At 42.0% G+C, this 121,896-nt stretch overlaps 2 protein-coding genes and 1 long non-coding RNA gene across 7 annotated transcripts; 2 read left to right on the top strand and 1 right to left on the bottom strand.

Moving 5' to 3' along the window:
* Positions 1 to 1,206: 1,206 nt before the first annotated feature.
* On the bottom strand, positions 1,207 to 7,310 carry LOC128791849 (uncharacterized). The gene is made up of 2 exons (XR_008432184.1): positions 6,740 to 7,310; positions 1,207 to 1,669 (listed from the first exon to the last, which is right to left on the bottom strand). It is a non-coding gene; the product is annotated as an uncharacterized LOC128791849 (long non-coding RNA).
* Positions 7,311 to 7,441: 131 nt separating this feature from the next.
* SHOC2 (SHOC2 leucine rich repeat scaffold protein) lies at positions 7,442 to 72,049 on the top strand. 5 transcript variants are annotated; one of them, XR_008432181.1, is made up of 10 exons: positions 7,442 to 7,527; positions 31,500 to 32,434; positions 45,284 to 45,421; positions 57,351 to 57,481; positions 60,204 to 60,392; positions 61,691 to 61,813; positions 63,912 to 64,049; positions 64,538 to 64,655; positions 65,932 to 68,811; positions 70,642 to 72,049. XR_008432181.1 is itself a non-coding variant. In XM_053949767.1 (10 exons), the coding sequence occupies exons 3-10, from the start codon at positions 31,732 to 31,734 to the stop codon at positions 66,138 to 66,140; spliced, it is 1,749 nt and encodes a 582-aa protein (XP_053805742.1). In that variant the 5' UTR covers positions 7,442 to 7,527; positions 8,277 to 8,427; positions 31,500 to 31,731; the 3' UTR covers positions 66,141 to 72,049. The 5 variants fall into 5 exon arrangements, 2 of the variants coding, with proteins under 2 accessions (XP_053805742.1, XP_053805741.1); XR_008432180.1 differs by having other exon boundaries at positions 65,932 to 70,760; positions 71,007 to 72,049; XR_008432183.1 differs by having other exon boundaries at positions 65,932 to 71,304; positions 71,404 to 72,049.
* A 12,540-nt stretch (positions 72,050 to 84,589) lies between these two features.
* Positions 84,590 to 87,900, top strand: ADRA2A (adrenoceptor alpha 2A). The gene has a single exon (XM_053949776.1). The coding sequence runs from the start codon at positions 84,687 to 84,689 to the stop codon at positions 86,019 to 86,021; it is 1,335 nt and encodes a 444-aa protein (XP_053805751.1). The 5' UTR covers positions 84,590 to 84,686; the 3' UTR covers positions 86,022 to 87,900.
* Positions 87,901 to 121,896: the final 33,996 nt, after the last annotated feature.

Raw genomic sequence — 121,896 nt, 5'->3', positions numbered from 1 at the left:
TTATTTAATTGAGTGGAAGAAATTCAAGACTTGTGCTTCTCTTACATAATTTTGTTTTTACCCATCCTCGCTGCATCCTACCATGGAGTCCCACCTTTTGTTTGCAGAAGTCAGTCTTCTATATAGAAAAAAACTATTGTCAATATCTCAAGCATATGTCAGAAAGAGAATCAATATTTTAACACATGGTAAAGTCAAACCATAAATCTCTCAACACAGTGAAATGATTGTATTATTCTCCCTTGAAACACCGCTCCTCCCCCTGAGAAACAAGAGAGGGAAAGAAAACTCTTGGATAACCAAGCCCTTGTCCTCACAATGCAGGACTGTTCTTAGCCCTTTGCTCTGTGTTGCTCCTTCCTCTTCAAGATCCATCTTTCCCCAGCCCATCCCTGTTTAACTGTTCCAGAGTATTACTGGGATATCAGCTCTTTCCCCAAGATCGGCTTGTGATGACCAGTTCCACTGCCTACCTGCTGCCATTTCAAACACCTCTGTGCTTCCCCCCTCCCTTGCAACCAGGCTCTTACTAACGTGTGTTGAAAAATAATCTTTCTGAGCTCTCTCTGACACTCTCCTTGTCTGTATGGACTATAAAAAAACCTGGCAGCACTCTGACTGCTTTTCTTCTCTCATGCTCCCTGTGCCTGTGACAAATATGTGTCGTTTTTCTGGTCTTACGCTTGGCTTTCAGCCTCTGAATCCGAACACTCTTCTTGTACAGCCCCCCACACAAAGATCAAGGCTCTGGTGCACTACCACAATAATAATAAATGTTAAGGTTGCTGGCACTCACTCTGCTCTAGTTTTCACGGCTCTGGGCAGAAGGAGTGTCACTATTTCCTTTTGGAAGATCTATCTGCACCTGAATGATTTAGTTTTCATGGTTTCATTTAGAAATCCTCAGCTGAAACCTCCCTTTACAGGTGTACTCCCTGTAATGCCTGGCTCCCTGACCAATTTTTGGGGTTGTTCTTTTCACTTCCTGTAACTGAACTATAGGATTACTTTTTTCATACTGCTTTCTGATTTTACTTTTCATCCATCTCTTTTCTTCAGGAAGGAGCAATTTATGTAAGAATTTCAGTGTGGAATTGACTTTAGGCTTTATTGCTATTTGTCACCCTTCAGGAAATACATCCCTGGCTCCAGCACTCAATCCCTGCTGGCACTCTGAAGAGGAAGAGAAAATAGCAGAGCTGCAGCTATTAAGAACAGGCAAATATTTTATTCAAACTCAACTTCTTCTTCCTGGGTCACTCTTAAGGAATATTTTTCTGATTGTGAGGATGTGAACGAGGGTTGTGTTTGTTTGTTTGTCTTCCTGGAGACTCCCCTGTTCAGCTGATCTTCATCTTCTTCCACATTTCAGGCAGCAGAGCTTGCAGCAGTGAGAAGCTGTAATTCCAAGGAAAACTGCTTGTGCCTGTGGCCTGGGTTAACCTGCTGGCAGTGATACGTGCCTGGGCAGGGGCCGTTTCACACAGCTCAGCATGGACGTGCTGCCACTCCCAGCCACTTTTAGGACACAGGTGAATTGTTTACAGCAATCTCAAAAAAAGCCTGTAATAAAGTTGTTCTGCCTTCCTGGAGCCACCACTGCCAGAGATCTTTCCCCTTTCTTGGCTACTGCAGGAGCCTCCTTCCTTCGGCTTCACACCTTTATCAGCTGAAATGATACAGTTAAGAAGGGGCTGTGGTCAGGCTCTGTCTCAGAAGGAGGGGCTACACTGCCACTCTGTTGTGGCTGCTGAGAACTGGAAGATCAGAAAGGACAGCAGGGAGGTGGAAGCCTGATCCCTCTTTCATGTGGAATGGAGTCAGGATATGCCCTTGTATGAAGTTCAGCAGAGAAAAACTTGGGCTGCCCTCGCGTTCCTACCCACCGTGCCATTCCAGTCAGCCTGGTACTAATCTCCACGGATCTCTGAAGGCATGAAACAACACGCAGTGTAAATGAAATCTGAGCCACACCACACCACAGGACTGGTGCCAGCCACTTTTAGAAGACTGCCATGAGAGCCAAGGGAAACAGGTACAGTAGTAGAAGATGCCTTGTACCACCTGCAGGCACAGACCTACACACTCGAGCAGCTTGTGAGGCATGTGAAAAGCTGGTGAACCCAGGGCCACTTAGACTTGAATGCACTTTCCTGGGGAGGAAGTGGCTTTTCCCTTGGAAAGCTCAACTCCCCAGGGTCTGCATGAGGTCAATGGAAAAAGTGATTTCTTCAGAATGTGATTCAGAGTGTCTAAGCACTGGGCTTATCTTACTGACTACAGAGGAAGTTCAGTCTCTGTAGATTTAAACTTACTTTTGAGAATACTCATCCCCTCTTGCCCCTTAGTTGTGAGAGATGTACTAGACCTGGATGTGGTTAGTCCTTGGAAGGCACACTACCTACTGAAATTCAGGTGCTGCAGACCAAAGCTAAGAGAAACTTGTCTACCAGAGCACCGGGCATCCTGTTGGATCCTGTTTTGTCCTTTTAAGTTACCTTGGGATGTCAGAAATGGATTTGCAAGTACCAGAAAGGAAAATTAAATCAAGAAAGGTTCGTTTCTTCATGGTTGTCCTGACTGGAGCTGGAATAATCAGCATATGTTTCAGTTTAACTGAGTTTTCATTCTGGCCTTTCTCCTCTTTCAAAGTACAGGCAGCTGAAGCCTTTAATTTGCCCTATCTTTCACTGCAGAGGAAAATAGGAGTTTCTAACAGCTGTTACTATCCTGTCCAGAATAGCTACACTAAAAAAATACAGTTTATTGTCTGTTGTGAATGAGAAAGCTCTTGCTTGTTTCTGTTGTTTGTTGTGTTGACTTTGAAAGATAAATTGTTTGAACTGGTTGACTCTCAGTTTGTATAATTGAAGATTAGCTTGCTTGATAGCCTGCTGGATTTGCACTTTTCCCTTGCACTAAACAAACTGAAGAACTGCTGGCCTTGGGGCAGTTAGGACACAGCACATTCTGGAAAAAGTTTGTATTCATACAGGTAAATAAGAAAATAACTTCATGCATGACATTCTGGATGTGCTGCTTCCGTGCTGATATGTCCTGTCTTTCCACCTGGAAAAGCTCTTGTAAGACCTAGGAAGCCTTTTTTAAAAAATTGTTAACAGACTTGGATAAGTGGCTAATGAGTTGAAAGTAGAAGCTGGCAGGACCAGAATTAGTTTCTACGTGGTAGTTCTAAAATCCTAAATTGTGCTGCTTGTTTTTGAGAACATAGGTATTCTGTCCTTTTATCATACATTTGCTTTGTAAAAATAATTGGAGAAAAAAAGCAAAAATAACTTCTTGTCACTCAAGTAAGCAGACCTGGCTCTGAATATATAAAAGGAAGTGACAGTAAAAATAGCAACATCTTACTGTACTGTAGTCCTTCAAGAGAGAACCACATTTTGAGGTTCCCCTTCTTTGCATCCTTCTTTGTATTGCAAAGGCATCTTGCCCCACGCAGAAGCTTTTGCTCTGGGGGGTCAGAGTCTGATTTCAATGGGACAGAGCTTGGTGTCAGTGCATTGAGCATCAGCTTCTAGACATTGACAAGGGCTCTGACTCTCCATGTGCATCCTCCAGCCTTGGTTTCTGTGCCCTCCTCTCTCCCCTTCCGCCAAGTGGTCCAATTCTTGTCTACTCATACAAAAGGCAGTGGAGCTAAGGTGCCATTCGAAGGCAAGACAGAAAAGAATAACAAAGGCATACACTATTTCCATTATGGGTATGATGCTCACAAAATTAAGATATGTTGTGCCATCAGCCTTCAAAACATGCTTCTATCCCCCAGAATAACTAAACCTCTTGCAGCCTTGGCCAAAAGACTGAAGCCAAACTTCTGGTAAACTGACAATTCAAGGGAAAGGAAAAGGATGTGACAGGAAGGTGTAGATAAACTGAGGTGTAGATGAGAGGAAGGTAAAACCTAGTGTGAAATTTAGAGATTTGAGACATGATAGTGGGAAGCTGAGATACAGAAAGAAAGAGAGAACAACCGGGAATTAGAGTTTTATGTTGAGACTGGTTGGCAAGGAACTGAACTTCAGTACAAGGAAAGAAGATGGAAGCGAGTAGAAAGTCAGGGGGATAGGCAGTGACATGAAGAACCAGACGAGAGACTGGACTAGAACCTGGCATGGGGAACCAAAGTTGGAGTCCACTGGAGATAAGAAAGAAGGGACAGTCTGGGGAAGGAACAGGTGATCCAAGTCCGAGAGTGGAGGTGGGGCACAGGCAGCAGGGAGGGAACGGAGTAGCAGGGGAGAGCTGTGGGAAGCAGCCCCATATGGGCCAGAGCACGGGCTGTGTGGGTGGAAAGGGGCACCACGGGCTCTGCTTGCTGGAACATCCTGATCTGCAGAGCTGGAAGTAGAACAGAGCTTCCCCGAGGCTGGTCTTCATGTTGGCTCAGCCAGCAAAGAATTTGCCTCTTGTGCTGTCTGCCCCAGCAGCAGCACAGAAACCACTGGAGCTGAGTGTCCTTGGCCGAGGCAGCAGCAGCTGCCTGCCTGGGGGAGGAGAGCAGGCTTTCGGGTAGTTGGATGACAAAAATTTTACAGTTGGGAGGAGGTAGTGAAAAGGCCACATGACCGAGGGAGAAAGGGTCAATTCATTAGTCTGGCAGACACTAAATTAAAAAAAGGCAAGTGGGACTATATATCAGAGGTATCTGAATTCGGTCAAAGATGATTCTGAAGTTGCTAGATTGATCTTGTGGTTGGCTTAAGCAAGCTTAACTAATTAATTGCTTTATTTTAGTTCATTGTGTAAGAGCTAGCTCCTAATAAATCACACTGTTTTGTAGAAACATGCTTCAAACAACTGTGTAAATACTAAATAGCCTTAGGAATGGTCTTATGAATCCACTGAATAATCTGAATTCCAACACTCATTCCCCTCTGCTGCTGGTCTGGATGGAGGATAACAGCCACTGCTGCTGTTTCTCTTTCAGTAAAAGGGGTAGAAGTCTGTGCTGGACACGCAAGGGTGGACACACACAGCTGATGGCCATGGAGGTGCTGTGATGATGTGTGATCCTGCACCAACAGCTGTCCTTTTCAGCAGCACAAGGAAATGCTACAGGTGTTACGGGAACATTATGAATGTTGCAAAGCCAAGCCTTTAAAAGTTAGGCAATGTCCAAACGAAATTGCCAGTGAAACCTTAATTCAGAACCATGTAGGTTATGACATGCTCTTTAATTATATTTCTCCTCCTGCTCGTTTCAGTGTGGATGGCAATAATCCAAGGTCCTTGTACAGTCCTGTGGAGCTTCTGGGGCAAGAGCCTCCTGATCCTGAGAGACCCTTCAGTAATACTTGTAAGGATTGTGAACTCTTATATTCACCCTCTGCTGGGGGATAGGTCTGTGCCAATGAGATCTGGGGACAAACATTGCTGATGGAGACTGGGAGTAGGTTGGAGCTGAGCTTTCCAGCATCCAGTAGGAGGGTATAAAATTACCTACTCCATTTGGGCAGATTAAAAACAAATCTTTCATGCATGAATTCTGCCTTTGCAAAAATGTCTGTTAGTTCTGATTGTTGGCACAAGTATTGCCATAGTATCAGTCTAATCTCCCATGACACATTTAAGGATTTGCAGCAGAAGGGTGGAGATAGCAGTGTAAATTTCTTGGCTGATTTATCTCTTGTGACAATTGTCCTGTTCTGCTTTATATCAGCTTTTCTGAAAAAAATCAGGGTTTTTGAGTATAAGTAACATTTCTTTAGATTTCAAATAATATTTTTTTTAAGCAAAGTGAGTGGAAACAGAAGTAGAAGTAGTAGAACAGAACCAGAGTAGATGTAGCACATATACATATTTCAATGCTAAGACAACTGGGCAGTGACACTTTGCACACAAAAGGGCCTGAGAAATGTAAAGGTACACGACAAACATTCAGATCCTCCCTACAACACTACAGTCTTTTAATGCAAATGACTGTGTTCCATTAAGTCGCACAAGAAACATTTTTTCAGACTCCAAGCTCTCAAGGCAAAGTGTGTATTTCCATGTCTTGTAGAGGATCCTGCACTGTCCACAACGAAGTGTTACTGATTAATAACAGCAAATAAACTCCAGTCAGTGTAAGAAATTGTAGGAAATTTCAACTGTTTTCTGTCTTGTGATCCAATATGCCAAAAATCCAATTCTGCTTTTAATGCTGTCTAACGTTTATCAGTAAAACCCCACATAACCACATTGAACTGTCTGGTTTGCCAAAGACCCATATAAAGGCAGAATTTTGGTATTTGATAACTGAATGTGAATAGCCTTGTTTCACTGAAACCAGCCCAGATGATTGCCAAAAGTTGTAAAAAATCTGATGGAAATAGCAGATACTCAGATCTGACTATCTGATGTGGCTCCCAAATTTACTCATGGTTTTGATTCTGCTGAAGTAACTGCTGAACTTGAACCTGTGGGACCAGTTCAGACTAGCATGTACTGAGATCAGTTAGTAGACTCCTATTAATTTGAACGTATTTTAGAAATTATAAAGTTGAGATGCTACTGCAGTGCAGAATCCATGTAGGCTTGAAAGGGGAACTGATTGCAACCACCTGAGAACTTAGCATTAAAAAGCTAAACCTCTCTCAGCAAAATACTGAAAGATCTGTTATAACAAGTCGTCAAAGAACTTGCTTTTAAAGCCCATCCTAAATGAAAGGGCGACTGATGGCAGGTGCTCTGTCACACTGGAGTGTATTTGTCTACACAGAGGTGTGGTTGTCACCTTCTGGAATCCCTTGCAAAGGCAGCTTGGTCGGGCTTAGCCTGAGATGTCTGCTACAGGAAGAAGAGTCAGCGCATTGGTCCGAGGTTACAGTAGCTGCCAGCTGGGGATGGTCCCTATTTTGTCGAAAAAGGAGACACGGGAATGTCGCGGTGCCCGTGTCCATGTCTTTGGCGGTGTCCCAGCAGCTGAAGGCGCCTTGCAGCAAGAGCGGGTGGCTGTGCCCTGAGCGTCCAGCACGGAGGAGAGATGCTCCACACCAACCCCTGCCACCAGAATTCCCGATGCTGGCTGCGCTGGGGGCCAACTCGCCATTCAGCTGCTGGAACGGCAGGAAAACACCTCCTGTTTGCTGTAACACTTTAGTGAACTGCAGTGGGTCACCGACCGATTACGGGCTGCCCTCCGCACCCGGGCACATCGCGGCAGCGCTGGCACGACGGCAGCTTTCAGCGGGGTGTGCGGGGCCGGGCACCCACCCACCGTGACGGGACCCGCGATGGGCGCGGGGACAGCGCAGGGGAGCCCTGCCCGAGCCCCGCGGGGAGCCGGCCGGGCTCCGGCCCCGCTCGGCCCCGCTCCCGCCGTCGCCACGGGCAACGCGGCGCTTCCGCCGTAACCTGGAAGCGCTCGGTGTCCGCGCTCGGCGGGCCCGCCCCGAGAGCCGCGGGAGGGCCGTGGGCGGGCGGTCCCGTGACGGCTCGGTGCGCACAGACGGTGGCCGGCAGGGCAGGGCCGGGCGCGGAGCGGGTGCCGAGCGCGCCGCGGGAGGATGGCGGAGCCGCACGGTACGGGGCGGGCGGGCCGGGGGGCTCGGCCGGGCGGCGGCTGACAGCGGGCGGCGGCCGGGGGCGGCGGGAGGCCGCGGGCACAAAGGCGGGGAGGGCCAGGGCGCCGGTGGGGGCGGCGGGGCGGCCGGCGGGGAGCCCATGCCCGCCCCGGCGGGGCTGCCCCACCCGGTCCGCGGGGCCCGGCGCAGGTGGGGCGGGCCGAGCCGAGCCGGGCCGGGCCGGGCCGGGGGCGGCCATCGACCCCGCGGGGCTCGGCCGAGGGGCTGCCGGGCGATGGCAGCGACCGCCACAACAACAACAACAATAATAACAACAAAAAGAAAGGAGGAAGCTCCGTCTTACAGCCTCACCTCTCCTCCTCCCCGCCAGCTCTCGGTGCCGGGAGCTGGCACCGAGCAATTGAAGCGAACTGGCGTGTGTGTAGTGGCAGCGGCGCTCAGGGTAATGATTACCGGCGTGCGGGTAATGATTACCGCTGCCTCTGCCCGTGTCAGTGCGGTCCCCCACCCTCTCGCATAGGCGTGAGGCTCTTTTCCTGTTTCACCCGATGTATTTATTGTGGCAGCTCTGATGGAGCCACAGAGACAGAACCTCGTTTCAAAAGTCGTCGCCTTCCTGTCTAGCCAGGTGATTTTCCCGATATTTAAAACAGAGAGGTGTGACAGAGAAAAGCGGTGTGACAGCTTCCCGCGTATGTTTGTGGCTGTAGAAGGCGTCTTCACCGAGTTGTTCGTGTCTTTCCCTAGGAAATGCTTCAAAAGCTGTAGTAACCTTAGTAAGGTGAACGGCCGCGTTGACTAAAATTGCGACTGGGCGTGAGCTACACCGCAGTTCAGCAGAACTGAAGTTTGGTGAAACTGTGTTGCTGCTTCTCTTGTCCATCCTATTTAGGAGCAGGTATGGACGTGGAATAAAAAGTCGCAGTGTGTGAGAAAACAATTGTGAAGTGCTGAAATAGTACTGGTAATTTTTAAGTTCTGTTTTTGAGATGGGACTGTGGAAGCATTGTGTTCTGCACATGTGCAGACTTTTGAGACAGAATATTAATGATCAAGGAGTTGTAATTGTGTGTATTGTCATTGCTGCAGTACTTGTTGGGGATTTTTTTGACTATCAGAATAGAAGTTAAGATAGTTTTGATAATTACCTTCAGGGTCTTAATTTTCTGCTGTTTCTTGTTTGCATGTTTTATTTTATATATTGTTCTTTTTACCTCCTAAACTGTGTGGATTTTTTTTTTTTAATCACTAGTCATTATGATATACTTCTGTTTATAAAATCAAGGGCTTAAAGTAGGTGGTGGTCAAATTAAATCACACTTATTTACAGCCATATTTCAGACATATGTTGTATGGTGATCTTGATATAAACCTAGTCTGGTTTTGGGAAAGATTTACAGTATCTTATGAATTTGTTATTACACTACTGCACATACATTTTAATTTTAGTAACACCCTTATCATCTTAATTCCCCTTGAATGTTTTTGATTTCGCTATTTTGTTTTCTATATAATTATTCTTTGCTCTGGATGAGTAAAATGGGAGATAATTTTACTAATTTGAAGCCGTATTCCTTTAATTTTAGGCTGTTTGTTGGCCATCAGCATTTCTGTACATGTGGCAAGGCAAAGCATGTATATTAGGCAAAACGAATTTTATATGTAACCTTATAATACACAAAGATGATTCCAGACAAAACTCTCCTTGTGTCCACTGCCTTCCTTTGAGGAATACTGAGGGATCCTCAAAGAGGATGCTGTCTTCTTCCAGGTCTCTCTATCTGCTCTTTCTAGAAACAATCCTCAGCATTTTTTGTTTGCAGTGATGGCAAGGGAGGGTCCATGAACAGTAGCTGCTGTTCCCAGTGTAGTTTTTCCTTTCCAGCGTGGCATATCTGTAAGGCAGGAGGTGCTGGGAGGGGCGTTCCTTTGTTAAGTTGACACTTAAATCGCACTGACGGGTGTATTCTCCTCCAGGAATTTTGTGTGATTGAAGGGATTCCTTCAGACGAGGAATATTTTCTCCAGCTGTCTTCCTGCGCTGTTAGCCTCTGCACAGAAATTAATTGCTCGGAAGATCACTGCTGTGCGTGTGCCTTTTAGGAAACCCTTGGATTGATTGTGGCTTTCTAGAAAAGCATGTTCCTGCTGGAGGTGTGTGTGGCAGTCCTGGCTTGTCACCGTCCGAGCCGGCAGCTGTGTCCAACACCCGTGAAATAGGTGGATGTAGGCGCTTGCATGTGGGCACGGTGCTCATGCATGGTAATTGAATCAGGGCTGTCAAAGCATCTTCTGCGTGTTTGAAAGAAGGATCACATTCTGCGGTCCCTTCTTGACAAGGCTGAGGAAGCGCAGTAAATAACAAGGCCCTGTTTTGGGAAGGTTTAGTATGGTAGCAAGGAAATTGCCTTAAGAGACCTCAGTGGTTCCAAAATACCACTGTGGAGAATTTGGGTGGGTGCTAGGAAGGAGCCGTGTCTCTCTAGGAGCAGGTTCTCCTTCGTGTCTGAGGAAAGATGAAAATTTCTGTGCACAGGAGGGGAAGGCACAGAGCGTTGTCCCTTCCCGTGTCCCACCACAGCCCCTGGGAAGTCTGTCCCTGGTGCTCACCTTGCTCCTGCCCTCCCCAGTTGCCTGGGTTTGGGGTATCTGTGCTGTTCCTGGGTGCAGGAAAGCTGATGCCATGTCCTCATGTCCAGCCTGCCATACCCTCCCGTTCAGTGTGGCCGGTGGCATTTCCCGCCCAGAACGCTTTGAGGCTCATTGCTTTTGATTTTGTTTTTCAGTGGATGCTCTTTTAATTGAAGTGAGGCTTGCTTTTCGCTCTGTTGTTGTAATAGCTTGTATTTATTTTCACTGCATGCATCTGCATCTCAGAGGAGATATTTCTGCCTCTCGCTTTTTGGTGGGTTTGTGTGTGTGTGAGAGGGCTGGGGAGGATGCAGTAGTGAAGATTAAAAAGCCAGTTACAACTGATGGTACGGATAAAAAGAACTCTCGTTTTCGTGGAAACTACTGGCTGACATAGTCCAGTCTGTTTGATACAGTGGTCTTGCTGTGTTACAAAATGGACGGGGATAAAATGTAACAGGTTGTTATAATAAGCAAGGTAATGTTTACTGTATTAGCCATTGACCTTAATTCACTTGTTTTTTTGCTGCATTGCTTTGCCTTGACTCTGTTGCGAAATACACATCACATACTATTATAAATCTGGGAATTCTCCAACATCAAATTTGATTCAACAAAGGCATTTTCAGTATAGGCAGGTCTCTGGATGAAAACGGAATTTTAATTACTAAGATTTTTTTTCTATCATTAACCTCCAGGTAATGTATCTTTTGTATAGAAATTATGAACAGTTTATAATTTCTTTAAAAAAAGTCAGTTTGTGCCGTGTGGTGATTTTCGACTGTTTTAAGATTGTCGCAGTTTAAGAGGTACTTTATCTGTATTGCTCTACAAGAGAAATGAGAGAGCAGAGCCCATCATATAATTGCAGACATGCTGACTGCTGCGAGGATATATTAAGAGGCTGTGAATTGGTGTAGATAAATACTAGGATACACGGTCAAAGAACTTTTTAAAACAATCTGGCTTGCCTGTATACTTGGTTGTTTTAGTATTGTTTTACCATTAAGGTGTACATGTTGGAAAAAAAAAGGTAAATACTTGAGTCTATTAGTTTGCTTTTTGCTTTCTCTGCAAAAGCGTAGTCTATTCTCAGTGTGGATGTGCATTAGATCCTGGTTTTCACTCCTGCCTCCCTGTCTCAACCAGTGCCGGAGAGCTTTTTATTTATTTATTTATTTATTTATTTTTATTTTTGCTACAGGAAAGTATGTACGCGTTTTCAATTTATTGTTTTTGAGCCAAGTTGAAAGTTTGCTGCTGTGTGTTAGTGGTGGTGCGGGGGGTTTGCCAAGAGGAGCAGCCCTGGGGACTGAGCTGTGCTCCAGCCCAGTTGCTGTCTCGTGAGACACGAGGCTGGAGCTCGCATTAAATTGGTTGTAGCTTGCTCTCACCTTTGCTGTGCTAATCATCTCCGTGCTTTTGTGCCCAAGGACGCTTCATATTCTAAGTGTGAACAAGAGGTACGGTGCGATCCAGCAGGCAGTATTTCCATGGAGCCCTGTTGATCCCGTAGATATCGTATCCGGTTCAGTGGACCTGCCTACCCTGTGGTCGGAGGCTTTTTGTTATGCATGCATCCTAATTGTCCTTTCTGTCGGCATTGTGCGCTGACTGAAGGGGCTGTGCACCAATGCAAATAGCCTTTCTAATACCTTCCACATTTGCATTATAATGGCTGCATAAATATTGCAGCACATCTCAATTCACTCACTGCTGTGACTGCTAGGCTTTAAAATAGGTTCTTTCTCTAGCACGGATCTTGTTCGTGGTTGGTATTGCTTTGGAGAGGGGTTCTGAAGTGCATCCTTATTAAATAGTGAGGCTTGTTTGTGATGAGGTGCAATTTTAACTTAGCTATGTTCTAGTCTCCCACTCCTTTCAGCCCACAGGTTGATACATGCACTTGGAGGCAAAAAAATTTCAAGCTTTAGCAGTTTTTCACCAACTATTTCTAAACTCACTATATTTGGGGTTGCAAAACATGTTTGCTTGGGATTTTGTTTTGCATTAATTCCAGAAATCCTATGGAGGTCTGTGAGAATATTTTCTACATAAGTAATGTGAAACATTGTGCCACTGTTGTTTTGGTGCTGAAACATTTGTTGACTTACTGAAAGTGTCGATACAGGGATGTGACTGAAAGCAGACACACTTTTTGGGAGCTGCTGGCAGATTGCCATCACCTGTCTGTCAAAAGTTTGCTTCACGTAGTTGTTGAACGGAACAGTGATTAGTATCACATACTTGACTCTTAGTGATTAGTAGATGCATAGAGACTTTTTAATATCATCAGAGAATGCCAGCTTTTCTTGTGGCTGTAGACTTGTTATTAATGCAATGTGTCAAATTTTGGGAATGGTAGTACATGAAACCAATGTTTCTATTTTTTGGCTAATCTGTTTTAATCCTAGGGTTCACTCTGTCTTATGTGGTTTAGTGTATGAAAACTGCAGCAAGAAAGGTATGCTTAGATCAAATGTTAGATTTATTTTTTAATATATCTTATGTTAATAGCTTGTCACTTTTCCACTTGTTTGCACATATTAAAGCAGTATGAGTTATTCAGGTTAAGGATATGCAGAATGAGCTTGTTGTAAGAATTAAAATTACAGAAACTGTTTTCTGAAACAGTAAGTGATAGTATTGCAGGGATCCTAAATTTACTTAAGACTTCTATATGATGATGGATGATTCACTTACATATAAAGTACTCTGCATAGTGCTGCAAACAACATATGTATTACTATAGTACAGTACTTTTAACACTTACCCTGTCAAAAATTTTTGTCTATTAGAAATTTAGAATAACTATTTATAGTGATGGGCATGAAAATGCAAGGTTAAATAATGTTATGTATGAATGCATAAAAATAATCTTGAAACCCCAATACCTGTGAACACTAAGCTGTAGTGTGTCTATACTTAATGTATAAATACATATAGATTTTAATTATCTATTAGATATTACAGATAACATTGGTTTATTACATAAAAAAATATGACAAAGCCACTTCAGGATTTGCTGTTGTATTTAGATCTGTGTTTTCAGTGTTTCCATCCCAATAGGAATTAGTATTAAAACAGAAATTGAAGAGTTGTTAGATGACAGTTTGAATGGTCAGAACAATCCATTGGTCTGGCATGTTGTCTTGACTGGGAAGAAAAGTAAGTATATTTATTACTTTTATGAAGAAATATCTGACTGGCAGCCAAAACAACCAGGGCCCGATATTTGTTTGTAGCTGAGGTGCAGCAATGATCTTGGGGAGTTAGATTTCTCTCTTTTGCTTTTCCTTTCTCTTGCCTGTGCCCCAGCCATTTAAATCTTGGCAAATAGGGGATTTTGTTTCTCTTTGTTGTGAGGCTTCTGTCCTGTGACTGCCAGTAATGGTAGTCTGTGTAACTGTAGCACGTGAACTGTCCAGTGTCCTGTACAATAAGATTCCTGACTGTTGTAAATTTTTTTAAATGCTCAAAGTTATAATCTGTTTTGTAATACACAGCACTAATCGTGGTTATTGAGAATTGTCCTGGGAGGAAAAATACAAAAAAAAAAAAAAAGCAAGCTCTTTTTTACTATTTCTTAACTGTTGCTTAGATTTTTCTTTTTTTTTTAACGAAAGAAAGCTATTCACTGTGTCACAACTTAAAGCTTACATTGCACAGTAATGAAGGTTGTAGCAAATCTATAGATAATTAGCTAAAGCTCTGTGTACAGTGCAACTGCAGGTGCTGAGTAAAGTGCATTGTGCTATGGAAAGGTTCAGACTCTTAGCTTCAGTCTTTTTCTGTTTGTGTTAGACCTAATCTAGCATCATTCCATCCTCATTAAAAAAAACCAAACACCTTGTAATCTCTCTCAATGCTTCTCTCCCAACTCAACATCCCCCCAATCAACCTGCAGCTGTCCAAGGCAAAGAAGTATTTGAGTGATCATTATTCTCTTCATTAGATGAGAAGTTGTGTTCTTGAAATTGTGGTGCTAAAGTTTTGTGCTCTAACAAATTATATTCCTCTTTTGTGCTCTAACAAGTTATATTCCCCTTCCCCCTCTGCTGCAGAAAAGCAGAACTATGCATTTCTTTTAATTCCAAGGGATAACTGCACAGGCAGGAGCCTTTTGCAGATTGCTGCAAATACCAACTCCTGTTTAGAAATGTGTAGTTACACGGAGTCACTGTGTGTAGCAGAGAGAAAATTACTTCACTAGCAAACTATATGTCTCCTGGAGGCATCAGGTGGCTTAATATGTAAACAAAGGTCCACTGCAGTCAAAAATAGATCTTTATAAAAAGAAATAGTGCAAAAAAGTGGCCTCCTAAACAAGGAAGTGAAGGTCTAACAGAGAATTCATCTGTATAGTCCTGCAAAATGCTGATCATAGCAGAATATGAAGGATTTACCATGAAAACCCATTTTGCTGTTGCTTCTGATGTAGCACTTAGAGTACATGACTTTTAAAAATTGTTCATGTACAGGAATGACTGTATAATCAAAGGGTCTAAAGCCAAGAATATATAATATGCATAATTTGGAGTGTTTTGCACAAATTTCTTAGGAAGGGTTGTATGGCTTAAATGAAGCCTCAGCTCCAGTGTTTTTGTTAATATGTTAAATCTGTGACAATTACTTTTCTAATAGTTCTTCAAATCTGATGGCTATTGTTCAGTACTTACAAAACCAAAAATATTACATATTAAAGAGAATTTTATAATACTGGCAGTTGCATGAGCTTTATTGAATTTAAAATTCTAGATTTTGTGGAAAGGGAAATTCGTATTAGTAAATAGCACAAATGAAAATACCTGGGAGCTTGTTTTAGTGCAGCAGATTTTGTTTTGGTAAGTCTGTCCAGGTCTTTTGAACTCTCTGAGAGTGTGCAGATGATCACAGATTTCAGGTAATCATATTTGTTTTTCATGGTGGGCTGCATATTTGCTTTTTGGAATACTCAAAAAATTGTTTGGCACCTTTCTTTATAGCATATTTTATGTGGCAGGCCTAGCTAGGAGGGAACAAAAGTTTAAATATTATACCTATGAGTTGTAATTCAGAATTTAAATACAAGTTGGATTTTTTTTCCCCCATGATTTCATCCATAAATTTATTTTCTATGTTTTAGGTCATCGTTAGGGACATTTTTACAGTAGTAATTTCTCTTTCCTCTTCCCCATAAGAAGTGTTCAGATAAATGTTTGTAGTTTTTTCTTGCATTTAGGCTGTATCCTGTCTTGTCTTTTAAAACTTATCTCTTTGCAGTGCAGCTCTTTGGAGAAGCCCTAAGTCATACCCAGATATCGAGGTTTCAGTTACATGTTCTCACTGTAGTATCATGTTTTCTTCTTCTAAACTGAGATGCTGTTTATTGAACCAATTAGCTGCTGGGTGCAAGCCAGAACTTTCTCCTGAAATCAGAATTAATGAATAAACAAATTCCTCTGGAAGGATTCCTGTTCTCACCGGGCAGTGACAGTTAACGCGTGACAAGGACACGGTTCGTGTCCTGTCACCTCAGTGCTGTGTGTGTCTGGGTCTGTACTCGGCCTGCTAAAATCCGTGGGGTAAACTTCTGAGTATGGATCACAATGTTCACATCACATATTTGATGGTATGTCTGTCTTGGGCTGTTTTTGAAACCATTCCAGCTCTTCTGTAGTCAGCAGATGGGATGCATACGCCTTCATTAACAAGCAGTTAACTCCGCTGGTAGGGCTGAATCTTCATCACGCTCCGGGTCTCTGACTTGGCTCTTTCTGCATTCCAGCTCCCACTGTTTGTTCTGCTGTCTCTAAGAAGAAGTCGACAGGAGAGTTACATGCTCCTGCCCTCCTGTGGTAACGAAAACCCAAACGTTTTCCTCAGAATCAGGTTGTGTAAAAATAAAAAGAGAGAGAGGAGAACAAGGAACTAGTTTTTCTCCTCTGGAGCAGCTGCTCACATCTCAAGATGTGAATATGCCTTTGGTGAGGTGTTCTGCTTCAGAAGCCCTGGAAAAATCATAGTTATTTCTGAATTTGCTGTTGCAGTATCAGAAAGACCTTGTAGCCTTTTATAGTCTTGAATAAACTTTCTTGCCTTTATATGTGATGTGCACTATCCCTTTTGCATTGGAGAAATTAAGGCACAAGTTACAGGGGAGATTTTTACCAGCAGCAGTGGCGGTGGGAAGCTCTGTCTTCCCTCCTGTGAGCCAGTGGGACCTGGAGCCCAGTCCTAGGACATGGCTTGGAGACACCAAGCTCACCATGGTTGAGAACAGAGGTGGATCCCAGCCCGACTCCTCACTCCTCCCAGCCACGTGGAAGGTGGAGAAAGGCAAATGGGCACAAAAGTGTGGCTGCAGCCTGGTTGGCTGGGGGGGACCATGGAGGGTAGCGTGTTGCATCTTGACTGTACAGTGTGGTAACAAGTAGTGGCCTGAAAGGATCCTGAAATAGTTGTAATCTGTATTGACCTCTTATTTCTTAATGATCCTCTGTATTAAGAATACTAAAAGAAACGTGCTCTCAACTTCAAAGCTTGTGGTTCATATAAACTATGGACATACACCTTCAGTCTCTGTAGGCAAATCTTTGTGTTGTTCTCAACCTGTAAAGTCTTGGAATGAGAAATCTGTGTTTGTCACAGCTTTCAGTCCTGTGATTTTCAGTCTGCTGAAATTGGTTTTGTTTTTTCCACTTAAACCTGCTCTATGTTAGCAGGGAGACTTTCACAGTTTGCATGCTGTTGGTTCTTTGGGCCAGCTTGCTGTCTGTCTTTCAGAAGTATTTAATACAAGCTGATCAGTTATATACCATGGTAATCTAAAAGTATCCTTGAGAGCTGCTTCTACTGATTTTTGCATTGCTTTGTACTTTTACAACATGATTTTTGCTCCCTCTTCATCTTTGAACTACATAATTAATAGCTGAAATACCTTCTGACGAAAAGAAATGGTCCAGAATAATTTTTTTTTTAATCTTGGCTTAAATGTCTTATTTTGTGACACAGAAACAAGTTATTGCAAGGCAAAAGAGAGAGCATGAAAGCTACTCACTGCTACTGCTTGTCTGTATTCCCTTATCCTGAGGTAATGTGAGGTATCCTGCCTCCATTCATCTTAATGCACACATTCAGGTATGTGTGCATGCCTGAACTTTTTCCAAGTCACTGGTATGCTTCCATCATTGCATTACTCTGTTTGCAAGTCTAGAGGTATAAAGTTTTCTAATAAAAGTAAGGGGAGAGAGCATGGAAAGTTTGTACATGAGTGTCACTTTCAAATTGCTGTTTCTAAATAGAAATTAGTAATGATTTGAACTTTCTCATGCACTTTTCCAGTGGTAGAGTAGTGACTTGTATGTCATGTGAGCAAAAAGTTCTGCTTCCGTTGTATGTGGCTGTAAAAGTTCATGGACTGAATTGCAAGTTTTCTAGGTGCAGAATGTAAAATTACTGTTGAGACTCCTTAAATCCCTTCCAAGAGTAAGTTTTCTTTCCTGTCTAAGCAACTTTTTCAAGTAGTGGAGGGTGAGATCAGTAACCGCTAAGATAATGATATCTTAGTTATAATTTTTATGTAAATTAAGTGTTGTACAGCCTGGTTTAAAACTAAATGAGGCTAGGAATTCAGGAACTAATTAACAAGTTTTCTTTTGTGGGGTTGTTCTTTGATGGATCTTCCAGAAGTATTTCAGATGTGTGTATATATTCATCCACTACAAATGTGCTGTTCTTCAGTTACCAAAAGTAAATGGGCAGAACCTGATTAATATAATATAATTAATTATGCTGAAAATAATATTTTCACCAGTTTTGGACCACTTTTCAGGTAGGTACTCCAAAATAAAGTTATTGATGCATTACAGAGATGATTAGTCCAGAATCACAGTATTTAGGATTAATTTGGATTCTCATTTTCCTTGCTGCCAAAACTCTTAATAACCAGCTAGTGAGCCCTGTAAGTTCTCCTGTCAGTCTGATGTGGGAGGCTGGTTGTATGGCCCTTTTTCTGACCTCCTGTGATCATGGGCACTTTTTATCCAAGAATACTGCTTGGTTTTGATTATTAGTATCATTATTAATGTGCACCTTTTACCTCTGCCTAGTGCTTGCAGCCAAATGTAAATAAAATATCCCAGTTTGAATAGCAGTGACAAATGAAAGCTTAAACAGGTGATCACAGAGTAGAGTAATTACCCAGTGCGAGGAAGTGGTTCTTTTAGGTCAAGCTTTTCACTTGCCTTAAGGGTCACTTTTCAGTATGAGGTGCTCTGATAGGCTGACAATAGTTGTTATTATGCCATTATAATTATATATGCATACATACATACATATACACATATATAGATATACACATACATATATACATACATGTACATATAAAGGTAGGGGGGAGAATTACTTTGCACTTTGTGAAGTTTACCAAAGTCACTTGTGGATCACTCCCAACTTTTGGTACTTCTGGTGACAACTAGTGGTACTTGAATTAAGTAACGTGTCTTTTATGCAAGCCTTCTAATATTTGAAACGGTATCTAGAAATAATAAATAACAAACGGAGAGCTCCTGATGATAATACAGATGAGGAAGAAATTTTAACTGGAACAGATGGTATTTTTTTAGCCTAATTTGGATTTGCTGTGTTATCTCCCTTTTTTATTTAACGTTCAGCCGTTTGTATCTCTGTTAGTAACTTCATTTATTGTATATGCAGGCATGACTAATATGTTGGAGCATGCAGGGCAGCATGGCTTGGAAGCAGTCCACAGGCCAGACCTGCCTTGCAGGGCAGTGATTTGCTTCCTATTTCTAAAGGACAGGTGGAAGGGCTATTTGGGCAATAAATACTTTGACACTGAATTTTTTCTTAGATAGCACTTTGTAGTCTCATCTAGACATAATGGTAGCATGGGTAAAGGATGAAGGGCATAGACAATTTTCTAGCAGATTCCTGCAGTTATGGTTTGTTTATAAATATGAGAAGAAGTGGACCCATACAAGCATCCATTGAAGATACCGCATTCTTCTGGTGAGAGATGAAGAGCTCCTGAATCAAAATAATAATTTATTGATAAATGCTAAAGTAGGAACAAGATGATGCTGTGTAAGATCATGCTGTAATGCAGCCCACAGCGATGAGTCTGAGTATTGGCAGGGATCATCTGGTCTGGATTTAGTGGTAGTGTTATTTGCTCTGCAAAATAAGCTAGAAGTTGGTTGTGAGGAAAATGAGCAGTGAAACAGTATCATCTGCACAGATCTGACATGAGGAATTTAGGAGTTAGAGGACAGCACACAGTATGTCAAAAATTTAGGCTGTGGTTAAACCTTTTTCTCTCGGTCCTATTTCCAACTGGTAGTTCTCACAAGCACGGATCAAATTTAGCCTTAGAAAGCAAGAATCATTTAAAATCAAAATTTCTTTCTTTGGGTCATGTCTGAATTTGATCCCCATAGGATGCTGATCTAATATAAAGTCATTTAATATGTATATTTATTTTTAAAAAGTTGTTAATTTATGTTTATAGCATTTAAGTGCGCTTCAATACTATGCTAGTACTGACAGTTGTCAGACTAGTTATGCTACTCTGTAAGAATTACGGAAGCTTTTGGTTTGGTAGGAATTTGTGCAGTACATACTGATATTTAGCTCTTCAAATTGCAAATTCTCCACCTCCTGTTTGAAGAATTATTGTCAGAGAATATAAGAAGGAGGGGAGGGATGAGGAATTGTGGGGGAGAGAACCTGCCCCTGTTTGCACAGCCTTATGCCCAAGAATCACAGGAGCTGGGCGCTAGTGGGGAGGAGGTTTCCTCAGACATGTGCTGGTCCTTTAGCCCCAGATAGGAATAAAATACTGACTGTAACTGGACTGTTTCTTGCCTTGCAGCAAAGGGAGGGCTGGAGCAAGGCTTTGTGGTGGGATGGAGGAATAGCTCTGGCATGTTGTGCCTGGTTGGGAGGGTGGCACTGGCCGTGCCCGGTTGCAGGGCTCACAGCAATTCAGGTCCTGCTCCACACATCCTACTTGGCCAGTTCTGATGTCCTGCCTGTCTGTCTGCCTCTGCTCTTTGGTTATTCCTGTACATTGCCAGAGTTTCTTGCAGCCTGTTCCCAGTACTCCTGTCTCACTTCAGGTGCATGCTGGTGGTTCTCATCTCTTTTACCCATACTGGTGTTTGATCTCTTTTTCTCATCCTTTATGTTTTCCTTGGAAGTATCATTCCTGTGATTTTTTTCTTCCTTCCTCACTATTTTGAGAATGGTTGAGAGTGAGAAAGGAACAAGCAGGTAGCAAGTATTAGTTAAAAATAGTTTATCAACTTCTTTGTTAAACTGATTTTTATTTATTTGTTTTTAGAGTTTCAGGTACAATGTTTCTACAGTGTTTCAGTTTCTTATTCTTTCTGTTCAGGAGCTCTGTTCTCACACCCTCAGATATTTTCCTAGTATTCTCATGCTGTTCATATATATAGATAGTATCATCATTTTGAACATATTGTTCTGGAGCATATTGTCATACTAAAATTTGTTCAGTCCTTCAAGTCAATTTGTGAGGCTGTATATTTTTCCTGAGTGCTTTGAGCATATGTCTAATACTTTTTGGATTACACTTGGTTTGAAAAGGACTCATTGTCTTTTAATTCGAGTTGGTTCAACCTGTGCAACTCATGTGAATGTCACTTAGATGGTTGAAATACCCCTCTCCTGCTCTGTGCATTAGTGCAAAAATTAAGGCTCCATCACTTTCATGAAGCTGTTAATTGGAGGTTGGGTCAGGGTCACTCTGCAAGGAGCTGAGAGCTTTCTCACCTCTGTGCAGGTCAGAGAGGAGCAGATGTGGGCAATCCCAATGCAGGGAATGACTTGTTCTCAGCTTGCAAAGCTCAGTGCAATCCTCTGGTCCATTTACTCAATGGGAATAGATTCTGCAAGGCACAAATATCTGGAGACCAGCAGGCCTGGTGAGACACTGTTGTACCTGAGCTGCTGTAAAGGTAGCATTTCAAATGTTCACAAACAGACAATTTCTTGCTGAATTATGTGGACATTTATGACATCTGTTTTCTGTCTGAAAGAAAGGCCAATAAGGTGCAAAAATGTCACTCAGTATAAATAGGCATATAGTACAATTTTGTTTTTAATTTTTTAGGATAGTGATGTGAACTTTAGTAGTGTAGCTCTAAGCTAGCCTGCTTATTCATCAGTTTTTTCAGATTTCCATTATCTTTTTAATTTTTTGGAAAGTGGTGAGGTAAAAGGTATTGTTGCAATATTTATACAATGTTGCTTTATTCAGATTGCATCTAAATTTTCTCCAGGTTAGCATTGCTGCTACTTTCTACTTCTGCAATACACAAGCCTTTCAGGTGTGCTAAGAGTCTATCACTGAGCTAATTTTTGGCAAGCAGAAATCATGTTGTTCACTGTTTCTAGGAAAATTGTAATTGAAGACTTTTTTTTTTTTTTTTTAAGAAAAGAAAAAGATGTCTCATCTGAACAGATTTTGAAGAATCTGCTTGGAAGGGATCACAGTGGTTTTCTTTTTACTTTTTTTTTGCTTTTGGAGGAAAACATCTTGTTCCTGTGAAAGGACCCAATTTATCATGTGTTTTCCAGAATTGTTAGTATGTGTGAAATAATCTTTTAATTGGGCTCAAAGGTACGAGCAGAATAATGTTCAGTGCTGGAGCTGAGGGTGTTTTGTGCATCAGGCTCTGTGACAGTGGGGGTGAAGATGAGGAGTGTTCATGGTAGGTCTGGACATTTCATGGTTCTTCACAGGAAGAACATTTTTTTCTTGTCCTTGTTCGTTTCACTTTTATCTGCTATCCTGGGAAAGAAATCTCTGGGATCATCTTGGGAATCTGTAAGAATGTGGATGAACTTGCAATACATTCAAATGCTGTCATTTTTGGGTTTTTTGTAATGTTAATGCATTCAATGTTGAGTGGGGAAGAAAAGATGTAAAAAGCTAAATAAAAATACTCCTAAGAAGTTATGAAAATTGAGTTTTCAATATAAAGCAATCAGAATTAGGTAGGTGTGAATGAGATGGCTTCCAGTGCTGTAGGTGACCATACTTGTCAGTGTTTAATACCTCTCCAATCACTACATACTTTTGCCATCTCCAAGACCCCTTCTCCACGCAGTGTGTAGGAGCAGGAATGGTGCCTGTTGGTTGATTATTTTCTCAGTATTTTTATGTCTGTGATACTCTCCTATGTAGAATTTCTTATCAGCTGCTTCTTGCCCATCACCTGTGCCTGCCAGCCTCCCGTCCTTGTTCTTGCTCCAGCTCCTGCCTGTTTCTCAGCTTGCCCGTGCTCCAGTCAGGAGCTTTTTCCTCTGTGTGGCTTCTGTAACCCAGAGGAAGGTGGGGAGGACGGCAGGAGGGTGTCTCAGCTGAAAGGAAAGGCCTCTTTGGCCCCCCTGGGTTTGACTTGCTCTATGGGAATGCCTTGTAGCAGAAGCTGTTGGAGTTGAGGATGTGAAGCAGGCTCGGGCTGTGTGAAATACTCAGAGCTTTGTTGCCACAGGAACTCCTTGTAGTTTTCTTATTAGACTTTGAGTGGCCAGGAGTGACTATGTGGTGAAATTCACTGTGGCACAAACATTAGAATAGATTTGAAATCCCTAGTCTAAACTAGAAATGCCATAGTTATTAAATTGGTGTTCAGATTACCTTCAACTTGAACAAAGCCATGTGCTTTTTTACCAGCTGTTAGTCTTGCAAGCAGCTCAACCAAGTAAATTATCTTACCTTTTCCCTCTATTCTTATGTTCCCTCAAGGCCCCTCTCTCCAACCCCAAAACAATCCAAAAAACCCTGAGGGCTGGCATGCAGATGCTGCCAAAAGTCAGCTTGGAGTGAAGTCTTATATGGATCAACGTGTTTGAAGAAGCCTTTGCCACAGAGCCCTGGCTGTATGCAGGGCCACCTGAGTCACCTATGGAATGCATCTATTTGTTTCAATAATGCTTCACTGCTTTATGTTATTGTGTTTAATTCTGTTTTGCTCAATGGGGGAAAGCAGCTGAAAGCTTTGAAAGAGGCTTGGGAGTAATTTTGGTCTTCATCACCTCCTCAGGGTGTATAATGAGCCTGCATTTCCATGGTGCCATTAATTTGTGAAGTTCCCCAAGGTATTTCTGAGTTGCTTTGGCTTCTCCAGCTGTGGTTGAGCAGTAGTGCAGGAACATGGAATCCATTGGAATATGGTAGTCTGTTTAACCACGTGCAGTAATGCAGCATAAGAGGGTGAGGATAGGGAGGGAATAATGCAAAACCCAGTTGAAACTGAGTGGGCAGAATGCAATTAACCTCAGAAATGTAGCAGTTAAAATGAGACTCCAGCTGGAGTGGGCACACATAATACGGGAAAAATACCATTTCTCTTTGACAGTTTCTAGTTCTTGTATCTGAGTATTTGGATGGCAGAAGTAGTCGGTCACATCATGTTTAGGCAAATGATTGCTGGAGAAAAGAGATGCTAACGCTTTAACTTGTATCTAGTTAGCTGAAACACAGCAATTTCTTTGTCCTCATGTTATACACACACACACACACACACACACACACACACACACACATATATATATATATATATATATATTAACCTGGCCTGAATCAGTTGCTTTCACCAGTTAAGATGCATTTATGAGAGAGTCAGATTACAAAACCAAACAAAAAAGCCTCACTGGAAAGAACACTGCTTGAGCAGTAATGGGGGAAGATGTGTAGATTTTTTTTTGACTTTTCATTCAGAATCGTCTACATTTGTTTTAGTTTCTGGTAATATTTAAATATATAATGGAAACTTTTGGGAAAATATACTGTCATAAACAATTCTAGCTGATAATTGTGCAGTTTTCAAATAAATTTTATTTAATTTAATTGTAATGAAGCAGAAATGTACACTTAGAGCAAATTTGATGCTGATTGTGGTTGTTATCTTTTCTCTGGAAAGAATGCTGATCTGTTCAAGAGCTAGTTATTTTCTAAGAACTGGTCAGATCCAAAATATGTTAATGATTTTAAAGGTGAGGAGATGTGTAATTGGAAACTGGTGGGTAAAGTATTTTTTTGGACTTTGACAGACACTTCTGTATCTTCCAAACTCACAACGTTAGTTGAAAAGTAAATGTTACTGCAGATTTCCTTTTCAATGCATTAGTTATATTTAAACTAGATGTTCAATAAAACAAATATGTCCAAGCTTTTGTCATCTTAACTGAAGATCAAGAACTGCAAATAATTTTAGCTAAAAACAATAAAAAAATTGAAGAGAGGCCAGATATTGTTCAGTGCTGAGCTGCAATAATGTAGTTATTGTGGTTTTGTCTGCTAGAACATAGAAGGTAAAGAGTCATCACTCCTTTTCATATACAAAATTGTGTTATAAACACTTCTTAAGTTGTTTTTTCAATAGTTTTTTTTTTTTTTTTTAACATGGTGTTCCTCTGCAAAAGGATCCAGTGGCATACAGTCACTAATTATGGTCAGAAAATTTGAGGGACTGATAATCATCCAGCACTGAACTTTGTGAAATAGTCATAATTATTACAGAAAACCATGTTGAAGAAGGTGAGCAAACTTATTGCATCAAATTCAGAGATAAATAAACAGAGAACTGCTACAATGAACAAGATTTTTGGTAGATAATCCTGTGTTGCTGTTAGGGGCTAGGTTGGGATGCTACCTTAGATAGTGATTGTTTTTGTTTAGCTGTGATGGGGTTTTGTGTGTGCTTTGTCCCAATCTCTGTAGGATCAACATAACTTAATTTGTTGATAATATAGATTGTTAGTAGATAATGTGTTACTCTGCTGTTGCTTTGTGTGTTTACTTTCTCTCTTGGTTGTAATTAATGTTTAGTCTCCTTTTTAGTAGGTTTTATTTTGATAAGTTGTTTTTATTGCTCAGAGGAAATGATGAATGAATAAAAAATATTTAATGCTGGTTTGTAGTTTGTATCATCACCTTTGGTGGGACCAGTGCCATTTTCTGTCAAATTGGTAACAAAACAGTGTGTGGCAGGTTGCTTCCTTTGTTTATAGGAGCTGTTGAAGGATCTGAATAGTTGTGTCTGTAGTGGTAATAGTGAAAGGTTGCTTTATATTGGAAATGAAGTTTTTGCTACAAGTGGGTGATCTTTATTCAAAAGAGGGTATTGGGTGGATTGGGAGTACTTGCTCTTGCAGAAGGTTGTATGCCACTATAGATAGAGAAGTTGTGTGGTCACAGAAATAAGAACTGGGTTTTCCTAGACTCATACATCCATTTAGAATTACCCTTTTAAGAGATATTAGAACCTGCACTAAATCCTGGAAATTTGTTTCATCTAGAAAGTTAGGATTTTCAAATTTCTTGTATTATGCAGGATTACACAGCCTGCTGATACAGCGAGTTGCCATGGAAATGGAGACATGCAGCTCAAAAGGTACATGCTGGGGGGCCACACATGCAGAAAGTACCTTTTTACATATTAAAATAAGCTGCTCCATGGAGTTAGCAGAATTCTTTGCTCTTGGAGTCTATTTCTACCAAAACATGCAATGGTATTTTATTACTTGGCCAAAAAAACAGTGGGTTTTTCTTCCCACAAAGGAGAAGAAGAGAAAGTGCTTCATAAAAATAATGTTGGAGTGCACAGAATGAATCACAGTATGTATATTTTTGTACTTGATAGGTGAGTTCAAAGGCAGGGCACAAAAGGTTATTTCTCCCTCCTAGGCACTTAAGGCGTAGGTGACTTTCTGTCTGCAGGTGTGGAACCTTTTTGTCCCCACTGCTCTGGACTTTGGTATGTGACCTGGCACTTAGTGAAGGGAAGTACTTCCAGAGAGCAAAGCTGGTGACCAGTGAGTGAAAAGATGGATTCCAAAGCTTCAAAGCCAGCAGTGATGTCCATGTGCCTGCCCATCTGCTCTGGAAGGGCACAGTTTTGTCAGAAGCTGGGATGGGATGTCCTGGGAGATCTGCCTGGTTCTGCAGGCACAGAATGATCAACCTTCAAAATCTTTAGAAACTCACTTGCTTATTTATAGTTGCTCCAGGTGTAACTGCACATAGGTTTATAATTAGGTGCCTACAGTTACAGATGTGCTTGCAGATTTAATACACCACAAGTGAGGTGTAAGGAAGCCCTTAGAGATGGTCTAAATGCAGTTGTTGCCCCCTTGCTCTGCGGTTTGCTCAGTCATTGCGTCGACCCCCAGGTTTTGCTGGAATGCGAGGCTGGGTTCTGCTCGGCTCTTTGGCAGCCGGGGAAGCAGCGAACAGTCGGGCTGCTCTTGGCTGCAGTCCTGTGGCAGATGAAGATGTTCTGAAGGGCTTGGAGGGCTGTCAGGACCCAGGCCTCCTCCTTACCCAGCTCCACAGGCTCAGGCTGTGCCTGCAGTGAACAAGCCGCTCCCTCAGCGTGAGAGGGGATTAGGGTGAAAGCTGTGTCACATCCTGGGGTGTTGAAATCAGGCTGAATTGTTAGTCTGTGAACTACCATCTGCTGGCTGTCCACTTAGAGGACTGAGATGAATTTAATGGTCAGCCTTCTCTATTGAACAAGCCAGCCAGGATAGCTGGCACCATGGCAGTATTGCCCTGCTGCCTTTGAGCACCCTGTACTCTGGAATAACAGGTTTGTTGCCAAAGAAGAAAAGCTGTCTAGCTGGTGTATTTCAGGAGCACTGCTTTTGTTGAGATAGATGAGGCGGTTTTTGATCTCTGGTGGAGTGATGGCTGGTTGTTCCCTTGCTGTCTCCATACCTCTGAGTGAGGTTTTGTGTTTAGAGGAGCTGTGCAACCACTGGTGCCTGATTCAGCAGTTTGCTCCCAGCTGGTCCGTGGTGGCTGCAGTGGCAGAAGCTGAAATGCACTTACGCAGATGAAAACTCTGTAGGTCAGATGTTTGAAGCTAGCAAATTGTAGGAGAGAATGTGCTTTGTTTGCAAGTGACTCGTTTGCTTGAGCTATTTGGGTTTCCAAATGAAAGTAGTGACTATGGTGGTTGAGGTTTTTTCGTTTTTTTTTAATATGTGGTATTGAAAATGGAAATTCATTGTAGCTGTTTGGGCTAAGTTTTAAATTTCATCCATTGCTTATTGATGTGTTCATCTTTGTGGTGTGCTGGAATATGAAATGCTTTTGATGTATCCCATGCTGCTCTAATTAAAAAGTAAATACTTTTAACAAGGTAGATTTTTTTTTTTTAGTGTGTGTTTGTTTATGAAGAGATGTTGCTGCATTTACCAGATAGCATTTGAACTCTGTCTTGTTGTTAAGAATCACTTAGAATTGACTAATCAGAAATACCTAGGTCAGAATTGCTATCTCAGGACATTTTATTTATTATGTAGTACAATAATTGTCTGCTTACTCCAGAGTGTCAAGTATGAGTTGATTCCTTATTTCTTCGACTTGTTTTGTGTTTGGAATGATCCTCTGCTGTTATTTAGGTTGAAAAGCCCTAGCCATAGTGTGGTTTAAGTTTAGTACAAACACAGAATGAAGAGAAAAATCATTGCTATTGTGATAAAAAGTTCTATATGTAGTAAAAAAAAATTCTTTTCAAATGCAGGCCTGTATGTCTCTTGCTACATTACAGAAGTGAAATTCTGTTACAGCTGAGTGTAATGTATTACACTTCAGTGAAAATGATGCCTTAGATATTACATGCTTAGACTATCAGAAATGTTTATGGTTTGAAGTGCCTGGTTTGGCTACTGAAGCACAGAAGGGGAACCAGTAAGGGTTTAGGTGGAGCTGTAAAGTGACCATTTTGTAAGATGATGTGCCACTATGATTTTCCTTCGGCAGAGGAGACCGCTGTTGGTTAGCCTCGTCACTTGAGAGGGAAATGTTTCAGCTGTGGGAGACTCTTTATTTCATTTAACGATTTCTTCTTCAAGCCATCTCTGTGAACTCACAGGAAACTTTCATAGAATTACAAGTCACAAGACACTTGAACGCATCCTCTGGGAAGTGAGTGACTGCTGGGAGTCATTCATGCGGGGAGCAGCCTGTTCTGGACGGTCCCACCACTTTGCAGTAGTGGGTAGGAGACAGTTAAGGCTTTTACAGCCTTACTTGAATAGCAGTTGGCTGAAATCCTTTATCTCAAGCCTCATATTGTGTTAGATAGTGACCAGGAAACATCGGTATTTATATTGCCAAGTTGCAGTGATTAGTGTAGTGTTATTCCTAGAACTGCAAAATGTTCCTACACTACCGCACTTTTAGTAAAGCATTTATTGCGTGAATGTTTTAAGTTGTATTGCTCAGAAAAACTGAAATCTCTTTTCAATTACTTGTACATATTAAAAAAAAATCGTTAAAATTTACAAGGTAAATGTGTTCCTCTTTTCCAGACAGTAAGGAAGGTGATACAGTTTAGGCTGAAGTTGCTTCTGTTTCTGAAGTTTCATCAGTTAACAAAAAAAACCTGAAATACATCTGGTTTATGTTCACCAGACATCAGGAGGAGTGGATCAAAACTCTCGAGTTGGTTATTTATAGCTATTTACAAATACTTTACTTTTAAAAAGTAATATTTGGAACAGGAAAGAGATTATTTTCCTTCACTTCTTTAAAAGTTTTTTTCCCCCCCTTCACATACTGTGCCAAGCAAGAGTCTTATTAAATTTTCCAAGTTCTCCAGGACATAATAGTTAAATGTTTTTATGTCAATTAATATTGACAGGAAGTCAGTTTGAACAGCATTGGAAAATAGAAGTAGTTGGCAGAACTAGCTAATTTCACTTAATTTCCTTTTGCTAAAAATATTTCTAAAAGAAGCTCTCCTTTTGAGATACAATGAATGCTTGTTTGACTGTGGTTTAGAATTGATTGTGACTCTTGTCCTTTAACTGAAAGGGCTTGAAAAATATGCATAACCTTTTGAAACATATCTAACTTCCTCTCTAGTATATGTTGTTATACTCATGCCCACCAAAAGTTTACATACATGTTTGACTTGTTGTACGTGAGTAACCCCATCAGCTTGAGTGATCTGCAGTAGGGATCATGTAGAGCAACTTAAGTGAAGTTGAACATTTAATTTCTTTCTAGGTAAAATGAAAATTATTGCTAACCAAGACGGTGAAATGCTTGCAGATTATTTGGAGCACTTGCACTGCTGAGCTGCTTTCAGCAGCACTAATCTCCAGCAGTCTTTCCTTTTTGAGGCTATTTCTAAACCTCCTCCAGCTGCTGTGCACATAAGAAATGAAACAAATCTCTTGGTGGGTCCTAAATTTGATTAAATTGAAAGCTCAAGAGAGCAGCAGCCCTTTTGAGTATTTTTCACTTCGGTGACTCGATGAGGAGCAGTAGCTGTTCTGGCATTGCTACACCTCTTTTCTGTGTATTATGGGCATTCAGAAACTCTGTTAGTTCTGGATTCTTTGTGTTACTGTTTCATAATGAAAACCTTGTCAAGCCTTTCAGGCTCCCACCCTTTAGTCAGCTGTACTTTTGCACCGGGAGTCATTGCATGTCCTATTACTGGCATTTTACAAGCGTGTAGATTATACATTGCTGAGAAGAAGTTTTAAATATAATCTGGTGAGGTTAGTAGTCTTGGGGAGAGGTCAAATTAATGGATGGTGTAAAAGCCATGTGGAAATCTTAAGGATAGAACCAGTAAAGAACTTCTAGTAAAGAACTGGCTTGTGCTGCTTTAGAAAACTCAGCAGTGCAGAAAATTTCCAAGGAAAGAACTGGTTTTGCTTGCTGCTGCTAGCATTCAGCCATGGTCCATTATAACAGAGTTGTCCAGAACACAGGAACTGGAGGCAGTTTTGGGCTTCTTTTTGGTGGGAGGGGTTCTCTTTTTTGATATTACAGTGTCTGTAGCACACTTGGTGATGCTGCAGCAGTAATGAATTGGGGTGAAGGACTGGAAGGCACCTCCTGAGGCAGGTTCTCTTTTGAGCACTGTTACTGTACAGCTGGATTTACAGCTGGGATAAAGTGCCTTGTCCTTCTGATCATCTTTAAATAGATTTTATTTACCTTTTCAAAAAAATATTAATGAATATATATATATATATATATAGCAAAGTGTACAGTTTTGTGTTCTCCATGTACATTTTTGCATTTGAAGGTAATCATACACAGCATGACCGTAGTTAAAAATGGTTACTTGAGCTTTGCTAAATTGCTTGTATGTATAGTACTTGCTGATGGCTTAAGTATGCAAAATATTATTTAATTGATTTTGATTACAAGCTTTATAACTTGGCAGAAGTTGGAATGCAGGACAGTAACACAGTTCCTGTGAAGGTTTTAAGAGTATTTAAACAGGGTGGCTGGGAAACAAGGGACCTTTCTTCAGCAGTGGATACTTCATATCAAAGCTAAAAGGTGGACTCATATGGAGACATGAAATTATTGTTGCCATTGATTGTTTATTTTTCTTCCACAAAGATACATTCAAAAACCTTTCTGCGTTACTCAGAATCATGAAGTTCTTGGGCGTGTTGTGTGTTTTTAATTGAAACATGAAGAAAAGCTATTTTCCATGATGCAAGATGATTTTGTAAAAATGTAAATGGGTCTTTATAGATTTGAGACATCTGTTCACTTATTAGGTTCATTGTAGTCATTGAGGGGGAAAATTCAAGATACGGTAAAGATATATTGTGTCCTACTCCCAAGAGAAATTCCTTCCTAATTTTGCTTTTCTTGAAGCATAGTATATTATTTCTTCTGGGCTTTGGGCTGACTTTTTGATAGGTGTATTTTAAAAATCCTTGTGCTTGGTTCTTCAAAGCACATGAATCTGGTGAGAATGTTCTGCTCCACATGAAAAGCAGAGACCTGCTGTTCAGAGCTGGTCAGAAGAGAGATCTCAAGGCAAAGTGTTTGTGTTACTGAGCATATTAGATTTTACTGTATATTGAACTAAGATTCTTTTGTTCTGAAAGAATAAGCCTGTACAGGTTTCTTTGAAGAGGTAGACACTTAAAATTATAGCAGACATTTATTGGCTGATTGGGCATTGAGGGAAGAGAGAATATTCATGTTGAGGACCAGGAGGTTATTGTAAGAATTAGGTTAGACGTAAGATGGTGACTCAGATGTAGTACTGAAGGCAGTATTATGTTTAAGAATTGTGATTTTTTCTTCCCTAACATATACTAATTAATACAGTTCTTGTACCACAGTGGATCTTGTAAGTCATATGTGTAGTATTTTTGGTTTAGCCTTGGGTTTTTCATTGACATTTGAACAGAAGGACAAATCATTAACCTGAGTTAGTGAGCACAGGTAGAATTGATGTAGAAACACTCAGTATTTAACTGGAAGTTTTATATTGACACTAACTTTGGCTTCTTTTCTCTGTGTTCCAGAAATACTAATACGGAGTGTTTGACCTGATCTCCACAGCTGAATCTCCTGATAGTAGGATTAGGAAAGAGTGCCTTCAGAACCAATATGTAGCAAATGGGTGTCACACCTCTGAAGCTCCTCCCTGGGTTCAACACTTGTGTGTTTTAAGGATCCTTGTTGCCTCAGCATTGAATTGTTCTTGTGGACTTCAGAAACAGATTTCATGCGGTGCTTGCTGAACGTTGAGTCACCATGAGTAGTAATCTAGGAAAAGAAAAGGACTGTAAAGAGAAGGATCCAAAAGTCCAATCATCAAAAGAAAGGGAGAAGGAGGCAAAGGCCTCCGGAGGATTTGGGAAAGAGAGCAAAGAAAAGGAGCCTAAGACCAAAGGGAAAGATGCCAAAGATGGAAAGAAGGACTCCAGCAGCACGCAGCCTGGGGTAGCTTTTTCAGTGGACAATACGATAAAAAGACCTAATCCTGCCACAGGTACTCGCAAAAAATCCAGCAATGCTGAAGTGATCAAAGAGCTAAATAAATGCCGGGAAGAGAATTCTATGCGCTTGGACTTGTCCAAGAGGTCTATACACTTGCTTCCATCAGCTATCAAAGAGCTAACGCAGTTAACAGAACTTTATTTATACAGTAACAAACTGCAGTGCCTACCGGCAGAGGTGGGCTGTCTCGTGAACCTGGTGACGCTGGCTCTGAGTGAAAACTCACTCACCAGTTTGCCTGACTCTCTTGATAACTTGAAGAAACTGCGCATGCTTGACCTGCGGCACAACAAACTGCGAGAAATCCCCTCGGTGGTGTACAGGCTAAGCTCCCTCGCTACTCTGTACCTACGCTTTAATCGTATAACTACTGTGGAAAAGGATATCAAAAACTTGTCAAAACTCACCATGCTTAGCATACGAGAGAACAAAATCAAGCAACTACCTGCTGAAATTGGTAAGTGATTATACTGACTGAAAGTGTGATGCTGTCTTTACGTTCACTGCAGTTCAGTTAATTATACATAGACTGTCACTTTTCCAACTGCACTTTATTTAAAACTACATAAAATTATGCTCTTGATCATACTGTTCCACTGTTAGCTTGTGAATAGTCAATACCTTGTATATATATATTTTTTTAAACAACAAAAGCACTTTTTCTTCATCTGTCATCTTAAAATCAGATGTATATTGTTTTCATCTTTGCTTTGTACTTTCACATATTGTGTCTTGAGGGCCCAGATGGTTTAAAAAAAAAAAGAGATACAGGGGCATTTTTTATTTTAAGATTTTTTATAAATCATTTATGAATGTTCCAAGTTATAAACACATTATGGGCATGTTAGAGAGGGGTGTGACCACAGTAATACAAGGTAGAATAGATAGCTATTACCATGAACAAGTCGTTGGGTGCTGTAACAATTAATCTAGGTTAACGATTTGTGTGTCTGCCTTTTATAAGTCATGAATGTATTAATACATGGACTCTGAAGTGACTAAATGTTGTACACATGGCTGATGATTCTTATGATTTTGTAATGAATAGTATTTTTTTTTCCAAACATTGTTACCAAAGTTCAAAAGATGGTGAACTAGTGTCAAAGTGCATTATTATTTTAAATGGTTTATTACACAAAATGTGCAGGACTAGCTGTATATCAGAACTTCTGTGTTGTTCCTAATATATCCCACTTCATGGAAAATGTCTTTATAACACTGTTCTCAAGCAATGTTTGAACAATGTGTGTGTCCTATAAAAGTGTGATTCTGTTAATCAGTAGGTTTTTTTCTGTATGTCACCAGTTTTTAAAATGCAAGTATAGTTTAGCCCTTTTAGGGGGTGGGGGAGTATAAACTTCACACAATTAAGAAACTGCTTTGACTTTCTTCAAGTGTGAAAAAAAAAAAAAACTTGTGAAAGCCTTTGAAACACTGTGAGTAATAACTCCCATGCCCTGTTTCCAAAACAGGGACTGCTGTGGGACTTTCCTATTGTCCAAGCCAGTGTGTGAGTGTGTTGCTACTCAAGTGGCCCCTATGGTCACCAGTTTTGCAAAGCTTGGGAAATGCTCTTGTTTGTATACCTGATCTTTCTCAAGCCAGCACTGTTTGCTCTTTATCTGGCACGTTGATATGAAAAATACATAAGATAATGTGTTCTTGATGGTGGGAACTCCTGGACATGCCTGAAACTGCTAATCCAGTTACCAGCAATGCCCAGTACAGCGAGCTTTGTCCCTGGTAACAGGAGTGGAGAAATGCAGTGGTAATGCCAGCTGTTGGTCTGAGCCTTTGGCTCCCTGTGGTAGCTGCTGGGGATGGATTCTGCTGGAGCCACAGGAACACTTTTTCCTAGGCAGAAATGAAAGGGTTGATGTGGTATGTTTTCTGATCCGCGTGATTTTTGAATTGTCGTGAGCATCTCAGCTCAATTCAAATCCTTTGAATTTCCCTTGGGAGATTGAAGGAATTACAATTTTCAACTATTTTGACACTTGAGTTTAAGTTCAACAGCCTCGTTGGAATTTTTTACTGATCAACAAATGGTACTGGAAACCATGGGGCTGATGCTTACAGAAAACCCAGCATACTGTGTGTTTCTACATTCATTGAAGAAATTGTGGCCAGTTTAGCTGGTTAGCTGTTATACAATTGTCAGTATTTTACCTGGTTCTGTTTGTGGCTCAGTTATTAGTTAATCTAGCAAAGAGCCATCTTCTGAGGTTCAACTGGGGATAGTGCTGCATAAATTTAAAGTAATACTAGTAGTTTGTGAAGAAGAAACTTCTGTGAGGTGTTGGATCCTAGTGTTCGGTGTTGTGCTTCAGAAACTTCTCATGTGTGTTTGATACTGCAGACATTGCTGCTGCTGAAACCTCTTTATTTCTTTTGTTTATTGAATATGGTTTACATGGAAGTATGTAATGTCTGTATGTGTTTGTTCACAGTAGTCTTGAAAGAGATCATGTGTAACTGCTTTATGGGAAAATTATTAGGTACTCACTCGTGTCATGAACATGTGACTTGTTTCTTCTTTTGTATTTTTTAATTGTCTTAATATGTGTACAGGCAGTGTTCTCAGTTCTCTATAAAACCCTAGCTTTGAGAACATTAACTACTTTACTTCTGTCTTTGTATCCAGCAGTTAGTCCTGCCTTTATTTGAATTGTGATAATGCTCATGTGCCTTTTTACGGGTCAGCACCTCATTGTGGAAGGCCTTTCAGAAGTACAAATGCAAGACAACTGTCACCCTTATGAAGAATTTCAAAGGGAAATCATCAAGTCCAAGTATCCTTTCTTATTCAAAGTAAATTTCTCAGACTAGGTTTCCTGAAATTGAATCAGGTGAAAAATAAAATTAATTGGTGTTTAAATAACACAAATAATTTAAACAGCCCAGACACATAGTACAAGCATTTGAAAATCTTTTTCATCAGAGTAAAACCAGAAGATAGTTTAACTTCTGTAATGGATTTCTACTCACTTACTTTCATGTTGCTTTTTTTAATGAAATATTTGAATTGAAAACAGCTGACAAATGAAACTACTGAGAACTGTATTTCTGACTTTCCAATGGAATTTGTTTCTTTAAACACTTACTATTTCTCTACATTTCACTTATGCACTTCAAAAAAACCTTTCCCTTTTAAGTCTCAGTGCTTGTATGTTTAATCCCTTGTATGTTTTATAATACAGTGTCTAAATATTATAAACTAGCAAGCACTCGTATTATCAGCTTGTAAATAACACAGAAATTTTTGTTGCTGCAGAATGGAAAGTAAAATGAAGCCATTATCTTTTACAAAGCAATATCATGTGGAGCATTTCAAATTCTTTTTAAAAATGCCCCATTGTTTTAAGGCCTAAGGCTCACAATGGTATGCTAGTGTGCTTGTTCATGTTTTTAAAAATTCAATGCTTATGTAACCTGCTGACTTGTCCAGAGAGGAAGAGTCTTGCAGCAGTTAACTACAATGTGTTCATGTTGCTGATCTGGTGCACACCGTGCAAAGAATCCTTGGTTTTCTTTACTTTGCCTTTTGAAAGTAGATGTGCTACAAAAAGGTTGGTCTGGACAAAAAGAAAATTAAAGACCAAGAGTTCAGTTTGAAAAATGCTGCTATAGTTTCCTCAGAGAGGGATGGCATTAAGTCCTACCCTGGTGCTACAGACTTGTGATGGCTTTCACCGTTACTAAACAAAAATTTTCAGGTTTGTGTGAGAATAAGTTGCTTTCCAACTTTTGGACCTTGTTACTTTAAAATAAAGGGTCACCTGATTCATAAGCAATCATCCCATTGCTTTTCTAGGAATCTTTATTCTCCAGCCTTATTAAATAAAGTTTATTTTCCTTCTCCTCTTACTGAAATAAATTGAATGCGGGACTTTTAAGCGCTCTGATAATTGTGATGTTTCTGCCAACACCCAGCATGTCTTTGACTAGTTGATTTTTGTGCCAGTGATGTTCCATTGTTCTGAGATGCAGCACTTTCCCTCTGTTGCCTACATTTGTTCTCAGGTGGTCCTGGAGACTGCTTTGCAACTGACCTGTTTAAGGTGTTTGTTGTTCTGAGGAAAACCTGGAAGAGGTGAACCTGCCAGCTCTGAGCTGCTGTGAAATAAGCTAAAGTTTGGTTCTATGTTGGACTTTAAACTGTCTTTAGTAGCTAAACAACACAAACTTTAATTAAGTGACTACCCCTGAGGAAAAGTTGCTTTGCATTTAAAACAAGCGTTTTAGTGAGAAAGAGGAAGTGTTATTATCTATAGTTACTAAACAGATGTGTGTGTTTCTGGTCTTTCCCCCCTGCCCCAGAATTAAGCACCTCTCATTCCATGGCATCCAGTTGATTTATTATAGGTAGATACATACTAAATAATTTCTGCTTGTATTTATCAGACTTCTCTTAACACTTTTCTAGCAACGTCTATATTGCTTCTATATTTTAATGCACTTTGAAATTATTTCAGTCGACTGAGTACTAAGCTGAGGTCTTGGCGTGCATTATTGTATTTTCAAATATAAACATATTTGTTTGAATATCTTTTTTTTTTTTTTTTCCTCCATGTTTAGCCAAAAGCTCTGCAGGTGAATTAGTGGGAATTTTCATGAAATGGATGCACTGAGGTATAACAGCTTCGTGATATTGAAAGTGGCAGGATCCGCTCCACTCCTGGCAGCTTCCCAGATGTGACGTTTGTCGTCTCTTACTTTAGGTAGTTGAAATCAGTGTAGTTTCAGATTAGCCTGGAACTGGTGTGGGAGGGGGAGTGGGAGAGCATGAACTGGAGCAGGGAGAGCAGGACGGCGCTTGGCCCTCCCTGAGCCTGGGATCAGCAGGGCTGGCTGCAGCTCTCTCCAGTAGGATTGCTCTTGTGTATGAGCATGTCAAGTGCACTGCAGGTGCTCTGAGGAAGGGTGGATTGCTGTCTGCAGAGAGCTGTTGAAAATGCAGCAAATTTCATTTTCAGAATATTTTTCTCCCTTTCCTGGTACTTTCCATGTCTTGTACCACAGAACCGGGTGTAGCTTATTGGAATCCTGGTAGCGTGAGCTCAGCTGCACCTTACTGAAACAATGTTTTTATATATAGTGGTGAGAATTCATTGATGAGAATTTCTTGATGGCAAAGCTACTCTGTTGTTCTTTCTTACAAATTGCATCCTACCTAATAGTGGTGATAAATTGTTTCAGAGTGCATCTTGCCCTGGTTCTGACTCTAGTCCTAAGCAAACACGTGCATAGAAACAGAGTAAGTTTATATATGAGGCTTAACCTGACTCCTTGCCCACATACAACTGTTTTTGTGTCAGGGATTTCCTGAGTGTGATGCAGCTTGTTTCATTAGTAATTCTCAGTACACTCTTCTTCCAGAGGCTTGGCCATTTTTTCCCTTTAAATTCTTATAAATGCCTTTCTTTAGTAAGGTGTGAATGTTGTTCCTGACCATAAAGGTCACTGTTACATAGATGTTGAATATATATATCCATATATACACTCACACACAAGCACACCAAGTGCAAGGCAGAACTTACCTGTTCACCTGGCTGTTCAATCTCTGGTGACATCCATGAGATAAAACCTCAACAGAAAGGTTTCCATGTGAAAACTTTCCCAAAAGACAATCTGGAGGGATAATTGTGGGGATGAGTTCACAAGGTGGACACCAGCTTTATCTCCTTATCTGGTAAATTGTCCATTCCACTGAGATCAAAAAGTGGAAGATTAGAATGGAAGAATGTGAATACTTTGGTGAGTCAAGCAGTCAGCATGAGAAGGATGAAAACCAGAGGAATTGTCTTGGGATGAGGCCAAGCAAATGTTTCAGTTTGCAGGCTGTTACTTAAGCAAGCCTTTTGCATTTCTTATATTTGGAGTTTTATTGCATTCCTCCATGTTGTGTTGAAGGAATTGTTTTGCACAATCAAGTTGATAATATTTTCTTTGCAAAGACAAAGTTGCATCTTATACCAGTTTTGAATATTTTTGTCAAGTTATCACGCACAACTCAAATAGAAACAATATTGTCAACGTGGTTGAAATTACATTTACATAGTTTCTGCAAGTTTCTTGAGACTCAAAATATTGTGTTTTCTGTCTGTGAATGCAACTCCTTTTCTGGGGAGAATCTGGTCAGGGCTGTTCTGCAAGGGAAATATTTTTAGAATGTAATTCAGGGAATCTGCCTAGGAATGTCTTTGAGACTCTCTTTTCTTCTTTTCCCCCATCTACCCAATATTTAGATAATTGGTGGTTTCTTTACTGCTTTGAAACTCTTTCGCATAACACTTGCACCTGTTTTGTCTTCAGTAGTATAGACAGTGGACCAGATGTGTGCAGCCACATTAGTTCAAGTCTACTCACTCCATGCTGAATGTGGTGCTTCCTTATTAAATGACTTGTTAGTTGCAAAGCTTTTCAGTGATGCTCTGAATTTAATTTCCTTTTTTTTTTGTTTCTTTTGTTTTTTAAGCAGAGCTGATAATATAGAGAAATATTTGTTTACATTATTTGTATCTAAGAACACCTTCTTGTGCTTCATCAATTTGAAGGAAAAAGAAAATTTTGTTTCTGGGCTTAATTGGTGTGGTAATGTTGGCAAATAGTAGTTGAGAATTCTTCAATATATTTTTATTTTAATGTGATCAAAGCATGAAGTTGTGAACAGGAGTGGAATAAATATAGGCATTGATGCCTGCATGTTGGTCTCTAGAAGTCAGAGATAATGACTGCTTATTTCATCCAGTTCTGGTGGTTTTCTTGAGCTGCAGGAAAAGTTTAGAACTCCTTTTGACCAGCTTCAGCTTTAGTATCTGGGTTCTGATTATTGTGAAAGCTCTTGTGGGGATGCAGTTTTGTTTTGTCAGCTAGTCAAATTCCTCCTGATTACATTTTCTTCAGACTGGCTTTAGGATAATGATAAAGTAGTCCTGACTTTTTGATCTGCTTGCAGAGCTTATTGGGATGATGCCACAAGTGTAATTCCAGTAGATGCTGATAGCTTGTTAGAAGCTTGTTAGAAGTCCAGGGTTTTAATTTTTTTTTTTTTAATCAATGCTGGAATTATTTTAACTGTTTGTTATTTTAATAAGTCCTGAACAGAGGGAAAAAGTCACTTTCCTCAGGCTGCCCTTGCTAATGTCACCTGGACGGTGGTTTGCCTTTATTATTTGAGAGCTTGCTCCACATTGAAAATGGATAGGATCCAGATGTTACCCCAGGTTCAGCATCACCAGGACCCCCTGGTCCTTCCCTGCAGAGCTGTTTCTCACCTCCTGGTGCAAGGTTGTAGCTTTTTTTAGGGTTATTCTCTGCTATGTGCAAGACTTTGCCTTTGTCTTGGCACTCAAATGAGTTTCTGCTGTCCACCTCAAATCCTGCTTTGAGCCCTTGCTAAGACTTTTCTCTACATTTTGCATGTTTGTGATTTTGTTTGAACATGTTTTTAATTTTATTTGTATTTGTTGCTTTCAGTTATAAGCAATAAATAATAAGTCTTTGCTGTTGTGTCTTGTTGAAGCTTGTTTTAGAGCAGATTTTGAGTCTTTTTAGCTGAGGTTCTGTGGTTTTGAGTGGTTCCCACAACTAGATCCTGGTGTGCATTCTGCATATTGAGAATAATATTACTGTACTTACTTCTTACTTATATGAATATTTTAACTTTGGTAATCAGTAAGTCACTCATGACCATATTAAAATTGTATTCCTTCTCCTTGGTAACTCTTCTGTGTAAGTTAGAGTTGTGCAGTAATAATTCAGAATAGCTCTGACTGCTTACCTCTTCTTTTGGCAGTTGGTAATGCAGAACAAAGAGCTCAGGCTGTCTGTCACAGTGATGTACTTGGATTTCACGGAGAGGCAAAAGATACCAAAACTCAAAAATTGTATTTAATTTCTTTTCTAAAATCAGGAAACCTGTCCCAAAGAATTTTGTAGACTGAAAATTCTTTTTCCTTTTTATTTTTACATTTGGCAGCAGAGAACCAAGAGAAAGATCAATAACTATGAAAGTTGTGTGAACTGTTTATAACTTGTTCCCAGCGTTGCTGAATTTGGATAATTAATACTTACAAATTAGCTTACAACCAATGTTCTGACACACCAGCCTGAAGTCCCACTAATATTTGCGTTCTTCTCTTCCTTCTACTTTCCATAAGAGTCTTGATCCTCTTGCTATGTCATCTGGCCTAGGATTTATCATGTTGTGAAGGATTTCATAATATTCAATCTGCTTAAGCATGGGCAGGCATGTCATTAATCCAGTGGAAAACAGGCTACATTACAAATTGTGTTTGCCATCCAAGAGTGGTGTCCACTGCCTGAATTAGTGATTGGAGACACTGAAGCCTCTTTGCTATTGACCTATATACTCTCTCCAACTGTTAATTTGTGTGTACTTCAGAGTTTTTTGATGAAGGAGTATTTTGTGTTTCATATGGCCAAGAAGTTTTTTCAGAGTTTTGTAAGTCAGGGCATGTAACCTAACCCTCTTGTCATAACAGGTTTTCAAAGTTGGCCATGAAATGGGACTATAATTCTGCCTCATTATGCTGAAAATATTAGTAATTTCATTGTCCTGGTTTTCTTAAAGCAGGTATATGTAGCATTGTCATACTACAGCATTTATTCTTTGTGTGTATTAGAACAACAGTGAGGTGATTGCTCACTGCACCTTTTTAAAGGATTGTGGAGGTGAATACTTAGCTGTATTTTAACAAGTTCTTTTTTAAATGGAAGGTGGTTGGAGTCTTCACAAACTATCTTCTCTGAAAAATGCACTTGAATTGTGTGATTTTTTTTTTAGGGCCTTTAAAGTACAAATTTTTAAAAACTGCATGCTACGCTGTAACTGACTGTTTTGTGAAGATTATTTATAGAGAAAATGTTTTATGTTTTTCACATGAACATTGCTCCTACTTTAAAATCTTTTATTGTCAAGCCAACTAGTACATGCAATTCCTGACTGCTTTCTTGGCAGACTTTGAGCTTTAATTGCTTTTTTTTTCTTTGCAATCACAGTGCAATATAGTAAAAAAAAAAGGCAATAAACTTCTCCCTTCAAAAAAACTAACTCCGAACCCTAGCATCCTCCTAGTTTATTTTTTAATTGCTGTGAGGGTGCTTATCCCTTCAATGCAGTTGCAAGTAGTCTATAGAGAATCCTTTATTCAGTACTGTGAGCTTAGAACTTGTCTGTTTTGGACATTATTTGTGGCAAAAATTCATTTAACCTGTGGTTAGTATTTCCCTAAAGCAGTGCTTGTCTTATTGTAGTGATTTTGGGTGTTTGAACAGTATTTTAGTGAAGTGATGCAGGAGTTGTCCGCATGATGAAAAGGAATGGGTTTTTCTTCAGGAAACTGCTTTCTGGTTAAGGCTGATTTTGATCTGCTGCATGTTTTTAGCTGACTTATTTCTGTTAAATCAACATAAAAATGTGTTTCAGCAAATTTTAGGTAGTAAACAAAAAAATTGCAAATGTTGATTCTTTTACTGTGAATAAGATCATAAGCTCCTTACTCATTAGACGTTTTTCTTTTTGTACCTGAACAAATCTTTGCTTTAGGAAAAAGATTTTTGCTTTTTTTTTTTGATTTTGACATATGCTTCTTACCCTGGCAAAGCAAAAATGACAGATTTCAGTTGTATCTTGGTGAAACTTTATTTTTTACTTTTTTTTTTTTTTTCCAAGAAGCATTTCCTCAGTACAACTGCCACTGTTCAGACAATAAGAAGGACACTTTGACTCAGTGAAACATCAGCTCCTGGGAAGAGCATTATGCAGATGGCTCCAGTTCGGCCTCGTTGCATCTGCAGATCATTATCTGTTGTGTCAGTGCTCGTGCCATGTGTTTGTGCGCTGCAGCTCCTGACAGAGCTGCTGTTGTGAGCAGTGCCGTGCACAGTGGCCATTCACAGTGGCCATTCATTCACAGTGCGCTCACTCAGCCGGGCAAGGAGCTGCCCCCGGAGTGTGGCTGCTGCTCGCCGTGCCCAGAGCCCTCCTCATCCCGCGGTGGGATGTGTTCAGTAGTGCTGGTCACATGAACCGTGCTGTTGCTGTACTCAGAGCTCAGAACAGAGAGTTCCTCGCCCAGGAAAACAGAGCTTAAAGAGAAGACAGGGCAGGTGGTGCTGGTTGGCCACAGGGCATGACCAGCATTGGTTTGTAAGGGACTGGACCCTTTTATTTCTTATTCCTCTGTTTTCCTACACTTGCCCTTCTAAGCAACATTGATTCCTCCCTTTCCTGTTCCCTAAAGATTCCCTAGCTACTCTAACCATCCGTGGTTGCTCTTTTACACAGTAGGTGTTCAAGCCCCATGTGCAGTGACAGCCCTCAGTCTGCGAGGTGCTCTGAAGATCCTTTCCATTTACACACTGTCTCGGGTCTCACACACACTTGGACATGCAGTGTTTTAATATTTTAGTGTTTGAGCTCTCAGGCCACAGCTGAGAGATCTCTGTATGCCTTTGCATGTGAAGATGTAAAAAACCATTTAGCTCAGTTGATTAGAGCATGGTGCTCATGACACCAAGGATGTGGGTTTGGTCTCCCTGTGGGCCATTCACTAAAGAGTTGGACTTGATCCTGAGTTTTTCAGTTAACCTCATTATATGTGTATTGTTAGAGTTATGAAGTGATTCTGAGACTTTCTTTCATTTTTATCTCAAATGGAGTGTTTAAGTTGATAGGCTGGGTTCATGCTTGTCACTTCTGTGATCTGAGTCTCTATCACATCACCCAAACGTTTTTCACCTTGTTAAGCATATTGAATGTAAGATTTTTTTTGCCATACATCATGGAGAGCAACAGGAGAAATGTACCTCGAGTGATTTTTTTTGTTGACTTGCATGCTCTCTGTTGTGTCTCAGTAATTCAAGTCAAAGTTTTGAAAAAATTGCAATGCCAACAGCATTTCATGTCCCCCCTCCTTCTACACGTAGAGTGGGCAATAAACCCATTTTGATGAAATGCTGTCAAACTATAAGTACACTATAAGTGTCAAAGAACACGATTCCTTACTGAGCAATGTGAATGAAAAGCTGAATATTTCTATATCTCTTGAATTCCTTTCCTTAAGTCACTATGCTTCATGATAGGACTTTTGATTTCTGCTCTGAAGTCTAAAATTTGTTGGACAGTCCTCAATCTGTTTTAACATTCAGTATTTTTATTAAATGCTTACCAGTGTTGCTTTTTAAAATAATGCCTGCATCTTTAATGTGACAATATTAAGTATGGCTATCCACATTAAACTAAAGTGGTTGTCCTTAATCTTCTACAGAGACATAGGCATTACTTTTCATTATTTTTCCTCCTCAGGATTAGGTAGTAAGATGTTTGTTTCAAACATTTAGCTTGCTGTTGTCAAAGATATCAGCAGGTGCAAAAATGAAGTGCAGCACATGTTGCTGCAAAATCCCCAAGTATTTCTTCAACTTCAGCAGATGTAGAGTGGGAAGAGTCAAGTAAATGAGAACTCGGCACGATGAAATGGAATTTATGCCATATTTCAAATTTGACATCATTGGTTAAGGTCTGAAGAGAAAACAAATGAAAACAGCAATCATGAAGGGAAAACTACTGCCTTGAAGCGTGTGAAGGTTCTTGAGTTACCTCAGTAAAGTTTTGTGAGGCTCTTTGTTTGTTTAAAGGGAGGGCTGTTTTAAGTCTTCCTCAAGCTTTTCTTCCTCCTATTGCATTCTACACTTTGCCTACTTTTTCCATGAATAATAAAGATACCATTGCCACAGACCATTAACTCTTGCTTAATTATTTCTTACATTTGCTTTCTTCTGCCTGGTAATGGCATTGACATGTGTGGGTTATACAGTGCTGGATACAGCACGTTTAGCTGTTGCCTCTGGTTGCCTGGACTGCACTCGATTGCTGATGTAAGAGAGGGGACACACACAGTGATGGAGTAGCTGCTTGAGCACCAGCTTTACATTTCCGTCTTCTTAGTTTCTAGAAAAACATCCAATTTTGGGTTAATTAGTGCAGGAAATAAGATATGTTAATGTATCAGTTATATGTTAACAGTCTAAGAATAATGAAGCTTTGAGGTTGACTTTTTTCTTGGCCTTTCATAATTGTTCTGTGATACATAGTGAGTATTATGGCTACATGACGCCTGAACTCTAGACAGAGTCTGAATTCATATTATTTTATGATTTATTAAATCACCAGTTGTGTTTATCTGCTGACCTAATGAGCAGACACTCTACACATCAGAACTTGCCCAGGATAATCCTGCAGGCCTGTGAGAAAATCCTTGTGTCAAAGATACAATGCTGAAGCTTAAAAATAGACATTTGCTCCTCAAAAGGAATTTGCTACTCTTCCAAATTTGTTACTAACTGAGTCATGCTCTAATATACAAATGCCTCATCTTTGCTGGAGAGAGTAGAAGCTGTTCAAATCATATGCATTAATTTCACCTCTATCAGTTACAAAAAATGTGAATACATATATCTGTATTTATGCACAAAGTTGGTTTTTTCTTTTTTTGCAAACCCAACAATCTTTTGCTCAGAATGCAGTGTGTTTGATATAAAAATAGGTGAAACTACTGTTCAGAGAGTTGTGCCTAGCTGTGCTTTTAAATTAATTTATAAATGTCAGAAATTAAGCAGTTCTGTGTGAAGTGGCTCTAAACTCGAAGCAAATCCAAACATTTTCAATGCTTAACAGATAAGCTTTTTATTTCAAACTTTTATTTGCTGTAGGTCTGCTTGCATGCACTTTACTTATCATAAGTTGTCTTTTTTGTGATGACTGTCACAGATGTTCAAAATGTTTAAAAATAACGTTCAGGACTTTGGATTATCTAGGTTGTCAGCCAAATAATTTTTCTGTCTCTTAATTGTTGATTTTGTGCCTGAAAGTAATTAATTATATAAAAACAGATCTTAATTTCTCAAAATTTAGTACAATTAATTTACTTAGTGATGTTTTAAACTTCTGGCCAGCCTGAAACAAGTGTAAGATGCAAGTTTTGTACTTGTATTCCACAGCTTGAACTGTCAGAATAAAATCAATCAATAAATAACATTTCTTTGGAGAATCTATTAAAACTTTATCTGAGCTTTTCAAAATTGTTGATCAGGTTCTAGATCTGACTGATGAAATTATGATCTGGTAATACCTTATTTTGTATGTATAACTTCATGGTAGCAGAAGCTTTTTTTCAGCTTATCCCAAAATCCGTCTGATTCTATTAATCTCTGTGTGGAGGTCATTGTTGAGAGCTGTACATTAAAGTCCTTTATGTTTTGGTTTTCCTGTGTGCTTTAGGTGAGTTGTGTAACCTCATAACGCTGGATGTAGCGCACAATCAGCTTGAACATCTTCCAGAAGAGATTGGAAGCTGCACGCAGATCACTAACCTTGACTTGCAGCACAATGAGCTCCTGGACCTGCCAGAAACCATAGGTATGTGAAGAAGCTGGAGAAAAGAAAATAAATCACTATTCCAAAATGCTCATTAAGGGGAACAAATTTAAGAATGAGTACTTGTTGGTGTCTATAGGATGACTGGTGTTCAGCTCAACACAGCTTCACACTTGAGATTTAAAGCAAGGTGTGCTTGTTATCTTAAATTTTACCTTAAATAATTTAAGAATGAGAGTTACAATGAAAAAAATCAAAATCCATTACTTCTAAATCTTAAGGTGTTCTGTGGATATAAACAAATGTCTACTGCTTGTTCATTCTGTAATGAAACTGAGGAGATAAAGAAGTGAAAGGCTCACTTATAGTTGAAGTGTAGTACTTTGGCAGATAATTTTAACTTACATCTTTGCCTAAAGAAAAATAGAAGTAAAACCATAGATGTTTTATATTAATTATATATATGTTATGTTCTTTGGTGAAACATCTAAAAAAATCTCCCAAGTCCACAAGGTCATCATGCTCTTATGCAATAGAATGCAGAGAGTTTGCAACTTATATTGGGAATAATAGACTAAGATAAACACAGTCCTGGTTGGTTTCAGAATCTCATATGGGATAAAGCATAAAATATGCCTTTTCCTATCTCATTGAATCAGTTTTAAAAAGATGGCTGCTGTGATTGAAAAAGATTAAAAACAAGGTCACCATGATTTTAAGTTCTGTCACCAGAAGTATTCAGAAGAATGAACATTATCAGTTAAATGGTATTCAGTGTTGAGCACTTCTTAATGTACTTTAATGCTTAGTAAAGTGAGGAACCATTTAATGACACTCTGGCTTTTCTACTAGCAGTAAACTGTTGAGGATGAAGTCACTGTGACTTTTGTTTGAGAAAGTTTGACCTGAGCAGAGTTTACACTGATGATGTCTCCACTGGAACTAAACTTCCTTCCTGGATTGATATTTTTAAACTCTGGAGATCTCATTCCATCTGGAGTTTGCATCTAACTTACACCATTCATAAGTACAGCCTTTATTTTTGTTGCTATTTTGTAAATCTTGCTGAATGTTGTTTTACATAACACTTATGTGTAGTGTGTGTGTCACATTTAGGGAGTGAGTTCCCTGGATAAACTGTTAATTATTATGGGAAAAATTCTCTAAGCTTATAGACTAATGCTGTTAATTCCTGTGAAGAGTAGTAGTATGATTTACTAAGTTGTTTAGTGCCTGGTAGCCACTGAACTTCTCAAAGGACCAGAAAAATCTCACTTGTAATATGCTTCAAGACTGTACTTACAGGGAAAGGTCTCTGAGTAGGAGAGGCACAAAGTTATTAGGCAGTTAAGTCTTGTGATAAATAGGGAATTGCTCACTCTGCAGTCAAGGTAGTTTGGACCCACCTATTTCTTCAGAAAGTTTCTGTAAGCTTAGGTGGTTTCTTTTGAGTCAGGTTCATACCTGGTTGGACTGGATTTCTATTTTCTTTGTTTAGTTTTTTCCTTGTACTGTCTTTATAATGTTTAGAAGTTACTTGCTTTTAAATGTTGGTAGTTGTCTCTTTGCATGCTTATCTGAGCTGAATATCAATGTTTTAGAGCTCAAGAAACCACCAAAGATAGCTGAATAATGGTAGGAGACAGGAGTGAGCCATCGTGTCGTTAACCTTCCTCTAGTTCAGTTTTGCTCCACTGGAAAATCTCTCTTGTCAACAGTAAGTTAAAAAAAAATATTTAAATAAGAACTTAAAATCAGAAATCCATGTTTGTGCCTCATGTGGTTTGCAAACAGAATTTAATAGTGAAGGGAAAGCTTTAGGTTCCATCTTAAATGATAATGATCAGCCTACATTATGCATGTTGCAGAAAAGGCACGGTAGCCAGTTCAGCAACATTGGCTTTATTTCTTAGTCATCACAGTTTTGGTTCAACATATGAAAGCAAGTTGCGGCATGATTTTTAGATTACAGCTTGCTTTGTGGTTGGGATTGTTCAGCGAGAAACTTTGAGTGCTGAGAAAAGCCCGGCGAGTCAATGGCGCGTGGCCGCCTGCGTGCGCGGCTGGGGCGGCCCTTGGGCCTCTCCAGCTCTCACTGCAGTTTCTGTCTCTGCCTGCTGTTTGCCACGACTGCCTTTTCTTGCAACATTTCCATGCTTCCAGGTGTCAGGATGCTTGCTGTACGAGTGCTGTTAATGGTTCTTAGTTCAGTCAAACTCTGGGTTACAGACCAGGGGCAAAACAGACCAAGCACATTTGCTCGTTGTAAGAATTTGATGTTCTGTGAGCCCATGAGCCTCCTGTTGTGGACCAGGCTTTCCATTACTGCCAGGTCTGTCCCCTCCTCCCCCACTGACACCCTTTTGATTGAGGCCTCAGTTTTTCTTGAGAAGGATGTTTTTGTCACACTGCTTTGAAAAACAAGCAGCCCCCTTTGCTTTCTATTTTTCCCTCCCCTCACAAAGGACCCCTTTCCTTCCCCTTCATATCTTAAAGTATCTGCTGGACTATCTAAACAAGTTTTACCACAGAAAGATTTCAGAGTCTGCCTAACTTATAAAACAGCTTGTTTCTACTGAAATGTGCTGGAAATGTACTGAAATGTGCTGGAGCTGTGAGAAAGGGACGTGAGAGTGACATGCAGGGGAGTGGCAGGGAAGGGATTATGCATCAGCAGTGATTACAGAGGTTGCAGAGCCAATATACCCACTCTGTAAAAATATCAAGTTCTTCTCTCAATTAATGCTGTAGAAGCATGCTTTTGTGTAGTAACAAATGTCGATTTTAGATATTAGTTGTCAGGAAGTGACCTAATGCCTTGCTTTATAGATATTGGCTTAATACATTCATATCTGTATTTCTGTTAATTGAAAATTGTAAAGTACTTTTTATATTAGATCATTTCCTGTAAGAAAAATGAGCTTTGTGGAATGGCTTAGCACATTCTGAGAGTCTCAAGCCCAGAATCAAAATCATAGTGGGGTCATAGCTGTTTAGTGTTTTCATTGCAGATTGCACCCCACCACCATGTTGTGGTGTTTTTTGTGGGTTTTTTTTTTTTTTTTTTTTTTGGAGGGTGGTGGAATTGTTAGCTACTTTTATAGACACAGTGCCTTATCTCTGTATACTTAGCTAGCATGCTAATATTTCCAAAAGTTATATAGAAGGTCAACAACATACCATTTATATAAAAATTATTAATTGAACTTCTGAGACTGGAAACAAATTTTGGGTGGAGCTTAGATAATTTTGTCCTGCAAATACCACATAGTGAGTGTTCCCTCTTTGAACTTTTAATTTTAGTGTTCTGTACAAATGTGTTCACAATTTCATATGTAAAAGCATAGAAAAACTGATTTGAGAAAGAAATATAACAGAAATAGAATTACAGCTTTTAATACCAGATTCTTCATCTGCTTTGTAATTTTCTAGTTTCGTGTGCTTACGTGTGCAGTTTGATTATAGTCAATGTGCCATATTCACAGGCATCTAAGGCAACAGAAATTTTAATAAGAAAAAGAACAGTGAGTTTTAAATGTTCCAAAATTATACTTCAAAAGCACAAAAAACTCTGTCAATAGACACACTTTCCAGTGTCTGACATAGCACTGTTCCTAAGAGATGGTTAGGAAAATGGGAAGTGTATTTACAGCTCTACACTACCCTCCTGCCCTTCTCTGTGGCACTCTAGCTCAGAAGCTGAAATCACAGCTTTCATGAAATTAAATAGTACTTATTGATTGGTTTTGCTGGTTAAAATTGTGCTCCAAACCATGCTTCTAACCTGTTTAACTCCAGTGCACCTCTGAGAGCACTGCTGTGCTCTTTAAACCTACAGCTGATAAAACATGAAGCACTGACTAGAACTAGACATACGGAATTGGTACAGCACAGGTTATGCAAAATTGTGGTTGAGCGCTTTAAGTCCCTAGAAGTAAAGATATTTCTGAAGAAATGTGAAACTACTTTAAACTGGTATTTTAAATTTGGAAGGTTTAGCAAAAGCAGGAGTCTTGTTCTGAAATGTCTGAGCACCTGCAGCTCCCTCAGTGATCGGGGGCAATGTTCAGATGTGACTGATGGGTTTGATGTGGTTAATTACTCACTGTTCTGATGGAGCAAAGTGAAGAGGCTTCTGCTCCAGCATTCACAGCAATGATCATATTCTCAACATTTAAGCACTACCTTGTGCTTTGGTCAGTGAGCATTCTGTTTTGTGGCATCAAGCTTCTTCCCATAGGCTCACTTTGGGAGAGCTGATCAACATTTGGTGCTTTGTCTAAGGTTTTGTTCTTGGACTATGCTGTTAATTAAACTTCTTTAATTGGATTCGGCTAGTATTGGGCAATTGCAGTAAGTCCAGCCTTTTCTTTGTCTGATTGAAAGCAGTGGCTGCCACTCTCATGCTCTAATTTTTGCATTACTTTGAGCCCTGTCTAGTTATGGTCTCATAAAGGAAAACTTCTGGTTCTTGTTGCCTTCAATTCTAGACTTAGTAAATGTAAAGTACCGAAATAGTCTGGAAAATGTCAGGTGGAGGGTAAATGGGAAGTGACTTGCTTATTTTGTCCTCCCAGTTCAGAAGGGCAGGCATGAGGCTGTGAGGTTGTTACATCACACTAGTGAAGATCAGACAGTGCTGCATGTATTGGGCAGGGGACATTTGGGTCTCAGTGTTTGCATGGGCTGATGCAGATGCTAAAAGCTCATGGTGTGATATGGCAGTTATGCAGAAGAAAATCATAACAGTTGCTTCTACATTTGAGAAGTCACTGTTGAGTCTTCCCTCACTCTTCAGGAAGTTTCAGGGTGTCCTTTCCCCTTTCTTTACGTTCTTCTCACGATATCTGCTGTTGGACAGCATTCAGCTGCAGGGAAGATACAAAGTAGAACCCTGGTCTCCATGAAATAATTCTTGCATTACTTAATTAGCTAAAATTGTAAAGATATATACATCTGTTGTATATTTTATATGTTAGCTTTATATTGTAGGGCAGACTTAAAAAATTAAACACATCTTTTTCTTAGGAAAGGTTAATGTTTTTATCACATTGCCAGTTAGGTATAAACTGTTCATACAATATGATTTACATTTATATATATCTTTACTTTCATTGATAGCTTAAAATAAGGTCCAGCTGTTGTTTCTGTCTCTGTTGCAATGTGAAGTGTTTTGTATTTTTGTATAATTTTCAGCTAATTATAATTTATGTTTTAATTAATACATTTCCAATACAAACCCAATATAGTTAAATACATACGTATTACTTTCATTAAAGGTTAGGATAGCTTCTAGTGGCTAATTAATTCTGAGTTTATTGATTCAATGTATTTATGAAAATATTTTTTATTTTGTATTTTGTTTGGATATTCATCCTAAGACTAGAGTGGGGACAGTTTATTTTAGTGAATGCATGTACCTTCACACAGTAATTAGATGCGGAGACCAGTGTGTACGGATGTATTATAACTGCAGCTCAGCATTTTCGGAATGATTAGTATACTTCAGAAAGAAAAATCCTAAAATCTTATTTTCTTTATGTGAGAAGCAGGCACAAGGGAAGACTGATTCAAAGGAACACATCAGAATTGAGACAAGTGGGTTTGTGAGTTACTTGCATTTTGATGAATGCATAATAAATGAGATTTAAGTTGAATTTTCATCTAGACAGTTTCAGAAACATGTCACTAAGAGTTTGTGCTCTCTAGCATTATGCAGGTGTTGTGTGTGGTGAGTATTGGGTACCTGAGTCTTTGTTGCTCAGGTTTTGCAAGTATCTTGTGTGCATCTTTCACACAGTCAGCAACGTTACATTCTGGCATCAGAACTGGAAAATAACTGACTGCCTGTGGTCACGACTTAGCGTTTTAATACTGATATGATGAGGGAAGACCTGTCTTTGGATGATACCATTAGACTGAAAATAGAGCTCTTTGCTCTCTTCAGATGACATTTAAACTTATAGGGGTCATAGAGACTAATTTAAAATTTATATTAAATAGCTTTCTAATAGATAACATCTTCATCAGAACTCCTAAACTTTGCAGAAAGAGGATAATGTGCTTTGGTTTGAGCAGGGCAAAAAATGATGGACCCTGCTGACTTTGGTAATTTGTGAATTTGATTTTGCCTCCTACACTGGTCACCCTAGTATATCAGGAGGTATTGGTGACTGAAAAGAAAAATTAAAATACACTAAAGGTCACTTTACTGTTAGACCAGTAAAATTAAGTCAAACTTTGTATTGTAATTAACTATACTTTTGTATTTGGAACAAAATAATTGCATTTCATGCTTTGGCTTTGGTAATTAGTAGCAATGATCAGGAGGGATTCTTTTCTCTCCTGCAGTTCTGCTAAGAGTGGTTGCCCTCCCACCCCCATCACCTTTCTGTCCCCATTCCTGATTTTTCTAGGGCATCAGTCTTTAGCTAGAGCATTTTAAACATTAGGGATGTAGGGATTGTAGAAGGGATTTGTTGTCTCTCAGATGATGGTCGGTGACACAAATTTAAATTTGTACAAACCTACAAGCTTTGATTTAGGAATAAGGTGCCCCCCAGACCAGATGAATAATGTCTATGGGATTTTGCTCTGCAGCAAGATCACTGAGATCTCTTTCGGGGTGTCTTGTTGGACCAGTCATTTTGTGCTGTTGCTCTCTGCTTGTGGAGTGCAACTGAAGGTTAAACACTTTATCGAAGTCTTTCGTTGTTCTCTACAGCTATCAGGGGAACTGGTTTGCTTTCTGATAAGAGATTAGATTAAACACACCAACAGCTCCTTTCACCTAAAAATCTGTTATACAGTTAAAAAGTTGTCACAGAGTTTGGCTGACATCTGGAAAACTAGTACATAGTAAGTACAAAGTGTGGTACAGACATCTTCTGACTCAGGGCTATTTTAGACCAGGAGCCACTGTTGAAATATTGGAATGCAGTGTTTAATCTCTGTCCACAACTGCCCATCTCTAGCATGTTTGCTATCTCCTATACAATTTGAAATTGATTTCATATTGTCATCTTTCTTATTCTTACTGCAAAATTAATATCATGTGGTGTATTAAATTTATGTATTTTTTTTAAAGTGACATCAAGTTTAATTTTTAAAAAAAAAGTATTATTAGTTTTAGCTGTACTTCTTGCTTTCAGTTAGGTAAAAATGACACCTGTATCTTTTGTATGCAAACCAGCAATTTTTCTTTGCTAGGAGAATATCCCTCAGTGAATTAAGCACATGGCACTCTATGAAGTAACGTGGCCATGTGAAACATGTTCTTTAGCAGGTGACTGCTCATTGTGTGCCAAGTTGAGTCAAATCAAAATCTACGAATATTTGTACAAGTTATGCCATCTGAAATACTTCATCGTGCTATGTTGTTTGTAGCAAGTTCCTGCAATTTTCTATTGTGTGCTGAAGTTCATGTATGTTGTTGATAATGATCTTGTGGGGTTTTGATGTGCACAGCTCTTGTAAGTCCAATTTGTGTTTTTAACTTTATCTGTAGAAGTTTTATCTAGTGAACAGATTTTTAAATTGATCTGATGCTTTTGGGTTATTTCAAAGAAAGCAACTGATCCTGATAGCAAATTAGCTTAATGAACTAAGTTTCACATTAATAATGATCTTTCATCTAAGGAGAGGGAATTTGAAGGATTATTTTAACTAAAGGAGTAAAAGGAAGAGGTGTGGTAAATCTCAGAAGAAGAGAGTATTTATCACTCTGTTTAAAAAGCACTAGTAGGACTTTGAATTAGGAATTTGTATTTCTTTATATTATTCAGCTTACCAGGTCTTTTTTCTCCCGATTTTGAAAGACTTAAAAAAGAGGTGTAGAGACCAATTCAGGTGGTCTTTCTAAAAAAAAAATATTGTTTTGTTAGTGTAGTTTCCTGCTTTATTTCCTGTCTTCTCTCTTTTTTTTGGGGGGGCGGGGAGGGGATTGGCAAACATCTGTTTTTCCTTTGATTAATATATTTGAAGTACCCTTAATAAAGAATTAATTTAAACCATTTCTTTCACATCCCTTTTATTGTATCAGTTTAATATTTCTGGATTTGCATGCTTCCAAGGGTTTTTCATTCACTTCTGTGTAAATGAAGCAGCTAATCCTGAGAGACATAAAGTCATTCCAGTGAAGGGATTATGAATTCTGTGCTTAGGTTGCTTCAACCATGAGAGCTGGCATCTGCTCATGGGTGTTAATACTGTGCTGGTGAGAAAATGGTCCTGAGACAAGGCATCTGTGAAACCTGAATCCCAAGAGTAACTGTTTCTGATAAAAGCTGGAGTAAAGCAAGTGACTTTTCAGTGACTTGCTTAGGCCTGGTGTGAATTTAGGGCTTAGTCAGGCTTTGCAATCTTATTTTAGAAGTACCAGTGAATAAGGCAGTTGAGTTTACAAGGGTTTTCATAACAGGCTCTCTAAGAAAACAAGTTGGAAGGCGTTTTGCTTGCTGCTTTTCCTGCTGGTATTTGCTTTTCACTTGTGGTTACCAAACTGTCACGTACATGAGCATCTAGTGCAGTGTTTTCTGAGTCATTACCTGCGAGGGGCTGGTTCAGAGCAGCTGCTGAGGTACGGCTTCAGTGACAAAAGTACAACTGCAAATGGTCCTGGTGACAGTCTGACTGAGCTGATCATGATCAGTTGCTGCCTTCCTTGCCTTATTCCTTAGACCTAACCTGAGAACCCATCAGCAGATACCTAGTGCTGTTCCATCTTGGAAAGCAGGAGCTGAGGTGGAAATGATGGAGATGAGTGCAAGCACTGTAAAGCAGCTCCAAATACGGCTATCAGCTAGGTAACCCTGAGCTCAGGGAGCTGTAAGTGGGATCATTTGATGGTTCAGTGCACCAGGTGTGGTCTTGAGCATCTTGCAACAATTTCTGTGCTAAAACAGTTCATCACTTGGTTTTCATGTTAGCCAACTGGCCCCTGGACCACGGAGGCAAATGTTAACATTGTACTGCATTCCTGTTAAAAAGAAAAGTTAACTTGGACACACTGGGCACAGGCAAGAGCTGTATCCTGTTTTGTGAAGGTGGGTCTAGGATGTGGCTTGTCCAGCATGTGAAGATACAAGATGATAAGGGTTTCACACTGCCGATGCATTCACAGTGAGGTGTGGGTATGCACTCCAAGGATGAAAAGATAGCTGAAGACTGACTGAAGACTGAGACCCTGTAAATTGGCTGTAAATAAATTCTGGCTTGAAATGAGAAGGTGGCTCATGTTGCCTGCATCAGCTGGGCCCAGGACAGTCCTTCCAAAAGCAGTGGGAGAGGTGCTACTGATGCAGCTGCAACTGAAATCTTACTTCAGGAATAATTGTATTTAGTGCTATGGTATGTAAAACAATCATAAGGAATGTGGTACACAGAGAATGTGTCTTCTGTTATGCATTTGTGTGCCTTTCCCTTGGAGAAGAAAGATAACTAGTAAAGAAACAGTGATAAAGTTCTATTAAGAAATGCTACTTATGATAAGGAGAAATTAATGAGAGCTGCTATTTATGCCTCCTTTCTCCTCATGATAATGTCATGAGGATCGCCAACGTGTGTCATTCTCTTCTTTATGGTACATTTTGACTCTCTCTAGTGGCTGCCTTGCTTCATTTTTCTGAAATGCCACATTGCTGGTAGGAAGAGAGCCATATACATACAGCCTGTGTTCACAATCTGGAACTGGCACAGCAATGTTGTATTGCTAAGCAACAGTTGGCATCATGCTGTCTACTTCCCTGTTTGCCTGAAAAATCCAGATCAGCATCTAGCGCATGTTTTAGGTAGTGAAAAGAATAGTAGGTTTATATCTTTTGTTGTGTAAAGTTTGTTGTTCATTCTTTAGTAAAACATTAAATAAAAATTCAGAGAAATATAGTCAGGGTGTGCTTTGTTCATCCCTAGGATGGCAAATCCTAATGATCTTGGAGCCTTGCAGTAGAATGTTTTTTGTGAGAAGTGAGGCCAGTTTTTTATTCAGCCAGCAATGCCTGATCTCACAAATACAGCATGAAATAGCTAAGTTATGTACAAATCTGTGTCTTTATACTAGTGGACTGTAGGATCAGAGCAGGTCTTAATTATTCTCTTTAGTGTGTACATGCATTGCAGGATTTAACAGGGAAAGATGAAGATTTGTGCACTGGAGTGCAATATTGATAGCCTTGGATTTTAAATGCCTTTTTCTGATTAAGTGAAGACTCCCTTTGCTGCTTCTATAAAAATTTTATACTAGCTTAGAATCTAGCACTTTAAAAAATAGAACTCAAAATCCCAATTGAAAATACTACAAGTTAAGGAATGGTGTGTAGCTACCTGTTGTGAGTTTTATTTAGTTGTTGATGGTACTAAGTAAAATTTGTTGCCAAGCTTGTCAGATAATTTTCAGATAGGCACTGAAAACTCATCCCTTTTTTTCTTGATTTGTAAGATGTAGATGATTTTTGTTCTATATTAAGGGTTTTGGATTTTTTTTCAGTTGCAGTTTTATGGGGGAGCTAATGTTTTTTGTTTTCTGCTCTTTTTCTGGTGCTTTTTTTTTTTTTGTTTTACTTCCACTGCTTCTGTGACTTCTCTGTTTTAGAAACTACAGTGAAATCATACAACATTCTTTCTAGTTTCAAGTTTTTATTATCTACATTCCCAACTATTTGGTGATATTGGGGCATTTATTTTGACCAGGTTCAGGAAAGAGATATTTTGCCTCTTGCTTTGTTGAAAGTTTTTCTCTGTCTAGCAGACATACTCTACATTCACTTCTTCCTTTGCTGTGTTGCAGTAACCTTTGTGTAAGTGCACATGCATAGATACTAATACAGCCTTCTCTTAATGAGCAGTTAGACTGTACATATTAAGACCCCTTCATCTTTTAAAATTACTTCTGGTTATTCATTCTACCAATTATTAAATGCACTGTTTCCTTTCTAATGTGTCAGTTTGGTACTTCAATTTGTAGAACAAAGGTGTTGTGCCATGGGTGGTTGTAAAATCAAGTGTAAACCAGCAAATGTTTTGCAAGGAACTGATTGTGTGAACGTGTTCACAAGCTTCCCTGGTGCAAAGTCCACACCTGCACAGACACCTTTTCTGACTGCAGGGATGAGCCAGTGGTCAAGTTTCTTTGTACAATTTGGCAGTTGGCTTTTCAGTGAAGTTCAAGGCCTTGCTACCTGCAGGAGAGGCTAAATGCCCCAGCACACTATAGTTCAACAACATCCTGGAGCTGTTGGTTTTGGTCTTTAGTACTTGTTAGATGGTAAAGGTTGGAGCTAAAGGGAGCTTCAGATGGGAAATTCTCAAGCTGCAAATTTCTCGAGATTTTTTTTCCCTGACAGAAAGATGTATCAACTGGGACCATCAGCCTAGCAATATTCAGAAATATTTTACATGCACTACTGTCCAGATTTTTGTAGACTTCATTCAGACTTTTCCTTCAGTATCACTCTAAAACTTGGAAATTCTGGGTTTTTTCCTATCACCTATTAAAGGTTTTCTTGCTGTTGGAGGATGGTAAAGCTGTGGGGATTTTTTTCCCTGCAGAGGAAATTGTTTTTCCAGAACCTGAGTTGTATGATGCATGCCCAGGTTCTGGTAATATGATTCATGGCATTGAATGATACTGTCTGTAATTTTAAAAAGTCATTTTGGGGACATCTGGAAAAATGATAGTATGTTTTGCAGATAGAAAGATCAGGATAGAAGGACTTTTACAATAGGGCATAAGCCTTACTTACTTATCATATTATACAGAACTTCAGAATAATATTTAATATGCACAATCGACTTCTGCGTGGTTGACTTCAGCATTGGAAATCTGTGTATCTCCTGTTTTGGGATTATAGCTCCATTTCACCATTTGAAATTCGGAAGTGTAAGGTGAGAGACAACAGCAGAATCAGAAGTCACACCTTGTTCTGTGCATTTGTGTGATTCTCACAGCATAGTAACACCTGTTTTCTACCCGTAGGAAATCTGTCCAGTCTAAGTCGTCTTGGCCTGAGGTACAATAGGCTGTCAGCAATTCCCAAGTCCTTAGCAAAATGCAGTGAACTTGATGAGCTGAACTTGGAGAACAACAACATTTCTACTTTACCAGAGGTGAGGAGAAGAGGGAGTGGACTGGGGAGGGGATGCTGCTGGAGAACATCGATGTTTTGTAAAGGGAGTGGAACAAGGGAAATGATTTCATCTTGCATCTTAACTCTGAGGAATACCTTTTGTTTTAACCTAAAAGTAATATGAATTATGTCAATTGTGTAAACATTAGGTATATTTAATCAGTATAGAAAGACTAATGTCATACAACTTGAGTCAAAACTGGGAGCAACACATGTGGTTGTATTTGCTGTGCTGTATCTTTAGAAAACCTTAAATAATGAGTTCAGATTCCCAGCCTTCAAGCCAGATAAGTGTTTTTCAGTGTTTCTGCTTCGTGAAGCATTAGTGCCTGGAAGTAATTGTTCAGATGACAGAAAAAAAATCTGATGTGATTGCTTCTTATTTTGGATATTTATTCAATTTCTTTAGATCCTTTTAAGATGAAGACTTCATGACACAACATACAGTTTATAGTCTCTTCGATTTTAATGATGGTCAAACTGCTGTCCTAAGCTGTCATCCCCATGACCCCAAGTCGTCTAAATTACTAGTATAAAATGAGGTTAAAGGTTATCTAAATATGTATATAGGAAACTATAAATAGAAGGAAAAAAATGCATTTGGAATTAGGCAAAGTATTTACAGTAACAAAGGGCAGTAAGTAACGAATTTTCCTCAGATAAATTTCTGAGCTCAGATAGCAATGATAGACTGAAACAGAGAATTTAATAAATGTTTGGGCAAGACTATAATTTAAGAAAATGCTAGAGTGAAAACCACCAGGCTGCTTTGAGGATGAGAGCTAAGCTAGCCCACCCTTCCAGACGTGTTACAAAAGCAACTACAGTGTAATTACAAAAAGCCAATGTGAGGGATGATTACTTTCTTTAACACACGTTCAGTCATAATACAAACCTCTTTGTAACTGTGCTGCCTTCTTCAGGTATGTTTGCCCACAATATGTTAACACTTAAGTTTGCAGAAATGTATAGTTTATACTGTAATCTGTTTAAAATAAAACATGTTGTGCTATAAGACAAAGAACTGTATTTGTAGAAGAAATTTCTGAATTTCAAAACATAGCTGAAGCTGCTGACACAATGCCTAATAAATATTTTATCTTAAAAGGATGGGCTGGAAGAAGGCAGCACTGCCACAGTTCTCATAGGTGTAAGAGCATTGTTCTCTTTGTACTGCCAAAGCTCTCTTGCTTCCCTTCAAATGCATTTAATTACTCTGGGCTATTAGAGTGAATTAGCTAACGTATTTTAGATATTTTTTTGGTATACAAGCAGCCTTCAAAACCAGCTTTTTGGAATGCCAAGATCCATCTGAAGCAATAAAGTGTGTTAGAGCTCAGGGACTGCCTAACCCTAGGACTAATATCTGTTAATTAAAGTATAGGTAGAAACAATATTTCTTAACCAAAGATTATACTAATTAATGATTAGGTTAGATTAATACTGATTTGAAGATCCATTATTTTATCTGTAGTGGGGAAAATGCTTCACTGATATTTGCTGAGATGCCCCCAGTGTCTTAAGTTTTAGCCAGGGCATTTAGGTAAGTCCCTATTAGATCCTATTTTATTTACAATAATGTTAATAAACTATTTATAAAAGTAGCCAAAGCTTTCCTGGTGAAACAGCAAAGCCATGTTCTTAAAGCATTTACAGTGAATATGGAGCTCAAATTGCAATCCAGAAATACTGACATTAGGAATATGGTTGGAATCATTATCTTGTTACTGCTCATTCCTGATTGCAGATGTTGCATTATTTATGGTATGTAATGCCATGCATAAATCTCCAATTTCTGTAATACTTAAGCAAATAGGGCTGGATTCAAGTTGGTGTAGTAATAAGCAAAGGTGACACTTCAGCAGTAATTTAGATCTCATTATCCATCTCCACAGTTCCAGCAACGTGCTTGGCACGTAACTAACAGATGAACTGAGATATGGGCTGCTGGGATTTTGGAATCTAATTAGATTGTCAAAAGAAATGAAACTCTGGATTCAATGGGCAGCCCTTGCTATCCAGTTTACCTACAGGCTTCTTGCTTTTTATTTTTTAAGGGGAAAATATAGAGCAGTAACTACTTCAGAATATTTTAGAAAAAGGAAAAAACAATGGGATTTTCCAACCCATCCTATTCTTTTTCTCTGTCTGATTATCTGAAGTTGGTATGGTATAATTACAAGACACTGACAAGTTGTGATCACAGTATGGATTTTTATGAAGTTACCAGAGATTTGTACTGGAATTATCAAATGCCTCTTTTGGGAGCCATTGTGTGGGGGTATTTCTTTGGGCCTCATTTTGATGTGGGTGAGCTGCTGGAGCCAAAATAGCTGCTGGGAATGGGATGGACACGCTGCCCCTGCACTCCTGGAGCAACGTGTCATTAGAAAAATTGCTTTCAGAGGAGTAAAGAGTTACCAAACCTCCCAAACCTGTGCTTTTAAATGGTATGTTTGCTTTTTTTGTATCTGTCAGCATGCAGGGAGGAAGGGGGAAATAAGGTAGTGGCTGATGACTGTGAGCAGAGGTTGTTGCTGGTGGAAGTTTTATCAAATTTAACACTGGTTTGTGTGTTGCAACACTTCTTCAGGGGATGGACTTAAGGGGGGAAAAACATTTCTAATTAGACCCATAAGGGAAAAGAGATGCATTCAAATAAATCTGTCCTAAGCTCTTGGGTGGTTTTCTTCTTTCTACAGGGTCTTTTATCCAGCCTTGTCAAACTGACTAGTTTAACATTGGCCAGGAACTGCTTCCAGTCCTATCCTGTGGGTGGCCCGTCCCAGTTCTCCACAATCTACTCTCTCAATATGGAGCACAACCGCATCAATAAAATCCCCTTTGGAATTTTCTCTCGAGCTAAAGTATTAAGTAAGCTGAACATGAAGGTGAGGCACAGAAACATGCTACTGTGTAAAATCAATGCGGAGCACTGTTTGCAGCTCCAGGAATTCTGGCAGACTTAATAATGTAAGGAATGAATTTATCATGCTGAAGTGGATGCTGCTGCTATCACATATATAAATAATTCTGTATTAGTCTAAAATTGTGCTATCAAGATGTTACTAATTTGTCTTTATGTTTGTTAGTTAAGATTTTGTCACATTTACTTGAGTTTGAGCAATGAATATAAGAAAGCTGGCTGCAAAGTTCTTTAATATCCACATGGGACACAAGCATGTAGATTAGCTTATTTCTCCTTCAGACACTGTTACAGTTTACATTATAAACAGAACTATGTAAAATAATTTTTTTAATATGGTCTTTCAAAACCTAAGTCTAGAGACTTTTGGCAATATTTGAAGAGCACAGCAAAAGAGCTTTTAAGTGTACTAATACAGTTAAAGTAGGGAAAAAAGATGGTATTTTTCTATGAATAGATTTATTTCAAGAAATGCTTGAGCAGTAACTAAGCTCAGCTACTGTTTTAGAATAGTTTGACACAAATGAATCCTCAATTTGCATTGTCCAATTTTTTCACATACCCATTTGTAACTTTGCCTGTTTACCACAACTTTGTGTGACCATTTTTTAAAAGGTCTTGTGGTCTCTGGTTTAAATCAAATATTTAAAAAATATTTTGAGCAGTAACATGTTCAGAGTAATTTCAGCTGTTTTTACTCTGAGCCATTAAAGTGTATGGGGTTTTTTTGGTTCTCTTTTTTGGTTGTGGGTTTGCTGGGTTTTTTCCCCTAAGTGGGTTTTGGTGTATGGGTTCTGGTGTTTTTTTTTTTTTATTGTGGTGTTTATTCTCTTGATTGGTTTGTTTGGATTTTTTTTTTAACTCCATATATTTTTAGGATTCAAACATTTGCTGATAGCACCTTTATAAGTTACGGTGAACTTTCTGTTCTTTTTTTGAACCCACCATCCATTGTATTTAGCAGAAATAGGACAAAAAATGTTTTAACCACTGTGTGAGAGCTTGAGAATTACGTGCTTTTAATTTTTCCACTTCAGTTCATATTAGTAACAGAGAGTCAATTCTGTAACTCTAGATTGGTACCACTAATATTTGGTGGAATTTGAAAAAAAAATTGGCCAATTACCAACATTTTATTCTTCTGATTTCATTATCAGCTATGTTGTTATGAAGTGTTTCTGTTAGCAGTTCATTTAATCTGTCAGATGCCTTCCCAACTTCTGGCAAGGGTAGATCCTAAATGTTTGATATGTTAAATCACAGGACAATCAGCTGACATCTCTCCCCTTGGACTTCGGGACTTGGACAAGTATGGTAGAACTGAACTTAGCGACTAACCAGCTCACAAAAATCCCTGAGGATGTATCTGGGCTTGTTTCTCTTGAGGTGAGAAGAGTATAAGTTAACAGCTAAGTGAATACTTGCAACATAGGGATTCTCTACTTCAGGTTTAAGTAATATTACTTTGGGGTCAAATAAAGCTAAATAAATATGTGTATCGGTGCTGTTTAATCCCCTGTTGCATCTGTTTGTGGCTGTTGTCAATGGCTTTTGAATATTCTTTAGGCTCTTGATGAGTGTGCACAAACCACTATGTACAGCTATATTTTTAGCCAGGCAGAAGAAAAATTTTTCTCAACAGGCATCAGTGTTGTAAATGCAGTGTTGCTGAACTTGGTTCAATTCCTGGAGACCAGCATGGAAGCAGCAGGGATCAGAAAAACATAATGAAATGTTTGACAGCCAGGGGAGGCTTGAGTGTAGCTCTGTGAAACTTGTAGGCAGCCAGGTGGGAATTCTCAGCCTTTGGGGGCGAAGAACTCGTAGGTTAAAAGCATGAACTAAACCTGCTTTGTCCCCTCATCCTGTTTCTCAGGGTACCATCAGCAGAGACAAATTATTGCCTTGGAGGGACAGAAAGACAGAGGTACTTGTTTGGGCAGTTGAGGGGACTTTGTAGGCTCTGTAAGTTGCTGGGAAAAATCTGTTAAAGAGCTGTAACAAATGGCATATTTGAAATTGCAAATCTCTAATGTGACTTCTTCTGTGAATATTTAATTATTCCTGTAGTGTGGGGCTAAAATTATGACAGCATAATAGTTACTTAATAGCCCAGTTCCCTTTTAAGTTAAGGCTGTGGTTGATGTGATTGGAAAATTAGTAACCTCTAACAACTGGGTTTGCTGGTGGTCTGTCAGCTGCTGAAGCTGGAGAGCTGCTTGGTTTGCTGACCTGTTACCACTGTGTTTCTTTGTAATTAAAAAATCAAACACAAAGGGCTGTTTGGGCGGTGTTTACACAAAAGTGAAGGTTCCCACAGCAGTGCTAAGTCAGCTGCATTTCACGTAGGTAATATTGTCTGTTCCTGCCTTTGTTTCTTGATATGCGATTAAAACATTACTGTTCTCACTGCTCTGTGCGTGTGTAGTGCATAAAGGATGGTCACTGAAATGCTGCTTGTGCTAATCCTCAGGCGTTGGCTTTTTTTCACTTTGATTTTCACTTTGATTCTCACCATGCCTTCCTTTTGTTCCTGCCTGTGGTGGTTTCACATTACATGAAGCCAATGAATTGGGATTATTGGTAGAAGATGGACACTTGCAGCCTTGGCTGGTTGTGTGAGGTTGACAGGAGGGTCCATGCTGGCTGCTCTTTCACATCCTCGTGTTTCAATGTGACTTCTTAAAGAACTAGATAATAGCATTGTTTAATCAGTAATTAAATACCTGACTACTCATCGTGCTGTTATGAGGCTTGATTACTTCGTAGAACTGCAGGGTTTCTCTGGAGGAAACACGGTGTATTAGTGTAACCCCTGTTAACTTGCCTGTAAAATAATGAACAACTCTGTTAGCTGGTCCTGCAAATAAGGATACACTTCTTGAACCTGGGGTATTTATAATTCAGCTCAGAAAGGAGGAGAAAAACAAGAGGACAGCACTGTAGTAGGCGTGGGTGTGTGATGGCAGCCCATTTTGGAAAGCCAGTGCTCTGCTTAGGTGCTCCCATCTGTGTGTTTATTTGCTGCTGCTCCTAACCAAAGGGACATAGGGAGAAGAGCTTTGAAATACAAAGCTTTTTAAGGAGGACTTGGCAAGCACAGCAAATAATGTAAAACATGGTTATGGGATGGCTATAAGGAAACATAACAAAATGATAGGCAAATTCAGGAAGAAATTGTTTTTCTTTGGTCATTTGAAGAAATAAGGTTTCTATTGTTTTTGCTTTGCATTTATTATTACATATAATAATATTTGAAAGAAGTATATCCTAAATATTTATATTTGTATCATTAAAGACTTGAAAAAAATTTTAAATCACTGACTTGTTTTATTTTTTTTTTAATTTTCAGCTACTTCCTCAGTGCAAATGTAGGCTAATATTGGACTTCATTACTTGAAAATATAAAAAAAAAGTATCTTAATCTGTTATTTACTTATTGTGTTGCTGAAATTCTGTGTTTGGTTGTTGTTTCTTTTTTGAGGTTCTTATCTTGTCAAACAATCTCCTAAAGAAACTTCCCCATGGAATTGGAAATCTACGGAAACTCCGAGAGTTAGATCTAGAGGAAAACAAACTGGAATCCTTGCCAAATGAAATAGCTTACCTCAAGGATCTGCAGGTGAAACAATAATTGGTCATGATAAGCATCTTATGTCCTTTATTTACACCATGCTGATTTAATTGCAGCTTTTTGGATGAGTGGAAACTATTTGAGACTGGACATAGAAACAAAAGTTAAAAGTCTCGTGCAACTTCACCCACAATTAGTCCTCATTAACTGTTCCCCAGCTTTATTAGTTAATACTGAACAAAAAATTTTTGAAGGTTTTAACTGTTGTACCATGAGCGTGATACCATCCCAGGAATTGTTTCAGTAATGCTCATGAAATCTTCTATGTTTAGGCATGTGTTTTATTAGGCACCTTTTTATTTTTACATTCAATGATGCTTGATAGAGATTTGAAGTGTTGATGAATGGTTGAAATTTTTCTCATTCAAATTCAGGAGAGTAGAACTCATTCATTTGTGAGCCACATATCTTGTTACTTGCTGTCATTCCAAGCAAAAATCATTAATTTAATTTGTAAAAACGTGTTTTTCCGTTAGAAATTGGTTCTGACTAACAATCAGCTGACCACCCTTCCAAGAGGAATCGGTCACCTTACCAATCTGACGCACCTTGGGCTTGGAGAGAACCTTCTCACACACCTTCCTGAGGAAATTGGTAAGATCCCGTTGTCTGGTTTGATGCAGAGTGTCTGAGCAAAGCATAAATCATAGCCAGCTATTTTGCACATCAGTAAAAGCCACAAAATTAATTTGAAACTCCTAGATATGTACAGCCTGATGTGAAGGATGTGCCACAGGAACAGCAATAGTGATGTGCAGATGAAGAAGGCATGGTTTGTCTCTCACATCATGTTTGGTGAGGAGCCATTACAGCTGCTCATCTTATATGTGCCTCAATGTGAGAAAAACCTGAAATAATCTAAATCCAGAGCTTTGTAATTTATAAGCTAGTGGAGAGAGTTTGGATGCTGTGGAAACAAACTCTGGAATTAAAATCAGTAAGAACATTTTAAATACCATTTTAGGAGTACAGTTTGGTTATTAAAGCTGGTTGTCTTCACAAATGAGAGAATAGTTACTTATTGTCAGGTGTGACTGTTTAACATATCATGCTGTCAATTGTTTTTTTCTATAGCTTCTCCTTTTTGTTGGTTTACTATGCCATGAGTCCTGCCTGCTGCTTTCTCTTGTTAAAGAATAAATAATCTCTTAGGTTATAAGAAATACCTATGGTATATAAGATTGGAAAGTAATATTTTGGAGAGGACTTCTATGTTTTTGAAAGGAGGAATGGAAGTCTTAATAAGAAGAAATTACTCTGTTTTCCAGCTTCTGGTTAACCTGTATTGCAGTATGTGTAGTAGAGGCAAACTGTAAAATTTTAATTCAGGAAAAGAATTTAACACTTGTTAGTTCCATTTAATAAATTCATAAGTTAATCTTCCTGTGCAGAGAAGTCATACTCTTCTGCTTTTTTACTGTGACATATGATAGTTATGGCTCCAGGTCTTTAATATATGGCTTCTAATTACATAAAAGGAATGACATACTTTTAAAGAGAGAATAGATCCTGTATGGTATAAGTATTTCCTAGGTCCTTTTGACTAGATAGCTGTTCCACATTGCCTGCACTTGCATAGTTCGTGAATGGCTATGGTGAACTCCCTTTCAGTTCTCTTGTTCTCTATATTTGCAGTTCATTTATATCTAAAGGAGATGCCCCAATGGATATTTTTACAGGGAAATTAAAGCAAATTGGTTCTTGCTTAGGCACTGGTGAACAGAACTTCCTGTGCTTGAGAACAGGACTCTCACTGACTCAAGGTTCTGTATAGGAAAGACTGGACTCAGAGCCTCTGTCTAAAAGATAGAAACTGTATGAATCAAAAAGATACTACTACTACTACTACTTACTATTTTATTTTAACCAGGTACACTGGAGAATCTGGAAGAACTGTATTTGAATGACAACCCAAATCTGCACAGCCTTCCCTTTGAGCTGGCTCTTTGCAGCAAACTGTCAATAATGAGTATTGAGAACTGCCCGCTCAGCCACCTTCCACCTCAGATTGTTGCAGGAGGACCCTCCTTCATCATTCAGTTCCTAAAAATGCAAGGACCATATCGTGCCATGGTCTAATGCTCATCGACTTGTCCAATACACTGTACAAAATACAAACTGCATTAATGTTGTAATTGTCTGTATATGTATATATAATATAATATATGTGGTTTATATTATATTATATATATATAAATATATAAATAATATAAAAAGGCAAATTTAAGACTGCATTATGTGTTTCTGCTAATAGAGGAATCATAGCCATTTAGATTTTTTTTTAAATTCTGTAAAAATGCTTGTCTAAGTTTTCTTTGCTGAACTTGATGGAAGTTGTCTGAATAATCTGAAAATGCCAGTTCATTTAAAGCAATTGCCAATGAACTCAAAGTTTAAATTTAAGGGACAAAACCAGTTTTGCTTAGATTTACTTTCAGTTTAAGAGAAATGTATAACCTTTATATAATGAACTTTTCTGTTTTCCTCCCCCACTCCTGCCTTTTCTTTGTGTCAAAACCTGAAAGGGTCACGTCCCCTGAGGTTGGTATTTTCTTTTAACTTATTTTGAGATTTGAAGCAAATGGTGTTTTTATATTGTTTACAGTCAGAGTAAATCACTGGATTTCGTTTTATTCTGATTTGCTCTGTTTTAATCAATCATATCTAGAGTTTATATGCCTCTGCTGATGAATTTTTATCAACCAGTTTGTATACTAAAAACATACTCATCAGAACAACTGGCAGGTGAAAAGGATGCAGTCAAAACAAAAACAAAAACAAAAGAAAAAAAAAAGCTTGAATTCCTTTAAGTCTTGCTTCCCTGAGTTATCAGTTGCAGGCATAACATATCTGAACTGAGCCTTTTGCGGTTGGTCTTTTCTAGCACAAGTAAACCTTTTCAGATTGGTAAAAATGTGGAGTATCCTCAGTGAAGAGCGGTTTTCATTGTGTGAAGTAACAAGTCCATGAGGTCTGACAGTACAGTTAAGTGACAAGGAAATAATATATATGTACATTTTTATTACAATGTTGAGTCATAAACTACAACAGGCAATTTTAAGGATTCCTTATAGACCTTGTACAATAAATGAATGTGTCTTACTTTTAAACACTGCAATATATGTAAGTTTTAAGGTTGGTTAACAATGTACTATGGTTTTATATCTTGACTTGCCTTGTACCTCCTTCCATTATGGAACTTCTGTGTCCAAGCACAATATCTTCACACTGTGCTGTTTTGCTGCTGAACTAAATGCACTTTTCCCCATAGCTGGGGCACTTGCTTCAAAATATTCAGTTCAGTATCTTGATTATTCTTTTTTAACTTCATCCTATCTGTTTCAGTATTAAACCAATCTGTTAAAAAAGAGGCACCTTTTTCATTTGTGCAGAGATGTTGGTAGCTCAAGAGAAACACTGTAAGTAGTGGACATTCAGTTTTATCATGAATTTCTTAGCTGTTTAGAAGGCAGGAGATGCTTCAGGGAGATTTACACTATTGCTGCACTTGCAGGGCCAGTTGTCCTTTTTCAGGAGGGTGAGAACTCGAGGCAGTCACGTTCCATGGTTACCCAAGAACTGTTCTGTTTATACTCACTGGAATTGTTGCTGGGGTAGTGTGACTTACAGGCTGTACCTTTTGCACAAAATCAAATCAATGGATGCCATGGGAAATCTGTTTCACGTGCAGAAGTTTGGGAATATTATTTCTGGCTTTCAGGCGTGCTTATTTAGACATATTTCCTCGATCTACTTGCATTTTGTTTTGTTGTATGTCTTTTCATTAACAAGGAGTAAGTTTTAAATGGAAGGCAGGTGGAGATATAAAACCTTAGAGGGCTTAAACATGCTGTAAAACTATTGTAGATGTCACTGGATTTTACTAAGTAATGTTCTATTCTTTCTCACACACTCTCTCTGTCGTTTCCCCCCCTTCCCTTTTTTTTTTACATCTACTGTAGCTTTTCAGTTTAGACTTAAGTTTATAAAAGGCTAGTTCCTTACAGTTCTGCCTGAGTTAATATTTTTCAGCACTAAGGTGTTAAAATATGAAGATGCTGAAATGTTTAGTATCAAGACTGTAATTGAAGTTCTGAATATACTGCAAAGTCCGTGTTTGTGCCCTCAGGTCACTAGGGGGGAAACTGGTTTGATTAATATGGTTCCTTAAAGCAAAAGTGGCGACCCCTTGTGTTTCCAAACGTCTTGGTCTCATTCCCTGTCTGCTCCTCAATCCCGTTTTTATAAGAGTTCAAGGGATTGAATTTGTTTAGTTTGTAAATATGTTGATTATTCACCTTGTTAAGGTACATGGTTAATGACTGTATGATTGGAGCTGACCCTCTCACATAAATTCCTGTGGAGAAGTTGGCTACCAAAACAGTGCTCGTTACACTCACTTAAAAACAAGCTATTCTTTTCAGTACACTTATAGGAATAAATAAAGCTATGTTTTAATTCATTGCTATATTAAAAACAGGATATTTTTTTCAAACTGTCTTTGTACTAGTATGGTTGTTGCAATGCCAGATAATCCTGAGTCCTGTTTTAGGAGTTTAATTTTATACACTTTGAGGTGAATGCTTATTTTTTCAGTGTCTCAAGGGAGATTTGAATAAGAGCAGTGTGAGAGAAGTTCTGGTGCAGGAGAAATCAAGTCAGAAGAATCTGAAAAGTTCTTTAAAATGATCTGAAAGTTTAAAGCTTTAAATATCTGGCACAGATTGAGAATACATGCATATAAATCCATGTAAGTACAACACAAGGATTTATATCCAGATCTATACATAGATCCATATAAATCCAGCCATTTTGATCATTCAAAATAGTCTTACCTTCTGAAATAACAGACTTTTGCATTTCCCAGGATGCTGCATGGTAAACTAGTGTAGATTCTAGATGGTTTATTGCCTGGTGACATTCAGTTGAACAAACATACTGGCTTACACATGTTTAAGAATTCTATTTGCCCATATCAGTTAAAGTATGAATGGAAAGAACTTAATTCTGACAACTGTATGTATACATAAATACAAAAATGTATTTGTGTATCTATACATGTATGAAAGCATAGACAATGTGGAGAAATAAATTATTTACAGCATTTTTGAAAATATGATTGAGAAACAAATGATTCCCAGATACTTGTATTAAATGTTTATTCTCTTTCCTATACTGAAGGAAATTTAGAATGGTTATTGAAAAATATGACAGTTTTTACTTTGAGTGAAAATCATGACCTTGATTACTTGTCCATAGCCAAAATATCAATTTTATATGTGTCTGTGCCTGTGTGCATGCATACTCATGCCTCATAGACACTATCCTGAATCATGCCTTGATTTAACAAGCTAAATTATTGTAGACTATGTAGTATTATGGAAGTCTGGAAAGGTATAAAGCAGATCAGAGATTTGCTAAACCATGAAAAGAAGGAACAGTTGCTGTTGTGACTCATGTTGATCAGATATTTAATTTTAATTTACTAAATAAGAATTTGTTGGATAATTCTTTGCAAAAGTTTTTTAGCATAAGGTTTTAAAAGTTGTATCTCTCACTGTCCCATATTCGAATTTGTCATCAAAATTGTCTGGTGTAAGTGCAGTGGAAATGCTGCTTGTTAAGTTGGGTCACAGAGCTGTATAATTGGGACTTTCCATTTTGACCTTCATGCACCCTTTTTAGAAAGATTTGAATTGTAGAATATTCGTTTCAGTGCCTCTCTTTGATTTAGTATTTTTAGGAACGTGCATGTTTAGACATCTTGAAGGTTGTGTTTGCTCATGATTTAGACAATTGGTACTGGGATTGTCTCTGTGGTTAGTGCTTAAACCTATTGTGTCACCTGGAAATCACGTGTCATCTTCAATCCTCGGAGATTGAGAAATCTTTTATTTAACAATTAGAAAGCTTTGAGAGGTTATTTTTTCTCCCCCCCCTTCTTTTTTTAACCTCAAAATAAATTAAACTTCTAAATCAGCACTAATCCATATGAGGAGACTTTTCATATCTGGATGCAATGAAGAATTTTCCTGCCAGCGTCACACCTCAGCTGTATCAAAAGACATGCCAAAATAGCTTCTAATTAGAAATGTGCAGTTGGTGGTAATTTGCACAACACAAACTTCAAGGCACAGTAAGGACGATTACAAACAAATTATAGGAACTACGAATGGGTTTCTTTTCACATATGCAAATATTAAAAAAAAAAAAAGTTTATTATTCTGATTTAGATCTTAACCAGGACTGCACAGGACCTTTGCTGTGGAAAAATATCAGACCACACTAATTTTGTGGTTAAAAGCTAAGTGAGAGTGTAAACAGTCTACAAAAATGTACTTTTAAGCTGAATTATTGTAATGTTGTTATGTCTATATAAAAGATTGCCTTGCTTTTTTATAAGAGTCATTCTGTATCAATGCATTCATTATAAATAGTATATTTGTTAATAAGCTGCCACTGGGTCTTTTCAAAGTTTTCTAGTATTTCTAGTCTGACATTAACCTGGATGTAAGTCTACTTTTGCAGCACCTCAAATTATTAAGAACTGCGTTCTCATTATATACTTATCACTCTACAGAAGATCTCAAAATAGAGATTTTCATGTAGAGCAATTACAGGAAGCTTCAAAAGTTGGATGATAGTAACTTCTTTACTCAGAGTCATGTAGACTGGAGACCTTCTGTACAGCAAGTATTGGTAAAAATTTTATATTCATTTTGTTATGTTTTAGTAGGGCATGTAGTAAAAAAATCCCACAGCTTTCTCTCTGATGGGGAAAATAAATCTTGGATTTTACTGCAAAATGCATTTCAGCAGCAACAAAATTAAAGTAGATATAGAATTGCGATGCCTAAAAGACAGACACCGGCATTTAATCTTCAGGTTTAATAAAAGACAGTATTGCCAAGCTGCCATGGCACTGATTAAACTGTTATCTTCCAGCTCTGTCAAGCTCATTGCACAGACTGCTTCAAGAAAGTCATGCTTGCATCGTGCCCTACAAACAAACAACAAACAATAAGCCAATGTCCTTGGAAGTCAGAATAGAAAGCCCTCAGAAGTTTGGACATGAGGAAAGAGGAAGAGGACTGTAGCTGGTTGCTTTAAAAAGCTGGAACCAGCTCTCATAGTGTGCAGCAGTCACTCTTGCAGTAATGAATGCTTCTGTCATTTCATCAGGTCCCTGCTGACTAAAATCAAAAAAGGGTCTGATCAAAATACCTAAATTTTGGTCTTTGAGGTAAGTCAGTCCCTGTAACCATAAGTTAACCAGTCTCCTCACCAGTGTTGCAGTTCTGTGCTGTGATGTTGGACCACCTGCCATCCCCCTGTCTGACAGGGCTGTGCAGATGTGCAGAACAGGATGTGCAGCTCCTCTGCTGTACTGCTCCAGACCTCACCAACCACTGTTTGAAGGGCTTGCAGAAAGGAAACAGCATCTGCCTTTAGTAGCCTTGATAGATGAAGCAAATTCACAGAAGAAACTTTATTTTTCCTTTTTTTCTTTTTTTTAAATTTTACATCTCTGTGTATTTCTGGTCTCTGCAACATCCTGTGTCTAATAATTTTACAATATAATTATGTGCTGGGTGAAAAAGTACTTCCTTTTGTTTGTTTTGAGCCATGCTACCTTATTTTATTTGGTAACTCCTAGAACTAGAAATTTATGAACAGGTTTTTTTTTTTCCTGTTCATCTGCTTTTTATCATTCTTGAAGGTTTTGGGTTTATGTCTTAGGTTGCCAAAGACAAACCAAGACAGTTTATTTTCATAAATGGCAGCATTTTTTCTCCAAGTCATAGAGTTCTAGTTTTTTAGCTTCTTTTCAAACTAAACCTCTTCTCTTCTCTGATAATTCCTGCTGCCTTTCTCTGTGGTTTTCTAGTCTCAGCTCTGAGTCTTTTTCCTAGTTCGTGGCCTTTAGCAACCTCTTTTGTTCTTTGTGTGCTACTTTTTGAAATAAAAGTACAGTTCTGTTATGAAAATTAAAGTTGAGTGGCTGATAAAGTTTAGTACTAAGCTCTGGTGAGGAATAATCCCACTAGGCAAGGATCTGATTGGGATTTATACTTCAGATGCGGGCCACCCTCTGCTGTATTTAATTGTTTCCTCTGATTAGCTATAACTGTCTTCCATCATCTCTTGCAACTAGGTATAAAAACCAAAATTAATACGAAATTTTTCATAGTGTGCTGATTTAAATAATGCCAGGATTTACAATGCTCTCTTCACGCTAGTAAGAGTTTATTGTTTTGGAAGATGTGACTTTTAAATATTTCAGCTGACCTTTTTAAACTGTCAAAGCCCAACATTTTCTGAACAGACTGGGAAATTTCTGGAATTACTTTTTTTTTGAAAGATAAATTGGAGACTGCACTGGTTGGGTTTTATTTTCTTCCTTGAAGTCTTTGTAGAATGCTACATAAGAAATTCACACAGTTAAAAAAAGAGAGAAGAAAATGAATCTTCCCTGACCCTTCCATGACAGGGAGCATCCTGCCAACAATTGGGTCACCTGGAGCTTGGCAGCCACCTGGACTGGGTGGAACTTTCTGCTTGTGACTGCTTTTTGTTCAGATGGTTGAAGCGAGCACCCCTAGATGAGCCTGGCCTCAAGAACCAGGCTATTTGTCTCTAATTGAGTGAAAAGTGAAGAATGTGTCTTGTTTCTGCCACCCCATGTCCTTAAGGCTGTACAAAAGGCCTCAGCAGTATGCAGATGGTGTCTTGTGTGTCTCTGGTGAGACAAACTGATGACATGTTTGTGTCATTAATCCAGCCCAAGTGCTTCAGGATACCAAATGTTCCAGCACTGCTCTCCAGTGACAGGTCCTGCTCTCCAATGGTGGGAGTTGAGCATTTTAGACATCCACTGTATGTTGTATAGTGTACAAAGATTGCATAAAATCTGAACACTGGGCAGCTCTGTAGAGCATAGCTGGTGCTGTGAACTCTTGGTGATGGCCATGGTAGAAAAAAAGGCGTTAGAGGGTTGGAGATGGTTAGCTTTGATACAACTAGAACAGGCTGAGTGCCTTGAAAGCTAATTTGATTTGTTTTCACAATCCATCTCAGTCAAATAAAATACATCATCTCTTCGTTCAACCCTTGCCTCACTTCACATTGTAAGAGTGGGAGATAATTTGATTACCAAGATCAAATGATGATGTTTTAGAGGAGGAGCCATCTGGAGTTTCTGAGTGAGCAGCTGGCAGGCTGGGCTGCACAGTTAATGATCTATGTGCCTTGCAACTATTTTTTTCTGCTGCAAAACCTTTTAAGAGTCTTTAGAGATCAATCTACCCCACTGCCTCCAAGTAAGATGCTATCTGTGAAATTGCAGACAAATGTTCACTTTTAAAAGCTCTTTCCACAACACCCTCTTTTTCCTTTCTATTAGTATTTTTTGTTAAGACTCATAATGAATCCTTAATTTGCTGTAGTTTGGTGCTTGGCTTTGCTTGGTCTGGTAGTAGCTGCTTTGCATTTTGTCCTGCATTATTATAGCTGTACTGCCTGAAGTGATTTCCAAACTTCATGTGGTCAGTTTTAATGGAAATACATTTTTTCATTGAAAATCTTAAGATGTTTGAAAACAGCCATGGTGAAGACAGTGCAGTAAAACTCTTCTCTCTGTATGACCCAAGGTTTTTGGAAGCCTTTCATCTCTTTTGGTCCTTGCCAAGTAATGTTAACTGAGTGGGAAGTTATAACTAACTTAGAATTATCTATCCTTGCCAGAGCAGCAGTGGGCAAGAAATTTAACTAGGTATAGAGCTTCTGGTCAGTGAGGCAGCTCTGATTTCAGGCTTTTTAATTATCTCCAAGCCAAGCACTTCTTTTTAGGCCTGCCAGGCATTTCCAGCCTCCCAAAAAGCCGCATCAGACGGTGCCATGTGGTTCTGATGTGGGGGACCAGGAGAGAGTCCCAGCAGCACCAGGGAGTCAGAGGTTTGCCTGGAAAGACTGAAAAGCACTGGAGGCAATTCCCTAAGAGCAAATTGAGCCAAGTTGAGAGTGGGTGGTGCCCTGCCAGCCTCTCCTGATTGATGTTATTGGTAGCCCAGGCTGCAGCTCCAGGCGCAGCCAGGCAGGCAGGAGAGCATAGCCAAGATTCTTGGGTCTGTGGCTCCACCAGATGGAGGGTCCTGAGGCCAGGCCACTGCTTTTTCTTTTGAAAGAGAAAAAGAAACTTTTGAAGAAGAAGCTTTTGAAAGCTGGGGAAGGTTGATATCACTTTAAAACAGAACTGTATCTGGAAGTAGTAGAATCGCCCATGAGAAGGAGAGGCTTCTCTAGCACTGCTTCTTTTTCCCCTGTGAGCTCTTCAACTCCTATCAGCTCTGATTTCAGCCTCTCCACTTGAGCTCTTACCTGCCAACTCTCTTGCTTCAGATTTCACTCTTTGGCCAGCAGCCAGGTATCTCACCCCCATGCCTTCCACACTGTGCTGAGCTGAAGTAAGTGGAGGAAGGCAGGGAGAGCAAAAGGATGGTGTAGGACCAGTGACTTCTGCCCCATGTACCTGTTGGTGCAGCCAGTTCTTCTGAACTTTCTTCGTATTGGTTATGAGCCCCTTTTCTCCAGTTCTATTGCAGAATGAAAGCACCAAGAGAAAAACAGGATTTGGGAACAGATGGCTGGGAGAGGAAAATAAAAAAGATGGAGCAGCTGCACACGACACAGCTGTGCATTGCTGTACAGCTTCTCTGTTGGCTCCTTGGACTCAGCCAGGTTTTCCCATTGTATCTCAGAGTCCCTGTAAGGGGATTGATGTCTGAGTACTTGTCAGATAAAAGATTTGGCTTGGGGTACATGTCAAGATTCAGAAAGGAATGAATTTTGATTAAATAGCAATTCTGTGGCCAATCTGTGCTCCAAACCATTTAGGAATGAGGATGGATGGTTTAATTTTTGAAGTGACACAAAATGCTTAACAGTCCGGTAAAGAGTTCTGAAATATGTGTAATGCTTAATAATATTCATCACTTCTGCTCTATGAAAACCCACATGCTTCCACAGTTAAATTGTTAGTGAAATATTAATAAGAAAGTGACATTCTCATTTCATACAGACATGTAATTCCCCAGAAACATTTAAAAATTTACATTTTAAAAATATATTTGTTAAAGTTGCCACAATTGCTTTTTACCATTTTTCTTTTGCTCTGCTTAAGGAAAACTGAAATTGGATTGTAGTGAGGAATCAATGGTGATCTTCATTCAGTGACTTCAACTCCAGAGGACTTTGCTGGCCTGGCAAGGTGTCTCACTGCTTAGGGACACAGGGAACCCTCCTAGGAAGGATGTGAGCCTGGTGGCTGGGTGAGTGGATCAGAAGGGCTCCTCAACAAAGTGGTGTTGAGGTGCTGTCAGTTAAAGCCAGTTGCATTAGCAGTGAGCTGCCTTTCTGAAGATTTGGGGACTATTTTTAGCCTAGCTAGAATGAAAGGGTGATGAGATTTCAGTTGTGCTGTTTTCCTGTGTGAGTCTGAGGGCACTGGTACTACACCTCTGGAAGTGCTTGGATGCTGTATAGCAATTTCCACTTTGTGGTTGCTGCCCAGCAAATGGCTTGGCCTCAACAAGTGGAAAGGAGTTCAGGGTGGGTTCAGTGCTCCCTGTCTGGGGAGCTCCAGTGTTTCTCATGGATTGCTTTGCCTCTCGCTCCTCCTGCCCTTGCATTTTGCTGGCTCTGACAAGCTGAACAGCAGAATGTACATGAAGTAGCAGAGATTGCTCCTTTCCCTTCCCTCAGAGTGCAAAGACAAAGTTGTGGCAGAAGAATCTGCCATTGTACTGTTCAGGGTTGAAAATGACTTCTCAGGGAAAAAAAAGTAAGAGTTTGCAGCAGCAGAGATTAAAGCTTACTGACATGTGCTCGATTTTCTGTTACACTTCAGGGAATGACATGGATTATTTTGCTCTTGAATTTTGTATGGCAGGAATTTCCCTTGGTACCTAGGATGCTTCCAGAGAAAAGGAACATCTGAGTTGAAAAAGTGCAAGGGGAGATACAGTGCTTCACTCAGCCTTTTTTCTCTGAGTGCTTTGTCCTCATTACACATTACCACCCTTGATTCCCAGATAGGATAAATGTTTCCTGGGGAGAGAGCCAGTTTGTATTGCTGAAAAGCAACTGACAGTGCTGAATAGGCAAATATATCAAAAGCTGGTGTTTAAACTTAATTTGAGCCTCTCAGGGAAAAAAACAAGTTGTACCTTGCTATCTGTAATATCCCTATGCAATATTCCTGTGACTGTGCCTTGCAATCTGCAATATCCCTGTGCAATCTGCATGGGGTAATTGTCTTGTAGGCAGTGTGGGAATGAGTGCAGTAATGATGATGGATGCAGAATCTGCAAACCACTGTGAGGATGGAAACTGTCCCTGGAGAAAAGAACCCTTCATCCTCTGCCCACCAGATGAAGATCGTTTCGCTCTGGTTTTGGCTCGCCTGGCTATTACCACTCAGGCCAGGAAGGTGTGGGACCATGGACCAGCTGGAGTTCAAATGTGGGGCAGCACTTGGCCCTGCTCTGGGGAGTGAACCCGCTGTGACCTCCCCATTCTCGGTAGTCTCCCTGCAGGCAGGTGCCCTCTCCTTCCCTCTCATGGAGCAGATTGTGTGCAAGCATTCCTGCCATGCCCAAGTGAGTGGATTGTGGCTGGGATGTGGAAAGGAGGCCTGGCCTTGGTGTAACTCTTCCCCCTTGGCATGGCCTGATGGCAAAGGGACAGCACAGGGAGAAAGCAGCTCTGGAAAGCTGATGAAGGCAAGTTCTCCCCAGCACACCAGGTACTTTTAACATCCAGCTGAGTCCACAGTGAACGTTCTTCCTTGGAGGTACGTGTCCCTTTCCACCTTTTTTCCTCTACTCACTGCACCCCTCGTTAACAACTCAACTGAGGTGGGGAAGGAAAAGTCTCAACTTAGAAGGGCTCTGCTCACCATGACATCTTTTCCTGGGGGCTTGGCTCAGCCTGTGCTGGGTTTGATTGCCAGGAGACCTGGGTTTGCCCTGCTTTCTATGCTTACTGTCCCCTTGGGAGCTGGGGTCCTTGTGAGGAGAGGCTGGGGCAGGAGAGGGGGTGGAAGAACTCCTGCCCAGGGGAGAAATTACAGGAGTTTGTGGGCTACAGCCAGCATGGGGACAGTGGGGACACAGCAGCATGGGACGGGCCATGATCCATCTGGGAGGGGAGTCAGCCTGTGCAGAGGAGTCTTTGTACAGGGCTGTGATTTAGGACTGGGGCACTTGCAGGGCTCTGGGTGCTGCCTATGTCCTCCTCCGTGTCCCCAGCTGAGGCAGCTGATCTAAGCGGGAGGAGCTGGTGCAAAGCACAGTCTCCTTCCAGAGCTGCTGCAGTTCCTGGATGGCTCCTCAGTGTTATTGGCTTTTGCCACTAGATGGTGAGGTAAGGAATGAGGGAGAACACAGGAAGTCTCGCTGTGTTGCCCGGCGGCCTCCCTCCCTGTGAAACCAGGCTGACGTGCTCTGCTTTCTGGGAACCTGGCAATTTCAGGCAATTATTCCCTGGACATTTTATATGGCTCAGCCTTCAAGAACTGCTGCTGCCAGCCTGACTCTTTGATGTTTTTAACTCCAGTGCTGCCACCCTGCATTGATGTAGACATGGCAAGCTGTGTTAGACACAGATGGCAAACCTGCCTGATGCAGGGATGTTCAGAAAGCTGACTCCTGCTGTAGCAATTTACTTTGGTCCATTTTTGAAGAGTGTGTATGATCTGCTTCCCTTTCCCACGAGGACCTGAACCTGCTGCGAGACCCACACCTTGGCAGGTGGGAATTGCAATCCCTGCATGGCTGCTCTCTGTTGTGCCATCTCTTTTCAGAGCGGTTTGCTTCACTGGAAGCTTTGCTCTGGCTGTGCCGGAGGAGTCTGGGGATGGGTGATGGACCGGAGAGTTACAGCTCACCTGGGGCACCACTGCCTTCGCAAGAGGGATTGAATGAATGCTGATGACGGCAGCCCCTGCCCCAGAGGTAGCGAAGTAGATCGTGGAGAACAGCGAGAGAAAGGGCAGGTGCACACGTTTGGGCACGGGAGAGTGGAACTTGAAGGAATGAGTTACTCCTCAGCTGAGTAACTGAATGCCAGCGTCTCCCAGCTGGGAAATCAAATGCTTTAAAGGGATGCGGTCTCAATTTTGTCTTAAACACAGGCTGACTCTGCTCGTGAAGGAGAGCTTGTTGAGCTGCAGAAACTTTATTGCTTCCATTTAGGAAAGGTTATAGGTGCCCAATCTTTCTGATCTCTGAACACTGGCCTGGGTGCCACTCTGCATGCCCAGGATGACTTGCTTTTCATAGAATCATAGAATGGTCTGGGTTGGAAGGCATTTTAAAGGTCATCTATCCAATCCAACTCCCCTGCAATGAGCAGGGACATCTTCAACTAGATCAGGTTGCTCAGTGCCCCAACCAACCTGACCATGAACACTTTTAGGAATGGGGCATCTACCACCTCTTGGGGAGAGCTGTTGCAGTGCAGGCTTGGAGAGGCATTCCCTTTGTGACTGGCTGTGACACTGACCTGCTTGCCCTGGTTCCAGGAGTGTGGCAGTGCTTCTGGATTGGTTATTTCTTGCTGGGCATTGCTGCTTAGGGGAGTCTTTGCATGGGAGCAGATCAGGGAGTGCCCACAGGAGCAAGGTGTTTGTGGGCAACCTCCAGGCAGGAGTGGGGCCAGATGTTGGGGGAGTATCACCTACCCTTGGTCTGGCCAGGGCTGGAAGGTTTTGGGTGTGTTTCCACTGTGTTTTGGCAATGTGGTCCTTAGGTATGGAAAAGCCCACTGTAGTCTGGTACAGGGTTTTATGAGAGGCAATGACTCAGTCCCCTCATAGTGGGCAGTGTGGAAGGTCCCTGTATTATATTAGGAATGGTCCATAGACAGTTTGGTTTATTTTTCACTCTGTTTTCACAGTTCTTGGCTAATTTCAGTGGGATCTATCTTGTGAGCTGGCATGCTGAGAAGCCTGGGGAGGTGAATGGAGCTGCTCCCCAGCACTGAGGGATGGCCCCCTGGTGTTTAGTTCTGGCCATGTTGCAGGATGCAGTGAGGAAGGAGAAGTCCCAAACAGAGAACTGAATAAAGAAAACAACACTTCATAAAAACACACTCACCTTATGCTTGGCACAGAGGTGTGTGTGTGTGTGTATTTGGGCGCTGCAGAGAGAAAATGCACATTTCACTCTCCCTTCTCCCATAGGCATTGAAGTGCCTGAGGAACACAAGCCAGTAACATGCAGACAGCCAGGGAGGTTTCTTGTGCAGTGCTCCTCCTGCAGTGAGCCTTTTATGTTCCAGGCCACCGTGACACCAGGCAGAAGCAAGAGGGAAAATACTGAGCAAATAAACCAGAGGCTTGCACGAGCACAATCCTCACGTCAGCCTCACCCCTGACTCTGCCACGCTATAATCTGTAGCATGGAAATGTTTCTCTTGGCTGTTGGTTTAGGGCTGTGCAATCAAATCTGGTAGTTAAAATCCTGCTGAACAGGGCAGGCAACCCGAACAGCAGAGGAAAGGCAAGCAGAGATTTCAAGCTGTTTGCAAAAAAACCACCTGAGGAGCAGGTGGTCACACAGCATCCATCTTGTGCTGTTTTGAGCCAGCTGTCTAGAGATGGGGGAAGTGAAGAACTGCCACTGTAGGTAATATTCAGTGTGTCTCCCTTCCTTCCCCTCTGAACATCTGATACCATGGCAGCATCCCTGCTCACAAGGGGATTAGGTGCTAGCACAGACCACTGCTGCAGCTATCCATTTCCTACTGATTTATTCAAATAACTTGGAAAAGTACATCCAGCAGCTGAGTTCAGAAAAATTCTGTTGAAAAACATGCCTGGCTCTTCAGGAGCTATTGCTGTGAGATTTGTGAAAAGAGCAAACTCCAAACTCTCATGTACAGCAGGGGTGGGGAATGGAAGGGCTGTGGGTCTGAATGTGTGTAGGAAGATATGTGCCTGGAGTTTCAAAGCAGCTGGAGGGGTGGCCACACTAGACAGTTTTTAAATTTAATTTAGAAATAGAAGGAAAATAGGAATCACAACATTTGAAACATCTGCCTGCAAATGGAAGATGTGCTTGCAGTGTTACTTTGCAGTGGCAACATCGTAAAGCCAAGTTTGCCTGCAGAATGTCTGTGCCTCTTTCCTGATAGCTCCTATGCTGTTTCTCCTCCTGGACTTAACACAGTAAAAGGGAAAACCATATTTTTGTGTGACGTGGGTGCATCTCTGCTGGCTTGTCCTAGACCTGCAGGAAAACTGACCAAACTGAAGCTGCTGTGAAGGGCTACTCAGTCATTAGAGGGGGTCACGAGCCATGGGATTTCAGTGCCTTACTCCCAAAGGAATGGTAGTAAGGCAAATCCTCCTGAAAGACACCCTGCTTTGATATATTCAGATAAGCCCAGCAGCATGATCAAAATACACAGCTACAACAAGGGCTTCCTGCCATGGATATGCAAATATTGAGATCAGTGCAAATCACAGAGCTCATGCAAAGCAAACTGTGACTGCTGTTTACCTCCAGGTGCACAGCACCCACAGCTACAAGGCTTCCCTCTTTTATGCTTGTGTCAAGTTGCTCTTGAAAGCTTCTGCTGAGCAATAATTTCTGCACCTTGTTCCAATGGTTGCCCCTTTCATGTGGTCCCCCCAGGAGTCTGTGCTGCCATGCCTTGACATAGTCTTAGGTTTGTCCAGTTTCTTAGGCCTGAACCAGACTGTCTAAAAAGCAAGCCACCGACCTTTTTAAAATTTTTCCCTGCCAGAATCTCACTGCTCTTCTGGAAATAAACAATTCCTGGGGCTGCTTGCTCAAAACACACATTTTACAGCCTTATTACCATAGCGATCCTTCCCAGAGAGTCTCTCTCCATGCGTGGTTTGCTTCGTGCTGTGAGCAACTCCCAGACCACATGAACGTTTCTCAGCTCCTTCTCCCCGAGAGGTGACAGGGGAGGGTGGTCCCGGTTCCCCGCAACGGAGACGATGCTGGAAGCGATGCTGGAGTCGAGGAGTGGAAGAGATGTATAAACATGGAGGCAGCATGCCTAATTAATGACCTGAAACAGCTGTAAAGGTCAGTTTGTTTGCGGGGGCCGCGCTCGAGGCACGCATGCTGAATGCGAACTTGGCCGCCGTGCCTCGGAAAGGGCACTGCCACCCTCCCGGGATGGCAGCTGGTGGAGGGGGAGCCATCACAGGAGGCTTGACAGCCTTCAGCTTCACTCATTAGTGTGCACCCAGGCCATCCCCCCTTGTCTGGCGAGCCTGATTCCTTGTTGGGTTCTGCTGAGAAACCAGGCTGCCTTCTGGGGGAAGGGCAGGCTCCTGCAGGTCTTCGGTGTGGGATGCTGCAGAGAACAGGCTGTTTTCTGGGCTGCCTTGTCAGGCACTTGTTGACTGAGTTTGATCTGCAGAGTCTTATTACTCATATTAACGCTGTCAGCAGCACGCATGCAAAAATTGAGCGTCTGGATGCAAACGTCAGGGAATTGATATAAAAATGTTCTTTGCTAGCTGTTCTTTGTCCCTGTGGAACTTTTCTCTACAGTGTTCCAGAGGCTAAAAATTCAAGTTTCTTGCCTAATCCCAGGACTCTGGGAGTTAAGGCTTTATGAATATTACAAATTATCATCAAGCATGGTATAGGCTTGTAAAGACAGCCATCCTGTAGGACAAGGTGTGCCATGGGTTGTCATGTGAGATCTTCAGGGTACTTGCCAGCCCTTGCAATTTCTGACCAGCCTTCATCTCAACACTTGGGCAGAGCCATGAGGTAACCTGCAGAGAAAATCAAAGGGAGACAGCATTACTGAGTCACTTTGCAGACAGTGCTGAGCACTTCTGGTGTCAATAAAATCACAGAGATGTCACAAGCACAACAATGGTGGCAATGAGAGGAAAGTGCCTTTGATAAGGCAGGTTTTCTCCCTCTCTGAGATGAACACAATGCCATCCCAGCTGTTCCCCTCTTGCAGAGAGCTCTCTTTCTAGTGGTGTTTCTGGGACAAACCCTTTTCTTCAGGCCTTTGGCCTCGTGTTCCCCTCGAGCTCTTTGTACCCAGCAAACTGAACTGATCAAAGCTGCTTTTGCCATGCAGTGGATCAGGAGCAACATTGTGGCTGTGTTTAGCTTCAGGCAGACTAAGGGTGTCTAGCTACAAAAAGAGACAGAAAATCAAGGCAGCTGGTCATGCTTTGTCATTTAAATTGGCAGTCTTCTGTGTTGGGGAATGCAGAGAACATGGGGGGAAGGCAGAGTGTTTCCAGAAAGGCACCATTTGCCTGAGCAAAGCATCTCAGACAGTCCCCGGTGGTCTTAGTGAAGGTGAACTGTTGGAATGGGATCAAACTGATCACAGAAGGGGTTGATCACGCAGGCAAGGCACAGCCTGCACCCTTCCCTGTCTGGGTCCTTCCACCCAGGCAGTGATCAAGGAGGCTTCTGCCAAGAGTGTTGAAGACTCCTTATCCAAGGAAGACCCTCTGCCAGACAGAGCAAGGCATCTACAGAACACAGCAGTCCCCTGCAAACTGCAGAAGGCAGGAGGTGTTTGCAAAGTCCAGCATATCCTTGACCTCTCACTTGGCCTTGCCATAGACTTAGGTGACTCAGTCCTCTCATCCTTGCAGTGAAATCTGTGTTTGTATGTTAACTTCACTCTCAGAGATCTTTTCTGTGGGAATGCCAGTCATCTTGGGTTCAATTTACAAGTTTTAAGTTACTCTCTGAATTTTGCCCTTTTCTTAGACACACCAGTGCAGTGGGCCCTGCACTCACTTGCTCAGGCAATGGGTTCCCCATCTTTTTCCCTCACTCAGCCCTGTGCCAGTCCCAGAGGCTGTGCTCTCTGGCTCCCAGACCCTGTCTCTCCCATTCCTGTTCCCTCTCTTGGGCGTCACTGCTCCTGGGCCTGGCTTATAACACAGTGTGTGGCACAGGGACAAAGATGACAGGCCTTCCTCCCTGAAGGCTTTCCTCTTGCAGAGGAAATCGGTTCATTGGCTCGAGCATTCAGCGCGGCGATTGAGAGCAGCCTGAATCTGGAGCATCAAGTGAGCATCACTAGAACCATCTGAAAACGAGAGGAAAGAGGCCGCGAGTGAGGGATCGGGGCTGGAGGCCATGTGCTCTGCAGGTGAGTGATCTGTACGTGCTGGGAGCTGGCAGCGTCGGGGCTGGGTGGAATACCTGGAGCGTCACTATTGTTCCTTTGCTGTTACAGAGCTTCCACGCTGCTGCTGCAGCCACGGAGGCGGGTGATGCCAGCCCCGGTGCTGTCGGGGAGCACCTGGGGAGGCTTTCCAGGTGTGGGGCACCCTGCGAGGCAGCTACCTGCCCAGGCCTGCTGCCCCTGGGGGACTGCCAGGAGCGAGCGTGCTGAGCCTATGCTGTGGCGTGGGGCCGCCGTGGGTGCCCGTGCAGCGGGGCTGAGCCGGGCTGGGGTCGGTGCGGCAGCGCGGGGCTGCCCCATCCCCGGCTGCCCTGCCACTCCGTCCTCCCCTCGGCCGTCGGGGGATGCCGCCTCGGGGGACGCCGCTCGGCCCGGCGGGTGCAGTGAGGCGCCGCGGCCGCCAGGTGCCACTGCCCCCCCGCGCTGCCCGGGCCGCCGCCCGCGCCGCCGGCAGCGCCCGCTCCGCGAGGACCCTCCGTGCGCGGAGTCCCTCCAGCCCGCGGGGTCCCCCGCGCTCGGGGCCGGCAGCTCAGCCCTCCCTGGCTGACACGCGGGGCCGTGGGGAAAGCGCTGCCCTCGGGGCTCCCAGCAAGCACGGCCGCACACCCGGCAGCCGGAGCGGAGCCCGTCCGTTCCCCGGCGCACACGCGGAACGGGGCGGCAGCTTTCACTCCCTGCGTCCCGGCTTCGTGCACCCCCGGCCGGCCCGCGGAGCCCGTGCAGCGGCCGCATGGTTATCGCCTCCAGCCGCCCCTCGCACGCCCATCCCCGGGGACAGTGGGGCCCGCTCCGCGGGGCCGCTCCTCTCTCCGGGCGGAGCGGAGAGCTGGGCTGGGCCAGACCGTGGGATGGGGACAGCGTGACAGTGGGTGCGGGTGTGCGCGCGGAGGTGCCGGGGAGCGAGCGGGTGTGCAAATACAGGCAGAGCGAGCGGGTGCGGTGTGTGCGCGGAGCGGGCGTGAGAGCTGAGCGAGGGGCGTGTGGGTGCAGGGTGCGCGGTGTGCGAGTCGGGCTGCGTGTGTCCGCGTGTGTCTGCCAGTCCATGTGTGTCTCTGTCTGTGTCTGTGTGTGCGTGTGCGCGCACCGGGGGCAGCTCCCCACGTGGGGCTGACGCGGCAGCCCCGGCCCGATCCGGGGCTATAAAGCTGCTCGGCGGCGAGCGAGGCAGAGCAGCCGCGGCCGGCTGCAGCTCCAGCCTCGGCCCTCGCTCCGCCCGCCCCGCCGCGCTCGGGGGTCCCGGCGGCAGCGCCCAGAATGCGCCGTGCCCGCCCGCAGCCCCCCGGCCCCCGGCGCGCCGCTCTGCCCCGGCCGGCGGCACAGTAGGACGCGGAGGAGCCGTGCGCGGAGCCGGGCGCGGCGCGGGTGGAGCCGGGGCGAAGGGCGGGGGTGTCCGCGCAGCCGGGGTTGATGTTTAACCTGGAGCGCCCGTTCACGGAGAGGGGCCACTTCTTCTCCTCCATGGAGTACCAGCGGCAGCTGGAGGAGGAGGAGGGCTACCCCCCTCCCGGCACTAATGGGACCTTCAACGACAGCGGGGCCGGCCCGGGCTGGGGCACGCCGTACCCTCTGCACACCACCATCACTCTCATCAGCCTGGCCAGCTTGCTCATGCTGTTCACCGTCTTTGGCAACGTCCTAGTCATCATCGCTGTCTTCACCAGCCGGGCGCTCAAAGCCCCCCAGAACCTCTTCCTGGTCTCCTTAGCCTCAGCTGACATCCTGGTGGCCACACTGGTCATTCCCTTCTCGCTGGCAAATGAGGTGATGGGGTACTGGTACTTCGGTAAAGTCTGGTGTGAGATCTACCTGGCCTTGGATGTGCTGTTCTGCACCTCCTCCATTGTGCACCTCTGTGCCATCAGCCTGGACCGGTACTGGTCCATCACACAAGCCATTGAGTACAACCTCAAGCGTACCCCGCGACGCATCAAGTGCATCATCTTCATCGTCTGGGTCATCTCGGCTGTCATCTCCTTCCCACCGCTCATCTCCATCGAGAAGAAGAGTGGGCAGCAGGCTGACCAGGGGGTGGCAGAGTGCAAGATCAATGATGAGAAGTGGTACATCATCTCTTCTAGCATCGGCTCCTTCTTTGCCCCCTGCCTCATCATGATCCTGGTCTACATGCGTATCTACCAGATAGCCAAGAGCAGAACCAGGGTCCCGCCGAACAAGCGGGCAGAGCGCCCCGAGAAGAAGCAGAATGGCTTGAGTGACAAGGAGGACCTGCCAGCCACGGCACAGCTCAACGGGGAGAAGGCAGCAGGAGGCAGTGGCGGGCAAGAAGGAGAGGTCAATGGCATAGACATGGAGGAGACCTCTTCCTCTGAGCACCAAGAGAACAACCAGTGTAAGAAGTCAGAGAGACCATCGAGAGGAAAGACCAAGACTAAGCTGAGCCAAATTAAGCCCGGGGACAGTTTGCCCAGGAAGACAGAGGAGGAGAGGAACACCAAAGGGTCCCGCTGGAGAGGCAGGCAGAACCGGGAGAAGCGCTTCACCTTTGTGCTTGCAGTGGTGATCGGGGTCTTTGTCATCTGCTGGTTCCCCTTCTTCTTCACCTACACGTTGATGGCCGTCTGCGAGAGCTGCTCTGTGCCCGACACCCTCTTCAAGTTCTTCTTCTGGTTTGGTTACTGCAATAGCTCCTTGAACCCTGTCATCTATACCATTTTCAACCATGACTTCAGACGGGCTTTCAAAAGGATCCTCTGCAGGATAGAGAGGAAAAGGAATGTCTGAAGGATCCTTTGCTACCGGCAGGACTAACCAAGACTTTGTAGGAGTGTGAAGTATGTCTCTCTTGGGCTGTGCTGGCATGGGATGGTTTCCTTCAGCTCGTGAGCAGGAAGCCTTTAAAACCTGAGATGAGCCTGTGGGAACATTGAGGAGCAGCAGGCAAGTGGAGGTCTGAGCCGTGGCATTCAGCTTGCCAGGGGAGGATGGCCTTTGACTTGCTTGGTTTATTTTGTTAGGTTTTTTCTTTTTTCTTTTGCCAGAATCTCTCAGTGGATATTCTCATGACTGCTCAGTTTGACTCTTTAAAGACAAACATCGTGCAGCTCTGCGAGATGGGCAACAAAGAGGGAGTATGCCACACCAGAGGTGTTGGCTTTTTTATTTTGTTGTGTCTTTTTCCCCCCCTGTTGTATATGTAATGAATTTTGACCCCCTTGTAAAATACAGTATTGTATTCTTGAATTTGAATGTCTTAATTTTTGTAAGGCAAGCAGCTTTGAAACTGTGAATGCTTTAATTATCTTTGGTACTTTAAAAGTCTTTTTTTTCCTAGAACAACTAGAGCCATCCCCCTACCTGACAGTTTGATAATATTACCAAAATTCCCAAAGTCCTGTCTTTTTTTTTTTTTTTTTTTTGGCTTTAAAGCTTAGGACCACAGACCTCACCAGACTGGCTATTTTTGTTGCTATTTTTTTAATGTCATACCTGTTTCTGTTTAATTTCTGTGTTGCCTGTGACGCAACACAGCTGAGATGGCAACTGCCATTACTTGTGAGAGCAGAGCCCGACGGAGCAGTGGCTTTGCTGTGCAGGCAGGGATGTCCCAGGCAACGTGAGCCTTGGGACCCTGCCAAGCTCCCCACAAGTTAATCTTGTTTGATATTATACCACTCTGCAGCACTGAAATGTATTCGATGCTCACTTACTTCCTCCACCTCAACTGTAAATAAGTCACGTTTCAAAGCAAACAAGCAGGGCTCTGCCTATCATGTTATCTCATCTGTGCTGATTTGTGATGGTTTAACTCCTGCAGGATTTCCTGCAGAGACAAAGGGGTTTCTACACAGTGGCCATTTGTCTTTCTCAATTAAGAGAGAGTTCAGTTTTTAACCTGCCAGTCTCATCTTTCCTAGGAAATAGGGAAGCATCCCTCTTTCAGTCTTATACAAGGCAAAACTCTGAAATGGGAAACTCAACTTCCAGTTTCTCCATTGTTTTATAGTGTAATTAAGCTTTTCTTTTTATTTTTTTTTAATCCAAGTGTAAATATTGTGAGATTGGAGCAGGAGAGAGAGTTAATATTGCTTTTACACTCTTTCCTGAAATGGCTTTCAGCTCTTTGTGCTAAAAAAATAAAATCCAAAACAAAAATGGACAGAACAAATCTAACATCCTTGTGCCATGAATAAGTTTCTGGAAAACATTTATAGGAAAAACTTTTGATTTAACACAATAAATAAATGAATCTGCAAGTCTTTTAATGTTAGGAAATCAGCTTTATCAAATGCTGACAAGTCACAGAAATGGTTTGGAGAAAGCAAAGTTTGTATACGTTGAATGTATAAATGAATTTGCCTTCTCTGGAGTTGTATGGTACACAGAAAGAGACTTTAAAAATAGATTTTTACTTTTGGGAAGTGTTTTGTTGATTTTGCTCTCTCTTTTGACTTTCTAATTAACTCCAAGTGTCCCCAGATGCATCCTGGGACTTGGAGAGCAGTGTTTACATTCACTTGCATTTTCAGAACTGAATCCTCAAGAGGTGAGGAAAGCAAATAAACTGTGCTTTAATGTAAAAAAAACCAAAACAATACCAAACCACAAGCAGAAGTTGCTATAATGGATGATTATTTTTATTAAATAAAAGAGCGTTTACAGATCAAGTGTGAAAATCCTCTGAATAATGTTAGCTGTTTTATTTTGTTGTATTTTATTTTCTGAACTGTTCACCAATCTGCCGGTTGCTTTGATCTTGCCGTTTTTTGAAGAACACACTGGGAAAAAGCATTCGTGTTGTCTGAAAGGGATTGTCAGCCCAGGTAGGAACAATGGCTCTGTTCATTATGCAGTGGCATAATAACAAATGAGTCCTTGATATTTCTTGGGTATTTCCACCCCCCCCCCCCCCTTTGTGCCACAGGAAAGGCATTCATGTGTTTGTTAAAGAAAAGAGCGTAGGGTTAGAGGGTGTGATTTGCACCCTGGGAGTGCAGCCTGGCACTACTGCTGGGGATGCCTGCCTGGCACGGCATCTGCAGCTATTGTGAGGGTTTTTAATAATGAGTTTGCAAATGGGATTAGAAACAATTAGGCTGGAAGGCAACATTTTGTGATAAATGCAGGAGTGTCCACCTGAGTGGGCCTTTGTTTCCAGCCCCCAGGAGCTAGACTTGCCCTTCCACCAGTGCTGCCAAGACCCTCCCTGAAGGAGGTGATGGGGGAACGTTCTCCCACTGAATGTGGAACTGCTTCTGGTCAGAAAATAAATGACCAGAGCCCCGGGCGGGAGCTGCTGGTCCAGTGGCCCCACTCTGCCAGTGCCCCAGGATTGCAGTTAGAGATGCTTGGCACAGTGGCAGGGGCCAGAGTGTGCAGGCAGCATCACTGCTGGGTGTAGGGCACCTGATGGTGGCCCAGAGGTGAATATCTGGGTCACCTCATGGTGGCCTTTGCAGGTCAGGGGAACTTGGTTTGGGTACTGGGTCCTGCTTCCACGCTGGTCTGGGCTGACCGTGGTGGCCTTGGAGGGTTTTACAAAGCAGATCCCGTGGGAGACTCTGGGTCAGTTCCTGGGACACAAAGTGATCCAGAGCCATTGATTGCACTTGCTCCACCCCTCTGGCAGTCAGTTGGCCTTGCTGCCAAATCTCTAGTGTGGACAGTAGAGTATTTTGCTGGGTTTGGGGCTGGGAGACTGAGGTTCTTCCCCTTCCCCCTCCTGACTCCCTCCCCATCATTGCTTCCAGGTCATTCCCTTGCAAATGACGCATTAAGGGATGCAATGTACTTTGATTGTTTTTTATAACCTTTTATTTTGGGGCTGAAAGGTTAATGGTGTGAGGGGAGGGAGGGGGACCTGTCTTCCCAGCTGGGTGGGAGCCAGCCAGGCTGGCACAGCAAACACCAGCTCTGCCAGCTCTGCCCTGGGAGATGTTTCTTCACCACTTTCCTCTGTGGGGTGACCCTGCATGCCACCCCTTGTGTGGGGACCCCCGAGGAGGGCACAAAGGTGCCGGACAAGGGATGTGCAGGAAGGGCTCAGGTGAGTTGGTCTGGTGGAGCAAATGTCCTGAAATGCTTCTGGGGAGACCTGCATGAGCAGCAGGGCTGCTCTTGCAGAGACCTGTGGCTGCCTGCCCAGGGCTTGTCCCTGATCCCCTCAGAACTACTGATATATTCATTTGTTCCCATGGGGTTTTGGTCCACGTTCTCAGGGGGCCAAGGAGCTGGCCACATAGAGGAGCCTCTTTCCAGTGAGGGAGGGACTTGGCCTAAGTCACTCTGCTCACACAAAATGAGTTTCCCACACCCAGAGGAGCCTTGGCAGATTTCAGACAGTGTCCATTGGCCTTCCTGTGCTGTAAGTACCCCCAGTCCCACCCTGCATCCTCTTGCTGGGGGAAGGTTCCCTCTGGGTTGGGTGGTGGCCCCACTGCCTGTGCAGCTTTCACCAGTTGAAGCTCTTTGTCTTATTTCTTAGCATTCCTGTTCTTTGGAAAAGTTCAAAGTCTGTCGAGATTGCTCCATTATTACAGCCAGTGCCCTGGCAGACAGCTCCACTTGCAGCTCTCATCATCTCTTGTGTGAACTGCTCTTTGCAGCTGGTTTATAGGAACATCTCTGTGACTTACGAAATGTTTGTAGTAGGTGTGATTTCTGTGCCTTATCTCAAGTTGTAGAAATGGAGTTAAGAGAGAACAGAATTCACATCAGCCCAGCTCTTGCAGTAGCCACTGGTAGTCACTCGGCTCACAAATGCTCAGGGCCAGATCCCAGCCTCTCTGGGAACAGAAAGTGTCAGTCTGAGCCCTGGGAATTCCAGGAGAAATTCCATCTGGGGGTCACAGTGCAGGAACGCACAGTGCAGGCAGGCTACAGCACAATACCAAATATCCTCAAGGCTGAGCAGAGGGGATGGTGAACAGGGCTGTGGAGGACACAGAAATCCATGCCTTTTTTGTGTCAGGCCATGGCTAGTCCTGGGAGGGAGGTGTCATGAAAGCAGAGGAGGAGGAGGCCTGCTGTTGTGGAGCAGGGGTTGCTAGGAGGTGTTGAATGGAGGTGCTGATGTTTGAGCTGATCATTCAGCATTCTTCCATGTTGTGACACCTTCTTGGCCATTTCAGTTGTCCCCTAGGAGAACTCATTTTCCAACGAGGACCACAAATTTTGAGGTCATCATCTCACATCCAGGAGTCTGGGGGTGTGAGGTGGGTCTCAGTACCCAAATCCAACAGAGAGACGTGAGGATAGACCATAAAAGGGAGCAGGAAGACAACTCCCTCACTTGAGCACAAGTGTCATCAACAAAGGTATAAGCTTGTTGGCTTAAACTAGCTTAAAACTGCTTAAGCTAGCTCTAGTTTAGTCTGTTAGTGTCATCGTCAATTCCATGTTGGCTAAGTTCGGAGAAAGCATCTGTGCTGGCTTGGATCTAAGGTCCTGCTTTACTTCTGTGGCTCTGACAGTGGCCTGTAGCAGATTTTAAGGAATAGTGAAGAGCAAGGGCCCTTCCCAGGAGGCTCAGGGCTCATTAGGTGCTCTGGGATTTCCTGGGGCCAGCAGTGCCTTTTGCACTAGTGGAGAAATTCCACTGACATGTGTTTCCTGTCGGCAATGCTCTGCAGCGGGTCTGGAGGGCTTTCAAAGGCATGTTTGAGTCAAAAGCCAGCAGCTGGATCTGTGTGAGAGTGATGGGCTGAATGGGTTTTACCAGGAGGTGAGACGAGCTGACCTGAGCATCCCTGCTTTCCTGCGTGCAGTGCCTGCAGCCTTTGACCCAAATTGGTTTGGGCACAGCCCAGGATATTGCATTTGCAGGAGCAGCCTTGAGGTCCTCCAGAGCTCTGTGACCTGCTGCAGAGTTCACTCCCAGACATGAGAAACATTTGCTTTAAGTCAGCTGCTGCATGGAGGAATAGATTGCTCTGTTGCTGTTTGAAACAGTTGTGTTTTGCTGGACCATGACTTTATGGCTTTTTTCCTTGTTTGTTTTTCAATTGCTCTCCACAGAAAAGAAGAAAAGAACAAGCTTCTCATTGCTGGACATCTCTGATAAAATAATTTCTGGTGGAGGCTGCCTTTTCTTCATCTGTGCATGTGGCATTGCTGCAAAGTATTCGTCTTAAGTTTGATGCCTTAAGGTGATACTGAAAGATTCCCGAGTAAAAAATGAAATAAATGCATAAATATTTAGGACTTTGCACCCAAACTTCTTTTCTGAATTGACTGAACTTTTTTGAAAAGTGAAAAGATGAATTCTGGTCTTTTGCTACCAGGATAACTTTTGGCACTAGAAGAATTTGGACAAACTGCTCCTCTTGCAGACCAAACCATGCAGGGCTGGACCCTGAGTGTGGCAGACCTGGCAGCTGGGATTCTGGAATGCTGATTTATACCTTGCTGGGAGCCCTGCCTTTCCCAGTTTATTCCTGCAGTCACAGTTCCTGGATAATCTAGTGATAAGTCCTCTCTCTCTGTGTAAGGCTGAGCTTATTGGTTCCACGATGCAGATACTTGAGCTGAAATGGCTCCTTGAACAGGGTTTGCCAGAATGAAGTTCCTGTTTTTAATTTAGGCAACTTTTCCTTGGCACAAACAGCTCTCCATGCTTGTTGTCTCTGCTGTACTGTTACCCAGACAGGGCACACTTCCACAGGGGACATCAAATGCAGCCTTGAGCTCTTATTTTCCCCAGGGAGTACTGAAAACACAGAGAAGTGGCATGACCCCAGTCAACCACACGGCCAACATGATAAGGGAGTGGAGTCTCCCTGTTTTTCTCTTGGTTATGAGTTTGACCTGTAACCTAAGCACAACCTAAAGATTGATACTTCAGAGATGTTAGTTAAAAGTAATCCTGCATTTATTATTTTGAAACAAATATCTTGTGGCTTTAAACCAGCCTCAAAATCTAGTGGGGACAGAAGAGTTAAAATGTCCAGTTCAAATGAAATCACCTGACTTGCTTACTTTGAAAGATTTACAATCTAGGGCCTTTGGCGTTGCTATCTCAGGGTAATGAAGATACATCCGATACATTCTGAGAAGCAGCATAATTGCTTTCATCAACACCAGTCAGTGTTTGGGTGAGATGGCTTTTAAACAGTGCAGCAGGGAGAAAAAGAAAAGCTAAATGCTGCTCTGCTGAGTTGGGCACGCACTGAGGAGAGCAAGGTAAGCAGTGTTGGATGCAGGGCAATCTTTCATCACTGTTGGCTCTGTGGGGGCTAATTAGAGAATGTGCTCTGGCTGCTGTGACTGGTATGGATGGGATTTGGTCCAAACAGGGTTTCCTGTAGTAAAATAAGATGGTTGTAGCAACAGATGCAATGGTGGAAACTGCCTTTAAAGCCCAGTGTTAATTGGCTTAAACCTTTGCACTGGAAATGATCTGCTCCTATTGTAGCTGTTATTCCTTGTTCCCAGAAATGCCTGTGCCTGACCCTGCTGCTGGGTGATGTGAGGGATGTGAATGCCATTGCTGTTTAATTAAACATGTGCATTAAACATTGCACATTGCATGTGCAACCGTGTCAGGAGAGTGGTCAAGGACTAGGAAACAATTCACACCAGTGATATCCACTGTGAGGGGTGTGGGTTTTATTTGCCCTAAGTCAAATAGCTGTTTTCATCACCTTAGCTTCATGGATTCCCACTGCTGAGGATGTAGGAGTGACTGGGGGTAGGATGAGGGCACACACTTGGGGATGTACAAATAGAGTCCAAGAAAATGAGACACGGTGAAACTGGGTGTGGAAATGGTTGGTGTAAACCAGATGATACTACTGTACACCCATCTGCAAAAGGATTCAGCCTGAAATGCTATGGGAGACAAACAGTCCACCACAGCAATTCCAGCAACTGAGAACATAAAGATAGGACCCTCCCCTCCTATTAATTGACATCTCACTTGGGATTGCATAGACTGACATCTTCCAGTTATCAGATGTTTGGAGGAAGAGGTGAATTTTTAGCTGTTGTTTACTCAGACCAAGATTTAATTAATATTAAATAGATTAAATATTTGATGAAATAGACTGAAATGAAATATTTAGTTCCCTCTTCCCCCCAGATAGCAGCCCCAGTGGATCTTTATGTGGGCAGTAAAGCTAGAACATCTTCTGAATGTCAGAGTGTGTTCAAAGATCAGAGTTACATGGGAGTATTATCTGTGGATATGAATTAGATTTCTCTTGGATCCTTGTCTTTGGCAGCCCATGTGGGAACGTGGTCTTCCTTCCTCTGCGATTATTGAGCCACGACCTTCTGGGACTTAGGTACTACTTCAGTGCAGGCTGTCACCCTGTTCTCCTGCCACATTCATCTTCAGTGGGGAATGAGGCCTCCTGGGGAAGAGTTTTCTCCTGTGCTTCTCATTTATCAGGGCAGTGAACACAAACTGAGAAGAAAACAGCGTTGCTTCATACAGATGAATTATGTTCCTGAAGGAAAAACAGCAATTGGCCTGAAGGAGGGCAGCTAATTCCTCACCAGTTGTGCAGGCTGGTGCTATGTATCCCTCATCAGAGCAGGAGTGGGACCACTGTCCTCAAGTCAGAAATCATTTGCTTGGCCTTGGTGGTAAATGCTTAATTGTCAGAATCCACCTGCCAGTGAGTGGAGACTGAAAAAATGACCCTTGGTTTGGTCCAACCAGTGATGGCTTGGAGCTACAGTCCCTGCCTGCCTGTCATTGTATCCAGGGCTCAGGTGATGATGGACACTGGGAGGGGAGGGGCTGGGGATACATTTCCTTCAGTGCCCAATTTCTAGGGCTGGTGTTTGGCCCCTGTGCTGGCACTGGCAGTATTGTAGCCAGAATTTGCTTGGTTTTGGCTACACTGAGCTTGTTTTAAAAGTATGTACACTACCCTAGCAGGAGTTTTCTAAACAAAAGTATTGTCATAACCCACACAAAAGGACTTGTGTGTTTAGATAGGACCACCCATCTCGAGTGAGGGTAAATCCAGTGCTCTTGCTGTCCAACAGACCACTTTGGTCTACTGGAATATTTCAGAAGCAGTAGCAGAGTAATGGCTTGTCCCTCTCGCCTCTGCCAGCATCACTGCAAGGGGATGAAGCCAGTGCAACCCATTCAGAGTGGTTAAGTGACTTGCTAGAGGTTGAGTGGTAAAAGCTGTGGTAGATTAATAAAATATGGTTTTAAATAATTCAGCATGGGCCAGCGGATGAAGCTTAACAGGACCAGAAAGCTGATCTCATTCAGCTTGGTGTGAAGCAGTGCCTGGCCAGCTTTTTGGCAGGAGGTAAGGGATGTTGAGGACCTCTGGGAGGGGCTCTCATGCTGTGTGGGAATGTTTGCCCACCCCATTACTAAAATCTCACAGTGGTTCTCAGAGACTTGTTGGGGATGGCAGATTTGTGTTTGGTGTGGTGGCAATTGTTCTCTGTGTCCTTTGGTGTCTTTAGGGCCCCTTTTGGTTTCCTGCCAGGAAAGAACATCCCTGGTCTGGGTGGGCTTGTGAGTCCATGCTGTCCCTGACATCTGGGAAAGGCAGCTCTACAATTTGCTGGTGGTAGGCAAGGAAGCCTGGATTCCAAGGTCACAGAGGCCCATGGTGATGGTCCTTGCTTGAGGTAAGTGCATCCCCAGTGCTCACAGCATCACCTGAGGGGCACCTGCCGACCCCTGGGGAAGGAGCCAGACTGTGGGACTTCCAGCCTTAGTCTGCCCTCCTGTTCCTGTGGCTGCAGGCTGACTGGCAGTCTGTTTGCAGACACCAGTGTTCCATGCTTGCCTTGCCTCTGGATGCTGCAGCAATACCTCATTAAGTCCAGGTCTTTTTCTAGGAATCTGCTGAAGAAAACCCAAGGAAACCTGTCTTTGTTTTTATGGCTTATCTCTGTGCTGCTGAATTGCCTTGAGTTTCATTGCCAGCAGGCAGCAGAACCCCCAGTACCCATCAGGGATGTCTTTTCACTTATCCTGCCAGGTTTTCTCAGAGCTGTAAACATAGCCAAGCAGAGAAAACCATTTCCAGAGCAGATGTCTGAGGGCCCCCACAGGACCACAGCCAGGCAGGCAGGTCAGCACCTGGGAAAGCCAGCCCTTGCTGGCAGCTCTCCTCTCCTTTTGGTAAATTGCACCAGGCTCTTGATCTGCATTGTTAACTGCAAGGAACTGGTGAGGGCCAACTCCCCATGGCTGGCACAGGTCTTGGGAGGCTGCCCTCTTGATGCATGGCTGTCAGTGGCACCAGGCCAGTGCTGAATGGACCTGCTATCACTCATATATGGCCCTCAAATTGGGGCTTCCTCTACTGGGGAAGAGAATTAGGTGATAGCTGACTGTATTTTTGCCTTGTGACACAGAGAAAGGCACATTCAATAGGAGCCCAAAGAGAGTCTGATTAATGTGCTTCTGGAATTGGATTGTTTAATGCAAACAGCTTTAGAGATATGACTAAAGTAGGAAAAGAAACTTGGAAAAGACCCCATTTGGGATAAAAGCAAAGAAGGCTATTTTTTGCAAATACCAGTATAGCTTCTTCTAAAAATAATATCTTGGATGTCTGTTTGAAAATGAGAACCAAATGTGACTCTGAACATTCTAATGCAGCCTCTCATTTCAGAGGAGAGATGGAGACCTCTCACTGGAGGCAGGGATGTGCTTGCAGGCTCTCAGAGACATGGCAGAAACCAGACTGTGGAATCCAAAGCACAGCTTTGGAAGAGAACGTGGATGTGAACGAGCAACATTTGCCCACAGGCTGCTGAATTGCAGGTTCACACTTTGCTGTGTTGGCAGCCATCTTCAGTCATGGTTCTGGGAAGATTTTTGAGAGTATGTGAGAGTTTCTGAGGATCAGGAGAATGGCATGCGGGTGGCCATGCTCTCCCATCAGCAATGGCATTCACGTAAGAAAAGGAGTGACCCACTGTTAACTTCTGGTAGTTTTAATTTTCTAAGCAGGAGCAATATCAAAAGATGGGGTAAAAGAAGGAATGGCCCTTGCAAGAGAGGCCACATTAGAGTTTTCTTTCTGTTCAACTATTTCAGGTCCTTTTTGGCTGTCCTTGCCTCTCTGGTACACTGTTCCTGAGAATCTTGTAGAAGCAGCAAGGTAGGTTTCTCTTTTTGCACGTCTGCCTCAGTGTCTAGAGCAGATTTTTTCACCCACCAACAGCTGAGAACACCATGTTCAAAGTGAATTCAGGTTGCAAACATCGATGCTGGCACCAAAGCCTTGCAAATGATTGAAAACCTTCAGGGTACCCTTCAGTACTAACTCAGACAGCATACAAGTAGTTTTGGAGTGTTTTCATAGACTTCTCACTAGTCTAATATTAAGCTCTGCTCCAACTTTGCCCTTTGCAAGCAGTGATCCAGCTGTCCTCTGGCCCTTCTGTGAAAAGCTTACAAGAAGTTTTTTCTTCCTTTGGAGCTGATGACTGTGAGTGTGTTTTATTTGAAATGTACTGATCAGAGCACTCCACCTCAAGCAGGGGTACAGGGACATGCACCCTACAGAGTGCAGTGATGGCTTCACCTGCCCTTTGCAATGTGTGCTGGGGAAAGGCCTGCCTGTTTCCTTTATGACCAGTGGCTGTGAAGAACACAGTGATGAGGCACTGAGACCACCAGCCTGTGGAGCGTTTGTAGTGGGTAGCACTGGACCTTTCCTAAGTATGAATCAGAGTATGTCTCTGGAGCGAAAATTTTCTCTTGGATCTCCTTACAGGGGTTTAATTCATCTGCCTCTGCCTGTAGATGATGTCATGACGGGACTGAGAGGCCAAGGTCACACCAGGAGTCAGCAATAGGTGATCTAATGGAAAAGGTCTGTAGCTGTACTTGCCCATGGGGTTTGTAGTGGCCTCAGCTGCTCTCACCTTTGTTAGCCCATTAGACAAATCCTTGGCATGATGCCCAAGGCCAAGAGAGCTGTCAGGTGGCACAGGGAGGGCCAGACAGTTGTATATACCAAGTCCCTTGGGCTGAGGGTAGTGAGCAAGCTCTCCATCTTGCAAGCTGGGAGCACCTTCTTTGCCCTTGCTTGGCAGCCTTGTCTCCAAGATGACTTGCCCAAAACCACACTAACCTTCATGGGACTTAAATAGACCCTGTGAGCTGGAACATCCTATGTCCTGCAAGCTGGATGCTTCAAGTCCTCACTACTAAAGAGAGGGGCTACTTCAGCCAAACTGTGCCTGAACTATCACGGGGACAAAGCTGCAATATTTCTTTGAGCTGTTTTGAAACTGATTGAATTACTTATGGCAGTGCTGGAAGCTTTTTGGTACCCAACTGGGATGCCCCCCTCAAAACTCAAACAACACCAGAAGGTGTTTTTCTTGTGACATGTTTTGATTCTGTCACTGTGTGTAGTTTTTGTGATCACTTTGTTTTGCCTGACTGCATTGCTCTGGGCATGATGGGGAGGAAAATCCATCTTTCAGTAAATACTCCTCAAGCCACCTGCTGTCACAGCAGATTGCTGCATGTGTCTCTGTTCCCAGAGAACAAATCCACTGTAAATCTGAAAATTCAGGTCATGTTCCATGTCTTCTGCTATCTGATCTACCTCACAGTGCAAAATTTTCAGCATGTTTTGGATTCAGCCCAAAATATTATGCTATAAGCATGAAACAGCTGTAATATAGAATGTGAACCTCATGTGCAAAGACTTAGATGATTTGGATTTCCAGGCCAGAGGAAGAACATCCTGCAGCAAAAACCCTTCTGCAAGGCCCTGCTTTTTTCTCTCTGAGACACTGCAGGAAGGGAGACTTTTGCACTTGCCTGGGAAAAACTCAGGCACTGTGCACTAAGTGCTCTGACATGCACTGTAATCCTTTTGCCATGGTACATGAAACTTGAGTGTGTTTCTCCATCCCCAGCTGCATCAACAGTCTTTGGAGGCTTTATAATTGAACTCTGGTTTTCCTCTATTCTGGAGCCCCGCCCTCTAGCCTTGCTCTGCAAGGACAGGGACTAAACCTTCTCTCAAGCTTCTCAGTGACTGTATGGATGAAGCAGCTGGCTTTGTAGGCAGATGTTTGCCCATCTTTATGCCTGTCACAACTTATTAACGTGTGGCATGACCGCAGTGCCTCTGGAAAGGGCCCAGCACTAACTGCTCACTTCCTAGACTTGTCATCCTTTCCTTCTGCCAGGTCATCTCCACTTCAGATCTGCTTTCTTTTGGATGCATTTTTTTTTTTTTAAGTGACAGTGCCCTCAAGGATTTTGGCAAAAGAAAAGCAAAATGGAAAAATCTTCCTGGCAGTACCCATTCTTCTGACACAGCAGCAGCTGCTGTGGAGGAGAGCCAGCAGCAGGGATCCTCTTTGGAGGAGTTTACAGGCTGAGGATCAGAGCTTGTGCTTCTGTCCTTGCTTGGTAGCACAAGGTGCCTCCCTTCAGGGAGAGGTGGTAGCCAAATCAAGCTTGAAATGTGACATTCACAGCTCTAATTAGATATTTGCAGTTTCACTTTGACTCCAGAACCCAGCCCAAGCAGGTGAATGTGCATGTCTTCCAATATTTGCCAAAAGGTAGTCTAGGAACTCCCTCAGTGCAGTGACCAGCCAGTCCAGCCTGTTCAAATGTCTGCATTAAGGCAAGCTGAGTCACCCTGAGCACTCACTTTCTCTTGGTCCATGGTGAAGGGAACCTCCTGGCCAGCTCTGGGAAAATGCTTACTCTAGAGCTCCAACAGTGGCAGAGAGAAATCTGGTCGAGGAGGGAATAACGTGATTTCCTTCTACCTTTTGTCCTTGTCCTTTGTCCTGGTGGGCTCCATCCAACTCTACTGCAATAGGCTGACCATTCACAGCTCGTCATAATTTATTAAATTTTTACTGAATATTTTAATAAGCACAGCCACAACAGAAAAAGAGAAAAGCTTGGTAGGCATTTCTCCTGAGTCTAATGTTAGGATATGTGAGCTTGGAGTGGGGCTCTGGACAGGGACTGCAAGGAGACTGCAGAAGATGACAACAGTCCATCATGTCTGCATTCCATGGGCTGAGGAAGCTCTTGGGTGCAGGTACATGATTCTCTCAAGGGTTTGCTGCTCTCATAAGCCAAAAGCATGTCTAAGTTTTAAGGAAAGGTCATTTTCCTTCATCTTCCCATCTCTTTCCCTTCCCCACTTCACACTGTTAATCACACTGGCAGGATGCCCTCCAGGCTGAGACTGTTCTGAGAGCAGGGCAAGAGGAGGATGCTGAGAAGGAACAGCAGGCTGTATATTTTTCTTCTCTAGCATGATTTAGCCATGATTAATGCACATGGAAAATAATCAGTGCATCCAGCCTGATTCTGCAGAATTATTGAAGGGACGATAACAAGGGCAGAGGAGATATTTTGCTGCTTTTAATATATTTTTAGGAAGGAGGGAAGGTGTCGCATGAATCTGGTTAGGTGACATCAGCATCTCATATTAAGGGAGCAGGAGCAAAAGGAGGGAACAAAATTTATCACTGTTTTCCCCTTTTTTTCCTTTTTTTTTTTTTTTTTTTGTCTGCAAAAGGCATTACTAGTCTGAGCTTTGGAGATCTCCCAAAACCAGGTCAAAAGAAGCTCATTCATCATTAAAACAATACAGTCTGTATTAAAGGGAAGAGGGATTGTAAATGGGGAATCTTTGGAAAATAGGATTATTATGCCTTGCTCTGAGCTGTTGATCACCTCAGACTTTCCACTCCTCCTTTCAACGTGCTGCCAGTGGGGCTGGGTACAGCAAATTGCTCCTGGTTCCTGGGGAGAATGCACCACGCAGGAGCTGGGCCAGGCAGACAGCTGAGGCCTGAGCACATCATTACAATGTGGTGCTCATCTTTACTCTCATCACCAGAGCTCTTGTGTTTCAAGTTAGGTCAGCTATGGCTACTTCTAGTTGGCTTGCTGCTGTGATCTCTATTTATCCCATTAGGAAGGAAAATGTCTTGTTTTATAAGCCAGAGGTCTTGTAAAACTTTCTTCCTTTCATGTGTTAAAATGAAATAATAAAATATTGGTTTACTGGAGAGATCTTAATATTTCTGCAGATTATATAATGGACTAAATAATACACAAAAATGACTGATATGGAAAATATTAGAAAAGCCTATTTTGTGGTTTTAATTGCGTTCCTTTCTGGCCCGGGTAAGTGTGTCAGCTACTTCTTTTAATTGTGTTTTTAAGACATTGAATTTACACTTTATGTATTTTCCATTTTCTTGTAATTCCCATTTACCAGCACAAAATTAACACTTCTTTTCCCTGCCGAGTTTACTGCTATTGATTTTTTCTTTAGTTTTCTAATTTTGCAAACTTTGATTATGTTTATCTTTTTTCTCTGTAGGTTTCTATAGGTGTCTTTGCCTGTTCAGAGGGATTATTGCGCCCGTAAGTGCTTAATTTCAGAGTCCAAAGACATATAATTTCAGATAGAGCTAGGACTCATGTGATCTCTGAGTCAAACTGCAAAGAACAATTGGATGCCATGGCATTTAGCAGTCAGACTCTTGGGTGTTGCCTCATAACAGATGAGAGCAAGGCTGAAGCTGCCTCCTGCTCTGCGTGGGTGTCTTGCTGCCTTCTGGGGCCATTGGAAGCAGTGGATGCCTGAGGCTGCACTGCATGGCAAAACCTTGGGACTGGGACATCCAGGGAATGCCCTCACTGCCTTCCTGCCTGCCTTGGTGCTGGTGGTGCCTCTTGGGGGCCTGCAAGCACGTGGCTGGGGACTGGAGGTGGCACTGGTGTTGATGTGAGGATGTGGCAGCCCCAAAGGGCTGGGGCGCAGCACGAACCCTGCTGGGGTTTGGTTCCTGGGGGCAGCCTGGCCTCATTAGACCAGCTTGTCACATCATGGTTAGGTTTATTCCTTCTGATGCTCTGCAATGATCCCTTTTAGCAGAGGAAGAGGATTTGCCTTTGCATCCTTGCATATCAGGGTGCCCAGGCTTGGGTGGAAGAGTGCACAGAGAGCAGCACCTTCTGCAAGAGAGATGGATTTTCTGTCCTGGCCAAGTGGGGAGCAGAATGAGGGGACAGAGGCGTCCAGGTGAGCCTGAGCGAGCTGGTGCACACAGCCAGGTCCTGGGTGTGCACCTCTCTGCTCTGTACCAGGCCACCAGAACCTTTGGAGAGGTACTGGGCCAGGAGTCGTATTCCACTGACTGTTTAGAAGTTGGCTGAATGTTCTTCTCCTTGCAGATCAGATTCAGGAACATGCTGTAGGTCTGGAGATTGGAATGGAGATTATAGCTAGTAATTTTAAGCTTTAGGAGGTAAGAACTAAACCTATGCTGGCCAGACCTGAATAGTCTGGTGTAAATGAAGAGGACAATCCCATGTGTTCTGCCGTGTGATGAGGCTTCCTCAGAAGGTCCAAAATGCTCAACAGCTCAGGGAAGAGCAGACAGATGTTGCCAGGGGCTCAACTCTTGCAGTTATTTTGTCCAGATGAACAGCAGTGATCTACCTGGTGGCCTAAATGGAGTGGCCCGGTGCTCCTTGCTGCTGAGGTGTCCAGCCAGCAGTGGGTCCATTTCCATGAGACTGGGACAAGACTGGGAAAAGGCTGGAGAGAGATGTGGCCTCCTGGTGCAGTCTTTGGGCCTTGACTCGCAAAAACAAGCACAAAGTTGTTCATGCAGATGCTTTTCAAATGAGTAAATGCCAGGTGCCTCTGCAGGGTATGTTAGTCTGGTACCTGTCCAAGGTATTAAGAAGAAGATTTGCTTTTGACTGTGTAACCCGCCCTTGCAGAGAAAATCCACTGAGGGTTTTTTTTCTCTCTCTTTCATGATAAGCACAAGAGCCTGTGGTGGTCACAAGATCCCTTCAGGAACATCCTGACTCAAGCAGCTCATTGTGTTGTTTGTAAAAGTCCAATTTTCTTTTTGAGGAAAATCAATACAGCTCATTACTTAGCCGAGAAAAGATCCCTGTGTCAGTTCCACTGGAAGGCAGGCCTTGAGCAGGCTCAGGCAGTGTTTGTAAGCCAGACAACAGGCTGATAGCCTTTGTCTTAAATTATCTGTTCCAAACTAAAACTGCCCCACTGAGAAGACCGATCAGCTTCCCGCAGACCACCAAAAAGCTGCTCAACAAGTGAATACCACCAGCCTTGGGCAAAATACGCACTGGTAAAAAAAGTAACAACCCAGAAGACACCTTTTTACACCTGCTGTGATGACTGCAAGTTCTCATGCTGCTTCTTCATTATATCCTTTCTTCTAGGCTCTGGCTACATCATCAAGTCTTTTCATTTCAGTGCTAAGATGCAAGATACAGTGCTACAAGGCTGACAGATAGCCAAATATTCTTTGTTGAGCCTATTTTGAGTGTGAGACGGAAGTCAGGTGCTTGGCCCAAACTTATGATGAGTTCAAAACACTTGTGTAAGTGCACGAGGTGTTTTAAAGTGGCTTTGGAAGAGATGGGTTGAAACAGTTGGGTAGACAGTGCCCTTGCCTACCATGCGTGTGTATGGGTATGGCTTTGGGGACTGCACTCTTGGTCACTGTGTTTATGCAGGAGCTGGACTGAGGACACCCTCACCTGCATTCCCTAGTAAATACACACTTTGGCTACTCATATGAATATATGAGCAGTGAAAACTGCTCCTTGCTGCAGCCCAGTTTCAGGATCCAAGTCTACAGAAGTTTGCTAGTTTAGAAAGTTGGAGAAGGTATTGATCCTGTGTAAAATGGAGAATGCAGAGAAAAAATTCACATTGTGGCTGCTGAGCAATAGGACTGGGGGCTAAACAGTCACATCTTTATGGTTTTGATTTGAGATCTGAATGAAGAGAATGAGTGAACAGAAATTTAGCAGAGACATTTTACTGCAGTAAGTTCAGTGACAAGGTCAGTGAGATGAGATGACCAACTGTGCATGGAGAATTACTGAGAAGATAACCCAGTGGCTGGGGTACTTACTCAGCCAGGAAGAGCTACAAATAAGGATGCAAAGCTGGTAAATTCTGTTAAACAAAAACCCTGTCTTAACTATTCATGGACTGTTTCAAGACCAGAGTGGATAACAAAAGGAAGACTGTGGTTTATTTTAAGGGAGTAATCACCCAAGAAATCTGTCTTCTCTCTCCAGATCACCTTTATGGTTGTCACCCTTGAGAGAAGATTTGGGATGCATGGAATGCTGTTGAGCTTGACCCTGCCTGTCTCTTCTCCATTAGGTGGTGAGGGGTGGCTTCCACCCTCACACCCTGGGATGAGCAGCATGCTCAGGGCTGGGGGAATGTGTCCCAGCAGCAGGGAGTGCGGCAGTGCTTGCAACAGCATTTTGTAGTGCACTGACCTCTTGACCAGCTCCTGTCTGCACATGCGTACCACCAAGTCAGGAAAACCAAACCTGGAAGGGATTTGCATCCTTGTCCCCAAATCTGTCAAAAAACCCTCTCTTGTTTTGGCTTCCATCACTGGTTGGTTTCCAGTCTTCCTCTGTACCAAGACCTTGATCTCATGAGCTATCTTTAAGAATTTATTCCGGATTCTAGATAATTTCAGGTTGTAGAGACTGTGAACAGATGACATTGCTTATATTACCAGGCTCCTCCAGTGTTTGATGATGGCTATGATTGCAGTATATATAACATTATTATTTGACTGCAATTACAATAGCATGGGTGGTGTTATGCCTGACTAGCTGATTAATCATCTGGAGCAATGAGTAAATCTCCCCCTCTTTTTCAATAATTAATATGTACAGCTGGATTGCAGTTGGCTGAGTAAGCGTGGAAGTGATCAAGGCAAACAGAGAGGTGTTTGGCAGCTTTAGGCTGTCAGAAAGGATGAGCATATGGAGCTCTTGGGACAATTATTCCCTCTGCGATGTAAACTGTAGCTTGAGCCAGCTCTGATCCACCTCAGGGAGATACATTTCTGTGGCAGGTGGCCAAAGTGCTATAGACAAGTTGGCCCAGTCAGAGTTACAAGGTCTGGCTTTGAAGGTAGGGCCATTTAACACCGTAGGATGCAAAGCTCTTTCCTCCTTGCAAGGGTTTGAGAGCCCTTTGCCATTGTGTTTGTAGCTACCCAGGAGTGAAGGAGAGAGAGAAATTAGTAACTAGAATTGGATCAAATCCCTGTGCTGGGGGCCTGCCATGATGGTTTAGGGCCACTGCTGTCTCCAAGCAGGTCCAGTGGCTTTCTGGTTCTCCTTGCAGTCTGGACATACATTGAGTCAGCAGCAGTTCAGACTATCTGAAAGTACCTCATGGTTTTGCTTGTGGGCATTTACAGTTCAAATCAAGAGACATTGCAGCCTCTCCCTTCCTCATATGTTGATATTCTTTGCTCTCCTGATACAGCAAAGATCAAGTTGAAATATTAAATGTCCTCCACAATGCAATTACATTTGGCTGGTTGCAATCAATTCCCTCTGCCTCATGCAGTTTGCTATTGTTTTCCCCTTTCCTTCCCTTCCTCTAAAAGACATGAGGCTTTCATTTGACAACAGATAAAGACTTTGATTTCCACTCTACCCAAGGAGAACTGAGTTCCCAAATCTCAGTTTTGAGAGGGGTGAATTAGAGGTGATTAAAGGTGATGGAGGCAAGAAGACTGAATGGAAACACAACCCGGCAGCTTAGTGGACAGTGCAGGACAGGGAAGAGAGGATGGACTCTGATGCCTGCTACAGTGATGGTAAACCACTTGGTAAAAGCAGTGAATCAGCAGCTCTGAACATCTTTTGCCAGAGCCGTGGTTTATCCCTGCAGGACACAGCTGTGTTCCCATCCCTGTCAACCTCTCGTTATATTAAGCTGAGCATTTCATCACCATGGGCTGAAACTCTACGAGTGGAGAGTGTTCACACACCATCAGGTAGGAGTGGAAGAAGCCCCAGAGCACAGTGGGAGTGAGGCACCAAACAGCTCCCATCCATGGTCCCTCCTTCGGTGCCCTGCCCAGGAGCCCTTCTGCCACTCCTGTGCTGGAGCTGTATTGAGACCACAACACATTTCTTCAAAAATCAATCAGACTTTTCATTACACTTTAGTCTTTGCCTTACCTGTCTGAGCCTTACACATTGTTATATTTGTGGCTGCTCTCAGTGCTGGTGTGGCTTTGCTTATGATACAGTAATTTTTTACTTTCTGATTGCTAATATCTCCTGTTTTACATTCTTTCCACATCAATCTAGGAGACCAGAGATAACTAAGATGAAAAGGAGCCAATTATGTGGTGCCTGGGATACTCGTAGTCTGGACTTTATGACCCAGGAAGTTTCTCTCTGCACCATGCTCCCAATTTGCTGGATTTTTTTTTTCCCCTTCATTAATATAAACAAACAACATATCCTGGATACTCTGCAGTCAACAGCACTCACTTTATTGGCAGTAACTGACTTGTAATCTACTATATCTCCATGAATTTTATATATATATATATATATAATCTTCCCATCAGCTAGGAATTTTTTTTTCATTTTGCTTTTTTTTTTTTTTCCACTTCATCATCAAGTTGAAAGCTTGCTGATGCTAAATTCTTGGACAATTTCTGAAATTAACCCAATCTAGGAACTTTCCATTGTTTTACATTTATGTGGTGGTATTTTCCAAAGTTTTCCTTCCCACTTCATCCTTGATTGGCATGATACCATGGATAAAGCAGGAGATGAGTTGGGTCAGTGCCAAGTCCCTGGGAACTCTCTGCAGGCTGCTGGGAGTGTCAAACTAGTGATGCAATAGATTAAATTTACCTATGATGTATTGATGCTGTCTTCAGGGACGTCTTCACCATGGACAAATATCTCCTGTTAGAATGACTGCAATGCTCAAGTCTTCCCTTCTGACCAGATTTCTGTCTAAAACAGCAAACAGCCAAGCAGTAATGACTGTGCTTAGGTGACTTTCAAATTTTTATTATTTTGTAAAAAAAGGATGAGCAGAAGTTTATAAATTTCAGTGTAGGAATGCATTGAGAAGCAGAAGGTTTGAATTAAAGTCACCATACTTTTTGATCCAGTATTTGGAATTTAGGTGTGAGGACCTTGTAAGGGAAGAATGTACCTCATCATAAATGCTGGAAAACAGTTCTTCTTTTGAAGTTTTGTTTACAGACACTGAAACCCCATTGAAACATCCTATATATCATGCAGTATAACACTATATATTTTATTGTTTCTGTACCAGACGAGATTATAAACAAGCATTCTTCACTCTCTTATATTTGAGAGCGGACTATTATTTGTTCTTTGTAATGTTTTACCTGGCAGAGGGTTCATTTTTAATTTCTCTCCCTGTGTTGAGTTGTCCATGTGTCTCTGCCCATGCCTGGCAGGGGTGGGGGCTGGTCCTGGACCTGGAGAAAGTGCCTCGTTTTCCTCCTGGAGGCTGCTCCTTTGGCAGTCACCCTTCCCAGGGGACACTCAGAGTACTGGTGAGGCAGAGCTGGTTGCAGATGTGAGCCTGCAGGCTCCAGGGCTGTTACTCAGCAGACTTCACCAGAAGGAAAAATTACTGAAGAAAAAAAATATAACTAATGCAAACACAGGACACAACAGGAGGAGTAGCCTTAAGTACCTTAAATTAGGGGAACTGAAAGTCATCGCACTGCACCATGACATTTTAAGCGAAGTCATTATAATTAATCTTCTTTTAATATAGAATAATAGTCTAAGAAAATGCAACACAAGCCATACTTCTCCTGCTAACATGTACCCAGGAGACAGAGTGGATTTGAAGTAAGGTGATCTTTGTAATATGGTAGAAATAAATTCCTGAAAGCAGCAATTGATCGATATGGAGAGTGGCAGGTAAAAGCAGTGCAAATACCTTCTCTAAAAGCATTGGATATAGTAATTCCCACAGCTAATCAGATACACCATAAGCTTCACTATCTTGTAAAAAAAAAAAAAAAAAAACCAAACCAGGAAAAAGAGAAAATCTCTGAGTGTATGGTCAGCAAGTGACAAATGTGTATGCTGGGACTCTCTGGAACAGGGGAAAAGCCATGGCCACGGCTGTGACTCATTCCTGAATGACCAGGGCTGAGTGGCACCAAGGAGGCTGCATGCTGCAAGTGGATGTGTGGCTGTGGCACCTACCCCAGGCCACTCTGGAGGGCAGTGTGAGAATGCTGAGATGGTGTTGAAGAAACCCGAAAGCCTGTTCTGTTTGTGCACCTTTGAGACACCTCTCTGCCACTAACAATAGTACAGTAAGTAGGGGAGGGTGTTTGCAGGGGATTCTGCCATTCCCCTTGGCAGGCAGGGGGTCAGGATTAGCAGTCCTGCTGAGCTGGGCCTAGGGAGGCCAGGTGTCCTCTATGAAGGCTGGAGGAGATCTCTGTCCAGTCCACTTGGCCATAACCAAAGGAGCAGAAAATGGCAATGGCTTGTACTTTAACTGGAGGCAACCCACCAGGTGTTAAACCTACTTCTGGGAGGTTCCATGCACAATTCACAAGTGTCACTGGTCCTGCAGGAACAGCAGCTCCTGTACATAACCTTGATCACAGCTTTTCACACCCATCTACCAAATATATTGTAGAGATTATATTATCCTCCTGTGTTGAGGTGGTGGTGTGTTCATCACACCCTGTACTTTATTCTGGTTGTATTATAAATTCTGTCTCCCACAGATGTAAGTACAGATCAAAAAGTGCACAGAAGTGCTGAAGTGCAATCCCTGTCTCACCAATTTTACAGACTAACAGTACCCCCAGATGGGGTAAGATCATCTCCTTGATGCCTACTGCTCACTAAGCTTCTTTGCTCTCCAGTCCAACATTTAAGATCCTGCCATTTATCCAAGCTCTGGCACCTGTAGAACCCTCTCTATACTTCTTCAGCTCACTAATCTGGCAGAAAAAATAGTACAACAGAAAAGAGGTAGATGGTTTATGCTGAGTTAATGAGTTGAACTTACCCCTGGCTTTGTTTTCATAGGCCAGCTGGAAATCTCCTTCCCCAGTGAGATGGTGCTAATTCTCATCTCCAATTTAAGCTCATGTCTCACATCATTCTCCTAGATTTTCTTTTGATGCAGGTAAGTAACCTGAAAAATGGAACATATACCTTTTGCCCCCCTCTGCCTGGAAACATTTTTTTTTGGCACTGCAGGTGGAGCCTGGACTGAATATTTTTTCCTCAGAACCACATGGAGCTGGGCTTCAAGGGTGCAAAGTGCTTGAAAAGATGGAAAAAATGCACAGCACAGTAAGTGTTAGAAAGGACAAAACAGTGGTTAAATAATGAAACCAATTTTTTGTGATAGCTTGTCAGGCTGGGCACCAGTGTGTTGTTTGTTTTTCCTTAGATTTGTATCTTCCAGAGCTGGTTCATTAATTTTTTCATTAAGCAGCTATCTGTCAATGCACTGTGTTTTAATTATGCCTCCTGCATGAGTGCTGGTCTGATCTAGTGATGCAGGGAAAAGCCTTCCCTGTAGGACATTGCCTCTAGTCCAGCCTCTGGGCTGCCCCAGCCTTGTTGCAGGGCTTAGTCCCTGTGCAGGGATCAGGCCTTGGTGTGCTCAAGCAGGACCCAGGCAAGGAAACATCTCTGTCAGTGCACAGCTCCTGCTGCTTTTTTAGGAGTGTCCTGAGAGCATGGAAAAAGAGTTTGGGGTTTGATGCTGACTGCTGGGCTGTGGAAATGTTCCTGACAGTGGTTGCTTTCTCTTTGTTCAGCCCTCACCTGTACATCTGCTCTGCTACCAAATCTTTTTCTTCCTTCTGTCTGAAGCCCCTCTGAAAGCTCCTTCAGAATGATTTGTCTCTATTCTCATATTCAACCTCCATCTCTCTGCAGAGATGCCTGGAGCAAACAGCTTCTCCTGTACTGCAGCTCATGAACTCACCTACAATCTTATTCAAGTGCAGTTATTAAAGGGTACTGCTGCTCCATTGTCTTCAGTTATATCTATGTTGCACAATGTAGTGGAGATTTATCAAACTAACCATAATTAATTTAGCACAATTAGCAGTTTAGCAAGGCTGCCATGGGGCTGCTAAAGGGCTCATTTACCCCTTTAGAAGATCAACAGAGACAAATCTTAATCTGGTAGGTGCAATGAATATGTTAATCCAAAACTCAAGCTGAGCTACACTTTCCAGAAGAAACCAAAAAACTATAATGAATAAATCCATAATTCCATAGATTTATTAATATTTTACCAAACACCCTCCATAGATTTATTAATATTTTATATCCATAGATTTTATTTGTGGAGTAGGGAAAAAAAGAAAATTGTGAAAGCTCTCGTTTCTTAATTCTGATTTTACTACTCGCAGTGCTAAAAGGACAGTTTGCACCTGTGTTAATCAGCAGGGTCTGTTTGCTGTGGGCACGGAGGTGTAAGAGAGCCACTGGCACTGAACGCGTTCCAGTCTGATGCTGGAAATAGGAATCTCACTTTTAAGTGTGGGGACACCTGAAGTAGCTTTACCCAAGGGAAGGCACTGTGTGGGAGAAACACTGAGCTGGACAGGAGTCAGTGCATGACCAATTTGTGGGAGGAGCTGTGTCTGCTTGTGACTGCAGATGAAGTAACTCCTGTTCAAACACCCCAGAGGTACCTGGGATGAAGGATAACTCAGCAGTCAGGTGTTCCCACCGTGAAGGCTCTCCTTCCTATCCCATTTATTAGTATGCTCCATGGTTCCCCCATCTGTCATAGTCTGCATTAGACATGAAGGGATGAAGTCACCCTTATAATTTCCCCTCACACCTTTGGTGAGAACTGTTTGTGCTTTGGTTGACTGACATCTGCTGTGGTTGTTTTCAGGACTCACTAATACCAGGACTAATCTGAAACTACTGTACAAAGAGTGCATTCTGGCACCTCTGACAATAGACTTACTGTGACACTGGTCTCAGCTGGTGTGGCATCCAGGCTTGAGTACTGTGTGGTAGAACTGCATCCCTGTGCATTATCCTCTCATCAGATAAAACAGCAGCTTATCCTCATTTAAATTGTCCCAGAAGAAAGGAAAGCTGGAGCACTGAGCCTCTTACGGGTCAGCTTGCAATGAGCATTCATGAATTTTAGAAAAGTCTTTCATGAGACCAGAAGCATTGGGAAGGAGACAACCACAAAGGAGATCATTGACTTGCTGTTGCCTAAAAAGCTGAAAGGAGAAGACCAGAAATACCACAAATACAGCAAGTCTCCTTTGCCAGGCAGCAGGGCATCATAGCAGCGGAAAACACAACTTTCCTCCAAACACGTAAAAATGAGCATGACAAATGCAGGAGATAAAGGACCATAGGGTAATGCTGGTAGAGCCTATTCCACCCCTGGGCAACAGCAAAGACTATGTTTGGTCAGGAAACGTGGAGACGTCACCACATTCCAAGTGCTGGGTGCAATTACGGATGCAGTAGATTTCTTGCTAGGATGTGTGCATGGGGAAATGTTTCCCAGAGGTGGAACAATTTTGATGTAAAAAATCCTCCTTTTCTCATGGATTGTGCCAAGGAAAACAGCACTGGGGCAAGGCAATCTCACAGCAGGAAGAAGTGAGTCCATGAATGAGTCCACTGTAGCACCATAATGGGCATGAATGTGTGCTGGCTCTTTGCATGTGGGAGAACTGGAAAAGGCTTTAGGCAGAGCCCTGCCCTGTGGCTGGTTGGTGATTTTCTATCCCAAAATAGAAGATGGAGAAGGCAGTAATGGTCTGCCAGGCTTGGCAGTACTGGCAGAGAGAAGGGAAAGGAAGGGAGGGTGGAGTGACCAAAGAAGGCGAGGAATCATGTCAGTAAAATACCTTTTAAAGAAAATCTTACATCAATCCCTGTGTTACTGAACCAAGACAGTCTGAAGTGAGAAGTCATTAGAGTTCATTACCCCTGGCAACCTATGGCCATTAATTCTCTCTGGCAGCAAAACCTAAGGTTGGAGGAACATCCAGGCTATGGCTCTGAGTGCTGCAATGCAGAGACATGATAGGGCACAAATGCTTTCCTCATAGATGTCAAGAAACTTGAAAAAGATAAAAATGGTGCCACATTTGAAAGAACAGTTAAGTGAGCAAGGGATAGGCACTGATAGGCATTGCTCCTTCTGGCACCAAAGTTCAGTGATCTACAGGAAGAAACAACCTTTTCTGATGATGACAGACACGCTCCATCTATTGTTTCATATCTCTTTACTTTTCCTATGTTGTCCCATGATTTCTCAGTCATAAAGCTCCTTATTAACTTGGTCTTTAAATGCTCCAGTAAGGAAGTCAACCTAACTCAACACTCCTTCCTATACTGAAATGGCCTGAGAATTGCTGAGTCTGGTTTAAACCAAAAACTCTAAACTTTTCCTCACTACTGCAAAGCAGCATGGTGGTTCTTACGTAATCTGAAAAGGGGATTTCTCAGCATGTTTTCTCTGTCTTTGCTTTCAGGACCATTCTGGCTGTCTTCCTGGGAAAAACAAATATCTTGGCACCTACAGTTATCAACCCCTGCCTTTCAGACCCTTTTACCCTCTAGAAGTACTGTGTGCCTTGTAGTCAAGGTCTTTCAAGCCAAATCTGAGGTCATAATCTAGATTTCAATAACAAAGTATCTTCAAAGGGAATGTTTGATCTTTCCCTCTGATACTCATGGAAATTCACTTAAAGTCCCCCACTCCTCTCAGCTCTGGTTATGGAGGCTGAGAGAGAGCAATGCTCTCTCACAGAGTGTACCCGTCAGCCACTCTTGATCAAAGCCTGGCAGCTGGTATCCATCCAGGAGCAGAAAAATAAGTACACAGGTGGAGAAATGAGGATCTGAAATTTGCCCTTGGGTAGCCAGCTTTCCATATCAACATTGTGAGTATTCTCAGCTGCTAAGTAAAAGCTGAGAAAATAAATCCCAAATATAAGAAATTAAAATCAATAAACTCACCAAGTCCTCCATGTCACAGTTCAGACTCATAAAGAGATACAGCCACTAAATCCCCACAGTGCTCCTCTTTCACAATTGCACACATTAAGAAAAGGGAGGAAAGAGTTATATGAAACATTTGTCTTGGTATAGGAATCAGTTATCTTAATGATGCAATATCAAAAGGAAATATTGTCTCATTTAGACATCTACCAGCTACAGTCACTACAATGCTCCCTAAAGAATGGTAATTATTCTCACAGATGCCTAGAAATTAAGAATTATACTTTCACTATGTTTAATATCCTAGCAGTGCTTTCAAGGGTCATCTGTCTTAGTAAAGCTTTGGGGATCTAATTCAATTGCTTTTTGCCTGTCATTGCTTATTTATAAAACACGTATCTTTCTGGTGATACTGTGTTCCAGTGGATCTCTCAGAAGCTGGAAAAATGGATGAACAAGATAGATGTGATCTGCTCATCATGCCTCTAGGACTACATCCTGTCCTCAGCTGTCTCGTTTTGCTAAACAAAGGACATACCTAAAAAATGCATCAGCCTCGAGCTGATCGTGCCACATGGTAGGGCGGAGACATAGCCACCTTTTGGTACTTTGTGCTGATTGTTCTGCTAAAACCAGCAGCCAGCTGGTGATTTTTCACCTCAGCTAACAACATCTGCAAGGTGTGAGACATTTGCTCACCTGTGTGCAGACAAAGAATAATTTATAATGGATTCTTTACAAGATCACGCCATTATGGAGCAGCATTACCAGGAGCCCCAGAGTAACACCAAAATTGATAAGCTTTGCAGATACAGCTGAAATGCAGCCATTCCTCAAGAGAGACACTGTAGTGCTTGGGGATGTCACATGCATATGCTAAAGTCAAAATATTAGTGTAATATTAGAGGATGAGAAAAAACCTTAAGTATATAAAACTTCCCAAAAACTTGTAAAACTTGTCACTCCTTATTTGCTTAAAATTAACCATATGTTTAAGTGCTTTCAGGTTGGAAATGCTTACTGATAGGCAGCATCAAATTTCAGGCTAACAAATACATATGGAATCTTAACATCTTCCTATAGGAAATAACTGGCAGAGCCTTTCAGCCCTGAGAGTTCTCTCTCTCTGTAGTCTAGAGTATATTGTTCTGATTAACAAACCATAAGATGGATTTCTTTCCAAACATCTGATGCCATGTTAATAATTTTCTTAATTAAAAAAAAAAAAGGAAGAAGCACATATTTTGCATTGCTGCTCTGATAACTATGAATTATTGCATATTTTACTTGACTGTTCTTGTGGTTTTGTACAGTTCTAGGAACAAGAAGAAATCATTCTGAAGATGGCTTTAATGCAATAATATAAAAGTTTGGATTCAGCTGACTACCGGATGCTGAGTCATAAAGAGAGATGCTTCAGAGGTAATGGATTATGGATAGAGTTTGTAGGATTCAGTACTTATCCTTATTCAAAATCATCAATATATATCACCAGTATTTCTTTCTTGTCCAGGATCGCTGTCAGTTATAATTTCTGGTCAATGTGGGGGAGCATCTGACTCTGTCACAGCAACAGCACCAGCTGGTGCAGGTCTTAGGGCAGGAGAGAGACTGAAAAACCAGCCAGTGCATGTAGGGGGGAAAGCTGTGCTAAGAGTCTGGAGAGTGAGTAAGAAGTCAGTTTTCTAACATTTATTGATTAAATCCTGCCCAGTTTCTTCATGGAGCACAGCTGTCTGCTATAAAAGTAAAAAGCCAGCACAGAGCAACAGCCAAACTGTGCAGGGGGAAGTGTAGTTGTACAGCTCCAACAAATCTGGTGGTAAATGTGTGTGTCAAGGCACGGAGCTCTGGGCTCCCCCAGGTGCTCGCAGGGGCTCTGACCTTGGTCTTTGTCACCGAGCTGTGGCTGCCGTTCTCCAGGGAAGCAGCTGCTCTAAGGATGGATGGAGTGTTTGGCTCCACCTGCAGTTCTTGTGGGATTCCAGCCGTGTCCCTGGCTGGCTGGGCTCCTCTCACGCTGTCCGTGTGTGCACACAAACAAAATGACAACGATGGCAAAGCACAAGATGGGAAGTGCAGCTGTTAGGAATTTCTTGGTTCACACAAGGAAGATGGAGAGTCATCAAGAGAACTGAGAGAAGGAGGGCAAATCCCTGATAAAGAAAACCAAAGTAGACAGAAATACTAAAAACGGGAGGCCTTTTAAGGCTTGAGAAAATGTAAGGAAAAGAAAATGGTGTGGAGGCAGAGGAAGAAAAAAGAGAGGAACACCAGAGAGAAGCTGTGGGGTTATTGATGCTGGAGGATCACAGACCTGATGCCTGTGTGCTAACTGTGCTCGGTTTATAATAAGCATCAAACCTCAGCATCTGCATTCAGATGAGCTGAGAACACATTCCATAGATTCCATAGCACTTCTTAGGGAATGTTGTTTTCCTACTGAGACATTTAGTGACGGACAGGAGATGAGCTAGTGGTCTCTGTCTCCACCTTCTAACAGAAGTGAATTGCTGCAAAACCACAAGTCCTGAAATTCCCAGCTGATCTGTTCAATCTCTGTTTTAATTTCTGCTGGAGAGTTGTGAAACCAAGCCCTCAGAGTAAAGTGAGAGTGAATCTGTGTGAGGCCGGTAGCTGTGGGCAACTGGAGGGATAGGAAGGAGAAAATCAGTCTGGTGGCTGACTGTGAGCATGTGCAAAGGAAATAATTTAAAACCAGAAAGTGTTGTAGTGGCCTCTAAAATATACATCTGAAAAAAAGGCTACTTAAAAGGCATTTGCTACTTCTGGAAAAAAGCAGTAATTTGAGAAGAGAGACACCTGTGAGGAGAAGGTTTCCCTTGCTATGCTTCCATATACAACTCGCACACAAAAAAGGGAAAAAAAAGGACTGGAGGAGCTGCAGTTATCATTGCTGTATGGGGCTGCTGAAGCTGCATTCCTGAAGGAAGAAAGGTGCAGAAGTCAAGAGTGAAAGAGAAGCAGGGAGCCCCTTGGTGTGGGGCTGGACCCACCTGGTCCTTGCCTGCCAGGTTGAACCTGAAGACCTCTCAGCTGGTGGAGGATGCTGAGTTCCTTTTGCAGCAGTGCTTTGGGGTTCAAAGTGGGACCACAAGACAGAGAGGTCAGTGCCAAGCACATGCTTTTCAATGTCTCTGATTCTCTTTTTTAAGTCTTCAACTTGGCAGCTGACAACTCAATTAAGCCTTCACTGTGCTAGAGTAGTTTTTGTCTCTAAGCTTGGCTAGGCACATGCCTGAGCCCAGCTCAGTCCAAGGTTCCTCTGGAAGCAATGAATCCATGCAAGGTGGTGTGTGCAGACTGCAAACCAGTCTCCACTGGGAAGTGACCATGGCACAGTTCAGCCATCAGGGCTGATCCACCAGCCTGGGATTAATACCATCAGTGACAGTTCACAGAAAGGAATTCCTCAGGTTTACCCACCAGTCTGTCTTAGGCTATGGATAAGCCTTTGCGAGATGCTCAGTTTGTCTTTTTATCCCAAAATGTCTCATCTAAGAGAGACAACTTCACAGGCTAAAGTAGATGGCAGCATTATTAGGGGAAAAACAGAGGGATTTTGAAATGGGACCTGATTTCTGGTACTCCAAGAGCAGTTTTGAAGAGTAAAAATGTTTTTAAATCTGTCCTTTACAAGGTGATCCACTTCTGTCCCTGCCATTTGCATGAGCATGAGAATTGGAACTCTTTATCTGTACTGAAATGCACCCATCTCCCTCCCGTCCTCCCTCCCCTGAGTTCTCAGTCCCAGAAGCCGAGTCCCTTCAGTCACTTATCTGGCAGGAACATGAAATGCAGCGTTAGTTCAAGGACATGCACTAATAAAATAAACATATCACGAAAGGCAACACCTGGTAAATATTCTTAACCTTTTCTGCAGGAGATAAGCTTGGAAGGAACTGATGAAGCAACACCTACTGTTATGTTTGCAGAGTAGCTGAATGTTACTGAGTGACTCAGGTGAAAAGGATTCATCTCTGGTCAGTCCTCTTTTGCTGTTATTACACTCCAGGGAAGTACACTTTTATTCAACTGCTTGTGAAACATGGGGTCTAAAGTGCAACAAATTGGCCACTGGCAGTCCTATTAAGAGGCGTAAGTGCATATTACTCATTTTATTGTTTGTGTGTAATTTGAGCCTTTCAAATTTCCCTTGAAAACCTTAGCTTAGTTGCCTACTATCACCTGAAGCAAAGGAGAGTTTTGCTGTTGGACTCGTTGCTGTAAGTTGTTGGGTCTGGAAGTGTATGTGCATTCAGGACAAAACTACCAGAGGCTGTGAAGGTGTGTTGGGGAAATTTCAAGGCTGTTGGTGGCAGCCTATTTGTGTTAGATGGACTATTTCTCCAAACCAGTTTGGCTGTCAGCTCATGTGATGGCAGCAAATGGCAGCTTCAGGAAGGGGAAAGCAAGACCTTCTGTGGGGACATAAGTACCTAAAATATATGTCCTTGGTATATGGTGCTCAGACTGTACGTGCTACAACTCTCCTCATCTCTGGCTATACAAATTCTGAGGACTTTGATCGCCCTGGCATGAATTATTATAAGGAATAGAATGACTGCTTAAAAACAAGAAAATGTGTCTGTGGTCCAAGATCCTTTTCAATCATCTCATTGTTTCCTCCTTCACTGTATTGCCTGTTGCCTCCCAAATACTGCAGATAGCCTCTAATTCCATTAGCTCTGCGTATGAGTGCTTAAGCTGCCCACTAGCATCCTGTCACTAGGAACAAACTTCCTTAAGGTGAATTATTACCCAATTATGGAAGTTTTGTAACCTTTTCTGAGGCATTCAGTGCTGGTCACTCAGTGCAGACAGGGCTTTGATTGATAGGGACTAATGGCAGGGCAAGGTGAAGGAGGACCTTTCCTTGGAGCTGTCTTGAATGGGAAAGCAGTAGTACTGAGTAGTTAGTACAGAAATAAAGCCACAGGTTTTGCTTTTTGTCTTGAAGAAATTGGGTTGTATTATATGAAGGTAAAGAAGAATTCAGAGAGAACCATAGCATCTGAACAAGATTGAAGCAAAGAGGCATTGGGCAAATTCTCTTTCCTATTTTCTTGTGAATTTGTATCATGTCATTTACCAACAGAACCAACAGAAGGAAAAGGGGTTTCCTGTAGTATTAACTTACTGGACTGGAAAACTTATGGAATCCAAGAAACATTTTGTATCTTGCTACCTGTCTTTTTGATCACAATATGTCTGGTATTAAAATAGGTCATGGCTCTGCTACACAAAGTGCCCTGCAAACATACCACAGCAGACCTTCACCTAAATTGTCATGGAAAATCAATTTAATACTTCTCTGCAATATTTGTGATACTTTTGATCTGGGACAGATTTCTCAAGCTATGTGAAGGAATGGTTTAGTGAGATGTGGGGAGAAGTGATGTGCAACAGATGGCAACTCATGGGCATTTTTTACCTTGTCAGAAACAAGTCATAGACTTCATGACATTAGGAAATGTAATTTCTGCTTGGGTTTTGAGGGACCTGAATGATTTGAGGATGTTGTGTGTATGTGAATGAGATTACCAATGCAGATCATTGACCATCGGTGGTGTTAATATTGACCAGTTTTAGCAGTGGGAAAAAGGGGGGGAAGGCCAGTGTTTAAAAAAGAAAAATAATTGGAGACATAAACTAGCTACATGCAACTGAGTCCTTTGTATGGTATCTCCTATTACATAAAATATCACAAAGATCCTTATGGATGTTGATAGATTTATGAGAGGGAGTGAGCAGGAAGTTACAAATTGTGCAGTCTTGCTGAATTATTGGGGAATATAGTTCACATCTGTTGCTTTCCCAAAGTCCTTAGTGGAGTGACAAATGGCATACTGCTGTTTCTTCTGTTAGAATCTGGTCTCTGTCAATTAAGTGTGTAAAGAAACTCTGCAGGGATCCTGGTAACACTGGGCAATGTCCAGACTTGCAATTGGAGCAATGTATATACAAAAGAGAAGGGATTAATATCAATCAAGAATTCCTCTTGTCTGATTTTAAATTATATTTCTGTGTATCAGATTCTCCTGGGTACAGCTAATGTAGAAAACAATGTACCCTTCATGGACAAGCAGAAGAGCACAAAGTGAATCTAGAGCCTGATATACAGAAGAACTAAAACACACCCTTAAACGCCACATCTACACATCTTCTAAATACTTCTGATGCCATGAGAAGGCTGACCTAGAACAGAGGCCAGACAGAGTTAAAGAATAAAGAAGGTATTTATTAAAAGGCCTCAATGGATATGCCTTGGGCAGCACAAGAGCTCAGACAGGGCTACATCCAAGATGAAACCCAAAGGGGTCAAAATGCATGATCGGTCACAGAGTCTCTCACTTTTGTAAGTTTTGGTCCATTTGCATATTGGAGTTAATTGCCCAGTTATAGCTTTAGGTTATGAAGTCCCATTCTCCTTGTTTTTTCTCTCCTCAATTCACTGTTGTTTATGCTCTTGGGCCTGAAATTTGAATCGAGGTTGTCCTTGGTCCCCAGATAGAAAAAGAATTGTTTTGTCCACCTACTCTGTGAAGAGAGCTTACAAACACTTTATATGAAGCTCAGAACTACACACGAAAACAGCCCAGAATCTGAAAAATATAAGAGCTTAAACTGAAGGCATCATCTCCAGGGATGGTGACTCCACCACTTCCTTGGGCAGCCTCTTCTAATGCCTAACAACCCTTTGGTGAAGAAGTTTTCTGAATATCCAGTCTAAATAGACAAGATAATCTGTTCCATTGCCTTCCCTGGGACTGAGTCCAGACTGTCAGGTCTGTAGTTCCCTGAATCCTCCTTCCAACCCTTCTTATAAATGAGCATCACATTTGCTAACTTCAGACTCACTCTGGACAGATAAAACAGAAAGACAACAGCATGGCCTTCAGTATCGCAATCTGGAAAGCAAAATAATAATAAAAAAGGGATTAAAGTGATAATTTCTAGTTGACAGATTTTGCTTGTAAAGCTACAGTAATCTAATGGGGAATGTGAATTTCATGAAGAGAGTCTGTATGCTGCCCTGGGATTACTGGATTGAATAATTGATGGAAAATGAAAATACAACTGCATGTAGGATGGTAAAGTACATGGCCAGTCTGTGGCAGCCCAATTTTTTTGAAATGGCTCCAATCCCACCAACACACTTCTGAAGGAAGCTTTGTCTTCATCCCTCGCTCCTGTAGGAGAGCAGCCTGGTTGGTACGTGTGAGTCAGACCAGTTCTGGTAAGTCAGCTTGGATCAGATATGGGGCAGAAAAAAGCTGCTCCTCCTGGAGCACAGTGTTATCTGGTGGGTGCAGCTGCATTAAAGAGCCATTCTGCTCTGGAGATTTATTAACTCTTCATCCCCCAGGGTTCATCTCACGGAGTTTCTACAAGGGCTGTGTTGGCTCCCCAGGCAGGCTCCTCGTGAGAAGAAGCCAGGGCAGCTGTTTCCTCTTGAGGCAGAAAATGCCCCCACTGAGTCTTACAGCCCAGGTTCATCCAGGAGGCAGCATATATGAAGAAGTTCTGTGGGCCTCTTCACTGTGTAGGTGTGAAAACTTGTAAATGATAGATGTGGGCAAATGGGGTCATCAAGGTGTACCCCTGAGGTCTGGTTCAGAAACTACATCAGCATGAAGACCACAGCCAAGGACAGAGTTTCCCCCTTGCTTGCCTTCCCATTTCTACCAGCCAGAGTGCTCTGAGTCATGGGAGCAATAGAACATTTTGGTATTGGAGATATCCTACAAGCCATACCAAAATAAAAGTATATGAGGTGTTTAATACAGAATAAGCTTCAGCACAGCTGCAGACTCATCAATGATTATGTCCTTGGCTCTCATTTTGTAGGCAGACCTTCAAAGTCAGCTTTGGTTTATTTGACATAATTGCTGTAATAGTACCTATCAGCTTGTTAATGTAGAAATCTCAGGTATTTGTCATTCAGGTCAATATGTCATACATAGATATTCCCTATTTTTGCACACTGCTTGTTAGTATAATGCTCAGGAATGGACTAATGTCATGTAAATAATTTCATCAGGGCAAGATTATTAGATCTACTCACCCCCAAACTCACATTATTTTTAAAAGCCGTATTTCAATTCATAGGAAGCAGAGAAGACTGCGCATATAAAAGCCTGCCTCGCAGCCAATCTGCAGTTTTTAAAAAAGTAACCCTTTGGGAGGGTCTAACTTCATTTGTAATTTCTTTGTCTCCAGCTCAGTGGAGCATGAAAAAGGAACAGCTCCTCTCCCGAACCCAACCAAGCACACAGGTGGAAGCTAACTCAGGGAAAAGCAGCACACAATAGTCTCACAGCCTGGGTGCTGAATGGTGCAGCCCTATCTTGGTGTCCACATTAACAATCCAATCCCTACCAGGAACTTGATATGTTAGTCAATGCTCATCTCAGTTAGGTTTATAGAGCTATGGAGACTTATAATTGGTTCATAAATTCTTTTCCCTAAGCCATTGTTAAGATTATTATTGCTAAGAATTATTTGGCTTTTCTGTTTCAGGCCTTTTCCGCTAGGGTCCTGTAATTTTTGGTTGTCTTTTACTTACATAATGAGAGTTTCTTTTCTACAGAATATCTTCCATTTTCCTATAAAAACATTTCCATTTTTTTCCCATAAACATTTGAGTGGGAGTTTTTTCATTATTCTGAAAGAAACATCTACAACAGACATCAATATCATTGCCTTTTTTATGCAAAAGGAAGAACCAGTCAATGAAGAGGTTCAATTACTTATTTTGGTTTGTGTTACAGTTGTGATGAGAGGGATACACTGGCAGATGTGCCCTTGGTTCTGGGCACCCTGGAGTCCCAGAGGAGCAGAGGAAAAGCACCAAGCATGAGAGAACAGGCTGTCCTTTGGGCTTTGGACTGTCTCAGGTCACAGGCTGCCCTATGCCTGCAGTGTGCTGTGCACACTAAAAGATGCTTAAATATCCACATCTCATATTGCAGGGTAAGTTACCTTTGTACTGCCCTGATTTCTTCTCTATGAGCTATAATCCTGCTCCAGAATATGCCTTGAAATTGAAATCACATTGGGAAGAGGCAAGAAGTTGGAGAAGTACAGTCACCTCTGTGTATTTCAATTAAATGTGCCTTCAGGATGTTCTAAGGGAATACAGAATATGTGCCCAGAGACAATAAAAAGATATTTTGTTATTGTTATAATTTTTATTCTTATGGTTATTACCAGGTATGAGTTTATTTTACCTATGAATTCTTGGCTGAATTCCTCAATGAGTCCTTTTGGAGTGCATGTGTTCCTGTGTAGGTGTGTCCATCAGCTCAGGGCACCGTCACAGGATTGCTGTTGGATAGTTCATATGTGGGAAGACATCAGAAGCTTGGAGAGTGATGAACAAGAAATAAGAAGTCAAGGTAAACACTTCACTGCCTTTTGAAGGGTCCTAACTGAAAACTGATGTGTAGGGTGAGGACTTTATCAAGGAGCAGATCATTACCATTATACTTGGGTTCAAAATGTGGCAGCACTTCAGGGTTTTCAGCTCCCACTAGCTGAACTTGTGATAAGATGATAGCTGACTGTTTAAAAGAACTTGAAAGGCTTTTTTGAAGTATTTGGAACTGGTAACTTTGGCATGGTTTCCTTCTGATATGGACATGGTTATGAGGCTTCATAACCTGCCTTATTTCAAGCTTTGTTTAATGCCCTCATAATTACATTAAATTGTCCAGGAAAAAGGCTGGAGTTGAGGATAGGAAGACCTGCCCACTATGCATGATGCTGGATGGCAGCCTGATTTATTTTCATTTAGTTTTCCTTGGTTTGATTGCATTTTCGATACAGAGC

This window comes from Vidua chalybeata, chromosome 8 (genome assembly GCF_026979565.1).
Source record: "Vidua chalybeata isolate OUT-0048 chromosome 8, bVidCha1 merged haplotype, whole genome shotgun sequence".
In the NCBI taxonomy this organism is placed as follows: domain Eukaryota; kingdom Metazoa; phylum Chordata; class Aves; order Passeriformes; family Viduidae; genus Vidua; species Vidua chalybeata.
The sequence above is the reverse complement of the archived record's forward strand: the minus strand, read 5'-3'. Positions and strand labels throughout refer to the sequence as shown.

Excerpts from the sequence above, each read along its gene's own strand:
- SHOC2 (XM_053949766.1), top strand. The coding sequence starts at position 31,732 with ATGAGTAGTAATCTAGGAAAAGAAAAGGACTGTAAAGAGAAGGATCCA. Across the intron at positions 45,422-57,350 it reads GGACCTGCCAGAAACCATAG|GAAATCTGTCCAGTCTAAGT; the intron begins GTATGTGAAGAA and ends TTCTACCCGTAG. Across the intron at positions 64,656-65,931 it reads ACACCTTCCTGAGGAAATTG|GTACACTGGAGAATCTGGAA; the intron begins GTAAGATCCCGT and ends TATTTTAACCAG.
- ADRA2A (XM_053949776.1), top strand. The coding sequence starts at position 84,687 with ATGTTTAACCTGGAGCGCCCGTTCACGGAGAGGGGCCACTTCTTCTCC.